Below are 144,179 nucleotides of genomic sequence, written 5' to 3'. Positions count from 1 at the left end.
CTTCTTAGGCCACTCAATTAAGGTGGCGTGCATGTAGGAATTCTTCTTGGTACAACCCTCATCCACATACACTCTTACAGGTCGTACAATTATTCTTCTTGTTATGCCACTCAATTAAGGTGGCGTGTATATGGGAATTTCTTCTTAGTACTCACGGTTCCCCATCGTACAACCTATTCTTTTCTCTTCTTTAATGCTTTTCTTTCTTTAATTCTTTAGTGCTTATTCTTTCTTTCTCTTTATCCTTAAAGACTAAAGTGTTTTATTCTTAAAATTCTTTATTCTTTCTTAAGTTATTACACAAATACAAATATATGCATATGGATGGCTCATGCTTAGAATTCTTACTTAAATGCACTCATGAAATGCAAATATGCAATGTTGCATAAAATTAAAGTTTCTACTCATACTCATACTCATACTTCTCTTAGGCATTTCATCAAATAATAAATATGCATATACAAACTTTACTTTAATTATAATTCTCTTTGTTTCTTTAACCATCCAAAATGAGAGCCAAACTCCCATGTATCCTCACAATCCCTACATGGCAAAACACTCCCAAAATTCTTCCAATTCCAACCGAATTTCAACCCATCATCATACAATCAAAAACACTTCTCATACTCAAGTATATCCAACAACAAGCATAAATAATCATCAATCTCATTTCAATTTCTCAATAATCATAACACATACATGCTTAAAGAAATGTCTACTTAATTGATTTCTTAAACCTTAACTTGAGTTGGAGTTTGAGTGAAATTTACTTATCTTATAATTGAGTAGTCTCCACTAAAGCTCTTTACTCTTGTTGGATTCAAACCTTCTCTTAACCCCCTTGTTGCCTAGGATCAAAACCTCATTAAACTCCACTCAAAAGCCCTCAAAAACCTTGGAAAATTGAGTGAAAATTTGAGAGAAAATGGAGAAGGAAAGTGGCGGTGGAAATGAGAGAAATAAGGGTTACAAACCCTTAATATCTTATTTTATAAACATACTTTCCCATTTTTCCCTTACACTTTCTTGAAAATTCCATCTATGTCCCTTAGTCAATTACCATAATGCCCTCATTTTTATTGCATTTTACATGAAATTCTCTCTCTTTTCACTCCCGACTTTTTCAACTAATTTTGAGTGAAAAGACCATTTTACCCTTAATGCAAGTTTAAGGCATTTTCTTCACATTCTCTTAAAATAACTTTAACAAAAATCAACTAAGGGCTATAAAAACATAAATTAAATTACATAACTCTGTGTGGGCGTTACAATGTTCTGAATGGACGCCCCTTGATTTCTGAAATTCGTTCTCGTCTCATTCATAAAACTTGTGGTCTTTTGCATAAACTTTCTAAACATGTCCTCCAATTTTGTCACTCTTTGCTCTCCTGATTGATTTTTCACCCCTGTTTGGTTGTTTGACAATGCTTTTTGGTTCCATTGATTGTTCTGCTGATTTTGATTGCCCCAAGACAGGTTTGGATGATTCCTCCAACCAGGATTATATGTGTTGGAGTACAGGTTGTTCAGCTACTTTTGATTTCCTACCAAGTAGTTAACCTGCTCCGATGATGATGATGCTGACGCAACATGTTCCCCACTTCACATTCGGTGCTCACGTGATTACCTACACAAAATTCACAAGTTAGTTGAGGTGCTGAAATGGAATTTACCTGCATACTTCCTAATTGCTTCTGAATTTTTTTCAGTTGGGCTAAAATGGCTGTATATGCATCAATTTCTGAAGACCCATAGATTTCTTCGGTTGCACCCTCTCATTAGGTCTTTGATAATTGTTGCTTGCCAGAACTTCAGCACCTCTTGAGCTTCTTCCGGAGTCTTATTTTGCAATGCACCTTCGATCTGCATCCACCATAGTTTGCACATTCACACATCAATCCGTTATAAAATGTTGGACTTGCGCTCCAAACTGGCAACCCATGATGTGGACACCTCCTTAGTAATTCTTTGTATCTCTCCCAGCCTCATACAATGATTCCGACTCTTCCTGCAGAAACTATATGATATCATTCTCAGCTTTGCCAATTTTGCTGGAGGAAAGAATTGGTCAGGAACTCTGTGTCAATCATTCCATGTTGTAATCGTTCCTGATGGTAATGCCATTACCATCCCTTAGCTTTATCCTTCAATGAAAATGGGAATAGTCTCAATCTGATGGTGTCATCTGATACTCCGTTTGACTTGAAAGTATCACAAATCTCCAAAAAATTGGCAATGTGTAGATTTGGATCTTCCTTAAAATCTCCCCTGAACTGTACCAACTACTGGATAATCTGGATGATTGCCAGCTTTATCTCAAAGTTGTTGGCTTGTACTGCTGGTCTAGTAATACTCGACCCCTAACTCAACCGAGGACTGAAAACTTCCTTGTGTTCTATTTTCTGCCATCTCAACAACTATAACTTCTGGTTCAATTGTAGCCTCTCTTTCTCTTCTTTCTCTGTTAAGTCTTCTAGTGGTTCTTTCAATCTCAGATCAACAGGAACCACTGGCCAACGTCTTGCTCTTCGCATAACCACACACAAAAAGAGAGTAAAAGTGAGATCACAAACCAACCGAAAAGAACAACTAAAAATTAAACAAACAAAAATTAAAACAAAAATAAACTCCAATCTAGCTAACACAAGAAAACTCAATGTTAACACAAAACTCAATCCCCGGCAACGGCGCCAAAACTTGATGCGTTGTAACTACAACATGCATAAATAGCAAGTGCATTAGTCGCCAAAGTAATAAAGTGATGATGAGTATCGTTCCCACGAGGATTGGTTGTTAAGCACTAATTCCTACCTGTTTTCAAGTTGGAGGAACCGAATGTGTTTGGATTAATGGAGAGATTAAATCTAAAACTAAAACAAAACTCACGAAGTATTAAAGCTAATTAATGGAGCAAGAATTTAAACGCAAGAATAATATCAATTTAACAAATAGTTAGGGTTTTGACTTCATTCGGACTCTATGGATGAATTCTATAGACTATGTTAATCCCACACTCACATGCACAGATTGTAAATCGAATTCTCTAAGTTGTCAAACATACCTTCTCAGGCTATGAATTCCTACTTTTCCCTATTACCTTCCGCACCCAACAAATTGATGAATAATAGATCCAAGTTCTTAAGCTAATGGAATCCTGATTGATTTCATTGATTCCAATCTATCTCTAGCATCAATACTACAATGTGATTACCCAAGAAGCTCAACATGATTCATTTCTCATTATCATATTATCAAATAAATTCCATTAAAGAAAGAATAACCACACATCATTGCAATAGAATATGGAAATAGCAATAATCAACTCATTAACCCATAGAAATCCGAACTTAATCAAAACCCTAACCCAAAATGGGTTAGTTCATATAAATCAGAATACACAAAGAAAAATAGTAAACGTAGCATTCAACATATTGAATTAAAGAGAAAAGAAAAGATATTTGTAAACACCCAGTTACGCAGCGAAACAAAGACATAAACTCTATGGATCGTTCCTTAGAACCAGATCCGGTATAAAAATCACAGTTTATATAAAATAATCAAATCTGCAAAAATTAGTTCAAGGTTTGAAACCTACCCACTTTGGGGCTCCACCAATATTGTCTCTGAACGTGTTTGCTACCGATCCAAGTGTAGGATCGAACCATAGAGTCCACACGAAGACATCAACAAGAACCAGAGGGATTTGCTAGATCCTCCTTAGCCTTAAGAAATCAAGAGAACAAAAGGGAAAAGTTTGATTTTCAATCAAACAGTGAAAGTGGCGTGGGAGAGTGTGTTGGGGCAGGAGGTTTTCTCTTTTAATGAAATGGAATAATCAAAATAACACACACACCTTTTTTTTTTTTCAACTAAACCTTTTTCTTTTATAGTTGTTTATTTAGTTGCCCTATCCCATATGGAATGGGCTTGGGCTCCACCCAAACACCCCCAAATTTGCCAAACACTCCCATTTGATATTTTTAATTTAATTCTCATTTCTCAATTAAAATCAATTAATATTATTGAATATATTATATTATATTAACATTTAAAATAATGATAATTTATTTGAATATATGCGAACATATATTAAACGGAATTTCACTTATTTAATTTTTCTAACAAATTAAATAAAGGCTACGACCTCAGTAAATTTAATTGCACTGTGAAATTACCAAAATACCTTTTCGCCCAAAGACGAAAACGCCCTTGTTTCTTCTTGAGTCTTAAATTATCTTCTATGTGTCTGACCCATAGGCTCCTCATCAACCGGTAGTGTATATTATCACGATTAACACCATTAATCGTCTCACTCATACGAACCAAGATTGGCTCCTAGCAAGCATCATGGCCACCCGAAGATTCGGATTTAGTAAAGTAGCTACCTGTCAACGATATGGTTACCGTACAATTCGATCCTTTCATCATTCGTTATCCTACAAGACGAAGGCATAGAAATAGTGTCAACCTTCGGTTACTCTTGATATTATGATTCAGTTTCTAGACCAATGACCTGTATTATAATCTGGATAGAGCAGCAACTCAATCCCACTGTGGCCCAGTTTTAGTGTCATTGCCATATACTGAATTGCGTCGTGAGATAACTTCTCCCGTACCCGAGTGATGAATCCTCTGTTCAATCCACCATAGTCTTGATACACTCCTCGATGCAGCCAATCACCACCGTATTGACAGCTCTGAAAAGAACTGCGTTAGGCTAGTGTCAAACTGCACCAATTGGTGCAAGGCGCTCCGGTGATCTCAAGTCTAAGGATCACACACCACCATTCGTTAGAGGATTTGTTCCATAGACACTGGGGTTACCATCCATATGGAATCCTCTGGTGGGTCAGTCCAGTGAACTTGCTGGCGTATAATCGCCTACAGCAAACACCCATGTTGTACACCAGGTTGTCACCAAAAAACCTTGACAAGTGAGATCAGTCACTGCCTTTCGACAGGGTCGTTCAACACTATGATAGCCTTACCGTATTATCTGTGCCCTTACTTCAGAATAATACTGGGGCTATGGACGTTTCTAGAATGGCCACCATATGTGCTCATAGGGTTCTCACAATCAAGATTTGAAACACTTGATACCGTCGTCACGGTTCTACCATTCTAAGGACATATATCAATACATATTGCAATAATAATGATTTACGCAATATAGTATAAAATGCCTTTTTATTGATTAATGAACATTATTACAAAGAGTCAATTCTACAATAATTGATTGGCTTTAGGGCATCTACTCTAACAAATATCTCCCCTAGTTGAAGAATCCACGAGGTTTAATCTCCAAGCTTCTCACTTTCTTAAAAAAAATGTCAAATCTATTCTAAGGAAAAAAATGAAAACCAGGCGAACTCCGACCACCCTTCTCAAAATGGTAAAGTTTTTCTTTTATAGTTCGCCCAAAAACGTATATCTTTCCTAAAATAAAACTGTGCGTTTTGAAGAAAACAAAAATCCGCAGACTTTGTCGCTGCGACGAGGTAAGTTAGAATCTCATGTTTCACTTCCTTCGCCGCGGCGAACCTTCATGAAGAATTCTGAAATTAAAGAATTGCCCTCCGCTTGCTTCTTTGCTTGAATCTTCAATCTCTGATGCTTTCTCATTGGAACAAGCTTTATAGTGCTTCAATCTGCTTCAGAACTCTTCCAAATTCTGAAATCTGCTCACTTCTAGGTCCAGAAACTCCAATTCGCTCATTATTTGCTCAAAATATCCATTTTGGCTTGAAACACAAAACGTAAAGAATTAAGTAGCAATTCAGGCAAAAAATGAACTAAGAAGTATCTAAAATCCAGCCAAAAAGCCTAATAAAAACAGTATAATTCTCAAATTATCAGTTAATTTGATATATAAAGTTATAGTTTGTTTATGTATTGTTTGAATTAGTGTTGGTTGAGGTTTGTGTTGGAAAAGGAGGAGGATATTGCCACTTAAGAGACTTGTAGTTGGACGATGGTTGGCACTTGTTTGAATGTGAAAGGGAGGGTTTTATGTGGCTTTATGACTTGATTTGTGTTTGGGAAATGCTTAAATGATAATTGAATAATGGGCATGCAAAAAAAAAAAAAAATGCGGCATCCACCTTTCAAATACAAAATTCGAATTTTCTTTGGAAATTCAGTTAAGGCACCAAATAAATCCTATGGCCTAACATGAACAAGAAGGGTAAAAGACACGTAGTGAAATTCCTTATTTATCATGAAATTTGAACGAATTAGGAAAATGAGAAATATTAAGAAAATATTCATGACAAGGAATTTCGCTCAATTGACTAAAGATTTATTAGAGTGGTCATGGGTATATGCTAGATGAATGAACGTTATGAATGAGCATGTCCATAAGTTAGCTATAAATGACATGTATGATGAATGCATATGTAATGTTTATGTATGTTCAAGGGAGATGTTATCCCTTATGAATGCATTCTAAATGATAATGTATATAGCCTAGTTTAGTTGACTTATGGAGGGTTTATGAAATGTTAAAGAAAGGTTTCCACGAGTCTCTTGAGGCGTAAGGCCAAGATCAGAGTAATGGTATATGAGTTCCATGAGTCTATTAAGGAGCAATGGAAATTTTATGGAAACCATGAGTCCCTTGAGGTGGTAATCAAGAACAAGGTAATGGTTCAAATGAATCTGATCGATTTGTAAAGATAAACGAAATGTCAAATACCTAGATAAAAGAAATAGGCATGTCGTGTTTGTGAATGTTGCATGAGTCATATATGTTTAGTGTTTTAGGATGTTTTTGTTATAGTAGTGCTCTAAAGCCAATCAATTATTGTAAAATTGACTCTGTAATAAATGTTTATTTATCAATAAAAGGCATATTCTTCTATATCGTGTATGTAATGATATATGTCCTTAGGATGGTAGAACCATGACGAAGGTATTAAGTGTTTCAAATCTTGATAGTGAGAGCCCTATGATCACATATGGTGGTTATTCTAGAAACGTCCATAGCCCCAGTATTATTTTGACCAAGGACATAGATAATACGGCAAGGCTATCATAGTGTTGAACGACCTTGTTGAAAGGTAGTGACTGATCTCACTTGTCAAGGTTGTTTGCCGACAACCTGGTGCAACGCATGGGTGCTTGCTAGAGGCAAGTTCACTGGACAGACCCACCAGAGGATTCCATATGGATGGTAACCCCAGTTTCTATGGAATAAATCCTCTAACGGATGGTGGTGCATGTGATCCTTAGACTTGAGATCACCGGAGCACCTTGTGCACCAATTGGTGTAGTTTGACACTAGCCCAACATAGTTCTATTCAGAGCTATCAACATGGTGGTGATTGGCTACATTGAGAAGTGTATCGAGACTATGGTGGATCGACAAAGGATTCATCACTCCTGGGTACGGGAGAAGTTATCTCACTAGGTAATTCAGTAAATGGCAATGACACTAAATATGTGGCCACAGTGGGATTGAGTTGATGGTCAATCCAATTTAATATTCCTATCATTGGTCGAGTAACTGAATACAAACATGTCGAGGATATCTGAGGTTGACACTATTTCTGTACCTCAGTCTCGATGAGATAACAGTTGATGAAAGGATTTGATTACACGGTAATTGTATCGTTGACAGACTACGGTTTCGCTGAATCCGAATCTATCGGGTGGCCATGATGCCTTACTAGGGGCCAATTTTGATCTGTGTGTAGTGAGACGATTAATTGGTGTTAATCGCGATACTACTCATTGCTGATATGATAAGGAGCCTATGGGTCACACACTTAGAAGATAATTTAAGAATCAATTTGTGAGAAGGGTATTTTCGTCTTTCAGGATGAAAAGGTATTTTGATAATCTCACAGTGTAATTAAATTTGCTGAGGTTGTTGCCTGTATTTAATTTTAATATTAAAATTAAATTAGTGAGATTATATTTAAATATATCTATGTATATATTTAAATGAATTATTATTATTAATTGAATGTTAATATATTATTATATATTTATTGATTTTAATTATAATAATTAATTAATTAATTAAAATACCATAAAGGGTGTGTTTGGTTGCAAGGGTGAACCAGGGTTGGAGTCCACGGCTATTCCTAAGTGGAATAGGGTTTTAATTGTTTCACTATATAAGTGCAACTTAAAATTAAAACATAAAAAGGGAATTATTCATTCAATTAAAACCCTAGCCACCCTATCTCTCTATCTCTAAAGAAGAAAACTTTTCTTGTTCTTCTTTCTTGATTCTTGAAGCCCTTGATTGTTCTAGCAAAATAATCAAGGGTTCTGCAGATTATCTTCGTGTGGACTTCCGTGAGTGCGATCCTACTTTGGATCGATTAGCAAAGATCACGTGAACAGTAGATGGTGAACAGTAAACATGAATAGTAACCGTGAACAGTACTGGTGAACAATGTTCGTGTCCAAAATTAGAGATATTCGAAGGAGCCTCCAAATGTACGTAAGTATTCTAGTCCTTGAATGGATTTACTTTATACAGATTTTGTTTATAAACATGTAAACGGTATAATCTATACTCGGATCTTGGCAAAAAAAGGTAATTGATTTACCGATTGAATTTTTTTTTTTCCTCTGTGTATGGTAGATCAATTACTTACAGTGTTATCAGAGCCTCAGGTATTAGATTATATTGTTTAATTGATGTTTGATAACATGTATATTTGTTTGATAACATGTTATTGCATGATTTGAAGTGTTTTTTAAATCGGGAAAAATTTTGTATGTTGAATGTCTTAATTAATCAATTGATTAAATAATGTGTTGATTGAATGTGTATTGGTTTGTTGGTATCTTGGTTGAATGTTTAAGCATTCGATTTGATTTGGATCCGTGTCATTATGTGAAAAATGGCAAAAGACGTTACTGTGCTTGATTCATTGTTTTGTGGCGTTAGCCGCGGCAAAATAATACTTCGCCGCGGTGAGATGCAAAAAGTGAATCTGGCCGCGACAAAATAAACCTTCGCTGCGGTGAAATTCCGGAAAGGTAGATCTAGCCGTGATGAAATAAAACTTCGCCGCGACATAAAACTCTCTGGAACAATTTGTGTTTTCTGGAAGTTCACAGTCGCCGCAACAAAATAAAACTTTGCCGCAGCGACCATGTTTGCATGAACTTCGCCGCGGCAAGAAACCTACTGTTTCGTTTTTGTTTTCCGTTTTTGCACAGGGGCTAAATTGTAGTTTTTTGAACCTTTAAAGCCAATATTCATTCTGCACGTTTAAGATGGTAACTTGATAATTCAACCCACCCAATTTAAAAATTGATTGTTTATGAATGTATGCAATGTTCTTGTTTGATAATTGTATGGTGCCCGATACATGAGCCTTAGACCTATTGTTTATTGTTTATTGGGTTTGTTTGTAATTTTTATAAACAAATAGGACTTGCGTGTCTTGCCTCTCTCTCTCTCTCTTAAATCTCTATGTATTTCTTCTCCTCTTCTCACTCCCCTCGTATGTAACGCGAAGTTTCTATTTTATTGATGTAAATTAGAATAGGTTTTTTATTATAAAATTATTTGTAATGATCGTGAAGAAGAAACGAAGGAGCTATGAAGAGGAATAACTTGAAGATCCAAGATTTATTTTTAAACCCTAAGTTGACCCACTGATTCCCCTAGGCTCGAGGATATCGGTTTTAGTGGGCCATGTACCAGCACCTTTAATTTTTTAATAATTGAATGTTAACATGCCAAACAATGTAATTCTAACAAAGTTAATAATCCGGTGAGACATTAAATAAAAACCCTTAAATAAGATATATTAAGCCACGTATGCCTTTCATCACCATGGTTTTAATCAAACCACTGTTCATCGGAGCCTTGTTTGGCATAACGAAAGGGTACACTTCTACTAGTGGGAGGTTAAAATTCATTGGAGTTTTCCTTAATGATGATAGGTCGACTTAAAATGACAGTTTTACTTGTTCACCACAGCGAAGGTTGATAAACACGTCAAAGGCATAGTAGAGAAGTACACATGTTGAGTGTATCTGGCGACATGTAGTGTCCACTCTACTGATACTGGGAATCACACTTGAGGACGATGGCTAGGCCGTTGGATTGTGTGATTGGCTTGTTGGCTTACTTCACATTTGAGGTTAGTAGTGGGAGCTATCAACTGGTGTGGATTAAGTTTGTTGGCCTACCTAATCAACCCATTTTGGCTTGTTCACCACAGTGAAGGTTTGAAATGGGCCAGATGGGATCTCAGTCCACTAGGAAAGCCAAAGGGCTTTACCGAGTTAATAGTGAGGGCTATTGGCTTAAGGAAAACAGTGGGAGTGTTTTTCTAATAAAAGATCATATTAAGAAATAATAAACATTATATTGACATTACTTTTCTGAATTATAGATTCACTTAAAAATGAGCATTATGAACCTGCGACCAATAATAGAGAAAGAAAATAGGTTGGATGGATCCAATTTCTTGGACTGGTATTGTAATCTTCGGATTGTACTTAAGTCCGAAAAGAAATTGTATATCCTTGATAAGCCATAGATTGCTCGCCAAGGGAGAAATGGACCTACGAGTTGGAAATGGGGCACATTTGGCTGCATTAGCTGTAGGGACTTATTGTTTGTCTTTGCCTTCGGGCTTATTATTAGAACTCAAAGACTTTTATTTTGTACTTGCGATTTCTAGAAACATTATTTTAGTATCTGTTTTGGATAATATAGGATATCATTTTGAGATTTCTAATGGATTGTTGTCCTTTAGTTTGAATGATATTCTATTTGGAATTGAAGGTTATATAACAGATTATATGTTCTTGATTTGAACAATAAGGATATTCTCAACGTTGAAACTAAGAAAGCTAAACATAGCGAACAAAACCATACATACCTCTAGCATTGTAGATTGGGTCATGTTAATCAAACCCATATTGCAAAACTTCAAAGGGATTGAGGTATACGAGTCATGCCTGTTAGGTAAGATGACCAAGTCTCCTTTCACAAGACAAGGTGAAAGGGCTACTAAGCTGTTAGGCATCATCCATAGTGATGTATGTGGTCCACTAACAGTTGAGGCCAGAGGTGGATATTCATACTTCATCACATTTACTGATGTTTTCAGTAGATATGGTTATGTCTACCTTATGAGACATAAATCTGAAGCCTTTGATAAATTCAAGGAATTCAGGAATGAAGTAAAGAATATGTTGGGCAAAAGTATTAAAGCTCTTCGGTCGGATCGAGGAGGTGAATACTTAAGCTCAGGGTTTTCTAAATACTTGAAAGAATGTGGGATAGTATCACAACTCACCGCTCCGTATACACCCAAACACAATGGAGTGTCTGAAAGGAGGAATAGGACCTTACTTGACATGGTTAGGTCCATTATGAGTTTTAGTGATTTGCTTGCATCATTCTGGGGTTATGCCCTAGAGATTGCGACTCACATTTTGAGCCATGTGACGTCAAAGTCTGTAGACAAGACTCTATTTGAACTATGGAATGGGCAAAGCCCAATTTGTATTAATTAAGGATTTGGGGTTTGAAGCTTATGTCAAGAAATTGACTTCGAACAAGTTGGGCCCAAAATCCTACAAATGTATATTTGTAGGGTATCCTAAAGAGACCAAAGGATACTATTTCTACCATCCAAAAGAAAGCAAAATTTTTGTTGCTCGTATTGGTGTCTTCCTAGAAAAGGAATTTTTTCTAAGAAGTACTGGCGGGAGAAAAGTAGAACTCGATGAAGTTCTAGAGCTATAATATATACTAGATGAATGACGGGAAGATGTGCCACAAACAGTGGTTGAACATCAGGAGGAGGTTACTCCACAACTTATGGATCAAAGTGAACCACCTCAAGTAGCACAAGAGCTACGTAGATCTAGGAGAGTACGCCATGAGCCTGAGAGATACAATTATCTCGTGACTCAATACAGTGACGTACTTGTCTACTAAGACGATGAACCCAAAACCTACGAAAACGCTATATCAGATCTAGATTCCGTTAAATGGCTTGAAGCTAAGAAATCTGAGATGGACTCCATGTACCAGAACCAAATATGGTCTCTGGTGGAACCACTTGAAGGGGTAAAACTCATAGGGTGTAAATGGGTCTTCAAGAAGAAGACTGACATGGATGGCAAGGTGCACACTTATAAAGCACAACTGGTTGCCAAAGGTTTCAAGCAAATTCATGGTATTGACTATGAGGAAACCTTTTCGCCAGTTGCCATAATTAAATCCATCCGGATTATGCTTGTGATTGCTACATATCATGATTATGAGATTTAGCAAATGGATGTCAAAACGGCTTTCCTGAACGGAAACCTTGAAGAGGATGTGTATATGACATAACCCGATGGTTTCGTTCTTAATGGGCAAGCTGGGAAGGTATGCAAGTTGTAGAGATCCATTTATGGACTCAAGCAAGCTTCAAGGAGCTGGAACATTCGTTTTGATGAAGCCGTAAAAGAATTCGGTTTTATCAAGAACGAAGATAAGCCCTATGTTTACAAGAAAGTGAGTGGGAGCGCAGTGACATTCCTAGTGTTGTATGTCGATGACATACTTCTGATCGGGAATGATATACCGAACTTGCTGTCAGTAAAGACTTGGTTATCTAAGTGCTTATCCATGAAAGAGTTAGGAGAAGCAACTTACATCCTTGGAATATAGATCTACCAAGATAGATCACGTAGGTTGCTTGGCCTAAGTCAGAGTACATACATTGACAAGGTATTGAAGAGATTTAGTATGTAAGAATCCAAGCAGGGATTTCTTCCGATGTGACATGGTGTCTATCTCTCTAAGGATATGTGTCCTAAAACACACGATGAGAGAGATAGAATGAAGAGGATCCAATATGCGTCAGCAATTGGATCCATCTTGTATGCCATGTTATATACTCGGATTGATGTCTCATGTGCGTTAAGCACTTGTAGTAGATATCAATCAGATCTAGGTCAGTATCACTAGATAGTTGTCAAGAACATCCTTAAGTACCTGAAGAGGACTAAGGACATGTTCTTGGTTTATAGAGGGGAAGATGAGCTCACTGTAAAAGGATACAGTGATGGTAGTTTCCAAACGAATAAAGATGATTATCGATCGCAATCAGGGTTTGTATTTTATCTCAACGGGGGTGCAGTAAGCTGGAAGAGCTCCAAGCAAAGCACTGTAGCGAACTCTACAATGGAGGCTGAGTATATTGCATTATCCGATGCGGCTAAGGAGGCAGTCTAGATTAAGAAGTTCGTCATCGAACTTGGTGTGGTTTCCATGATTGTTGATCCGATAGATGTCTATTGTGACAACAATTGAGCAATTGCTCAAGCAAAGGAACCACGGTCTCACTGGAAGTCCAGACACATACTTAGACGTTTTCATCTCATTAGAGAAATGGTTTAGAGGAAAGATGTACAAATCAGTAAAATGCATACTGATGACAATCTTGCCGATCCACTTACGAAGCCTTTATCGCAGTAGAAGCATGAAAAACACTTAAGGTCATTCGGTATTAAATACATGAATGATTGGTTATAGTGCAAATGGGAGATTGTTAGAGTAGGTGCCCTAGAGCCAATCAATTATTGTAAAATTGACTTTGTAATAAATGTTTGTTTATCAATAAAAGGCATATTCTTCTATATCATGTATGTAATGATATATGTCCTTAGGTTGGTAGAACCGTGACGAAGGTATCAAGTCTTTCAAATCTTGATAATGAGAACCCTATGATCACATATGGTGGCCATTCTAAAAACGTCCGTAGCCCTAGTATTATTCTGACCATGGACACAGATAATACGGTAAGGCTATCATAGTGTTGAACGACTTTGTCGAAAGGCAGTGACTAATCTCACTTGTCAAGGTTGTTTGCCAACAACCTGGTGCAACGCATGGGTGCTTGCTAGAGGTAAGTTCACTGGACATGCCCACTAGAGGATTCCATATGGATGGTAACCCTAATGTCTATGACATAAATCCTCTAACGGATGGTGGTGCATGTGATCCTTAGACTTGAGATAACCGAAGGTCCTTGTGCCCCAATTGGTGTAGTTTGACATTAGCCCGACGTAGTTTTATTCAGAGCTATCAATACGGTAGTGATTGGCTACATTGAGAAGTGTATCGAGACTATGGTGGATCGACAAATGATTCATCACTCTTGGGTACAGGAGAAGTTATCTCACTGAGTAATTCAGTAAATGGCAATGACACTAAATATGTGGCCATGGTGGGATTGCGTTGATGCTCAATCCAATTTAATATTCCTATCATTGGTCCAGGAACTGAATACAAACATGTTGAGGATATCTGAGGTTGACACTATTTCTGTACCTCAGTCTCGATGAGATAACAGTTGATGAAAGGATTTGATTACACGGTAACCATATCGTTGACAGGCTACGGTTTCGCTGAATCCGAATCTATCGAGTGGCCATGATGCCTTACTAGTGGCCAATCTTGGTCTGTGTGTAGTGAGACGATCAATTGGTGTTAATCACAATACTACTCACTGTCGATATGATAAGGAGCCTACAGGTCACACACTTAGAAGATAATTTAAGAATCAATTTGTGAGAAGGTTATTTTCGTCTTTTAGGACAAAAGGGTATTTTGGTAATATCACAGTACAATTAAATTTGCTGAGGTTGTTGCCTGTATTTAATTTTAATATTAAAATTAAATTAGTGAGATTATATTTAAATATATCTATGTATATATTTAAATGAATTATTATTATTAATTGAATGTTAATATATTATTATTATTAATTGATTTTATTTATAATAATATTTAATTAATTAAAATACCATAAAGGGTGTGTTTGGTTGCAAGGGTGAAGTAGGGTTGGAGCCCATGGCTATTCCTAAGTGGAATAGGGTTTTAATTGTTGCACTATATAAGTGCAACTTAAAATTAAAACATAGAAAGGGAATTATTCATTCAATTAAAACCCCACCCTATCTCTCTCTCTCTCAAGAAGAAAACTTTTCTTGTTCTTTTTTCTTGATTCTTAAAGCCCTTGATTGGTCTAGCAAAATAATCAAGGGTTCTGCGGATTATCTTCGTGTGGACTTTCATGAGTGTGATCCTACTTTGGATCAATTAGCGAAGAATCACGTGAACAGTAGACATGACAGCAGACGGTGAACAGTAACCATGAACAATAACAGGTGAACATTGTTCATGTCCGAAAGCAAAGATATTCGAAAGAGCCTCTAAACGTACGTAAGTATTGTAATCATTGAATGGATTTACTTTATACATATTTTGTTTATAAACATGTAAACGGTATAATTTATACTCGGATCTTGGCAAAGAAAGGTAATTGATTTACCGATTGAATTTTTGTTTTTCCGCTGCGTATGATAAATCAATTACTTACAGTTTTAAATATACTATGACTTATGTGTATAAGAAAGTCAATGTGAATATCATGACTATGATTTATGACATTGACAATGAATAATATGTTGTGAATTTATGAACATTTTGTATGTGTAAGACATGTATAAAAGTTAGAATAGCCACATTCGCTTACTGAGCGATTAGCGCTCACCCCACGATATTTATATGTTTTGTAGGTAAGGATTAAGGCATGAAGCTGGGAGAGGATTCCAAGGGATGCCACAAGCATGAAGGGATGTTGTTATGGGATTTTGAGAACTTGGTTTTAATGATGACTATTGAATGGTTTTGCTAGTATTTAGTGAAGTAATTATGTTCATATTTCATGATGTGGTAAATATGTTCATGTTCTGTAATAAAGTAAATATAGTTGTGTTAATAAAGGAAATCAAATTGCTAGTAAAGTTTGTAAAAATTTGTATGTTCTAGTAATTATTACTAAGCATTTCATAATTTACTCCAAGAAAGGAAACTATATTATTTGACTTGTACAAGGAGTTTATTATAGTTTAGAAATAAGAAAAAAAAATGTTTTTAAATTACAGGTTTATTCTTTAAATAGGGTTTTAAAACAAAATTATTCCCCAGGCGTGCGTTTTCTAGGCTCTCAATGGCCAAGGGATACTTAGAAAATACCTGGCTAGGGAGGGGATTTACATGATCATAGGGTTCTCACTATCAAGATTTGAAACACTTGATACCCTCATCATGGTTCTACCATCCTAAGGACATATATCAATACATACATATATGATTTACACAATATTGAATAAAATGCCTTCTATTGATTAATAAACATTATTACAAAGAGTCAATTTTACAATAATTGATTGGCTCTAGAGCACCTACTCTTGCAATCTCCCACTTGAACTATAGCCAATAATTCATGTATTTAATACCGAATGACCTTAAGTGCTTTTCATGCTTCTACCGCAACAGAGGCTTCGTCAATGGATCGACAAGGTTGTCATCAGTATGTACTTTACTAATCTGCATATGTTTCCTCTCAACCATTTCATTGATGAGATGAAATCGTCTGAGTATGTGTCTAGACTTCTGGTGAGACCATAGCTCCTTCGCTTGAGTTATTGCTCCATTGTTGTCACAATAGATATCTATTGGATCCATAACCGAACCACACCAAGTTCGGTGATAAACTTCTTAATCCTGACTACCTCTTTGGCCGTATCGGATAATACGATATACTCAACCACCATTGTAAAGTCTGCTACAGTGTTTTGCTTGGAGCTCTTCCAGCTCATCGCACCCCCATTGAGACAAAATACAAACTCGGATTGTGAACGATAATCATCTTTATCCGTTTGGAAACTAGCATCACTGTATCCTCTTACAGTGAGCTCATCTTCTCCTCCATAAACAAAAAACATATCCTTAGTCCTTTTCAGGTACTTGAGGGTGTTCTTGACAGCCATCTAGTGACGCTCACCTAGATCTGATTGATATCTACTACAAGTGCTTAATACACATGAGACATCAATCTGAGTGCACAATATAGCATACACAATGGATCCAATTGCTGACGCATATGGGATCCTCTACATCCTATCTCTCTCATCTTTTGTTTTAGGATAGATATCCTTAGAGAGATAGACACCATATGACATCGAAAGAAATCCCTTCTTGGATTCTTGGATTCTTCCATACTGAATCTCTTCAGTACCTTGTCAATGTATGTATTCTGACTTAGAACAAGCAACCAACGCGATCTATCATGATAGATCTTGATTATGAGGATGTAGGCTGCTTCTCCTATGTCATTCATGGAGAAACACTTGGATAACCAAGTCTTTACCGATTGCAAGTGTTTTCCACTACGTAACTGGATCGCTTCCTAACAGTGGTATCAGAGCCTAGGGTACCAGATTTTACAGTTTTTATGAATGGTTGACAACATGTTGCCTTGATGAATCTGCACAAAATCTGCCATAAAAGCTTGTTTTTGTTAAATCTGCAAAATCTACAAAACTACTGTTGAATGAATGATTCAAATGATAAATTGGTTTAATAATGTGTTGATGGATGTTATATTGGTTGGTTGATGTCCTAGTTGAACGTGTGTGCATTCAATTTGATTTGGATTCGTGTTATTACACAAAAACTGCAAAAAACGCGAACTGTTCATATTTGGAATTTCCAAGTTTCGCCGCAGCGAAGTGCTCTCTGGAATTTTTTGCCGCGGTGAAGTCTGTAGCTTTCCCAATTCTGTATTTTTCACAAAGGGACCAATCTGCAGTTTTTAATAACCTATAAAGCCAATAATCATTCTACACATATAAGAGGGTAATTAATTAATAAACCCACCCAATTCAAAAATTGATTGTTTTTGAAATGTATATTATGTACTTGTTTGTATATTGCATGGTGCTCGGTACATGAGCCTTAGACCTATGGTGAATGTTTTAAATTTTTTTTGGATATGTATGGTTGTAAATTTTTAAATAGGGCCTGCGTGTCTTGCCTATCTCCTCTTCTCAATGTATATTCTCTTCTCATCTCATTCCCCTCGAATGTAAATCGAGGTTTCTAAATTTGTTAATGTAAAATTAGTTTAATATTAATTTTATTGTAAATTTAGAATGATATTTTTGTAATATACTTGAAGACAGAGCAAAGGACGCGGCAACTATACTTGAAGACTTAAGATGTTTATTACAGGACCCCTAGGTGACCCACCGATTCCTCTAGGCTCGAGGAAATCGGTTTTAGTTGGGCCATGTACCGGCATGTTTTAATATTGTGTTTAGAATGCATGCTAAGGTTGAATGTTGAATAACATGCCAAACAATGTCATTCTAACAAAGATAATAATCTGATGAGACATTAAATAAAAACCCTCAATCAAAGTATATTAAGTCACGTAAGCCTTCCATCACCATGGTTTTAATCAAACCACTATTCGTCGAAACCTTATTCGCCAAAGCGAAGGGTACACTTCTACCAGTGGGAGGTTAAAATGCATAGGAGTTTTCCTTAATGGTGATGGGTCGACTTAAAATGACGGTTTTGCTTGTTCGCCAAAGCGAAGGTTGATAAATGCATCATAGGCATAGTAGAGCAGTACACATATTGTGTGTACATGGTGACACGTAGTGTCCACTCTACTGAAACTGAGAATCACACTTGAGGACAATGGTTGGAGCCATTAGATTGTGTGATTGGCTTGTTGGCTTTTTCACATTTGAGGTTGATAGCAGGAGCTATCAACTAGTGTGGATTAAGTTTGTTGGCCTACCTAATCAACTCATTTTGGCTTGTTTGCCAAAGCGAAGGTTTGAAATGAGCAGGATGGGATCTCGGTCCACTAGGAAAGTCAACGGGCTTTCCCAAGTTAATAGTAAGGGCTATTGACTTGAGTAAAATAGTGGGAGCATCGTTTAATAAAAGACCATATTAAATAATAATGAACTTTATAATGACTTTATTTTTCTGCAATTGTAGATTCACCAAAATGAGCATTATGAACTTGCGACCGATAATTGAGAAAGAAAACAGGTTGGATGGATCCAATTTCTCAAACTGGTATCATAATCTTCAGATTATACTTAAGTCAGAAAAGAAATTGTATATCCTTGAAAAGCCATACATGGTTGAGCCTGATCCTGATGCCACGCAGGAAGTAAAGGATACTTATCAAAAGTTCTTTGATGAAGCTAATAGCGTTCAATGCTTGATGTTAGCATCGATGACACCTATGCTACGAAAGCAGCATAAGAATATGGATGCTTCTTCCATTATTCTACACCTTAAGGAGCTTTTCGAAACAAATGCTCGACATGAGAGGTATAAGGTGTCGAAAGTACTATTTGGGAGTCGTCTGACTGAGGGAGCCCAAGTTGGTCCTCATGTTCTCAAGATGATCGAGCACATAGAGAGGCTTGAGACTTTGGGATGTGGCTTGGATGCAGAATTACAGATGGATTTTATTCTGCAATCCTTGCCTCACTCTTATGCTCCATTCATAATGAACTTCAATATGAACACGATGGAGAAAACCTTGTCAGAACTTTTGAACATGCTAAGGACTACAAAGCAGGACTTGAAAAAGTCCAAGCCTGTTTTACTGGTTGCTGCCAGTAAAGCAAAGGCAACGGGAAGGGTAAGGCCAAGGCCAAACCCAAGCCCAAGCCCAAGCCCAAGCCCAAAGGATAGATTGCTCTTGGTCTTGAGAGCGACATAGGGAAGGAAGGGCAAGGTAGTCTACTTCTTTTGTGGCAAGCCTGACCATTGGAGGAAACACTGCAAGGCTTTCCTCGCAAGCAAGAAGAAGTCAGAGGCTACGACTTTAGGTATTTTTATGATTGAGATTAACTTCTCTCCCTCAACATCTTGGGTCATTGACATAGGATGTGGTACTCACATTTGTACTGATGTGCAGGGACTAAGGCAGAGTAGAGTGCTCGCCAAGGGAGAGGTGGACCTACGAGTTGGAAATGGAGCACATGTGGCTGCATTAGCTGTAGGGACTTATTGTTCATCTTTGCCTACGGGCTTGTTATTGGAACTACATAACTGTTGTCATGTACCTTTTATTTCTAGAAATATTATTTCAGCATCCGCTTTAGATAATATAGGGTTTCATTTTGAGATATCTAATGGATTGTTGTCCTTTAGTTTGAATGGTATTCTATTTGGAATTACAAGGTTATATAATGGATTATATGTTCTTGATTTAAACAATAAAGATATTCTCAATATTGAAACCAAGAAAGCTAAACATAGCGATCAAAACCAGACATATCTCTAGCACTGTAGATTGTGTCATGTTAATAAGACCCGCATTGCAAAACTTCAAAGGGATGGAGTTTTGGACCCTTTTGACTTTCAGTAATTTGAGGTATGCGAGTCATGCCTGTTAGGCAAGATGACCAAGTCTCCTTTCACAGGACAAGGTGAAAGGGCTACTGAGCTGTTAGGCATCATCCATAGTGATGTATGTGGTCCAGTAACAGTTGAGGCCAAAGGTGGATATTCATACTTCATCATATTTACTGATGATTTCAGTAGATATGGTTATGTCTACCTTATGAGACATAAATCTGAAGCCTTTGANTGGTCACATAAATGTTAAGATCTGTAACTAGCATAGATCAATCAAGTATCTATTCAAGTATGTCAACAAAGGACCCGACAGAATTATAGTTTCTATGGAGGTTGCAAAAAATACCCAAGGGAATTCTAGATACACGAATATTACAGAGGAGGATGAAATTAAAGCTTATGTTGATTGTAGGTATGTATATAGAAGTATAAAATATAATGTTATCATAATATTTGTCATGATTTGTTATGAATATAACATTGAAAAATCCAATTACTACGTCTATAGATATATCTCTGCCATGGAAGCTGGCTAGAGGATATATCAATTTGATATGTACTATAGAGAACCAGCTGTTGAAAGGCTTCCTTTCCACTTGGAGAATGAACAAATAGCCGTCTTCGATCCAAATCAGAATTTAGTAAAATATTTGGAGAGCAACGTTGTTATTCAAACAAAATTAACAGAGTGGATGAAATGTAATCAAGAATATGAAGAGGAAAGATCATTGACTTATTCTGACTTCCCAACACAATGGGTTTGGAATGAAAAAGAAAGGAGATGGAGTCAACGAGAAGGTGAAAGATTTATTGGCAAAATTTACTTTGCATTTCCAGGTAGCAGTGAGAAATATTATTTGCAGATGTTGCTAAATTTGGTTAGAGGAGCAACATCATTTGAGAATATTAGAATTGTTAATGGAAGAATACATCCTACATTCAAAGATGCATGTTATGCATTAGGCTTACTGGATGATGACAGAGAATTGAATGATTGCCTGGCTGAAGCATCAATATGGGCTACTGGAACATAGTTATGACAGCTATTTGTAACAATTCTTTTATTTAATGAAGTTGTAAACCCAATAGAATTATGCCGAGCAAATGTAGATCAACTATCTGAAGACATCGCATATAATCTCAGGAAAAAAACAGGAATGAGAACGATGAGATATAGTAGGGAACAGTTACACAATCATGCATTGACTGAGATTGAAGACTTCATTAAGAAAAGAGGGAAAACAATGGCTGATTTTCATGGACTGCCAATTCCAAATCGCCCTGAATTTGAAAATACGCAAAATAAGTTGATTACTGAGGAGTTGAATTACGATATTGACAGCAACAAAATCCTGCACAATGATTTATACAGTGGTCTAAACAATGGACAAAGAGGCATTTACAATTCAATCATTGATTCAGTTTATAATGAAAGAGGAACGCCATTTTTGTTTTTGGGCATATTGGAACAGGCAAAACATTCCTATGCTCAATAATAATAGCAAAATTGAGGTCTAAAGGTAAAATTGTTCTCACTGTTGCTACGTCAAGAATTGTTGCCTTGCTGTTACCAGGAGAAAGAATAGCCCAATCATGTTTCAGCATACCTTTAGATATAACTAAAGAGAGTACAAGTGATATTAAAAAAAGGACGCAATTGGCAAAATTGATTTTGAAAGCATCTTTGATAATTTGGGATGAAGCACTAATGACAAATAGGTATTGCTTTGAAGCACTTAACAGATCTTTAAGGGACATTTTGTCTGATAAAGATCTGTCAAATGCTGATAGAATATTTGGAGGCATAACTGTTGCACTGGGTGAAGACTTCAAACATATTTTACCAGTTATACCAAAGGGGAAAAAATATGATGTGATGCAAGCATGTTTATCTTCATTGAAGCTAACATAAAATATGAGATTGAAAAAGAATTTCCAAAGCAATGAAGAATTGGATGAGTTGACTACTTTTGACAGATGGTTACTATAAATTGGTGAAGGAACAGGAGTAACAGAAGATGAAAGTTTTATAGAAATTCCTGAAGATTTGAAACTTTCTCAACACAGCAATCCAAAAGAAAGAATTGTGAATGTTGTTCTATCGAATCTATCTGCTGAGATAGGCAATGTTGATTATATAAGAGAGAGGGCAATATTGATAGCCAGAAATGATACAGCACATGAATTGAATGATTACATCATTCAAAAATTGCAATCAGAAACAAAGACCTATCACAATTCAAACAGCACTTGCAAAGCAGAAGGGACTTCAAATGATGATGATATTCTATATCCAATAGAGTTCTTTAACTCTTTGATGTGCTCTAGTATGCCAAAACATGAATTGCAATTAAAAACTGGAGTTCTGATTATGTTGCTACGAAATCTAAATCAATCAGATGGTCAATGGGACTAGATTGATTGTAACTCATCTAGGGAAGTGGTGCACAAAGCAACAATTATTACAAGGTCAAACATTGGTGATAATGTTGTGATTCCTAGAATAACAAAATGTCCAATGTAGATATGAAATGGCCCTTCAGACTGAAGAGAAGGCAATTACCAATTGCAGTTAGCTTTTGCGTGACTCTAAACAAAAGCCAGGGTCAATCACTTAAAACGGTGGGATTATACATAAAACATCAAGTATTTGTTAGAGTAGATGCCCTAGAGCCAATCAATTATTGTAGAATTGACCATAATGTTCATTAATCAATAAAAGGCATTTTATTCTATATCGCGTAAATCATTATTATTGCAATATGTATTGATATATGTCCTTAGAATGGTAGAATCGTGATGAGGGTGTCAAGTGTTTCAAATCTTGATAGTGAGATCCCTATGAGCACATATGGTGGCCATTCTAGAAAAGTCTGTAGCCCTAGTATTATTCTGAAGTAAGGGCACAGATAATACGGTAAGGCTATCGTAGTGTTGAACGACCCTGTCAAAAGACAGTGACTGATCTCACTTGTCAAGGTTGTTTGGTGACAACCTGATGCAACACATGGGTGCTTGCTGTAGGCAAGTTCACTGGATTGACCCACCAGAGGATTCCATATGGATGGTAACCCTAGTGTACATACTGGAATTATTCGCCGCGGCGAAGTTTGTTGCTTTCCCAATTCTGTATTTTTCATGAAGGGACCAAACTGTAGTTTTTAATAACCTATAAAGCCAATAATCATTATGCACATATAAGAGGGTAATTAATTAATAAACCCACCCAATTCAAAAATTGATTATTTTTGAAATGTATGCTATGTACTTGTTTGTATATTGCATGGTGCCCGGTACATGAGCCCTATGACCTATGGTGAATGTTTTAAATTATTTTGGGTATGTAAGGCTGTAAGTTTTAAAAATAGGGCCTGCGTGTCCTGCCTTCCTTCCCCTTCTTGATGTACATTCTCTTCTCATGTCATTCCCCTCGAATGTAAATCGAGGTTTCTAAATTTATTGATGTAAAATTACTTTAAGATTAATTTTATTGTAAATTTAGTATGATATTTTTGTAATGTACTTGAGGCGGAACAAAGGAAGAGGCAATCATACTTGAAGACTCAAGATATTCATTACAGGACCCCTAGGTGACCTACCGATTCCTCTAGGCTCGAGGAAATCGGTTTTAGTTGAGCCATGTACCAGTACGTTTTAATATTTTGTTTAGAATGCATGCTGAGGTTGAATGTTCAATAAAACATGCCGAACGATGTCATTCTAACAAAGATAATAATCTGGTGAGACATTAAATAACAAACTCTCAATTAAAGGATATTAAGTCGCATAAGCCTTCCATCACCATGGTTTTAATCAAACCACTATTCGTTGAAACCTTGTTCGCCAAAGCGAAAGGTACACTTCTACCAGTGGGAGGTTAAAATGCATTGGAGTTTTCCTTAATGGTGATGGGTCGACTTAAAATGACGGTTTTGCTTGTTCGCCAAAGCGAAGGGTACACTTCTACCAGTGGGAGGTTAAAATGCATTGGAGTTTTCCTTAATGGTGATGGGTCGACTTAAAATGACGGTTTTGCTTGTTCGCCAAAGCGAAGGTTGATAAACGCGTCATAGGCAAAGTAGAGAAGTACACATATTATGTGCATGTGGAGGCATGTAATGTCAACTCTACTGATACTGAGAATCACACTTGAGGACGGTGGTTGGGGCCATTGGAGTGTGTGATTGGCTTGTTGGCTTCGTCACATTTGAGGTTGATAGTAAGAGTTAGATGAAAATTATCTCACTGAATAGAATCACTTTCACTCCAAGGTAAGAATGCGCTAACAGTGATCCATACGAAGACAAGACGAAACACCAATTGATTAATTTGCTAGAATAATCAATTGGTTTTAGAATTAAAAAAGGGGTAGAATTTTATTGAAAAATTATCTTCTCTCACACAATGATGAACACGTTTGGGAGATTAAGGGTGGCTAGGCTTTTCACTCACATAAAATTATTATTTTGTTTTATTTTAAGTTACACTTATATAGTACAACAAATAAAACCTTATTCCTTAATTGAAATAGCAACAATCCCATTCCATAATTAGAATAGAATTAACCCCACAACCAAAGAAGGCAAATTTGGTATTTTAATTAATATTATTATTATTCATAAATATTAATATATTCAAAATACATTAATATTAATAATAATTTTACATTTAAATATATGTACACATACATTTAAATAAATATGTAATCTCACTAATTTTAATTCCTTTGTGAAATTAAATACAAGCAACGACTTTAGCAAATTTAATTATACTATGAGATTACTAAAATACTATTTCGTCTTAAAAGATGAAAATACCATTTTCACTTATTAATTCTTAAACTGTCTTCTATGTGTGATATATAAGCTCCTCATCATATCGGTTGTGAGTAGTATCGCAATTAATAAGTATCATCTCACTAAACACATACCAAGATTGGCCTCTAACAAGGCATCATGGTCACCTAATAGATTTGGATTCAACAATATAGCTTCATATCAATAGTATGGTTACTGTGCAATCTAATTCTTTCATCATCCAATATCTCATCAAGGTTTGAAGTATAGAAATAGTGTCAACTTCAAATGAACTACCTTGATATGTTTGTATTTAGTCACCAAACCAACGACCAAATAAAATTGGACTTGAGTGGCCACATATTTGCGGTCGTTGTCATTTACCGAATTACTCAACGAGAAAAGTTCTCTTTTACCCAAGAGTGATGAATCATATGTTGATCCATCATAGCCATAGTGTACTTCTCAATATAGTCAACCACTACCGTACTGATAACCTTAAATATGATTACGTTAGGCTAGTGTCAAACTAAACTGATATTTACACACGGTGCTCTGGTGATCTCAAGTCTAAGGATCAGATGCATTACCATCTGTTAGAGGATATATTCCATAGATATTGGGGTTGCCATCTATATGGAATCCTCTAATGGGTCAGTCCAATGAACTTGCCAAATATAATTACCCACACGTTGCACCAAGTTGTCGCCAAACAACTTTGATATGTGAGATCTATCACTGCCTTTTGATGGGATCGTTCAACGTTGTGATAGTCTTACCGTATTATCTGTGCCCTAGTTCAGAATAATACTGAGGCTATAGACAATTCTAGAATGGTCATCATATATGATCATAAGGTCCTCACAATCAAAATTTAAAACATTTGATACCCTCGTCACGATTCTACCACTCTAAGGGCATATATCAATATATTAAATAATATATACACATTGATATAGAAAATCTACCTTTATTAATATTAACATGTGTTTTAAAAAGAGTGAATAACTACAATTTGATTGGCTCTAGGGCATCAACACTAACAATCTCCCGCTTGCACTATAACTAATTATTCGTGTATTTAATATTAAATGATGCTAATTGTTTATCATGCTTCTACTGCGACAGAGCTTTCGTCGGTGGTTTTGTTAAGTTGTCATCAGTAGGCACTCTGCATATATGCACATCACCCCTCTGAAAAATCTCCCTAATCAAATGGTAATGTCTAAGTATGTGTTTGGATCGTTGGTGAGATTGTAGTTCCTTAACTTGTACTACAGCACCATGTGAGGAAACGGTCCATATACGCAGCGGAAAACAAAAACATAATAGCAAAGATCATTCCCATTGAGCCAAGATCAAAGGTATAATTTTACAATTTATGTTTAAACAAGAATCTGAAGAAAATAAATCTAGATATTAGAAATCATACCCACATTGGAGGCTCCTCCAATTTTGTCTCTGAACGTGTTTTGCTACCGATCCAAGTGTAGGATCGAACCGATGTAGTCCACACGAAGACAATCGCAAGGAACTAAGGAGGGATGTGCTAGATCCTCATTAGCCTTAAGAATCAAGAAGAAAAATCAAATAGATTGATTTTAGACTAAACCAAAATCTGGCGTGGTAGAGAGTGAGAGGGGCTGCTATGTGTTTCTTTTTCAAAGAGAAAAAATTCTATATCATATAATTAACACACTTTTCTTTTATAGTAAATCAAGTTGCCCTATTCCCATATGGAATAGGTTTGGGCTCCAACCCGAACACCCTATGTTACCAAACACTCCCAATTAGATATTTTATTTTATTTCATCATTATCTCAATTAAAATCAATTAATATATTTAATCTATATATATTAACATTTAATAATAATGATGATTTAATTAAATATATGTGAACACATATTTAAACGTAATTTCACTTATTTAATTTTTCTAATAAATTAAATAAAGGCTACGACCTCAACAAATTTAATTGCACTGTGAAATTACCAAAATACCCTTTCGCCTAAAAAGACAAAAACGTCTTTCTTTCTTCTTGAGTCTTAAATTATCTTTTATTTGTGTGACCCATAGGCTCCTCATCATATCGGCAGTGTATAGTATCGCGATTAACACCAATTAATCGTCTCACTAATACACAAACCAAGATTGACCCCTAGCAAGGCATCATGGCCACCCGATAGATTCGGATTCAGTAAAGTAGCTACGACCTCAACAAAATTAATTGCACTGTGAAATTACCAAAATACCCTTTCGCCTAAAAAGACGAAAACGCCCTTCTTTTTTCTTGAGTCTTAAATTATCTTTTATTTGTGTGTCCCATAGGCTCCTCATCATACCGGTAGTGTATAGTATCGCGATTAACACCAATTAATCGTCTCACTAATACACAAACCAAGATTGACACCTAGCAAGGCATCATGGCCACCCGATAGATTCAAATTCAGCAAAGTAGCTACCTGTCAACGATATGGTTACCGTACAATTCGATCCTTTCATCATCCATTATTTCGATGAGACAAAGGCATAGAAATAGTGTCAACCTTCGGTTACTCTCGATATTATGTATTCAGTTTCTAGACCAATGACCTGTATTATAAACTGGATAGAGCAACAACTCAATCCCACTATGGCCACAGTTTTAGTGTCATTACCACATACTGAATTGCGCCGTGAGATAACTTCTCTCATACCCGGGAGTGATGAATCCTCTGTCAATCCACCATAGTCTTGATACACTCCTTGATGCAGCCAATCACCACCGTATTGACAGCTCTGAGTAGAACTGCATTAGGCTAGTGTCAAACTGCACCAATCGGTGCACAAGGCGCTCCGGTGATCTCAAGTCTAAGGATCACGTGTACCACCATTTGTTAGAGGATTTATTCCATAGACACTAGGGTTACCATCCATATGGAATCCTCTGATGGGTTAGTCTAGTGAACTTGCTGCGGTATATCCGCCTACAGCAAGCACCTATGTGTTGCACCGGGTTGTCACCAAACAACCTCGACAAGGGATATCAGTCACTGCCTTTCGACAGGGTCGTTCAACACTATGATAGCTATACTGTATTATCTGTGCCCTTACTTCAGAATAATACTAGGGCTACGGATGTTTCTAGAATGGCCACCATATGTACTCATAGGGTTCTCACTATCAAGATTTGAAACACTTGATACTCTCGTCATGGTTCTACCATTCTAAAGACATATATCAATACATATTGCAATAATAATGATTTACGCGATATAGAATAAAATGCCTTTTATTATTGATTAATGAACATTATTACAAAGAGTCAATCCCACAATAATTGATTGGCTCTATGGCACCTACTCCAACACACCATTTTTGTCGCAAACTATTGGATCAACAATGCTCGAAACCATGTGAAGATTAGTGATGAACTTCTTGACCCAAACCACCCTTTTAGGTTGCATTGAACAATGCAATATACTCAGTTTTGACCTTAGAACATGCTATAGTGTTGCTTGCGATCTATAAACACTGTATCCTTCCATAGTGATCTCTTAATCTCCTCCATAAACTAAGAACATGTTGTTAGTCCTTCTTAGGTAAGGATGTTCTTAATAATGATCCAGTGATGTTTGCCTGGATCCAATTGATATCGCACATCAAATATCAATCTGAGTATATAACATGACGTACATGTTGGATCCAGCTACAGATGCATAAAGTATCCTATTCAACTTATCTCTCTCTTTCGATGTTTTAGGACACATTTCCTAAGAGAGATAAAGGTCATGTGACATTGGAAGGAATCCTTTCTTGGATTCTTCCACGTTGAATCATTTTTTTTTTTTTTTATTTTTTTTTTTTTATTTAAGGCCAAGCAACCTACGTGATCTATCTCGATAGATCTTAATACCAAGGATTTGGGCTACTTCTCCTAAGTCCTTCATGGAGAATCACTTGGATAACCAAGTCTTTACAGATTGCAAGTTCGGTGTCATTCCCAATTGAAGTATGTCGTCAACATACAACAATAGGAATTCAACTACGCTCTCATTGACTTTCTTATATACACAAGGCTTATAATTGTTTCTGACAAAGACAAACCCTTTGATGACTTTGTCAAAACGAATATCCCAACTCCTTTAAGCTTGCTTGAGTCCATATATGGACCTCTACAATTTGCATATCTTACCAACTTTCTCTTCAAGAACGAAACCATTAGGTTGTGTCATATAGACATCCTCTACAAGATTTCCTTTCAGGAAAGCAATTTTGACATCCATTTGCCAAATTTTGTAATAATGGTCTACAGCAAACGCAAGCAAAATCCAAATGGACTTAAGCATTGCAACTGGCAAAAAAGTTTCATCATAGTCAATGCCATGTTTTTTTTTTGAAACCTTTGGCAACTAGCCATGCTTTATAGGCATGCACATTACCATCTATGTCAGTCTTTTTCTTGTAGACCTACTTACATCCTATGGGTTTTACCCCTTTAGGTGGATCCACCAGAGTCCATAATTGATTCTGGTACATGGAGTCCATCTCAGATTTAATGACTTCAAGCTATTTAGCAGAATCTGGATTCAATACAACATTAATATAGATTCTAGGTTCATTGTCTTATTAGATCAATACGTCGTTATGCTAAATCACGAGAAATCCAAAACTGTTGGGCTCACAACGTACTTTACCAGATCCACACAGCTCCTATGTAGTTTGAGGTGGTTCACTTGGTTCCATATGTCATAGAGCAACCACCTCACGATGTTCAACCACTTCTAGTGACACATCAACCCTCATCATCTGATATATCTTGTGGAATCATCATTTATTAATATTAACATGTGTTTTGCAAAGAGTCAATTACTACAATTTAATTGGCTCTAGGGCACGTACACTAACACATTAAGCATAAGCTACTCACACAAGATAGAATGTGTCATTGGTTGGGTGAAGAGGAGTTCGCTTGTTTCTTGTGTGAAGGTCCTAGGGAGTCTAATAACCACTTGTTTTTGACTGTTCTATTACGAATTCTCTCCGATGAGCTGTTCAAGTTAGAGGGAAGTTATGGAAAAACATTTGACGGTTGGGACAACATTGTGTTTTGGTGTGCTGCCAACTTTAAAGGTAAGAGCATAAAAGAGGTTGTTCGTTGCTTATTGCTTGGGGCTTTGGTTTATTTCGTATGACAAGAAAGGAACTTTAGACTCTTTAAAGGTAAGAGCCGAGACTGTAACACTCTTAAAAACCTTATTTTTGATGAAGTTCACCTTAGAATGTACAATATCAAGTTCAAAGATAATGATCATGTTCGTCAAGTATTGGAAGACTGGAACATTCCAATTGGAAGGCCTAGCTTGGATTTTACCAAATTTATTTCCTCATGACTATGGGGAAGTTTGTTTATATTTGTAATGATTATGACTATGGTGCATAATCATACAGATTTCCTTTATTTCAATTCTGGTTGGCAATGCTTAGCAGCGTTTAGTGGAGTTCCAATTCTATATTGGTGGTTTTTCTCAAATGGTTGGGTTTTGCAAAGTAGAGTTGGGAGATGGTGATGGAGGTTTTATCACTGAAGGCTTGCAATGTTCCTTTTTGCACTATAGGACTTTTTCACCAGTTTACCGATGCTGAATGCAGCTTGCAGAACGAATACAATGCAAGCACTATATCACTTCACAATTGCTATGCTAACCATATATGAACGGAAAGGTATACAAATTCTACTAAAGTTGGTCAAACGACCATACTATTTTGTTAGGATGAGAAATTTCAGAGAAACCTTCAAATCCCTGACTCCAACATCAAAAATTCTCATCAAAAGAAAAATATTTGGGATTTGTGACAAACAAGATGAAAGTGTTGTGCATTGGGACAGAATAACAACACCAGAAAATATGACTTGCCAAAATTGTTGTGTACATTACCAAATAGTATGTGTAAAATACAATTTGTAATAGAATCTTCAAATTAGGATCTTTATAATATTTTACTAAATTTTAATATACTAGTGATTATTCAGAATTAATCCTACTGATGATACGTGCATTCCAAATTATATTGTTGAACAAAAAATCTCAAATCGCATAATCCTATATCCTAACCATAATAATATAGTACGTTATTAACATAACATGTAAACGATTTTCCAACACATGATACCATGTTATAAGCCATGATTTTTGAGTTTTAGATTTTACTGCACAGCATTGATAATGATTTGCAATGTATACATAAAAACGATTTGCTATGACATATAGCTTAATATAATTCGTGTTTCATATATATATATATATATATATATGTATATATAATCATTGAAGTTTGATGAATCATGTATGTCACTGTTAATTTAAAAGGTAAACTTCACATTGACATTAAATATTTTCATTTAGATAAACCAAATTTTACATAAACCTAAAATGTTTTATACCTAAAATTCATTTGATAATAATCTGAAGAATTACTGTAACAAATTCCTTCTACTATCAAAATCATTAAATATATTAATAAAAAGACAAGTATACTTATCAAAATAGTTGGGCCCAAAAATTTTTCTTTACTTAATATATACATTCTTTACAAAGTACAATATCATTTGTACAAGAAGACTCTCAAAACAGTGGACAGTGCAGCCAAGTCTCCTCGCTTGCCGACGTCCGTCCGACCATGTCCTCACCTATGACTTGTAAAAACATAGAAAACAACGGGGTGAGCACAAAGATGCTCAGTAAGTAAATCTTCTACTCTACTATCCCCGTGTATCACTCTTCAATTCTTTNAAAAATCAGTGATTTTTTACAACTACAGGTAGATATAGTACAACAAATCATTGTTAAAGCAATTCGAAGAAGCATCACTCTATGCGCAATTCGGTTGACGTAAGTACTAGTAACTCCAGCTGTATTGATTACTATATCAAAATACTATCACAAGATATAAATACACTTTATTTATCTAACATCTTGCAGATGCAAATATCTTAACAAACAAGCAAATACAAAGAAAGTATACAAGCAAAGATCCAAACTACCAGCAATCACACCACGAGGACTTTCAATTTTAAAAACGTTTGCAAACGTAGAAAATATTCATGCTTTATTACTGCTTGGAATGCATTTGGTCTTCATCAAACATGATGTATACATAGGTTTACTGATGCTGAATGCAGCTTGCAGAACAAATACAATGCAAGCACTATATCACTTCGCAATTGCTCTGCTAACCATATATGAAAGAAAAGGTATACAAATTCTCCTCAAATTGGTCAGACAGTCATACTATTTTGTTAGGATGAGAAATTGCAGAGAAACCTTCAAATCCCTTACTCCAGTAGCAAGGATTCTCATCAAAAGAAAGATATTTGGGATTTGTAACAAACAAGATGAAAGTGTTGTACACTGGGACAAAATAACAACACCAGAAAATATCACTTGCCAAAATTGTTGTGTAGATTACCAAATAGTATATGTAAAATACAATTTGCAATAGAAATATAAGGGCATCAAATTAGAATCTTCATAACATTTTTACTGAATTTTAATATACTAGTGATTATTCAGAATTAACCCTACTGATGATACGTGCATTCCAAATTATATTGTTGAACAAAAAATCTCAAATCGCATAATCCTATATCCTAACCATTGTAACATTAAATTTCATTTCACATCTGTTTTGAAAATACTATAAATCCAACAATTTCCACTACTATTTCATATTCAAAACACATACTAAAAACAAATAATAAAATACGTTATTAACATAACAAGCAAAATATTTTCCAACAATTGATATCATGTTATTAGCCATAATTTTTTAGCTTTAGATTTCACTACACGTCATTGATAATGATTTGTAATATATACATAAAAAGGATTTGTATGACATATAGCTTAATATAATTCATGTTTCATATTTTTTTGGTATTAATGACATATATTAATAACCTTAATCATTGAAGTTTGATCAATCACGTATGTTCCTATTAAATTAACAGGCAAACTTCACATTCATATTAAATATTTTCATTTAGATAAAAGAAAATTGATATAAACCTAAAACATTTTATACCTAAAATTTATTTGATAATAATGTGAAAAATTACAAATATTAATGTAAATATGAACGGTTTGAAAAAAAACTAATGCTTCATATTCCCTTCCAATAATATTTTTATAATTAATAAATAAATGTTGCAGTTAAGTTGCACGTTATTTGAAAAGTTTTTTCACCTTCTTGAATAAATTTTCTTATTTATTAAACTTGATTGTTTGAATACCAACTGTTAACTTTTCTTTGTTGTAAAATTCATTCGTCAACCTGCCGGCGAACAATTCGGCAACCTAAAACTTTGTGCTATATATTTAATTCATTCACATACACAAAAAAACAAACACTTTACATTCAAATTAAAAATGCATAAACATTTATTAACAGATTCATATCAATATGTTTTATAAATATATATCAATATTTACATTTAATACTTAATTATAAACGCTTATCTACACGTTATACGAACGGTTTATTAATGTGATTTGATAACTGTGTGTCGAACCATTGAATCTGTTTTCTTGCATATTGTTTGAACAATTGTTTGATCCACTGCCATAACTATTTTTACCAAACCTTTTAATAATAATAATTAAACTACCAAATAAATACTTATTACCGTTTCATTGCACGCTATCAAAAAGTTTTTTTTTTTTTTTTTTTTTTTTTTTTTTTTTTTTTTTTTTATCTTCTTCAATCCTTGTGATTATTTTTTAACATATGTATTTTCGTTTTCTATTCATTCAATTTGTATTGCCATTAAAACCGACTCTTGATATATATTTATCTATTTATAAGGTTAAGAAAATTTGTATTCATAATGTATTCAGAAAGTACTAAATTTTTATTGATGTTTTTTGCTTCTACTGATCATTTCGCAATGCCAAACAAAACATTAGATCTAAAGAACTTTGAAGGCGGTAGCAAACATTTTACTCATTTTGTTACATTTTTTTTTTATATACATAAACTTTATAATTGTTCTGTTTTCATAAACTAACAATTTTTTTTTTTTTCATTTTTTTAACAGTTGAATCAACGATACTTAACAGATAATGCAAATTGAGATAGATTATATAAAATATTGGCACCAACGTAGAGAATATAAATATCAAAAGACAGAAAGTGAAACATCTCATTGATAAGTTGGTGAATATCATGCATTCAACAATCATTATTATTTGTAATCTAACGACATTGGAGTTATAGATTGCTGCAAACGAAATGGAACTGGCAAATCATCAGGATAAGAAATGAAGAATACCAATGTACACATTTCTTTTATAATTAATATATTATAAATAAAATTACAATATATTGAATTCCAAAGTATAATAGTAACAGTTTTTTGTTTCTCATCATTAACTTACAATATTCAAATTTTCCAACATCATCTTAAGTTTTTTATTCTTTTTTGTTAACAACCCATATTCCAAACAATAATATGTTACAAATGTGTCATACAATAATTTTAGCAACACATTAATAAGTATTAAGACGAAATATTTAGCAATGAAAAATAACATATACATAACATTAACCTAAAAGAATCAAAATATATAATTGCTTAATCTTAAAATCGTCTTTATAACCTAAAATAAATTACCATAACAAATAACCCAACTATTAATTAATTTTAAGCATATGATAAATTGTAATTGGACAATGAATAAGAAAAATTCATAATTATAAAAATGTAAATATCATATTCAACACTATACCTTATAAAAACCAACAAACTATCACAATTACATATAACTTATATATCCGACTCCTTTTGCCGGATAGTTGAATTTTTTGGTTTGCAACCACGCTTTTTCCCCAATTTTGATTGGCAAGGTATATCTACTGCCTTTTCAGCAGATTTTGAAACATTTGAACTCAAAAACATATCCTTCCATTTCTCCACATATCTAAAATATGATTCAACATGTTTCTCATGCTACAATAAAATCAAATATTTGTAAGTTATTTGTCAAAAAAATATAAAAAATTCAATTTAAATAAAATACTTCTATAATATAAACAAACACATATATGTTATGTAAAAGAACATATATTCAAAACAGTTTCCAAACAACACTAATTAAAAAACATGAATCCTGAATAAAAAATAAATCAGACAAATATAAAAGCCATAACAAACATACCACTTCTAGTTTACCAAGCAAATTTTCCAGCTTTAAAGCAAGTTTATGGTTCTCAATTTCAATCTGTTTAGCAAAAAAAAATAAAATAAAATAAAAAAAAAAAAAAAATCAATACAATAATTAAAATCAATATAAAAAACAATACTTTTACAACTACATTGATAATACCTCTTTCTAGGAACTAAAATATAAACTTCTATATTTGAATTGACAGGTACAAGAATTATCATGAAAAGTAAGCTTGCTTTGTTTACTTTCTATTAGTTGAATCAAGTAATCAATTTTCTGTTCCAGAGTTTTCTTTTTCCTAATGTACTAAAAACTCTCCATACTCAGATATCCTGGTCGTTGATCTTCTTCTTCACTTTCACTATAAACAATAGAATCAATCAAACATTGAATATCTTCATTTCACTTTTCAAGGTCTATTTCTTGAAAACAAACAGAGCGTCTAACACTAACATTAACAAGGCGCTTTCCTTTCTTCAACACTTGATTTGAGATTGACATGCTATCAACAGTACCAGAACAAAAAGACAAGCCAAATATATTCGCAATCAAAAGATCTACCCTTAATAAACAATAAACAAAATAACCCATATTTCTTAACAATTACATATTGTTTTGGTAACATACCTATATCAAGGTATATTGTTAAGTATAATTGCCTTTGACGAACAATTTTCACATGATAAACCGTTTGACATACATTGAACAATTCCAAAAAATCCAACAATAACAAATTATTAAATAATCATATCGCATAGGAAGTTAAACAAATTTGTTTAATACCTTACAAATGTCAACCATTATTATCTATCACCTACACTGTATTAAGTTAACAGCAAATCAATACTCAAAACCTTGCAATTCATTATTACAAAACCATTCGCCAAACAATAATTAATAAACATTAATAATCACTAAAACTGATGATAATGTTTCGGGATTCTTTCATATTGACACGTGGGCAGATTGTCTTTGGCGAACCATTTTCACATGATAAACCGTTTGACATGATGAACAATTAGCAAATATAATTCAATGCTCAATAAATATTCAATACCATAATCAACATTCAAATACTACCAGATGCAATTAACAATTTTATTTAAAACAATAACTTATATGTATTCACTACCAACCAAAAAATATATAACTACAATGCAAATATCCAAATCTAAAATTTCATACACTCAAAAAAAAAAAAAAAAAAAAAAAACCACAACAAAAATCTTACATGGCTGACGAAAATCAACAACAAAATCAGTGATTTTTTACAACTACAGGTAGATATAGTACAACAATCATTGTTAGCAATTCGAAGAAGCATCACTCTATGCGCAATTCGTTTGACGTAAGTACTAGTAACTCCAGCTGTATTGATTACTATATCAAAATACTATCACAAGATATAAATACACTTTATTATCTAACATCTTGCAGATGCAAATACTTAACAACAACAAACAAGAAAAGTAATACAAGCAAAGATCCAAACTACCAGCATCACACACCACGAGGACTTTCAATTTTAAAAACGTTTGCAAACGTAAAAATATTCATGCTTTATTACTGCTTGGAATGCATTTGGTCTTCATCAAACATGATGTATACATAGGTTTACTGATGCTGAATGCAGCTTGCAGAACAAATACAATGCAAGCACTATATCACTTCCAATTGCTTGCTAACCATAATAAAGAAAAGGTATACAATTCTCCTACATTGGTCAGACAGTCATACTATTTTGTTAGGATGAGAATTGCAGAGAAACCTTCAAATCCCTTACTCCAGTAGCAGGATTCTCATCAAAGAAAGATATTTGGGATTTGTAACAAACGATGAAAGTGTTGTACACTGGGACAAAATAACAACACCAGAAAATATCACTTGCCAAAATTGTTGTGTAGATTACCAAATAGTATATGTAAAATACAATTTGCAATAGAAATATAAGGGCATCAAATTAGAATCTTCATAACATTTTTACTGATTTTAATATACTAGTGATTATCAGAATTAACCCTACTGATGATACGTGCATTCCAAATTATATTGTTGAACAAAAAATCTCAAATCGCATAATCCTATTCCTAACCATTGTAACATTAAATTTCATTTCACATCTGTTTTGAAAATACTATAATCCAACAATTTCCACTACTATTTCATATTCAAAACACATACTAAAACAAATAATAAAATACGTTATTAACATAACAAGCAAATATTTTCCAACATTGATATCATGTTATTAGCCATAATTTTTTAGCTTTAGATTTCACTACACGTCATTGATATATGATTTGTAATATATACATAAAAGGATTTGTATGACATATAGCTTAATATAATTCATGTTTCTATTTTTTTGGTATTAATGACATATTAATAACCTTAATCATTGAAGTTTGATCAATCACGTATGTTCCTATTAAATTAACAGGCAAACTTCACATTCATAAATATTTTTCATTTAGATAAAAGAAAATTGATATAAACCTAAAACATTTTATACCTAAAATTTATTTGATAATAATGTGAAAAATTACAAATATAATGTAAATATGAACGGTTTGAAAAAAAACTAATGCTTCATATTCCCTTCCAATAATATTTTTATAATTAATAATAAATGTTGCAGTTAAGTTGCCGTTATTTGAAAAGTTTTTTCACCTTCTTGAATAATTTTCTTATTTAATGTAAACCTTGATTAGAGAGAAGACAAGACAACAAGGGAAAGGAAAAGTGCTAGAGAAGTCACTTTTTCACAAGGTAAGTAAATCCCACCAAGTTGAGACTTGAATAAGTTTTTGAGTAGAGATATATGCATGTATAAGTATGTATTATACTTGTTGAGAGATTGAGTTGAGATGAGATTCTATTTGGTGGTTGTTGGATGCACTTCATGTAGGAGAAGTGTTTGAATGTGTATTGAGAAGTGGAAATTGAGTTGAAGTTTGAGAGATGTTGTGTAAACCTTGGAAGTGTTTTCCTTGACATGGTTTATGGTTAATTGAGGGTGTTTTCCCCCAATTTGGATGGCTAGAGAATGTAGTAGAGTAGTAATTGTAGTAGAGTTTTTGTATGCATATGAATTGTTTGATGAAATGCCTAAGAAAGATATGAGCATGAATTGTGAACCTTAATTCTTGCAACATTGCATATTGGCATTTCCTAATTGCATTAATGAGCATTAATGATTATGTATTGAGTAATAGCTTGAGAGAGAGAGTAGAGAAATTGAGTTTGAGCTACTCTATAGAGAAAAAGTAGAGAAATTGAGTTTAAGCTACTCTAAGAGTAGAGAGAATGAGAGAATGAGCACTAGAGAACAAAGAGAAAGTAGTGCTAAACAAAAGAATAAAGTAGGTTGTGCGATGGGGAACCCGTGAGTATGGGTAGAGTATTCCCGCATGTACGCCGCATTGAGAGAGCGGCATGAGATTAGAGAGAGAAGTGGTGTAGCCCGTGAGAGTGCATGCGGATGAGGGCTATACCCGAGTTACCCAAGAGAGAGTTTATACACTCACATGGCCAAAGGTTCTGAATCTATGCATAACCGAGTCCGATCGGCTAGAATGAGTGGAAGTCACTGAGAGTGGGAGCGAGTCCCAGCCGTGCCTCCAGTAAGAAGGGGCCATGACTTACCAAAGAGAGTTAGTAGAAAAGAGTTTTAAGAAAGAGAAACAGAAAGAGTAAACGAGAATTGTAAGGAACAGAATTAGAGAAAGAGTTACGGGGATAGATGAGTAAAGGATTTACTTACTGAACATTGTTTTGTGCTCAACCCATTATTTCCTACTATTTTTGCAGGATCTAGGTGAGGACACGGTCGGATGGACGTCGGCATGCGAAGAGAAATGGCTACACTGACCACCCTGTTTTTGATAGTTTTGCACATGATACAATTTATGTATATGTTGTATAAAGAATGTAAATGTTTAATAAAAAAAAAAAAATTGGGCCCAACTTTTTATGCTATTTTATATGTATTTTTACTATGCACTTTTTATGAGTATATGAGTAGAATGGAGTCGTTACAACTACTGTTGCAGTATTAGACTGTGGTGGTTTGTAACCCTGAGGTGGTCTATGAGCATTAGATTGTGACTGGTTGTCAGGCTTCCAAACTTGAGATTGCTACTGCGATTGATTCTGCTGCCTCAACTTAGGACACTAAGCCTTCCAATGACCTTTTTGCTTACAAAAACTGTACTCGTCGAAGAAAACCCTTGTGTAAGGCTTATTCTGATTATTAAAGACTGGCTTCGAAGGTACTGCTAACACAGAAGGATTAGAAGTAGAAGTAGAAAGAATTCCCTTTTCAGAATGAATTCAGCCAATAACTCACTGACAACTGAGTCAACAGAAGGCATTGGAGAATGATGCAAAATTGAACCTCTAAGTCCTTCAAAATCACTACGAAGTGTCGTTAAAAACTGTACCAACCCTTGCTGCTCCCTACGAGCAATATAGGCACCACATGCCTTTAATTCTGCAGATTCTGTAAGAGCCAATTGATCCCAAAGATCTATCATAGCAGAATAAAACTCATGAACACTCATATTCTTCTACTGAAGAGCTCGTATGTCATTCTCCAATTGATACTGCTTTGCAAAATTTGACTGAGTAAATAACCTTTGCAGATGATCACAAACCTCCTTTGTTGTCTCATACTTCGCTAACTGTGTACCTATGGAATGCCCAATAGAATTGTTAATCCAAGTAATAATTTTTGCATTGTTTGCCTCCTAGGCATCTATCAAAGCATCATAACCCTCATCAGTATTCTTAGGTTTCACAGAAGTTCCACTAACATATCCCCACATCTTTTTACCCTTAAGAAAATTTCTCATCACATAACTCCAATACGAATAATTCTTGTCATCTAACCTCACACTCATTGACTGAAGCAAATCGTCTCTTTCAGTAGCCATATTCAAAAAACAAAGAAAACCAGAATGCAAAAGAAAAGAAAACGAAATACCAGATTGCAGAAATTGAACGAGTACCAACGAAATACCAGATTGCAGAAACTGATCGAATACCCTCTCCAAAGAAATAATAAAAATAGGAGGTTAGGGTTTCATTGATACTGCATAATGCAATTGAATACAAAAAGTATGATTTAACCTAAATACAAAGATATATATAGGCTAAACAAAGGAAATAATGAAAAGACAGATCTACCCTTAATAAACAATAAAACAAAATAACCCATATTTCTTAACAATTACATATTGTTTTGGTAACATACCTATATCAAGGTATATTGTTAATGTATAATTGCCTTTGACGAACAATTTTCACATGATAAACCGTTTGACATACATTGAACAATTCCAAAAAATCCAACAATAACAATAATTATTAAATAATCAATACGCATAGGAAGTTAAACAAATTTGTTTAATACCTTAACAACAATGTCAAACCATTATTATCTATACACCTACACTGTATAAGTGAATACAGCAAATCAATACTCAAAACCATTGCAATTCATTATTACAAAACCATTCGCCAAACAATAATTAATAAACATTAATAATCAACTAAAACTGATGATAATGTTTCTGGGATTCTTTCATATTGACACGTGGGCAGATTGTCTTTGGCGAACCATTTTCACATGATAAACCGTTTGACATATGATGAACAATTAGCAAATATAATTCAATGCTCAATAAATATTCAATACCATAATCAACATTCAGAAATACTACCAGATGCAATTAACAATTTTATTTAAAACAATAACTTATAATGACTATTCACTATCAACCAAAAAATTATATAAACTACAATGCAAATATCCAAAATCTAAAATTTTCATACACTCAAAAAAAAAAAAAAAAAAAAAAAAAACCACAAAAAAAATAAAAAAAAAAAAAAAAAAACACTTCCAAAAAAAAAAAAATCAAGAAAATTAAAAAACTACATACCTATGCTCTCACTTCATAGAGAAAAACATAAAATAAAATCAATCTTACAAAACTATAAAAGCCCAAACACATACTTAATCATCACTCTCATTATCTCATGCATATCAAACAGAGCTTCACAATATAATATGAACAATAGTATAATAACTCAAACAATAAGAAAAACCCAAATAAAGCTTCACTTTCTTCAACCCTTTATTTCAGGTATTCATGCTAAAATCAAACTTCAAAAATCAATCTTGCAAAACTATAAAAGCCCAAACACATACTTAATACTCACTCTCATTATCCGATGTATATCAAACAAACCTACACAATATAATATAAACAACAATTTAACAAATCAAGCAATAAAAAGAAACGAAATAAATTAAAGCTTCTCTTTCCTCGACACTTGATTACAAGTCTCCATGCTATCAACATTACTAGAACAAAAACATAATGGAAATGTATTTGCAACCAAATCTCAACAAGACAAAGACTTGCAAACAAAAAAAGAAAAAGGGACGAAATAAATATTACTTACATTCTTACAAAATATTGTTTAGATACTACAGAAGCTTTAAACAAACCAAAAACAATAATCGAAGAAACCAGAGGAAAAACAAAACAGATACAAAATGGTGAGGTAGAGAAAATGACAATGTATTGAAAAATACCCTAATTAAATAGTAAACAAATTTGAAATAAAACCTGGTCCAACAATTGATAGAGCATTAACTATCCGGTCCAAAAAAATAACAAGTTAAAATTAATCCAAAAGTGTCCAATTAAAAAAACACTATAATTAATATTAACATTTTGGATTAAATATATTTGACAATATATATCCACTATAATTAATTTTAGAAAATTGGATTAAATAAGTATATATAAATGTGTAATAATGAAAAAAATTACTATTATTAATTCTTTTATTCAGTGTATCAAAAAATAACTACAATAAAATATTATTTTTTCACATGAAATTAATATGCATTTAAAATAAAATATTATTTATTAATGGAACAGTGAATAATGTCAAAATGAAATTCATAACTAAATAAACAAGATCCAAAAGATAAACAATATGTCCAAATCCAATTTCAAAAGCAACCCGTGCAATGCGCGGGCCTTTAACTAATTTATTATGTGTGCCAATGTGTTAGTGAATGTCTTCACATGTTCAAGTCCTTTAAATTTTGTGCTCACATTGTGGCATATGCGCACATCTGATTTCAGTGTCCTAACTTGAGTTAAATTCCTAATTTTTTGGTTTGTGATTTCATTTATGCTTATATCGTATTTTTTGGCTATTCTCTCTTTGGCCCGTCATAAGCTCTCTCTCTAGTTCCGGCCTTTGTCTCTCTTGTTTTTCAAATCTCACATTGTTTCTTTTTTTGGCGATGGATCCACAACTTTCCTCTCTGAAAAGAACTTGGGCTCAGCAAAATCCAACTAAACATGAACCAAAGTCTTCATCGTCTTTGTCTAAGCAGTCCCTTCCAGTGGCTGACTCTCAAAATGCGGCATCTTCTTCGCCTGAAGATCTTCCAATCAAGAAACTGAAACTTCCAAGGGCTCTCAAGAAAAATCCAAAGTCTCCAAGAAGCTTTCACAACCTCCTGGAGAAAAGAAGAAAGACAAAGTTATTGAACAACCTTCAGACTCTGGTAAACGCTTTACTTTTGTCTCTTCTAGGGCCTCATCGCATTTTAAGAAGCACATGGTTTCTAGGCCCATTATTTGTGGAGCTCATGTCAAATTGGAAGATTTCCTTAAGTTTCGTTGATTTTGTTGAATAGAAATTGGGGTAAATGTGTCAGTGGTCTTGTAATCCCCTCTCAAATTTTTGTTCAAGAGTTTTATGCTAACTTTAGCAAAGAAATAGACAAACCTAGTCCTCATTGTAAATTGTAATCAGGTGTTTGTTAGGGGCATTTGGGTAGATTTCAATGTTGATGTTATTAGTAACATTCTTGATTTACCTGTTGCTGAGGATCCCGATGATTTAGTTGTTAAAAATCTGGATGATATGGTTGTTACCTTATCTGATGGGTCTGTAAGTAGTTGGCCCCAATGTGGTTACATTCAACCAAGTGCGCTGACATCCTTTTATAAGGTTCTTTTTAAAATTGCACTGACCAATTGGTTCTCTTCTCTGCACAACTCTTCTATTAGTCTAGAAAAGGCACAATTGATTTTTGGAGTAGGAGCTAGTAAGAGAATTGATCTTGCCTCCTTGATTTATTCCAATATTAGAGTTGCTGCAGAATCTAAGAGCTCCTCCCGAGCTCTGCCTTTTCGCTCTCTTATCCCTAGGATAATTGCTCCCTATAAGCCTAAGAGACATCAGACATGCAAATGGAACTCATTTGAAGCTCAAGTTGATTACTTCAACATCCTTTAAACAATCAGTCTCGGCTCCTCCACCACCAAAGGATTTACCATCCACATCTACTGCTGCTTCCTTTAAATCAAGCTCATGGAAATCCAAGTTCTTGAGTTATTTTCAGGTGTTTGAAAAATCAATCGCTGATATGCAGCAGCAGATGCTTTGGCAGTTGAATGATTTGCAGTGCAGCATGACTTTGATGCATACAAGAATGGACAAGCTTGAAGAGATGATGACAAAGAAGAAAGCTGATTCACTTTCCCCACCAGAGTCTCATGGAGAAGATCAAGCTGCTACTCAACCATCTCCCATCCATCCAGCAGCAAATCTAGAATAGCCTCCACTAGTTCCAGCATCTACAATCCCACCTACATCTGATCCTACTGAGTCTGCTCAAGCTCAAGCTTCAAAAACAACTTGATAGGCCACGACGTTGGGATGAGCTGGGACGTGAAGAACGTTGCTTGCATGCTCTGTTTTACGTGGGGTGTAGTTCAGTTATTAGCTTGTATTTGCATGCTCTGTTTTACGTGGGTTGTAGTTTAGTTATTACCTGATAGTTTCCCTTTTATTTCGGTTTTAGTGTAAGTGGCTTTGCTTATTTAAGCAGTCAAAACTTATCAATGAAAATCAAGTAATCATTTGTTATCCAAACCTTGCGGTACTTTCTCACCTGAAGAGAAAACAGTTCATTTTATTGTTTGAATATTTGTTAGGACCTATCATTGATATCAGAGCCAGGTTGTTATGGGAACCAATAAATAGCGTATTGAACAGTTGGAGGCTGGGGCCGTTGGGCTCGGTAAGTGCAAGATGTGCTACACCGGATGGAGCTCGGCATGGCGGACATGCTACGACATTTGGAAGAAACTTTTAACCGTCTCTCTGATGTACTTCTTGCAGACTAGGAGCCTCCAAACCAGGGTAACCCACACCGTGAAGGCCACAATCGGGGACGACTTGTTGTATCCTCCAAAACGGAAAAATTGGAGTTTCTTATATTCTCCGAAGATGACCCGACGGAGTGGTTCAACTGTGTGAACCAATTTTTTGAATTCTAGAATACTCCCAAAACCCAGAAAGTTTCCTTAGCCTCTTACCACTTGGAAGGAGAGGCCAACCAATGGTGGCATTGGATCCATAAGAAGTTCCAAGAAGAAGGACGCACTCTCTCATGGGCAGATTTTGAAGACGAGCTCTAGGCACGCTTTGGGCCGTCAGAGTGCGAGGATTTTGATGAAGCCCTTTCAAGGATACGGCAAGATGGTTCATTGCGTGATTATCAACGGGAATTCGAGCGCTTGGGCAATCGCATACGAGGTTGGACGTAGAGAGCTCTTATGGGAACATTTATGGGTGGCTTAAAAACAGACATTTCAGATGGTATCCGAATGTTTAAGCCTCAGACATTAAAGGAGGCTATCAACTTAGCGCGAATGAAAGATGATCAACTATCGAGACAAGGGATGTTGTTAGCTCTTCCGCCAGTCTCACATGCAGCTCCGGTTCGGCGACTGACTTGGGATGAAATGCAGCGGAGGCGAGCTCAAGGTCTATGTTTTAATTGTAATGAGCATTTTACTGCAGGTCACCGGTATCAAGGGCCACGACTACTCATGTTGGAAAGACACGATGGCAGCAACAGCATAATTTGTGAAGATGTCACTGGAGAGCAACCAACTCAGGGGGGATGTGTCGTTCGAAATTGGCAAGATGGTACTTTTGAAGCTGCACCCATACTAGCAGCAAACAACCTTCAAACGGGTCCAGGTCCACCAGAAAATGGCTAGACGAAAAAGCTCCTGGAAATATTTCCAACTGTGGACCTTGAGGACAAGGATCCACTTGATGGGGGGAAAATTGATAGGCCACGACATTGGGATGAGCTGGGACGTGAAGAACGTTGCTTGCATGCTCTGTTTTACGTGGGGTGTAGTTCAATTATTAGCTTGTATTTGCATGCTCTGTTTTACGTGGGTTGTAGTTTAGTTATTAGCTAATAGTTTCCATTTTATTTCGGTTTTAATGTAAGTGGCTTTGCTTATTTATGCAGCCGAAACTTATCAATGAAAATCAAGTAATCATTTGTTATCCAAACATTGTTGTACTTTCTCACCCGATGAGAAAACAGTTCACTTTATTGTTTGAATATTTGTTAGGACCTGTCACAACTCCACAACAATCCTCTACTTCTCTGAGAGGCAAAAGAATCAAGAGGTGAGCTTCAAGAGGAAAACTACCTACCTGAAGGTCCAATCGACGATGAGGTTTGGTTTAAACCTTATGCACAAAGTGTGGGAGTAGTTGGTGTTATATTTTGTTTAAAACTGTTTGTTATGTTGAGTTTTTGATGATGTTGGAGTGTGAAGTGGTTTGACGCTTAGGGGGAGTTTCTTTGTCTCAGAGGGAGTTTGGTTATTATTAATTTTTTTTTAATTACTTCTATGTTGAACTGTTTATGTGTTTTCCCTTAGAATTGATTTTTTTTTTTTTTTTTTTAATTTTGCTTTCCTGTCTTTGTGTTTTTGCTTTGTGGTGATGATGGTTTCATGAAGATATGTCTTTGTGTTTTTCTTTTGTTTCTTTCTTGTCTCTGTTCTTGTAATGCTAACCTTGTCTGAGACATGTTTGTGTTGTTCTTTTGATGAAGATTGTGCTTCGTTCATAAGTTTGACAAAGTTTTTGTCAACTTATGAAGTATGTTTGTGCACATTCATTTATGATGTTTGCACATTTATTTGTTTAAATATAATCATGTCTGTAGTTTACACATGTCCTAACATATTGTTAATATGTGTGCACATTTCCTTGGTTGTGATATATTGCAAATATGTGTGCCCATTTCACTCAGTTGTGTATACATTTTCTGTAACGAATCTTTTAGTACAGGTGTCGTGTTTTCATTACTTGTTAGGATATTTTCCATTTATGAAATCTATGTGAAAGGTCCATTTACAAGTGTTTGTCTTTTCAGAGGTGGTCTAGCAAAGTTGTTAGTGCCTTTTCAGAAGTGGTCTAACAAAGTTGTTGTATCTATCCTAAAATGGTCCAACAAGTTGTTAGACATTGTTGGCTGTGTGTACTAGAGATTTGTTGAGCAGGGACTATATAATCTCTTCTTCTTCTTCCTTGCTCTTTGAACCTGAATTTCCATTATTTGTTCTCTGAAATTTCTTATAGAATTTGTTCATTTGGTCAGGTTCCTTATATTGTTTATTACTCAATATTTTGATGAACTTATCTTGTTATTGAGTGTTTGTTGGAATGTGGTTTCTTTTTTGAAAGCTTGAAGGAAGATCAAGTTGTGGAGCTGAAAGTAGATTTCAGACATTGAGGCTTGAGTGGAGCTCAAGCTGTCCAGGTGGTTTCTTGGACTTAATCAATCTATAGCAGAACGTTTGAGTAATCAGAGGGTGGAGTTTGAGTCTTGTAGAACAGGAAGTTATTTATAATTGTTGTACTTAATTTCAATTTTGTATTGACTTGGAACGTGTTCGCTATAATGGATTTGCTTAATCTAGACTTGGTCCCATGGATGTAGGCTAAAATGGTTTTTAGTTGAACCATATAAAAATCTCTAGGGTGCTTTACATTATGTCTTTTGTGCTTGATATTGTGTTGATGTTGAATGACCATTCCAGCAAGCTTTAACGAATGGGTAAAACTATTTGTACAAACTCTCGCACAAAGAGAGTTTGTACAAACTAACGTGGCACACCAAGTGAGTGCCACGTAACATAAGAGTCTACATGACATTAATGTGACATTAAGTTATGTGGTCATCAATGCCACGTGGCATGTCATGTGATGTGCCACGTCAGTTTATACAAATTTTCTTTGTACAAACTTGACGTGTCACTTCAGTTTATACAAATTTTCTTTGTACGAGAGTTTGTACAAATAACATTACCTTTAACGAACACAATCAACCCATTCCACAAATGTTTAAGGAACTTCTTTAAACAAACTATCACTAAGAATTGTATCATGCACTCTTTCTACCTCTTAGTCACAATCAAATTTATAATATGCATACCCTAAACCCTAAACTCAAACCACAGAAAAAATGACCTTGACAAACATTAACTGTGAAGAACGAATTTCGTTCATAGAAAAAAAAAGTGTCAAGGAAGCCAATGGAAAGAATTCTCTCCACGGTTTTTGGACCGTGATTAAGTCCTTCGTAATTTGTGCTCGTCAACATACCCATGTCAAATGTCAAGGTTTGGTAACTTTAAGGGCATCTCCAACCCAGCGCTATTTTGGTGTAAAAAAACCAAAATGACGTGAAAAATGCCTCTAACCCAACTCCAAACATTGCACCAATTTGGTGTCAATGTACAATGCCACGCCAAATTTGGTGTAGCACTGTTCATGCACACCAATTCGGTGTGACACTATTCAAACAGTATAAAAAAAAAATTTTATTTTTTTTATTTTTGTTATTTGTATTTAAGTTAATTTAATTATTATTTATAATAATAAATTCATAATAATTATATAATTCAAAAAATGATGAAAAATTAAAAACAAAATTTTATTCAATGCAAATATTAAACTACAATAACTCAAAATAATTTAAAAACACTAAAATTAAAAGAAAATACAACATAAACTAAAATAACAATTTAGTATTCTGGTAGATTAGTTTCAGATCCTCTAAAATCATCAAAATATTGGAAAAATTGTCCAACGGCTTGGGCAGGGCAATATGTTGTTCGTAGTGGATCCCCAACTATTATTCTCGAGACTGTAGCTGATTATGATTTTTGGATATGGCGTGCATTTTTTTGTTTGCCAGGTTCCAACAATGACATTAATGTGTTGGAGGCATTTCATCTGTTTGCTAACCTAGCTCAAGATATTGCTCCTCTCGCTCATTATATTATTCAAGGAAAATAGTATAATATGGGTTATTATTTAGCTGATGGTATATAGCCAAAGTGGTCTACTCTCCTGTAAACTATTCACGATCCACGTGGTCTCAAAAAAAAATTATTTGCAATGAAACAAGAAGGATGTAGAAAAGATGTGGAAAGTGCGTTTGGAGTTCTCCAATCGCGGTTTGCAATTGTGGCAGGACCGACATGTTTTTGGGAAAAAAATGTATTACATGATATAATGACTGCGTGTATTATTATACACAACATAATAATCGAGGATGATCGTAATGCTGATACATCGATTGAGAATCAGATGTAAGCGTCAACTCTCGAAGTTGAAATTGTCGTAGATGAAAATGTCCGATTTCAAAAAAAATTTGCTCGACATAGACAAATCATGGATATAGAGGCTCATTATGCTCTTCGAAATGCATTAATTGATCATTTGTAGAAAGAATATACTAATTCGGAAAATTAAATTACTATCAATATGGAATTTTACTTTTGTTTTGTTGTTGTTATTTATTATTTTATTTTTTTATCATTTTATATTAGATGTAATGTTTTTCTATATTAAATGTAATGTTTATTTGATTAAATAATTGCTTAATTTTATTAAATTAGTATAATTTTCAAAGTAATTATTATTTAATAAAAATATCATTTCTAATAATTAATTAATATATACAAAAATAATAAGTGAAATAGATTAATTGTTGATTATTACAATAAAAGAAAAAGAAAAAGAAAAAGAATATTCTTTTTAGTATAATGGGTTGGAGATGCAATAGTGGTTTCACACAAACTTGCATCAATTTGGTGCAATGGGTTAAAGATGGTCTAACAAACAAGCAAACAAATAGCAGAGGGTTCACAGTTATTTCCAAAATGAGAGGGGGTTTATGGATTATGGTATACCTTGAAGGGTTTAAATTAATTTTCTCATTTTATACATAAGTATTTTATCAGCTTTTAAAAGCAAGCACTCAAGCATGAACCCAATGATTCCTTTCAAGTTTACAACTCTAGAATGACATACCGTTAAAGTATGATTAAATAACAAACATCTCCGTAAGGTTTCAAAAATAAGAAAAATTGTCTAGCCGTTAGTAAACTATTAGTGAAGCCATAGAACTAAACTACTAAGAGCTAATGAATATATAGCAAATTGTCATCTTACCATTTATTTTAACACCTAATTAATAGCAGATGGATTTTTGTTATTTCATAAACCTCAGGGAGATTTTTTGTTAATCCATCATGCCTCAAATGCTAATATCTTCTTAACTCTAATTTTAATTCAATTTAATTTTTTTATTTATTGAATATTTATCACAACTTGCAAATGCAAATCCAGTTATTCAAATTGGATTTTGAATCTATCCACAAAATGGGCCAATTTCCCATATAAAAATCAAATTGTTTTTTTATTTTTTCAACACCAATTACTTCTTTTTTGTGTAATGGGTTGTGCGAGGTCAAGCAAAACAAGTGCCAAGTGGTGTGTCGGTATTTGCTAGATCTGGCCACCTCTTCTATCTTTATTCTTTGTATTTAAACTGTGTTTATTTTGTATGCGTGTCATATCTTATTAAGTTACATATCATTTATCACCTTGATTCTTCATTTACACATCAAAATTAGGTAAGTTGACACTTTAGTTTGGATGAAAATTTCAGGATATCAGTTGCGAAGTGTAGTATAATTCAATATTTAAATATTTTTTATTTTTTTATATGTTAAATATTGAAGTTACAAAAACCACGTTAAATCCATTTAAGTTTAACGAAATTAGGCTGGTAGTGGTAATTACTATTTTTATCATGTTTCGAAACTTGTGACCTTTTTTTCTTATTAATAAAATTGATAATCTCCGTTTAAACTATATTATTTTTTGAGTTTCATCCCCATTCCCCTCTATTGAATTCCTAGCTCCACGACTAAAGATAATAAAAAGAACGTAATTAATTAGAGAAATTAGTAGAGTGGCATACCAACATCAGGGGAATATTTTGTTATTAACAATAACTTTGGATGTTTTAATATTACAAATCATTAAGGGCAAAGCCATGAAGGGCGTAGCCAAAAAAGTTTCTTAGACTGGGCTAGATTTTTTTTTATTAGAATAAGTTAAATATAAGAAAAAAAATATGATAGCTAAAATTCAATGATATAAGATAATTATTAATGAAAAAAAAATAGAGTTATGCACTTAATGTGAATGATAAAATGAATGTTACCTAGATCAATTTATAATTTGATATAAAATAAAATTAAGGCAATTATATATAATTAACTAGAAAATTTTAAAAAATCAGCATAATTCAAATCATTTTTTAACACACATTAATACCAAACAAATATATCAACGTAAAACGAGAATTGTGTAAATAAAGAGAATTGACATAATATTATACATGATTTTAACTCTTTTTTTTTTAACTCATATCTTTGTCTTTTTATTTAATTGTTTTCCATCCTCTTCTTCATAATGGATTGCATATCTATTGAAATTGAATCATTTGATTGCATATCTATCAAAGTTTTAATTATTAAAAAAAAAAAAATTGACAAAAATGAAATTATAATTTATTTCTTGTCTTCAATCCTTCTCATTCTATAATTTTTCTTTCATTGATTCAAATATTGTACACATCCATTAAAAAAATCAAATTTATTTCAAGACTAGTATTAATATAGATTTGATTTGTAAAACAGAAATTAGGGTTTATAGTAGTATGAAATATTTTTTAAGAAATTATATAAGTCTTCCTAAGTAATTTTATTTAAGAAAAAATTTACTTAGCTAACCTTTTTTAAAAAGTCAAATTAAAAAATAATCAATTTTTAAATGACTTTGTACGTAAGACCTCTCATAAGATTTTAGGACACTTCTACTTTTATCTTCCACACTTGATCACATTTATACAATTGTTTCCATGAAAATGAGAAAAAGTTTTTAATTTAATATTGAAATGTAGAATATTATAGTTTTTTAGTTAAATTTTTGAAAGAATATAGTGTTAAAAGATATATAAAATGTAGAATATATATTTAATGTAACAAAATACAATATATATATATAGTTTGTGTTAACTAAAATTAGGTTGACAAATGGCTTCTAGAAAACTGATGAACAAATTCGTGCGACTAGACCCTTGCAATGCACGAGTAGGGCATAATGATATTAGTCTCACTCGAGTGGACTTTTTTGATACTTTATATGGGTCAAATGGGTAGTTTACATATAATCTATTTGTAAAATATCATTATAACCCCTATAAAATATCAAGCAAGGTTAATATCGTTACACCTTACTCGTGCAAGGCGGGATTCGTGCGAGATGGGACCCTTACAAGATTAGACTCTTACAACTCGAGTTTTTACAATCTTTTTGAAAATTTCTTTCAACTCAAAGTGCCTTTTTTCTTTCCTAAATATTTGTTGAAAAGGCCAGATTCGGCAAGTCATGCATCATTTAGATGATTGTCGGTGATAGTTGACGGTGGTGGTCGACGGTTCTCTTAGGTGGCTTAGGTAATTTCGTTGAAATACTAGAGTAATTCTTTTAAAAAAATCTTGAGTATATAGTTAAAATTGTCCATAGATTTATTGTAAATTATTTAGATAACAAAGCATTACTGTCTTAAAATTTTATTAATAAGGGGTAAAATTATAATAAAATTAATATTATCAAGTAATCTTAAAATACTTAAGAAAATTGAGATAATCATATTATCTCTTATGTATAACCAACAACAATTACTATTAATTTTGAAAAATTACTAGAATTGTAATGTGATAATCAAGTAATATAAGATGGTATTATCTTAATAACGGAGAATTATCCCCAACCAAAGACATCCTAAAAAGGAATTCAAAGTTGTGATTATTGAATTGGTTGCTAAGATTATTCTCCCATAATTTAAGAGAAACCATAAAAATAAAAATAATATCCAGCTACGCCAGCGATTTTAGTTTACTTTGTCGTGAACCTTTTATTTGACAGCACAACCATCTCCCATTTCAATATTAACATCATCGGTGAGACTGAAACTGAGACCGAGGCTGACATCTATTCTAATCTTTGAAAACTCTGGATCTGCGTTCATACATACATGATCACAAATTCCATTGGATTCACCCCTGAAAATTATCCTTACTTTGCGTGCCAGAGTTATCATTAAACTTATTCGATTTGACCTCTAATTCTATGCCACCAATTGGGCAACCTTTTGACACATGATTCCGCAGTAAAAGGGAGAACGAATTTTCCCACCCAAGGTTTGATGAAACAACCTTTCCCACCCATTAAGTTTCAAAATGACACTTTTCCATCAATTATTATATTCTGTTTAGGGGTGTTCAAAAGAACCGATTGGAACCAGAACTGGCAAGTACCCTAGGTTTGATTCCGATTCCTACCCAGAACCAGTCGTTAATGGGTAGGTTCCGATTCCAAATTTTTGGAACCGTTACTGTGCGGTTTCAGTTTCGGTTCCTGTAGTTAGGAACCGGAACCAGAACCAGGAACCAAGAACCGAGACTAATATAAAATAAAATTAAAGATTAGGGGGATTAATAAAAACTTTTGTAAAAAAAGTAATGTGAATACATTTATATTTATATTTCATAACATTTAAAGTAAGTTGGTTTGACTTTTGAGAATCTACCTCTACAAAGTAATGGAGTTTGTAATTTAAATTTTAAATTTATAAATTGCAATTTTATTTTTGTTAACAAGTGCCAAGTGGGGGGTGTATTTGTAAGTTTTTAAGAGTTTTTTTACCATTTTAAAAACTTTTGGGGGGTCATGTAATTTTACAGGGTACCCAGAACCATAATCGGAACCATTGTTACAGGTTCTGGTTCTGGGTACCTAGGAACCGGAACCGTCGGTTCCGGTTCTGGTTCCAAATTTCAAGGAACCGTCGGTTCCGGTTCCGGTTCTGGTTCCTTCAAAAAGTGCAGGGTACCCAGAACCGAACACCCCTAGTTCTGTTAGTGTTTTCTGTTAATATTTGACTGAAAAAATGAAAATACCTTTAAATAGTTTATTATAAATTAAAATTTAGTTAAGTTAAAGTCAAAGTTTTTATTCGATTATTTATTAGTCCAAGTATAAAGATACATTTTTTTCTTTATTTATTTAATTAATTAGGAATTTTGATTTTTTATGTTAAATAATAAAAATGAAAAATATTATAAATAATAGTGATGAAATTTTGATGACATTATAAATAAATATTAAGATTATTTAACTTTAAACAATTTTATAGCATTACTCATAACTTTTTAGGTGGGATTAACTATTTTTTCTTTTTTGACTTTTTAATATTTGACTTTTTGGCTAATTAAAAAATAATAAAAAATTTATAAAGTAAAACATTTAAGGGTATTTTTGTCTTTTCAATAAAATATTAACGGAAAACATAATAGAACCTAAAGAAGGGTGAGCAAGTGTCATTTTGAAACTTGATGCGTGGGAAAGTGTTGTTTCGCCAAACCTTGGGTGGGAAAATGTCGTTCTCCCGCAGTAAAATTTGCTTCTATGGAGATATTAGCGGTTACACTTAAAAAATCGTCGTGACATATATTATATATAAGAAATAGTTTGTACCAAGAGGATTCTTTGCAAAAACAATGGCTTCGTTTGGTTCAAAATTGGGAATACTACTCTTAGTATTTCCTAAAAAGTTAAACAGTAAAATACCTAAAAACTCTCATTTTTGGGAATACTACTTTTAATATTATTCAATTTTTTTTAAACCCTCTAAATTTGTTAATTTAATTAAATACCCCTAAATATTTTTTTAAAATTACAAAAACACCCCAACAATCCACATTTACCAGATTCCGGCCACTACCACCAAAAAATGGCCGGAATCTGGTAGGATGGCACACTATCGGCTGAATCTGGCTGGTAGTGCGCCGTTGAGAGCAAATACGGCCAGATCTGGCAGTAGATCTAGCCGGAAAAGGCCATAGCGACGCATGACCGGCAAGATCCAGCCGGTCATGCGCCGATAAGACGACTCCGGCCACCTCCGGTGGTGGTGGCCGGCTGGGGGTATTTCAGGGTATGGTTAGGGGTTTTTGTTAACTTTTAATGTTTTATTATAGGAGTATTTTGTAAAAAACAACATAGGGGTTATTTTATTAATTTATCAATTCTACCTCGTAAGGTGGCCGGCTGGGGTATTTGAGGGTAGGTTAGGGGTGTTTTTTGTTAACTTTTAATGTTTTATTATAGGAGTATTTTTGTAAAAAAACAAATATATGGGGTATTTTATTAATTTATCAATCCTACCTCGTAATACCCACCCAATTCAACTTTTTTTTTAACTTTTTTCAAAAAACTTTTCCCAAAACCCCCAAATTTTGAACCAAACAAAGCCAATGTTTCTTGCCTAGTTGCCTTGGACTAATGCAACTGTATATAAATATATGTAAGTTTCAAACTCATCGTATTCCACCGAGATTTTTTTTGTACTCTTGCCATATTTTGCTCCATCATTTCTCTGTCTTCGCTATCGTCAAACCCAATTACTTCCTTTTCCTTTCCTTTTCATTAACATACTCCAGTTTTGGTCCATACTCTGCAGTTCACACTCCAAACCCCTTCATTGAAGAAACAAAAGTAAGTTCATCCTTCTCCTCTAAATGTTTAAAATGACTTTTAGCTTTTTCTCATTTCCAGTCTATAAATTCATGTTACCATGTTTTTTTTGCTTCATTATTTCTGGTGTTCTCTAATACATAAACTTAGATCTTCACTTTTCATATTTCCTGAAGATTTTCTTTCATTGGATAGAGTTTTGATACATTTCAGGAGTCAAAACTCTTGTAGACTAAATATTGAAGTACTAACTTTTGATTAACAAATATTGAAGGGAGGCCATGACTATGACATTGGAGTAATACTCCAAAGGCTTGAGGTTTGTGTTCGATCTGTAGTTGATTTGTTGATGCAGAAAATGGTGAAATTGCCTCCATTTAGAAGATGTTAAGTGTGGTGTTAATTAATTTAATTTCTGCACTAACCAGGAAAGTATAAGCAGGCAATTTGTTGGATTCTTGGGCTAGGTGCCTTGTCTCATGGAACAGTATGCTCACAATAGGAGATTACTACGGCAAATTGTTCAAGGTAGGTATCTCATGGTAATAATCACACCTTTTTGCAGCCACCGATGACCTAAATGTTCCTTTTTGTTATAGCCTTCTGAAAGATGCTGAATTCATTGTTGGATGACTTTTATGTGGGAAAAAGTGCGAATTCATTAAGACATATGAATTGATTTGGTTTATGAATTCATTCGAGTATGCTGATGCTTTTCATTCCCTTGAAAATACCATCCTACAAGGGCACTTACCCTTGTTTTGAATCATTTGCGCTTGGGACAATGGCGATACTAGCATACAATGAGTCGAGGATTAAACTGACGGAGGAACTTAGCTGGTTATGCTCTTTTCTTTGCAAGTACTTTGGCACTCATTCTTGTAAGTATCTCTGATGTTTCTTTCTATAATTTTCTGCTTGTCTTATTTTATCTCTTCTTCTTCTACTCCTATTAATGTTTTTCAATATGAATGATCTTAAGTCACCGTCACTCTGTGGCAGTTGGATTTAGCCACATCAGGAAGGGAGGACTTGGACCTTTTCTTGGTATATGTGCCATTGTTGTTATTTTTGGAGTTGCAGATGCCCATGTTGAAGGTGGAATGGTTGGTGATTTATCCTTCATGTGCCCTGAATTCATGCAGGTTGATATACTTCTTGAATTTTTTGAATTGTTCTTTGACACATTGTTTTTAAATAGCTTCTCAAGAGATTTTCTGTTTTACAGTCCTATTTAGCTGGCATGGCTGCATCAGGAGCTTTAACCTCTGCTTTGAGGCTAGTAACAGTGGCAGCATTTGAAAATCATCACAATGGTCTTCGCAATGGAGTTAGTATGTAGCTTTTTTTTTTTTTCGGGTTACCAGTACCCAAAACTCAGTTTCTTCACATTCTATACTAGTCATCTGTTGATATATATAGTGCGAAGTGAATGTGGATTTAGATGGGTAACTTACACGTTACGCTATGTGTACTAATTTTACTAGTAAACAAGTTTAGACAAGCCCTTCTGTATTTGTGTATCTAAGAGATCCCATTAATTTCTTATTCATCGTTTTTGCAGTGTTATTTCTAGGAATATGCACGTTCTTTGAGTTTCTATGCATTCTGCTATATGCATATTCCTTCCCTAAACTGCCAATTGTGAAGTATTTCCGTGCCAAAGCTGCCTCAGAAGATCAAAAACAGTTTCAGCTGATCTCGCAGCTGCGGAATCCAAACAAAACCAGATCAAGTATTTTTCCAATTTTCATGAAGTTTATTATAATTTTATGTACTCAATGTTTGAAGAAGTTTTCAGATACAAAGCAATAATAGCTTTTGGAATTCTTGTAGGACGTAGGTGAAGCTATGCAAAGGAACGGTTGAGCAATAAGCAACTATTCTTCCAAAATATATTACGCACTTGACTTGTTTCTGATATATGTGCTGACATTGTCCATTTTTTCCTGGCTTCTTATATGAAGATACTGGACATCACCAATTAGGCGACACCTGGTAAGTGTTCTTCTATAGCGTCTTCATTCGATTTGAAACTTCCAAAATTTTATAAATCAATCGGCTTAACTTTGCTGGTGATGTATTCTAATTTTGTTCAAGAATTGGAAGGACTAGAAGCAAATGTAGAATCCATTATCCTCTTGTTGGAATTATGGAATATTTTAAACAATTTTACAGAGATATTTTCACATGGCTGGTGGTCCTTTAGGTACCCGCTTGTCCTTGTCGCATCATACAATGTGTGTGATCTGATATCAAGATACATCCCTCTAGTAGAAGTCTGAAGTTGGAGTCCAGAAAGGGCCTTATGATTGCAATTCTGGCTCGTTTTCTTACTTGTTCCTGCATTCTACTTCACTGCAAAATATGCAGATCAGGGATGGATGTCACACTCACTTCCTTCTTAGGCCACAAATGGTTATCTAACTGTGTGTGTCCTTACAATAGCACCCAAAGGTTACAAGGTTAGTTTACTTCACACTCCATCCTAAATGTGCAATGAATCTAAAATTTCCAATTCCTCCAAATAAAATGTAATTGGAATCTGGTTTGTAGGACCTGAGCAAAATGCATTGGGGAATATACTCGTGTTCTGTCTATTAGGTGGCATATTTGCTGGAGTTGCTCTTGACTGGCTGTGGCTCATTGGTAAACAAAGCTTTTAATACTGTAAGAATTGATACAGTCACAGATCAAAACAATCCTCAACCTTGTTGGATTCTTGTAACTATGATCCTCTGAATGTAATTAGATATTTATTTTTGTTTTAGTTTTATTATAATTGTTTAAATTGAATGGCACATGAATTGACCTGAATATCTCATTGGCTGTAACTGCACTGTCCGTATAGTGGCTCCACGTAAGCAGGCTGCTTTCAAGTTGGACCTTATTTTAAGTTATCGAGACATATGGTAGGTAAAGACAGTTTGATTAGAATAGTAATCAATTATTATGAACAGTTAATTTATTAGTACAAATAATAATTCCAATGTGGCATGTGCACAATTTCAACAAATTAATTCCATTGTCTTATTATGAGATTTGATTCTCATCAATAACATAATATCATATAAGCTCTTCACGCAAGTGATCAAATATGTTTTTAATATTTTTTATCTTTTGATTAAATAATAGGTCACGACAAAGATGGTTGACCTTATTATTATCATCATATAAGTCATTATTATGAAGATTTGATTCTCATCAATAACATAATATCATATAAGTATCTTCACGTAAGTGATCAAATATGTTTTTAATATTTTTTTATCTTTTGATTAAATAATGGGTCACGACAAAGATGGTTGACCTTATTATTATCATCATATAAGTCATTATTATGAAGATTTGATTCTCATCAATAACATAATATCATATAAGTATCTTCACGCAAATGATCAAATATGTTTTAATATTTTTTTTTTCTTTTGATTAAATAATGGTCACGACAAAGATGGTTGACCTTATTATTATCATCATATAAATATTTAGACAAGTATCAACCGTTGAAAAAATAAAATAAAATTTAGCTTTAAAGAAAGAACCTTATCTTAAAAAAGGGTCTCCAGCATCAAGTTGTGATCTTCCATGAATCTTTAACGTCTTGTGTAAACTTTAATTTAGAAAATTATAAAATAATGAACTTGATGTTGAAGCTTTTGCATTTAATATTAAATTGTGTTTGCTATTCAGGCAAGTTAAGAAAGGACATTCATCATTGCGTCTTTGTAACTCCTCTCAGCCCGAGACGAAAGTACTTAAAATAATTTCATATATCAATTTTTGTCATTATGAATTTATTTATTATTTAATGATCAAAATATTCAGATCCGTTTGTCATACCTTAACTAATCTTTAAAATCTATTAAACATTTTATAAATTAATATTTTAAAAAATAAATTATAAATATGTAATAGGTGACTTCAAAATGATTTGAACTAAAAAAATATCTTAACTAATCTTCAAGATCTATTAAACATCTTACAAATTTAATATTTTAAAATAAATTATAAATATGTAATAGGTGACTTCAAGGTAATTTGAACTAAAAAAATCAACGAAAAAATCAAAACCTTCTTGACCAGCGGCCAATCAATCCTTTGGGATTGAATTCATTTATTTGTTTCAAAGTTATTTTAAGTTTTGTCCTCTCCCACCTTATATTTGAGATATATAACGTTGCTAATATTTGACAAGGGGTTCTTTGTTTTTATTTTGTATAAGAAAATATTAAGTGAGATTGAGATATATTTGTAATAAGTAATGCTAGTTTTACAAGACACATATAAATGAGGCATATAAAGACAATCCACACCCTCTCTTTCTCTCTCTGTCTCTCTCTTTTTTTTCGTTTTTTCTTTATTTTTTTTTTCTGGATGATGTCACTTTGTAACCCTCTTTGTATGGATCTTTGTAAGGATAGTATTTTTCATTTGTAATATATTAATAAAAAAAATTCCCGGACAGCAAGCCATACCATACCACACTTCCCAGCTAAGATTGCAGTCTTTTGTAAACTTCCAACTCAACTTTACACTCAACCCTCCACCAATCATATCCATTTTAATAATATAAAAAACATTATACACGTGATTACACACCACACTACGAGTCCGCCCCATTGTTTTTAAACTCAGACCGAAGGGCAACTCGTTCTACTGCCCGGGTCACGGGTCGATCGGTCCAACCGATTGGATCGATCGGTTGGACCGATGATGTCATTTTGTTGACGTCAACACTTCCAAAAAAATCCAGATTTTTCATTTTTGAACAAGTTTCAAATTTTCAATAACTACTTAATTACTGCACCAACATGATTCAAATTCAATAATAATCCAAACATGATTTACCAACAATCCCAACATACAATTTAATATGTTATAGCTCCACCAAAAATTTATACTTGACAAATTTTTTTGTAGATTACAACATGCCTGAAATGCGGAAACAGAATGCTATTACAAAAGGCACCTTAACTTTTAATTTAAGCACTATATCTCTTTATTCTCAGGATTGGGCACATCTGAGTTATTCAACCAAAGAGAGAAAACACAAATAATCTGAGTACCTTCAAATTATCTTCCAGATTCGAGTAAAATAATTCTGCAACTTCCAATCAAATAATCAAAACAAAACTTCAAAATCTGGAGGATTCTGCCAAAAAAAGAAAAAATCAACTTCCAATCAAATAAACCAAGCATTATAATCAAAACAAAACTTCCAATCAAATAATCAAAACAATACTTCTGAATCCAGAAAAAGAGAATCAAATAAACCAGATGTACCTTCAATTGTCGTCGTCGTCGATTTCCAGTGAGGGAGGGAGGCGTTGTTGTCGTCGAGCAAGGAAGGAGGCGTCATCGTCGTTGTCGAGCAAGGAGGGAGGCATCGTCATCGAGGTCGAGCAAGGAGGGAGGTGTCGTCATCGTCGTCGAGAAAGGAGGGAAGTGTTGTCGTTGATTTTCAACGAGGGAGGGAGGTGTCGTCAATTTTAGAGAGTGGAGTTATGATTAAGACAATGGTTGCGATTTCATACTTCAGAGAGCGGAGTTGATTGAGATTGAGGGGTGATTTAAAAGAGTGGCTACGAATTTCAGAGAGTGGTTGCATGGAGAAACTGAAAAATGATTAAATTTAGGGCTTTTTTTACTTGTGAAATAGTGAATCGGTTTATCAGGTAGTCCGATTGGATCGGATGGTTTACACTGTTCACCCGATCTATTGGCGAGTTAAAGCGGCTTTTTAAGTATAAACGAGTTTTATATAAACCTGGATTGGACACACAACTGGGTCTCGATCGAACCGGTTAAATCGACTAGTTCGATCCGGTTTTAAAACATAGGTCCACCCCTCAATGGGTTGGATTTTTTAGCAGCAATATTGGAGTACCCTTTCCTTTTGGTACGAAATCTGGACTTCATTATTATCCATGTATATACTTTATTATACGCATTCCAAGGTTCATAATTTTTTATGTGGCTCAAAAATTAAAAACTTAAAATAAGATTTGGATTTGCATTCATAGTTCATACAGATACAGGATAAGAATTCTATCCAGCTCAGTTCGGAATCAGACCTGAAAATTGAAATCACCATCTCTAATTTTGCTTATTGCCAGATTTGATCATTAATGCAAATTTCTAAAATTGTGTTGAAAATAGTAAATACAGCTATCAGACCGACTGACAACTTTGTTTGTTTGTTCCAATTGGCCTTTCCCTCTATTTTTATGCCATGGAATCATGGATAATGGATTGGATTGGACATCTTTTCCCACATTATTAACCTAACTAATTAGATCACCCTTACTCTTAACAATTATATCACTAACTGCCAAAAAATTTCTTACCCAGAAACAATGTTCTTGGCCTTAGATTCAGATAAAATTTAACCAGGCAGCATTACTTGACTAGTATATTTGTATATGTAAGCGTTGAAAGTCATAGTCTTCCTCCAAGATTCTTTTGATACTCTTTCCCTTTTTTCATTTTTCCTCCTTTCTTGTTCGGTCTTAACTATCAATCGTTACATCAACCAACCAATTTTCAGGAATCTTTAACCTTTTCCTTTAAACTATTAGTATCTGCGCTCATTTCTGCATTCACACTTGTAGTTCCACCCATCCTTTGAAGAATAAAGGTAAGTCATCATAATCATCCCTTCTCTTTCTGTTTTTAATGTTTTTCCGTGTTCCCATGTTAGTGTGGTGTTCTCAATAGTATTATATAAACTAATCTACTCTGTTCTCAAACTAGTTGTATCAGTGTTTGATATTGTTGTTCTTCGAAGCCGCTTTTAGTCACCAATCCAGAGCAAGTGAGCATTTTGGTTCCTTGTGTGTTAGTTTTGCATATTTCTCAGTTGTAGTGTATCATTTTCAATGTAATCATGCTGTGATAAGTTATGATAGTTTTGCTTTTGCATGTCTGTAATATGTTTTTGATAGAGCATTCGATAAGATTAAGTCAACTCCAGTGTAAGGAGTCAGAACTTGGATACTTATTATTAGAGTCTATATGGTTACATTACTAACCTTGGATGAATGATATTATAGGGAGTAACCATGACTATTGCTATTGAAACTGAGACGCCAGCAAGGCTTGAGGTTTGTGGTGAAATTGTGTTTGATTTTTTGATGATAAAAAATGTGAAATTACTTTCATTTAGTGAAGTTAAATATGATGTTCATTCTATTTCTGCATTAACCAGGGAAAGTATAAAGCAATGGCAGTTTGTTGGATTCTTGGGCTAGGGTCCCTTGTCTCATGGAACAGTATGCTAACAATAGGAGATTACTATGGCAACTTGTTTGAGGTAGGTAGTACATCAAGACTTCTATGAATTTATTTGGTTAAGAATTGAATAATTGTTGCTTCTTCTTTTTCGAACTTGGACTTCTTTCAAATTTAGAAAAATGTATTGTTTAGTCCTAGGTGCCTGATTCCTGGTTTGATGACTCTCTTTGAAGAAATACCATCCTACAAGGGCACTTACCCTTGTTTATCAACCATTTGCGCTTGGTACAATCGCGATTCTAGCATACAATGAATCCAGGATTGATACTAGACTGAGGAACTTGGCTGGTTACACTATTTTCTTTTCAAGTACTTTGGCTCTCCTTCTTGTAAGTTCTACTGAGGCTTCTTTCTTTACTTTTTCCAGTCTATTCCATTTGTATCTCACAGTTTTTCTGTTCCCACCAATGATTTCTGATATTGCTTTGAGGCAGTTGGATTTAGCCACGTCAGGTAAAGGAGGGGTTGGACCTTTTCTTGGTATATGTGCAATTGTTGCTTGTTTTGGAGTTGCAGATGCCCATGTTCAGGGTGGAATGGTTGGTGACTTATCCTTCATGTGTCCTGAATTCATGCAGGTTGATATTCTTGTCTCAGTTTTTTGAATGTTCTTTTTCAAACCGGTCCTAAATACATTTTCAAGAGAAATTTCCATCATAGTACACTTTGATTTTCTATTCTGCAGTCTTTTCTAGCTGGTTTGGCCGCATCAGGAGCTCTAACCTCAGCTTTGAGGCTAATAACAGTGGCAGCCTTTGAAAAATATCAAAATGGTCTTCGAAATGGAGTTAGTATGTGATTTTCGGTTTGTACTCATTTTTCATTATTCAATGATTAGTTTTGCATTTTGCTTTTAGCAGTCCATAAAAATTAGCTTTTGAACAACTGAAATGTTCATCATATGCTTTAAACTCTGTGTGTTAAATTTACTAGCAAGCAAGTTCAAGCAAAACTACCGCACATAAGTTTCCATATAAGAGAGGTCCAATTTGATACTACATTCTACTAAATAAAATTTAGAGTCATTATAAATTTTCCAGATGCTATATAAATATCTTTTTGTCATTTTTGCAGTGTTATTTCTAGCAATATGCACCTTCTTTGAGTTTCTATGCATTCTGCTATATGCATTTCTCTTCCCTAAACTGCCAATAGTGAAGTACTTCCGCTCCAAGGCTGCCTTAGAAGGATCGAAAACAGTTTCATCTGACCTTGCAGCTGCTGGAATCCAAACAAAAGTAGGCCAGGTTGTTTGCACTTCTTGTGAACTTTCTTGTTATCTTATATACAGAATGATAAGGAATTTTATAGAAAGCCACTACAATAGCTTTTGGAATACCTGCAGGCTGAAGATGAAGGTTTGCAACAGCAACGATTGAGCGTTAAGCAACTATTCTTCCAGAATATAGATTATGCACTTGACCTGTTTCTGATATATGTGCTGACATTGTCCATTTTTCCTGGTTTCTTATATGAAAATACTGGACATCATCAGTTAGGCGACACTTGGTAAGTGGTCTTCTATGGCAAAACAACCTCTTTTTGTTTACTTGACAGTAATTATTTAGTTTCAAATAATTGTTGGATGAGTATACTTTATTTTTGTAGATTTTAAATGAAGTAAGCATCGAAAAAAAGTTTTCTTTCTGTCTCTTCATGTCTTTTGATTGCATGCCTACCTCAAATCCCTTATCAAACTTTTACCTAATGCCTTACAAGAGTTACAAAATTTCACTACAGTCAATTATCCACAATCATATTATATTTGAGGTTTATCATTATGTTTAATACTTGCTCTTCTATGCTTATAAATGCAGCAATGTGATGAAGTTGCCTCAATATCTAAATTTTTTTTGTCATAAAATGTTGAATTGTCTCTATCCAAGCAGCAATGTTAACTGCAGAAGCAGTTTCCATTTTCATTGAAACTGCAATTGTTAACCACATCAGCATATATTTTTGTTGTGCTGTATTCTTGATTTGATTAAGAACTGAAAAAGGACTAAAAGCCATAGCTGGTGATCTTTCAGGTACCCACTTGTTCTAATCGCTTCATACAATGTGTGGGATCTAATATCAAGATACATTCCCCTTGTGGAATGCCTGAAATTGGAATCAAGAAAGGGCCTTATGATTGCAATTCTCACTCGTTTCTTACTAGTTCCTGCGTTCTACTTCACTGCAAAATATGCAGATCAGGGATGGATGATCATGCTCACTTCCTTCTTGGGACTCACAAATGGTTATCTAACTGTGTGTGTCCTTACAGTAGCACCCAAAGGTTACAAGGTTAGTTTACTTCATGCTCTGTCATAATTGTGCAATGAAGCTAAAATTTCGCATTGGCTCCTAATAAAATGTAATTGGGATGTTGTTTTCGTAGGGACCTGAGCAAAATGCCTTGGGAAATATTCTTGTGTTATGTCTATTAGGTGGCATATTTGCTGGGGTTGCTCTGGACTGGCTGTGGCTCATCGGCAAAAAACAAGGCTTTTAATAAGCAGAGTCTATCTTGTTACTGTCAAGAAGTTGATACAAGTTACAGATTTAGGGGAACATGACATTGTAGTTATGCATTTGTCATAGTGTCAGGCAGAGTAGCACTATGTAGAAGGTCAACAAAAAAGTTGCCATGCCACATCTCAATCGCCAAAGAATATGTTGTAGATAAATCTTTACCCATCTTGTACTCCTAGCAACCAATTACCCTCTGAAAGTAATTTAGATCTTTACGAAGCAATTGATCTGCTTCTTTCTTTGTTTTCTTTCACTTGCTTTAAAGGACGTAAATTTATTTGTGACAGTAGCTCTACGGCACTGCCGTGTATCCGCAATTGAATTTCATTTGCGCATGTCAAAACGGAGCCCCTTTGACAAACCATGCAATCAGTCAATTTTTACAATCAATGTGTGATAATCATGTCTATTGAAGGAGCCATGTTTATTCCAATAATTTACAGAGTGGTGCCTATTATATTTTGAGGTCTTAAAGAGGTAAAATATGTAGGTGTAAAATCACTTTTGGCAAAATCATTTTTGCAGTAGTAGTGAAACCAATCTTCTTTGGTCTTTGTTGGATCAAAGATGAGTAGATGTTTGTGTGTCATGAGTCCGTTTTGGCCATGTCGCATTCTTCTCAATTTCAAAATTAATGAACCTCCAACGTTTTAGGATAAACTACCAATATACTTTTTTCTCCTGTGGATAACGATATATGGGTTATTTTAACAGTTTGTGTTCAAAGGTCAACGATTCTTATAAAATTTTCCACTCTTTCTTTTCATACAACTTTTTCTTTAAAACACTTACTCATGCACTCAAGCTTTCCGTATAAAACTTGTTAATCAGAAAACTTGTTAGAGTTCTTGAAGGAAGCTCTCTGGCAATTCTCATTATCTGGGTATCAAAAGGTTGCCTTGTTGCTGCAATATTCTATATTTAACTACCTTGCTTTCTCTTGACTCCAGCCATCTCTATTCATAATATATTAACGTGATGAAAATAATTTCTCATAATCTTAAGTTGTTCTTAACAACACTGGTTTCAGTTCATCCTTTGACAATATATTTTCAAATTTCCCTTGAAGGTTTTCTCTTCCTGGTTGCTTCCCAAAATTTTGCTGTCTCTCCATTGTAAAGACAGATTTTTTGTTTTTGTATCTTTGGCAATATATGTTTCCATATAATTTTCTAAAGATGATGTTATCCACTAACTTCCCAAAATGCCAAAGACTTGTACAAAACCAAGTTCATATATTACTTATCAGGAATTGGCACAAGGAACCTATTCCAGTTGCATGGAAGAAACCTGAATTTGGGTGGACTAAATTAAACTTTGATGGATCATGCAAAGGAGGAACAGGCAAAGGCAGCATTGGAGGAGTCTTCAGAAATCATAAGGCTGAATTTTTACTTGGTTATTCAGAATCCATAGGAAGAACCACAAGCACCATTGCCGAATTGGCTGCACTAAGAAGAGGCCTAGAATTGGTACTCGAAAATGGTTGGAACGATGTTTGGCTCGAAGGTGATGCAAAAACATTAGTTGATATTATTGTGCAAAGAAGACAGGTTAAATGTGCAGAAGTGCAGAGGCATATTAGTCAAATAAAATCAATCATACCAGAGATTAAAAATTGCTTAGTCACTCATATATATAGGGAAGGCAATAGAGCTGCTGATAGGTTGGCTCAAATGGGACACCAGTTCAAGAAGCCGCAAGTTTGGCTGCATCCTCCTCATGAAGTTTTGCAAATCATGGATGATGATGCAGAGGGTAAGATTTTTCTTCGAAGGTGATAAAAAAGATTCAGGGTATTATAATTGTTTATGCATATATGTATTTATGTATATATTTTTCATGGCATCCATCTCCTCTTCTGGAGTATGTAGTATATTCAATTGTATAGTGACCAAATTGAATATAAATGTGCGGCTTGTCCGTGTATATGCAAGATAAATAATGCATGTAGCTGACAGATGCAGCTCACTTTTTCTTGAAAAAATTATATACAAGATGAATTAAATTTTAGGCAACCCATAAGGGAAAGCAAAAACAAAAAAATAAAATAAAATAAAAGCTTTAAAACCTTTCAATTATCAGATAATCCATATTCAATTCTCCTTGGAGATTAAATTGTTCTGCACAAAATTCTAGTTCTAGGCATGGCCAAATTTCAAAAATTCAACAGATTCGAAATAAATACAAGTTGGAGATATAGCAGCATTCTCACCTGGGCATTTTTGTAATGCCATATGGATTTCGAGAGGAATTTGCACTATGTCATTCTTTCCCATATATATTCTATATGCATAATTGATCCTAAAGCAATGGAGTTATATCTTCAATATTAATTGAATATTTGGCAACTAAGTTGTACTGTTGGACCTACTAATCAAATGATCCTACCAGGAAGTTGTTTGATACAATCACCTGCAATCAAACTCAATCCACAACCAACCAGCAATAATACTCACGCAGGAAATCAACACACAACCAATCGACAACAACCAACACACAAGAAACACACTCTGTAGTCTCAGCAATACTTGTATTAATCAGATAACAGAAAAACAAATGAATTCAGATGATATTGGAATGAAAGGAAACTGTAACCATAAACCCTTGCGTTTCGAGGATCCAGGAACCTCCACTGTTTATCATGAAAATTAAGCTGAAAACTACTGCTACTTCTCTACTTGTTTATATACTATCCCCTTTCCACAATTGCCCTTACTCACACAAATCATATTCTCCTAACAGACTCCTACCCATGACACCTGTGATTTGTGGACCCTACCCTTTAACAACCTCCTTAATGTCTATTACGCCCCTTAAGGGTGTACACTTTATGCACTGCCGGTTTATCAATACCTACCACCCCCCTTGAAGAGTCACCTTGTCCTCAGGGTGAAACTGAGGAAACTGCATTTTAATCACTTCAAATGGTTCCCAGGTGGCTTCAAACTCAGGTAAATTATGTCATTTGATGAGAACCTCCTTAGACCCATCTAATAGAGTACGCACAGAGAGAATAGCGTCTGGCTGGACCAATAAATCCAGGTCTTCAGAGAGTGATTCCGGAAGGGGTTGGATGGGCACCGATTGATGTAAACTCTTCTTGAGCTGAGAAATATGGAAGACAGGATGAATACGGGCTATGGGAGGCAGATCCAATTTAAAGCCACTGGTCCAATTCGTTCCAAAACAGTGTAGGGACCATAGAAACGGGGACTGAGTTTTTCATTCAATTTCCGGGCAAGGGACTTAAACCTGTAGGGCTGTAGCTTCAAAAAAACTGAATCACTAGGCTAGAAGCACTCGTCTCGCCGATGAAGGTCAGCATTGTGCTTCATGTGAGCTTGAGCCATAGCTAAATTATCCTTAAGCTCCTTTAACATGGAATTTCTTTCAATCATTTGGACATTGATATCTTCCACGGCTGAAGGGCAGTCTGTGAATTTTAAAAGGGTGGGGTGGTCTCATCCATAGAGGGCCTTAAATGGAGTCATTCGGATGGAGCTGTGATAGGTTGTGTTATACCAGTATTCTGTCCAAGTAAGCCACTTAGGCCACTGTCGTGGCTGAGAACTGCAGAAACAGCGGAGATATACCTCGAGGCACCTATTGACCGCCTCCGTTTGCCCATCTGTCTGTGGATGGTAAGCCAAACTAAATTTCAGAACAATGCCGGCAGCCTTGAACAATTCCTGCCAAAATTGACTCATAAAAAGTTTGTCTCTGTCAGAAACAATGGAGTTAGGGAAACCCTGGAGCCTGACTACTTCTTTAACAAATATGGCAGCCACATCCTTTGCATTGTAGGGGTGACCGAGACTAAAAAAATGGTTGTACTTGGAGAGGCAGTCAACGACTACAAAAATGGTATCCACTCCTTTTGAACGTGGCAGTCCCCCGATAAAGTCCATAGAGAGATCCTCAAAAACCTGATTTGGAATGGGCAGGGGCTGGAGGAGTCCGGCTGGTTTTAATGATGATTGTTTATTTAGTTGACAGGTAGTGCAGGCCTTAATAAAGCGTTGTATATCTCCCCGAATACCCTCCCAATAAACTACCGAAGAGACTCTCTTGTATGTTCTGAAGAAACCCGAGTGACCTCCACTAGGACTCTAATGAAACTCAGCCAGTAATGTGGAGACAAATCTGGACCCTTTTGGAATAACCAGCTTGTCCTTATAGAACAGGCAGCCCCTGTAGAGATGGTAGTTAGGTCGACTAGAAGAATCAAGGAGAAGGTCCTGTATGATTTCCCTGAGTTTCAGATCTGTTTGTGCCTCCGATGCCATGTCCTCATACTCCAAAAACTGTACCGCAGATAAGGCCGTAAGGTTGGCCAATTCAGTCCCGTCTTCCCTTCTTGAAAGAGCGTCTACTACTCGGTTGGAAGCCCCTGGATAGTACTGAATTTCAAAGGTAAAACCCATCAGCTTCGACATCCATTTGTGTTGCTCTAGGGTTTTTTATCTTTGGTCTGTTAAAAACTGGAGGCTGCACTGATCAGTCTTAATTATGAATTTTCTACCAAGCAAATAGTGACTCCATTTCTTGACCGCAAAGACAATGGCCATCCATTCTCGCTCGTAAACTGATTTTAGCTTGGCTGTAGAGGAGAATGCCTTATTGAGGAAGGCTATAGGTCGAGACTGCTGTACCAAAACAGCCCAAGACCTCTTCCAGATGCGTGTGTCTGAATTTCAAACGGAAGTGTGAAATCTAGAACTACTAAAACTGGAACAGTAGTCATGGCTTCCTTGAGCCTATCAAAAGCCACTTGTGCCGAATCATCCCAAGTGAAGGAGTCTTTTTTCAGTAGCTGAGTGAGGGGTTGTGCGATTGAACCATACCCTTTTATGAATCTCCGGTAATAACCTGTCAGCCTTAGAAATCCTCTCAATCCCTTCACATTCACAGGTCACGGCCAGGACACCATGGCCTCAATCTTTTTCGGATCTGCCTCTACTCCACTTTCCGAAACCAGGTGACCCAAATACTCCAGCTTAGATTGGCCAAACGAGCATTTTTTCTTATTAACAACCAGCCGATGTTCCTGCAAGATCTGAAATGTTAGTTGTAAATGCTGGATGTGTGTGGAGATGCTGGGGCTATACACAAGGATGTCATTAAAGAAGACCAAGATGAATTTACGGAGGACAGGCCTAAACACTAAGTTCATTAAAGCTTGAAATGTTGAGGGCGCATTAGTGAGTCCGAAAGGCATCACAAAGAACTCGTAATGCCCCTCATGAGTGCGAAAGGCTGTCTTGGGAACATCAACCTCTCGCACCCTAATTTGATGGTATCCTGACTTTAAATCCAATTTTGTGAAGATCGTTGCCCTGGCCAATTCATCAAGTAACTCTTTAATGGTCGGTATTGGGAATTTATCAGGTATTGTAATGTCGTTTAATGCCCGGTAATCCACACAAAATCGCCAACTCCCATATTTCTTTTTGACTAATAGGACAGGGCTAGCGTACGGGCTAACACTAGGCTAGATAATCCTGGCGGTCAACATTTCCCCAACCAGCCTCTCGATTTCATTCTTCTGAAAGTACGGGTATTTGTAGGGCTGGATATTGGGTGGTTTGGAACCTCGTTGGACTTCTATGGCATGGTCATGGACCCTATTGGGGGGAAGTTTAAGATTCTGGTCAAACAGATGGGGGTAACTATCTATCACCTCTAATATTCCAGGGTCAGTTTCCTCCTGCATTGGCTCTTCTTTTAGCCCTATGGCTCCAAACTCCACTACGTAGCCAGTTCCCGCAGCATGCAAAGACTTGACCATAGTTTCCAGTGAGACCTCAGTCTTTACCAGTAGAGGATCCCCTCGCAGTTTTACCCTCTTTCCTTCCCAGTCAAATTCCATCGTTTGTCTCTTCCAATTGGCACTCACATCCCCCAAACTACTCAACCATGTAATTCCCAACACAACGTCTGCACCTCCTAATTCAAACGGAAAAAACTCCTGCTAGATCTCAAGCCCCTGGAGTTTCAGCCTTACCGCCTTACAAATTCCTTCTCCTCGAATGGTACATCCATCCCCAACCATTACTCTAAAAGGCCTCCCTTTTCCACCTTCAGCCCTAGCTTCTATACAATCTCATGGGAAACAAAATTGTGGGAAGCCCCACTATCCACCAACACCACCACACTCTCATTCCCAATCTGCCCTTTTAACTTCAGAGTTTTTCCCGACGAAATACCCACAATGGAGTTCATCGAAAGAGCTAAGGATTTACATTCACCATTGGCTTCCTCATCATTTTCTGTCTCAACTTCTAGTGGGTTTGTATCTTCATCATCCAGGAGTAGCAACACTTGTAGAGATCTATTTTTACACCTATGGTTTGGCCCAAATTTCTCGTCACAGTGGTAACACAGCCCACGCTCTCATTTGTACTGTATTTCGGCATCGGAGAGTCGTCGAAAGTTGTCGTTCCAGTTGATGGACCCCACAAACTCAGTCGACTTCTCTCTTTGCTCAGGTCCTTTGTTGGAGTTTGACGAAAACGAAAGGGGATCTGGGGGCTTCGCGCTGGTGTTCCACCAGTTAGTGTGCGTGGCTTCCAGGTTTGGGCTGACCCGTGAATAGGGCTCGCCTCTACCCATTTGATTTTTGAACGACCTAGGCCTTTGTTTTTCAAGCACCTAATTCCTTTCCTCAACCCTGTGGGCTTGGTCCATCAGCCCAAACAATGTAGTTGGCTGAGATAAACGCAACTTTGCTTTTATTTCTTCCTTTAACCCATTTGCAAAGATTCCCTTTAACAGATCTTCACCCAGATCCTTCAATGGCGCAACGTTGGCTTCAAACTATTCCCTATACTCTGTGACTGTCCCGTCTTGCTTCAAGGCTACTAAAGCCTCATATGCAGATCCCTAAAATGATGGTCGAAAACGATCAATCAATGCGGTTTTGAATGCTTCCCACGACTGAAATGGTGCTCTGGATTCGACCCATTGATACCAGCTCAGAGCTCTCCCCTCCATGCAAACTGCTGCTGCTTCCACCCTTTCTGTCTCCTGATAACGGTTGATGGTCAAGTAACTATCTGCTCTGAAGGACCATCCAAACGGATTCTCGCCATTAAAGATAGGCAACTCCAACTTGCGTGTGTTCTTTTTCTCCTCTTTCCCACTATCTTCTCGATCTGGTTCCTTATCTCTACTGGTGTTCTGGTTCTCTACCGATGAAGAGGATTTCTCTCTTTCTTGGTCTCTTCTTCCTTCTCTTTCTTCTGTCTTGCGCATTAATTCCCTCATTTTTGTCAAATATTCCTTCACACAACCCATGTCAATCTTTAAGGTTCCTATGTCTTCCTTTACTGTATTCATCTCCTTCTCTACGCTATCCATCCTATTCTCCATTTTGGATTTTACCATTCCCCACTCTGGCTCTGATACCAATTGATACGATCACCTGCAATCAAACTCAATCCACAACCAACCAGCAATAATACTCACGCAAGAAATCAACACACAACCAATCCACAACAACCAACACGCAAGAAACACACTCTGTAATCTCAACAATACTTTATTGTATTCACAGATAACAGAAAACAAATGAATTCAGATGATATTGGAATGAAAGGAAACTGTAACCATAAACCCTGGCGTTTCGAGGATCCAGGAACCTCCACTGTTTATCATGAAAATTAAGCTGAAAACTCTGCCTACGACTCCACTTGTTTATATACTATCCCCTTTCCACATTGCCCTTACTCCACAAATCATATTCCCTAACAGACTCTACCCATGACACCTGTGATTTGTGGACCCTACCCCTTAACAACCTACTTAATGTCTATTACGCCCCTTAAGGGTGTACACTTTGATGCACTGCCGGTTTATCATTGTTGTAATATGATTTGACAATCTCATATATAAAAGACGGACAATTTTGGTAGACTATAAAAAAAGAAATGTGAAAAACCTATGCAGTACAAACTTATAGTACAATTAACCAGTACGGTCTCTTCAATTTAATAAAATAACCAACATTCAAGAGGAGGAAACTCTTCCAACATAGCGTTGAACTGGTGAAGAGACGTGGTAGTACAATCATCTCTGTACTACATTTCATCACCTCGTTAATATATTTCAGCAGATGCACTAAGATTTCTGGATCGAATGCAATTGAATAAGCATTTTAGATTAATTCCTATCTCCCAGATTGAAAACATCATTGAGTGCAGCGTTGAGAATTAATCCCTACAGTTGGGGGCTTCCTGCTGTTGTTGTTGAATAATTTCAGCGGCGCTGCACCTCAATCATGTTTTTCACTCTTTTGGACTACTCCACAATTAACATCACAGGTTTGCTCTTTTCTTTTTATTTCCTCTTTAGAAACTTTCATTCTCTTTCCCTTGCTCTGACAGAACAGTCCAAATATTTTTTTATTATGTTGATTTTCTTTTTCCAGACCCTGATGAAAGCTTTGGAGATTTTTAAAGTGGGGGAAAATTTCGTTCATTTCCATGGCATAGGGAACACAAAATAAAATTGCAGCATTTTGACTACATCTATGATACGTGTAACCATTTGTGTTTATTTAATTCTTTCAGACAGTCATATGATCCCAGACAGTCTATCACCATTCACCAGTGGCCTTTGCAGCTTTGCCCTTGGATAGTCACTGCCAAACTGCCACTATAGTGTATCCATGTATATACAAAATTGAAGCACAGATGAATGGGCCCTGGAATGCTGCGAAGGCTTTTCTGCACAGTTTGATTTAGGTTCTCGAGAAAAAGGGAATAGGCAGAGGTTCAAAAATCTGGCACCACTTTTGCATCATCAAGATTTAAGATCCTTTCACAACATTAAACAACCGTCCCTTGTGTCAATTTAAATGACTAGAAGATTTATGCACCACGTGATTCTCCATTGTTTACACTGGACTCACATTCTTATCTCTTACATATGTAATGGTTAACTAGAAAATTCAAGAAAATAATATTTCAAGAGTTTTCGATTATGCATATCTGGCATAGTCCAGATTTTAGTGCAAAAATAAAAACCGCAGATAAATCTATATATCCCAGGACACAAAAGCTTATGTAGTTAGCAAAATGTAATGAACTTGAACCCTGTATGATTCTCATCTCTAATAAGCCACACTTAAATATGCACACCAGAGAGAAACAATATGCCAAATATTTAATCCTATCAAAAAAATTAATGCCAGATTTCAAGGGACTGATTATCTCCTGCCAAAAATAACTAAAACATTTAACCAAATTTCGTTGTATCAAAATCTCATATTCCAATTTTGGCATATGAATTCAAAAAGATTAAGATAAAAATAAAATAATTATGTTCTGCAAAAAGTGTCTGATATAAATATATCAGAAACATAAACATAGTAAAACGCATCTTTTTCCAGAAGGCCTACAACCAAACAGTCCTCAAATCGTGGCGATTGCTGGATCTCATTTGCCACCACATTGAACAATTCGTGACCAATTGGACTCATCTCTGTCAATAATTACGGAGTATCCACTATCGCTTCGCTTCATTCTACTCAAGTACACCAACTCCTTTCAGTTCTGTCCAAAAAATAAATACTTCCAAACGCCCCCCCGAACCTCTCAATAAAAACCCAAACTCCTCATCACCGACCTAACTTTCTCGAGAAAATTTTACTTTCCGGGAATTCCACTACTTTCCCGGCAAATTTTCAAAATGCCAGAAGAAGGAGGCGGGAGCTCTGCCGGACCATCTACGGTGTAAGAAACTGATGGCAGGCAATGGAGGTGCATCGACGAGTAATGGACGATAAAAAACTCTGTGAAGTTCATCATCTCCAAGGTCCCACCGTCACACCGGCAGAATGCCGGAGTCCTGAAACCCAAGGAAAGGCAAGAAATCTTCAAGGTTCAACGCAATCCGTTAATTAGGGCACAAAAATTTAAGAAATTGAAGAAAAAGAAGCGAGTGATCGGTGAATCTGAGGCGTTTGGATGAAGCCGTGAAAGAATGAAACTAAAGCGAGGGGATTTACAGTTGGAATTGATAAAATGGTTTTAAAAAGAAGTAGAGAAGCGAAGAAGCGAAAAGAGTTTGAAGATGGAGATGGAGAGAATTCTGATATAGTGATAGCGACAGTGACACGGAGTTCACTAGAGCGTTCCCAATGGATTAATGGCGGTTTCTACAATTTATTCTAGTACAAATTCTGCAATCAGGTACTTCTTGTGCTTGAAAATTGGTGCCGAGCCAGCAACCGTTAGCAGACGGTGTTTTCGGTCCAAGAACATTGAACCAGTGCCAGTTGGCACATTGCAGGTTGTAATATGATTATATTATTATTACAATGTTTAGTTATTATTTTGGATGTGTTTGTGTTGAAAATTTGTCTATAGGTTGTGTCCATATAAAAGGGATGTTGTGGGTTTGAGAAGAGGAGGAAATGCCATTGGTGTAAGAGGAGGAATTCGAGTTTGATAAAGTGTTCAAATTGTCGAAAACTGTTTTTCTGCCTCGAGTGTATAAAGAACGGTATGAGCTTTGTTTCATTTTAGTTTGACCTTTGGGCATGTTATCTATCATATTGTTCTTGCATTGCAGTTGACTTTGAAATGTTTTAGTTGTAGCAAAATTAGTTGCTAACATTGGGTCAAGAACTAAAAATGTGAGCATATATCGACTGTATTAAATCAAGCATCCACAACATATTCACTATTACACATGTATGAAGTTTTAGCTTATAAAATAACTATCACTGTATCACACTGAGAACTTGAGTGTATAATGTGTTTCACTAGTGACTTCAATGTATTAAAATCGAAATCGTGACCACCAACCCAGATGAAAAAGAAGCCGCATTTCACCAATTGAAGAAAGTATTGATCAAATTTCTTATCCAGATCTACTGATTTTGAAAACGATGCTTTTAAGGATCATTCTTCCATTAGCCAAACTGGCAATCATTTTCTCAATCTAGCTTAAACAAATGTTTTTGAAGACAATGTTCATAAAGGCAAGTCATGTAATCAGACAATTGCCTCTATAACATGCATTAAATGATGGACAAATTTATTTTCAATTTTGCTTCATGATTTCATCCTAGCTTTTGCCTTTGAATCTCTTATAGTTGTTTAAAAGTAGTTTGTTCAAATTTATATATGATTTTAGGTATTTTGATACACAAGAAGAGGTTAAGAAGGCATGTCCAGTCTGTCGTGGAACTTGTGGCTGTAAGCCTGCTCATCAAGTCAATGTAGAGATTTGGAATATAAGGTTAGACTCTTGATATGGCTAGATTGGAAACTATTGTATGCGTAATTTCAGGCTGAGTTCTAATGCTTCAATTTACCACAACTTATGTTTCAGGACTTTGAGGGGCAAAATGAAGTTGACAAAGTTCTGCATTTTCATTATTTTATCTGTATGCTTCTTCCTGTTTTGAAACATATAAATCAAGACCAGAGCATTGAGCTAGAGATAGAGGAAAAATAAAAGGTATGATAATAATGGTCCCTGCAAATAAACTTCCGAATTCATCGTTTATTCAAGGAATTTACATGCTGTGGGTTTTTTCTAATGTCTTTCGACATGTGACAGGCCAAAAACCTACTGAAGTTCAGATTAAACAGGCTGAACTTAACCGCAATAAGCAATTTTGTTGGTATGATCCCTGCTGCTGATTTGTTATGACATATTTAGTAAAATTTATGCATTTATTTGTGTTGGTTTTTGGTGCATTGTCTGACTTCTGGAGCACAATAACTGTCAGACTTCTATAACGGATTTCCATAGAAATGCCACATTGTTCCTATACCTGTGCTTAAGCTGTTGTCGAGATATTCTTCAGGAGAGTGTATCTGGAAGCAATAGTCTCTCATTTGCAAATGCCCATATAAAAAAGCCTGTACATCTGGAGCACACTTTCAGAAAGAAGTCTGTTAGCACCTATGAAACGTTATGGAAGCAGAACTTTTGATTCATGTGCATCATTGCTGAGTCGGAAATTTCCTGAGGGTGGTGTTGGTATATCATGCCCACCGATGGAGTTCGGTGGTTGTGGTGATAGCCTCCTTGATTTGAGACGTGTTTCCCTTTAGTTGTTCAAAGAGCTGGAATTTAGTGCAGAACAATATTTGGCTGCTATGAGTTGCCAGAAACTATAGATATGTCATCACGTTGCTCATTGTGTTCAGAGATAGATTGAAGCTATGGAATCAGGCAGCTGCAAAAGCAGCTACAAGAGAGAATTCACATGATAACTTTTTGTATCACCCGACTGTTATGGATATTCAAGGTGATAAGATTGAACACTTTCAGAAACACTGGGTAAGTCATCCTGTAGTAGTTCGAAATGTACTTCAGGGTACATCAGAGTTGAGTTGGATCCAATAGTCATGTTCTGCTCTTATCTTAAGAGTAGTGGTCCCAAACTCTGAACGATGAGGGACAACAATGATTCTGATGCTTGGACTGGTTTGAGGTTAGTGTGAACTTTTTTTTTTTAAAAATATTTTTTCAAACATTTATTCTCTCTCTTCCCCCTTCTACCTGGTTTGTACACTGTACAGACATCTGTGGAAAAATGTTAGTTATTATAACATGTAGCTTAATTTAATTTGGATTTTAAGAGGCTCTAACTGAGAAAATTGTTATTGCATTAGTGTCTAAATTTTTCAATATAAGTGGTTCAACGTCCCTCATGTTCATTGTCTCTTTCTTTGAGAATGTGACTGCTACTGGCCTTCAAGGAGCCTAGAGAACTCTAGAAAACATAATCCATGATGTCACAATGTAGCTGCTTGGCAGTGTGTGATATGTAATCATAATAAGTGGCTCAAGTGTCTATCCACTTGGCACTTTGTTTTAGATTCCAGCAGTGAACATGTATTGTTTTCTTTCAGGTCATTTATTGGTTTCATCTATTAGAAAATTAATGTTGAGATTATTTAGTGGTCATTTCAATATATTTTTTTGGTATCAGAGCACCCGTCTATACACTGTTTTATGGCTGTGTGTACACAATTGTAATCTTCAATCTCTCTCTCTCTCTCTCTCTCTCTCTCTCCTCTCTCTCTCTTATTTTTTTTTCTGGGTGGGGGATGTTTCTCCATATGGACTATCGAATTGAAGGTGTATTTTAGGTTTGCTGTAGAATCTAAAGTATTTAGTTCTTATGCAAATTAGATTTCTATTTCGTATGGCAGGTAGAAATTGTTATTAGCCAGTTATTCTTGGGATCCGTTTGGGGACAAAAGCGTGCTAATATGTGTGAGAAACTAAAATTGAAGGGTTGGCTTTCTTCTCGTTTATTTCAAGAGCAATTTCCAGATCATTACGCCAAATCATTCACGCCCACCTTTTCCAGAATACATGGATCCAGAATCAGGTGTTTTAATATTGCTTCAATTGCCACAGAATTGCCAAAGCCTGACCTGGGTCCATGTGTTTATATTTCATATGGCAGCGGTGAGGAACTGTTTCAGGCTGATTCTGTGCCAAATTATGTTATGACTTATGTGATGTGGTACGTGTCATTTTTATTTTTTGTTGTCAATAAGTCAATTATACTCTTAAATGTAAAATCTGAAGTTAACCACCACTGGGTAGCCTGATGGTAAAAAAACCAAAAGATTTTCATGAGCTTCTAAGTTCGGTCTCCTTAGACACTAATAGGGGTGGCCATTGGGGTTCTTACCCGGCCAGCATTTTTAGGGCCCTGGGGAAGTAGTTGAGGTGCACACAACCTGATCCGGACACCCTTGATGATTAAAAAAAAAAAAAAAAATGAGTTCATGCTGAGGTACATACTCCAAACATGCATTGAGTGACCATCGGTGACTTGTGAGACATTAACCAACAAGCATGGAGGACATGCATAGTTTGAAGGAAGTCAAGTAATTGATCCCTTCTCCTTTTTTCTTCTATTCCAGGTTAATATTCTGGCACATACTACTGATGTCCCTGTATCCACGAAGCAGCTTAACAGATAAGAGAGTTGATGAAAAGGCACAGGGGTCAAGATCAATGACTTGCAGATGTTGTTCCTGAACATAAATCATCATTAAATGGAGAAGACATGGAAGTAGGCTCTGTGATATCGTCAGAGATGATTTAACCAGACATGAAACCAATGATTTAAATCTCAAAGATAAAAATATGTCCGAGGATGGAGAATATGATACTGATTCTATTCCTCAATACCGTGCTGTGGGACTATTCAGAGCTCAAAACCGTCAGAAAAGAGAGGTTTCTGATTCCAAATACCTTACACAGGATAGATGGCGAGACCTGTGGTGCACAGTGGGATGTGTTTCGCAACAGAGTGTCCAAAGCTTATAGAATACCTCCACAGCACTCAATGAGTTCACTCATGGAAATGGCTTTCACAAGCACTAAGTGAAGAGCAGATGCCTCGTTTTATCATCTGGAAGGAATTGTTACTGTTTTTTTTTTTTTTTTCTGCGCCTCTACTGCAGTTTGTTCATCCAATTCTTGATCAGCATTTCTTTCTTGACTCAACTCATAAGATGAGGCTAGGAGGAGTTTGGTGATTATAACCCTCAATTTGTTTCTTACTACAACCAAAGTAACTTACTAAAATTTTCTAAACTTTCTCGGTTTCCAGAAATTGAACCATACTTTTGAGCAGCATGTTGGAGAAGCGGTCATCATTCCTGCTGGATGCCCCTACCAGATTAAGAATCTTAAGGTAAAAGTGTAAAACTATTTAAATCCACTTTTTAGATGCCATAATTGACTTTCACAAAATTAATGGTTGTTATGACGTCTACAATTGATGATAGTTAATTCCAGTCATTTCATATTTGTTTGTTACTTTCCCCTTTGTCTTTCTTTACAAGTTATGTGCAAAGGATTACGAGTAAATGTGAGCTCAAATAACCTCAAGATCTCTTGTCGGTAATAAAAAATTGTCTGTTAGCAGGGGAAGGGTAAAAAAGCACGCAAAATTTCATTCAATGACTCTTAATTTTAGCATGTATTCTCATAATTGATTGTGAGAATGCTGTATGATTTCAGTTTCAAGCTCAATAGGGAATTTATCAGCAGTTATGCTTTATTTTTTTTTGATCTAATACGTGATGACCTGCAGTCCTGCGTTATGTGGTTTTGGACTTTGTGTCACCGGAAAGTGTTAGTGACTGCATCCAGTTGATTGGTGAACTTCGACTGCTTCCATATGGCCATAAAGCCAAACCAAACAAACTTGAGGTAACTTCCATGAACTAAGTCAAGTGTCTTTTATTTTCCATGTTTTTGCTCAGGCAAATTGGCTGACAAAATGAAAATGGTTTTACCTTTTTCACAAGCAGGTTAGACAATGGCACTTTATGGTATTAGTACAGCAATTAAGGAAATCCGTGAGCTAACACATGCAGAGTAAGTGTAAGTGCCTATAGGATGTAAATTTTTTTACTTCCTGTCTACTTTTTTAGCTCATTCCCTGAAGCATGTCAAAGTAAACAGCATCTAGTTCTGGGTTGTAATTGCCACTTACTTTGACTTGAGTTGCCTACCCCAGAACCGTAAGTTCCATTCTATGGTTTGGGTAACTCCATTCATACTCAAGTACATAATTGGAAATACTGTCAAGAAGGTGAAAATTTTACTGTGATAGGATCATTTATGTTTATGTATGATGGTTATGGCTTTTGGGGCTAACATATTGAAAAGTACTCTTTTAATTAGATCATTGAATTCTACTTAAGAAAATTCTCAAACGAGTGTTGGATTCATGAATATTAATTTTGTGCAACTAAGTTACTAGTTATGCATGATGCTTTATGGTAAAGTACCATGGTGTCTAATAACACAGTATTTCTACTTCTCAGTCATGACTCACAGTTGGTATGAGAACTTGAGAAGACCAGTATATCTGCACTGGAGCATCTTAGAGCATTTAACAAAGTGAGAGATTCTGATGTGCATCATTATTTGGAATATTAGGAAGTTGTCTGGATTTCAAGTATAGCCTAATAAGAATCTGAGCATTTAAGCCTGATAACGACCTGAAAGGTAGCTCATTTAGAATTTCGTCAGAGCAGCAGCAATGTGGCCTGTGGAGTGGAGGTTTACCTTAAAGAAGTATCTGCCTTAAGTGGATTAATACCTTAAATCTTTGCTTCATTAGCAATTAGACAACACTCAACGCCTTACTAAACAAATGTGGCCCGTGTTTATGGTGCAATGTTATAATCCTAATCCTTGACAATTTTGTTTCCTCTTGTTCATTATTGCTTAGCTTTTGCTTGATACATTTTAAATCTCAGTGATGAATATCAACCTATAACTACACTGTGATTTAACTGTTGACTCATATCGCTCCAAGTTTTCTTGCCACCAAACCCATTGTATAGAATTTGCTTCATACTTCCTACTTTTTTAGTTACTGTAAATCTGGACAGTTAAACTATTTCATTGTTCAGAACGGCACGGGTAATTTTTGTAGTATATTTGAGTTTATTATGATCCCGTAAAATATGTAAACAGTGTGAATTCAACCATGATGACATGTTCTGTTTTGGCTAAATACTTGATTCCTAACATTATATCCTTGCAGCACATAGTTGTTGAAATAATATATGGTAATATCAGCAAGAAGGGTACAATGAGCGGGATCAATGCTGCATTGCTGAGTTCATTTAGTGACATAAATGATCATTTTGTTTTTCAGCCGGATAACTCTAACATAAAACAGCATTTTGCATGCAAAAAATCTGTAACGATTGATCTGCTATTGTAAATAACACAGATCACTTTATCGCCCTTGGGCGTTTTTGTTGTGAAATACTGAAAGATTTTATTTTTCTGGAGCATTATTGTTGTCACTTGGGGATCCTATAATCTCTATTTCAAAACCTGGACTGGACTGGTTGGTCGGACTGGTCCAATTAGACCCAATAGCCTCTCTGGTCTGGGTTTCATTTTCACCTATTCACAAAATCTCTAATTTGATTATTGGCGCGAGGGGTTATCAAGTGTGGGGTTTAGAGGGCTTTTGTAGATTAGAGGCTGGTGGTTCAAAGGATGGTGTAATTGAATTTTGGACATCGAAATAAGTCGGAATTTGGTCAGAAAATTCAACCTAATATGCGAGTTACGATCGGCAAACGGGGGGTTACTATGTCGGGTTAGAGGGGTTTTGTGAGTGGAGGCTGGTGGTTGGTGGTGGTGTTTGATTGAATTTTGGACGTCGGAATCAATCATATTGGTTGGAAAAATCAATCCAATCGTGGCGGTATACATGAGTCCCGATCGCGAACGGGGGCTACCAAGTTTCAAGGTTAGATCTGTTTTGTAGAGTGGAGGCCAGTATTTAGGTGGTAGTGTTGGATTGAATTTTGGCCATCGGAATCAGTCGAAATTTGGTTGGAAAAGTCAAAACCCAAACAGATAGCAAAGTTGTATTTGCTAGATTTCGATCTGTAGGGACTAATTCGTATTTTTCAGCGGTGTGTTTGTAAGATTTTATACTTTTTGGATCACCATAAGACTGTCGGTTTTATAGGTCAAACTGGTCAACTTTAACCCGGTGACTTTACTAGTTCCCTTAACAGGTCAGGTTATAAACACAGAAAAATGATAGAACCACCGAAGGTTGTACACCGAATCTGTGCACCGAATAACGTGACAAATCCTGATCGTTGATTTATTATCAGTTAATATTAATCAACGATCAGGATTTTGTCACGTCATTCGGTGCATAGATTCGGGTGCACAACCTTCTGTTGCTGTTTTATTACTCTTAAAACAATGCCTATAATAAGTCAATTTGGTCACATCAAAGCATGTGATAAGTACAGTTGCTGCGATAACTAGATATGGTTACCGTCTTATTTTCTAGTTTCATCTCTGAAAAGATTATAAACTCGAGCTGCTTTACTTGCTGTAGGTTCTGACTTTTAAATATAAGATTATATACATGACGATGCTACAAAAAAAGAGATGTACAACGTATATGCGGGCTAGTGCTCTTGTGATTTGTGAATCCATCCAATGTAGCATTTGTTTATTCTATTTGCAAAGATTAGGTCTTCGTTATCCACGATTGTTCCTTGAATATAAGCGGTATCAATAAGAATTTCCAAAAGAAAAAAAAAAGAGTAACTTTCTACTGTCATATCCCCAAGCGCGCAGTTCTTCTTTATATGATATTCCACTGCCTCAAATCGTCAAGAGTAACAATTTTTATCCACCAAACAATGGTTATTAACATTTTTTTTTACGTACAAACTTTAAAATACCATTTTATTATCTAAATTTATATTCTGTTTTCGATTTCGGCATTGTTGTGACCATAAACCATTACCATCTCTTCTCCGATCATCACTTAACAAAACTCTTCAAACCCTATTCCTGTCGATTCTATTAATCGTCGACAATAGAACGATTAGATTTTACAGAACCGTCTCTCTCCAAGTCAATTTTGATCAATCCTAACCACTAAAATCCAACATTCTACCATAAAAAGACTCAACCGACCTTTTTTCAAAAGTCTCAATATTTAGACCGAGTTTGTTCTCTATTTGTCGTTGAATATAAATTTTAAGTAATAAAGTGATATTTTAAAATTTAGGGGTAAAAAAATATCATTAAGCCATTTTGATTGGAAAAAAGTGGTCAAATCATAATAATAAAAAAATGTGCATAGCACAATCTCTCTTATATATTTTGAATCAACCCACAAGCAGAATTGCATCACTTCTGCCACTCGTTGATGTGCCTTAGATGACTTACAATTATATAATTCTCGCTCTTAACATAAAACTATCCTCGACAAACCAAGTCAATGTATTTCATGGAAACATTCTCTTTCAAATCATTAAACTGATGAGTTGTCCATAACTTCTCATATTCAATTCAACTCAAACATTGTCTGATCACCAAACATTATCATGGACACAATATACTTTCATATATAGTTGAAGGGAACATAAAACAAGCCCCTTATACTTTCATAATTTTTGGGGCTCTATCGAGCTTTGAGAGCAAGAAAGTGCATACTTACACAAAAACTTGAAAGAATGATGCCAAACATTTTTATTTGTCTCTTTTGTTGTCCACCCCACTGTTTCGCCTGAGAATCGTGAGGCTAAGATATAACAACAATGGTTTGTGGGAAAAATGGAATAAATACAGAGGAACAAATTTTCATATTTGAAAAAAGGCAATTTTGAAGGGAACCCCCCTCCCCCCCCAAAAAAAAAAAAAAAAAAAAATACTAAGACACTTGTCTCATTTCCTGGGACTGGTATACTATAATGTCTTAGCACTATCAAAATTGTTTCAGTGACAAGCAACAGACAAAACATCTTATGGGGCCATCAGTCCATCGATTGTGTAAAAGAGACTTGCCCAATCGCTTTCAGTAGCAAAGTTTGTAATGTGTCCATGACATTATACCCAGGATCAAGCTTCCGCTGCCAACCCTGAAAAATAAACAAGCAACAAAGCAAACAAATTAAATTCACTATATGACATTGATCTTAAACAGTCTACGCCAATTCAGCTACTCAAGTATATATAATTATATATTCACCTCTTAGGCTATTTCTAATATCATTCGATCCACACTTGACATTTTCATAATTATTTTTCCTCAAAAAGAGATACATGACATTTGTAATGAATACACACGGGATAAAGGAAATTATATAAATGAAACATAAATGGTGAGAGGGCGATAGAAGACAAAGGTTAAGGTTCCCAATCCAGTAATTCAAATGTTTAAAACGCATAGAGGTCAAGGTCCCCAATGACCTTTTCTTTCTTGACTGTTCAACACCTAATTGATAAAGGCAAAAATGTAAGAGCACAATTACCTCAAGAACCAAGTTGTGACCATCACAGTGCACACATTTCCATCAATATTCACTCTATGGCGCCGAACTTTCGATAATTGTTGCATGCACTCAGCAGGGTGACTAAATCCCCTTCTGGAGTACCCCAGAACAAAAGCCTCTTCCACTCCTGTCAACACAGTATGTCAAAAGCTATACAAATAAAATGGAATGAGAGCAAATACAATTAAAACACAATGGCATGCATCCAACAGAACAACTTTTACAAAGTTTAGATTTCTAAAAGAGTCAAATGCCTGAATATGATATAGTGCTCTCTATTTCTTGTACAGTAACATCATAGGCACCCATGAGAAAACATATATTTAGGTAAAACAAATACACCTAATGAGTTATGAACGTAACAAACAGGAACATTTTGTAAAATTTTTGGTGCTTTGATATACATTAAGATAGAAAATCTTGCAAATTTGAAACCATTGCGCACAACCAACAGATAATCCTAATCAGATTATTCACATCAAGTAAATAAGTCATGATCCTGATAATAACCTCAATAAAAGCTTTTGGATCTGGGCAGTTCTGTTGCTTTGACAATTTGAGCGTGCGCTCTGCAGCAGTGCGGCCATCTCGGCGTGCAACAGCCTTAAAAATTCCAATAAATTTACTCGATCACTCTTAGAAAGTTCAGCAGTCATGCCTACATCAAGGAAAATGAGATGAGGCTTTGATCTAAAGGCCTTCTTAGAAGAGTTGCTTTGAGCCACCCGTACAAGAATATTTCCAGGATGCATGTCAGCATGAATAAAATTGTCCACCTGAAACACAACATTACAATGTCTTGAATACAGATATAACACTAAATGTCTAACTTATAATTAATAACAAAACGCCAAGCACAGGAAAAGAAATCATGTAATCAATTAAATCAGTGTTATTGTGACAAAGAAAAAGAGAAAGCTCACAATGGATTGAAGAAAAATACAACCCTGATATTCATCCAATATCATTGTGAGAAACCATGTGAATGCACAATCAAGTTCTTTTTTAACATAGAAAGGAAAAATACTTCCAAGCAGGTTCAGTGATTTGATAGAAAGACCAATAGCTGTGTTAACAACTTTTTCAGTGAGGTGAAATATTGATTTCTTTAGGGTGCTGAATGAATTCAGCAGAGCCAACATTACTTGGGTATAACTAGGCCTACTCACTCAGAATCCTATATTTTCAATTGAACATATTGTAAATTCAATTCATCTACAATATTAACTCAATTGAAAAGTTAACAACATGAATAGACATATATCAACTAAGAAGACCAAAAAGAAATTAGCAACTGAAAAGTCATAATCACATCAAAATGTAAATATAATAACTTATTCAAGAATGGTACCAGGACACTTCAAAAGTGCATGAGTCCCGATGTGAGCAAGCGCAGTTTTAATCCGAGTATGTCCCAAGTTCATCAACATAGTGTGAGCACTCTTCCCCTTGCTCATAGCTTTCCACCAGAACAGCAGGATGCACAAGGGGATACACTGGCCTAGGAAAAGAACTCCTTCCATCTTCGGAAATTATAAATAACGGCTCAAATGGGCAGCTTCCCTGGCAAGGTCAACTTGAGACATCATGAAAACTGCAAATTGCTGAACACTCTCATCCAACCTTAGCCACTTCACAGCAGGAATGAATGTGGATATCTTGGCTGCCAAGTTAATTATTACAAAATCTCTCCTAATTGATTCACCAACACCAGGATGTCTAACCTTTACAGCAACTACTATAGGCTTCACCTTTTGACCAGGGTACCGAATCTCAAAGAAGCCCGATGGACTTGAGCTATACTACCAGATGCTACGGGTCCTCTTCAAAACTATCAAATTTCAGAAAGCTTTCGACCAAATGCTTTTCAATAGTCTTTTAGAATACGCAAAGCTATGCTCAGGAGCTTTTGTATGAAGCTCTGAAAGCTTGTTGCATAAATCTCTAGGAAAGAGATCTGGCCGTGTAGCTGCCCATTGACCCCATTTAATGAATGCTGGACCGCTTTTTCCAGGGTTTTAAGAACACATGAGCCACCATTGCCTAAACTGGGGTCCCAAACAATCAGCGAAAGGTGCCATCATTATGCTGGTGAGAATAATTCATAAGATAGAAGGTCCTCACAAGCAGAATAACCCCTTCTACGCTGATATAGAAATGAGGTGACATGCATGCCCATCTTGTGCACGCATGTACAAAGCATTTTCCGAAGGGTAATGCTCGGTCTCCGGAACACTCTCTTGCCCATGCTAGCTGACCAGATGTGAAGCAAATATACCAGGTACAACAAGGGGTGAACGTGTCAAAGCCAACTGACTGCTTGGACGATCCTACTTTACAGGGAAAATCTGTTCACCAGAACCTTCATGTAAAAGCTTTCTCCAAGCAGTTAGTGCTCGACGGGTCCACAGTACTACTTGCAGAGGCAACTGTATTCCTGGCAATGCAACTCCTACAAAAAGCTCTTCGGTATTATACACGGGTGCCCTCCCTACAAACCCATAAATCTGTACTGCGACGCACGTACCCCCAACCGTAACTACAGCTCCATAATTCCTTATTTCTGAATGGAAACTCCTCTGCTTCGAAACAATACACTGGGCAGCTCTCCGAATTTCGGAATGTGTCAAAATTCTACATCCCAACAGTCGCACAACTCAATTATAGTTTACAAAACAAGGCCAAATTCAATTAAGTTAAATTACCTTCGCGTCTCTTAGCTTCAAATTCTTTTTAAATCTCATAAAATAAACTACTAACTACTAGCAGCTTAAGGTGAAAAAAAATCAATAATTAAGATAAAATAACCCAAAAAAAAAAAAAAAAAGTGCAAAGCAAGAATAAAACCGCAGTCATAATTCACGATTAACGTCAGAATCAGATAATTGAGTCAACTAGAAAATAGAAAACCCTAAACGATAGGAGAGAGTAGTAAGGCCGACAGACCTGAACATGGCGATCCTGTGACACGATAACTGGAAGAGGCTAACGTGCGCTTGTGCTGAATAATATTGGTAGTTCTTGACAGCATTTTTCTATCATTGATTCTTGTTTTGTGTTTTAGATCATGGTGTTCGGTTTTCGTTGTGTCAGTAATTTGTATGTGTGTTTTCGTAGTTTGTTTAATCGCTGCTAATTGACCTAGCGGCGCAGGGACAGTCGGCGAGAGAGAAAGGGAAATTACTGAACACGCATTATGGGCCGTGGAGTCGTTCAATTTTGAATGGCTGTTTGGGTTAGGCCCACTGTTGCTTTGCTTGGTTCTCTTGGGCTTTCGGCTGTTCTTCTTTTTCTCCATACTAATTTTTTACTGTGTTTGTTTTATTATTTAGTATAGTATTTATAAAAAAATATAGGAGATATAATTTATTAATTAATAAAAAATCTTCCTAAATTTGTTAATTTATTCAACACCCCCAATAATGAAAAAGTTTATAAATTAACAAAAATACCTTTAGTTATCAACATTTGCTAGATTTCGGCCACACCCCCAATAATAAAAAGTTTATAAATTAACAAAAACATTCCCATCCATCCACATTTGTCAGATTTCGACAACTTTTCGACAATGGTAGTGGTCAGAATCTAGCAAATGTTGGTGGATGGGGTTTTTTTTAGTCAATTTATAATTCTTTTTTTTTTTGTTAAAGGTGTTTAGTTAAATTAACAAACCTATAAGAGTTTAAAAACATCAGAGAATTTCAATATTTCATCTCTAGCAGTCACAGACATTGTGTTTAATGATGTTCGTCACATTAGATACATTCAATAATTATATCATTGAGTATATGAATTGTGAAGAATTTAATTTTTATTTCAAAATTATTTTATTATCTAAATGTGTATAAATTATCTTATTGCAAGAAAAACATTTACTAGAATAATTTAGTTTTCAATAATTTCCCAAATTATACATATTTTTCAAAAAAATTATTAAGGACATCCTAGAACATCCATAATTTTATTTGTCACCAATTATTTAAAAAAATCAAAATAACCTTTAAATTGTTTTTTTTTAAAGTGAATAAAAATTAAAAAATTAAAAATTAATAGTAATTACTAATTATTACTGTAAATAAACATTTTCATTTTTAATTAAAAACTTAAAACATAAAATAAAATAAAGGCAATCGCTTTCATGTACCTTTAGAATTCCTTAAGAGAGAGAGGAAGAGAAGAAGGGTTGGTGTTGAGGAACCCTCCCATTTCCCCGCTAACCTTTCTGTTTCCGCGTCAACCCTCTCAATTTTCCCCATTTTCTTTCTTTATTCCTTTTGCTCTGATTTTGATCTCGTCCTCATGGCCACCACCGAAAACAAAAACTTCAATGCCAAATAGTGCAGTCGTGAATATGATTATATTATAATTACAAGTTTAGTTATTATTTGGATGTGTTTGTGTAATGAAAATTTGTCTATAGGTTGTGCCATATAAAAGATGTTGTGGGTTTGAGAAGGAGGAGGAATGCCATTGGTGTAAGAGGAGGAATTCGAGTTGTTAAAAGTGTTCAAATTGTCGAAAACTGTTTTTCTGCCTCGATTGTGTAAAAGAACGGTATGAGCTTTTGTTTCATTTTAGTTTGACCTTGGGGTGTTATGTATGATATTTGTTCTTGCATTGCAGTTGACTTTGAAATGTTTTAGTTGTAGCAAAATTAGTGCTAACATTGGGTCAAGAACAAAAAATGTGATCATATATCGACTGTATAAATCAAGCATCCACAACATATTCACTATTACACATGATATGAAGTTTTAGCTTATAAAATAAAACTATCACTGTATCACACTGAGAACTTGAGTGTATAATGTGTTTCACTATGACTTCAATTGATTAAAATCGAAATCGTGACCACCAACCCAGATGAAAAAAGAAGCCGCATTTCACCAATTGAAGAAAGTATTGATCAAATTTCTTATCCAGATCTACGAGTTTTGAAAACGATGCTTTTAAGGATCTATTCTTCCATTAGGCCAAACTGGCAATCAATTCTCAATCTAGCTTTAACAAATGTGTTTGAAGACAATGTTCATAAAGGCAAGTCATGTAATCAGACAATTGCCTCTATGAACAATGCTTAAATGATTGACGAAATTTATTTCAATTTTGCTTCATGATTTCATCCTAGCTTTTGCTTTGAACTCTTATAGTTGTTTAAAAGTAGTTGTGTCAAATTTATATATGATTTTAGGTATTTTGATACACAAGAAGAGGTTAAGAAGGCATGTCCAGTCTGTCGTGGAACTTGTGGCTGAAGGCCTGCTCATCAAGTCAATGTAGAGATTTGGAATATAAGGTTAGACTCTTGATATGGCAGATTGGAAACTATTGTATGCTAATTTCAGGCTGATTCTAAGCTTCATTTACCACAACTTATGTTTCAGGACTTGTTGAGGGGCAAAAATGAAGTTGACAAAGTTTTGCCTTTTCATTATTTTATCTGTATGCTTCTTCCTGTTTTGAAACATATAATCAAGACCAGAGCATTGAGCTAGAGATAGAGGAAAAAATAAAAGGTATGATATAATGGTCCCTGCAAATAAACTTCGGATTCATCGTTTAGTCAAGGAATTTACATGCGTGGGTTTTTTCTAATGTCTTTCGACATGTGACAGGCCAAAAACCTACTAAGTTCAGATTAAACAGGCTGAACTTAACCGCAATAAGCAATTTTGTTGGTATGATCCCTGTGCTGATTTGTTATGACATATTTAGTAAAATTTATGCAATTTATTTGTGTTGGTTTTTGGTGCATTGTCTGACTTCTGGAGCAGCAATAACTGTCAGACTTCTATAACGGATTTCCATAGAAGATGCACAAATTGTTCCTATATGCTGTGCTTAAGCTGTTGTCGAGATATTCTTCAGAGAGTGTATCTGGAAGCATAGATCTCTCATTTGCAAATGCCCAAATATAAAAAAGCCTGTACATCTGGAGCACAACTTTCAGAAAAGAAGTCTGTTAGCACCTATAAGCAAAGTTATGGAAGCAGAACTTTTGATTCATGTGCATCATTGCTGAGTCGGAAATTTCCTGAGGGTGGTGTGGTATACATGCCCACCGATGGAGTTCGGTGGTTGTGGTGATAGCCTCCTTGATTTGAGACGTGTTTTCTTTTAGTTGGATCAAAGAGCTGGATTTAGTGCAGAACAATAGTTGGCTGCTATGAGTTGCCAGAAACTATGATATGTCATCACGTTGCATTGTGTTCAGAGATAGAGATGAAGCTAATGGAATCAGGCAGCTGCAAAAAGCAGCTCAAGAGAGAATTCACATGATAACTTTTGTACACCGACTGTTATGGATATTCAAGGTGATAAGATTGAACACTTTCAGAAACACTGGGGTAAGTATCCTGTAGTAGTTCGAAATGTCTTCAGGGTACATCAGAATTGAGTTGGATCCAATAGTCATGTTCTGCTCTTATCTTAAGAATAGTGGTCCCAAACCTGGGAACTGAGGGAACTATGATTCTGATTGCTTGGACTGGTTTGAGGTAGTGTGAACTTTTTTTTTTTTAAAATATTTTTTCAAACATTTATTCTCTCTCTTTCCCCTTCTACCTGGTTTGTACACGTACAGACATCTTGTGGGAAAAATGTTAGTTATTATAACATGTGAGCTTTAATAATTTTGGATTTTAAGAGGCTCTTACTGAGAAATTGTTATTGCATTAGTGTCTAAATATTTTCAATAGTGGTTCAGACGTCCCTCTGTTCATTGTCTCTGTTCTTTGAGAATGTGACTGCTACTGGCCTTCAAGGAGCTAGAGAACTCTAGAAAACATAATCCATGATGTCACATGTAAGCTGCTTGGCAGTGGTGAATGTATATCAAATAAAGTGGCTCAAGTGTCTATCAACTTCCAGCGTGAACATGTATTGTTTTCTTTCAGGTCATTTATTGGTTTCATCTATTAGAAAATAATGTTGAGATTATTTAGTGAGTCATTTCAATATATTTTTTTTGGTATCAGAGCACCTGTATACAACTGTTTATATGGCTGTGTACACAATTGTAATCTTCAATCTCTCTCTCTCTCTCTCTCTGTTTTTTTTTTCGGGTGGGGGATGTTTCTTAAATGGACTATCGAATTGAAGGTGTATTTTAGGTTTGCTGTTAGAATCTAAAGTATAGTTCTTATGCAAATTAGATTTCTTTTCGTATGGCAGGTAGAAATTGGTATTAGCCAGTTATTCTTGGGATCGTTGGGGACAAAAGCGTGCTAATATGTGTGATGAGAAACTAAAATTGAAGGGTTGGCTTTCTTCTCGTTTATTTCAAGAGCAATTTCCAGATCATTACGCCAAAATCATTCACGCCCTACCTTTTCAGAATACATGGATCCAGAATCAGGTGTTTTAAATATTGCTTCAAAGTTGCCACAGAAATTGCCAAAGCCTGACCTGGGTCCATGTGTTTATATTTCTATGGCAGCGGTGAGGAACTGTTCAGGCTGATTCGTTGACAAAATTATGTTATGACTTATGTGATGTGGTACGTGTCATTTTATTTTTTGTGTCAATAAGTCAATTATACTCTTAAATGTAAAATCATGAAGTTAACCACCATGGGTAGCTGTGGTAAAAAAACCAAAGAGTTTTATGGACTTGAGTTCGAGTCTCCCTAGCACTATGGGGTGGCCATTGGGGTTCTTACGGCCAGCAGTTAGGGCCCTGGGGAGTAGTAGTGGGTGCACCAAATGATCCGGACACCCTTGATGATAAAAAAAAAAAAAAAAAAAATGAAGTTCATGCTGATGTACATACCCAAACATGCATTGAGTGACCATCCTGTGATTGTGAGACATAAACAGCTTATGGAGGACATGCATAGTTTGAAGGAAGATTCAAGAATTGATCCCTTCATCCTTTTTCTTCTTATCCAGGTTATATTCTGGCACATACTACTGATGTCCCTGTATCCACGAAGAGCTTAACAAGATAAGAGAGTTGATGAAAAGGCACAAGGGTCAAGATCAAATGGACTTTGCAGATGTTGCTCCTGAACATAAATCATCATTAAATGGAGAAGACATGGAAGTAGGACTCTGTGATATCGTCAGAGTGATTTAACCAGACTGAAAGCCAATGATTAAATCTCAAAGATAAAAATATGTCCGAGGATAGAGAATATGATACTGATTCTGATTCCTCAATACCGTGCTGTGGGACTATTCGAGCTCAAACCAGTCAGAGAAAAGAGAGGTTTCTGATTCCAAATACCTTACACGGATAGAATGGCGGAGACCTGTGGTGCAACAGTGGGATGTGTTTCGCAGACAGGATGTTCCAAAGCTTATAGAATACCTCCAAGGCACTCAAATGAGTTCACTCATGGAATGGCTTTCACAAGCACGTAAGTGAAGAGCAGGATGCCTCGTTTTATCATCTGGAAGGAATTGTTGCTGATTTTTTTTTTTTTTTCTGCGCCTCTACTGCAGGTTGTTCATCCAATTCTTGATCAGCATTTCTTTCTTGACTCAACTCATAAGATGAGGCTAAAGGAGGAGTTTGGTGATTATAACCCTCAATTGTTTCTTACTACAACCGAAAGTAACTTACTAAAATTTTCTAAACTTTCGCTGTTTCCAGAAATTGAACCATGGACTTTTGAGCAGCATGTTGGAGAAGCTGTCATCATTCCTGCTGGATGTCCCTACCAGATTAAGAATCTTAAGGTAAAAAGTGTAAACTATTTAAATCCACCATTTTAGATATCATAATAATTGACTTTCACAAAATTAAATGGTTGTTATGACGTCTACAATTGATGAATAGTGAATTCCAGTATTTCATATTGTTTGTTACTTTCCCCTTTGTCTTTCTTTACAAGTATGTGCAAAGGATACGAGTAAATGTGAGCTCTAAATAACCTCAAGATCTCTTGTCGGTAAAATAAAAAATTGTCTGTTAGCAGGGGAAGGGACTAAAGAAGCACCAAAAATTTCATTCAATGGACTCTTAATTTTAGCATGTACTTCTCGTAATTGATTGTGAGAATGCTGTATGATTTCAGTTTCAAGCTCAATAGGGAATTATCAGCAGTTATGCTTTATTTTTTTGATCTAATACGTGATGACCTGCAGTCCTGCGTTAATGTGGTTTTGGACTTTGTGTCACCGGAAAGTGTTAGTGACTGCATCCAGTTGATGGTGAACTTCGACTGCTTCCATATGGCCATAAAGCCAAACCAAACAAACTTGAGGTAAACTTCCAATGAACTAAGTGCAAGTGTCTTTTTTTTCCATGTTTTTGCTAGGCAAATTGGCTGACAAAATGAAAATGGTTTTACCTTTTTCACAAAGCAGGTTAAGACAATGGCACTTTATGGTATAGTACAGCAATTAAGGAAATCCGTGAGCTAACACATGCAGAGTAAGTGTAAGTGCCTATAGGATGTAAATTTTTTACTTCCTGTCTACTTTTTAGCTCATTCCCTGAAGCATGTCAAAGTAAACAGCATCTAGTTCGGGTTGTAATTGCCACATTACTTTGACTTGAGTTGCCTACCCCAGAACGTAAGTTCCATTCTATGGTTGGGTAACTCCATTCATACTCAAGTACATATTGGAAATACTGTCAAGAAGGTGAAAATTTTACTGTGAATAGGATCATTTATGTTTATGTATGATGGTTATGGCTTTTGGAGGGCTAACAATTGAAAAGTACTCTTTTAATTAGATCATTGAATTCTACCAGTTTAAGAAAATTCTCAAACGAGTGTTGGATTCATGAATATTAATTTTGTGCAACTAAGTTACTAGTATGCATGATGCTTTATGGTAAAGTACCATGGTGTCTAATAGACACCGATTTTCTACTTCTCAGTCATGACTCACAAGTTGGTATGAGAACTTGGAAGAATACCAGTATATCTGCACTGGAGCATCTTAGAGCAGTTAACAAAGTGAGAGATTCTGATGTGCATCATTATTTGGAATATTAGGAAGTTGTCGGATTTCAAGTATAGCCTAATAAGAATCTGAGTATGTAAGCCTGATAACGACCTGAAAGGTAGCTCATTTAGAATTTCGTCAGAGGAGCAGCATGTGGTGTTGTGGAGTGGAGGTTTACCTAAAAAGAAGTCATCTGCCTTTAAGTGGAGTATAACCTTAAATCTTTGCTCATTTAGCAATTAGACAACACTCAACGCCTTACTAGAACAAATGTGGCCCGTGTTATGGTTGCAATGTTATAATACTAGATCCTTTGACAATTTATGGTTCCTCTTGTTTCATTATTGCTTAGCTTTTGCATTGATATCATTTTAAATCTCAGTGATTGAATATCAACCTATAACTACAACTGTGATTTAACTGTTGATCATATCGCTCCAAGTTTTCTTGCCACTCAAACCCAGCTTGTATAGAATTTGCTTCATACTTCTACTTTATTTAGTTACTGTAAATCTGGACAGTTAAACTAGTTTCATTGTTCAGAACGGCACGGGTAATTTTTGTAGTATATTTGAGTTTATTATGATCCCGTAAATATGTAAACAGTGTGATTCAACCATGATGATCATGTTCTGTTTTGGCTAAATACTTGATTCCTAACAATTATATCCTTGCAGCACATAGTTGTTAAATAATATATGGTAATATCAGCAAGAAGGTACAATGAGCGGGATCAATGCTGCATTGCTGAGTTCATTTAGTGACATAAATGATCATTTGTTTTTCAGCCGGATAACCTGCATTACATAAAACAGCATTTTGCATGCAAAAAATCTGTAACATTGATCTGCTATTGTAAATAACACAGATCACTGTTAGACCTCCCATACGAGGTCTATGAGTCAAGGGCAGGGAAGGAAGAGGGGCAAGGGTACAATAGGTGTGAGTCTGGTAGAGGATGATGAGATGTGCAAGGAGGGTGATTAGTGCATGGGAAATCTGTTGTGAAAAGGGACACGTGCAGGGGAAGTTTGTTATGGGAATGGACACCTAGCTGTCAGTTAGTTAAGAATTGACTATTAAGAAGAGAAAGTAAGGGAGAGGGATATCTGGAAATATTATTCATAGGCTGGTTTGGGAGGTCCCCAGCTCCTCGAATTGCTGGGAATCTGCTTGTTATTTCTATTTCTGTTATTTTGCTGGTTGCTCTATCTTAATTCACATATAATATAAACTTCCATTTCCTTCTCTTGTGCATATCCTTTGGTTGTGTGCTGTGTGTCGTTGCTGGTGACTTGTTTTGCAGGGAGTTCCATCAATCACTTTATCGACCTTGGGCGTTTTTGTTGTGAAATACTGAAAGATTTATTTTTCTGGAGCAATTTGTTGTCACTTGGGATCCTATAATCTCTATTTCAAAACCTGGACTGGACTGGTTGGTAGGACTGTCCAATCAGGACCCAATGCCTCTTGGTCTGGTTACCATTTTCACTATCACAAAATCTCTAATTGATTATTGGCGAGCGAGGGGTTATCAAGTGTGAGGTTTAGAGGCTTTTGTAGAGTAGAGGCTGGTGGTTCAAAAGATGGTGTAGATTGAATTTTGGACATCGGAATAAGTTGGAATTTGGTCAGAAAATTCAACCTAATAGCGAGTTACGATCAGCAAACGGGGGTTACCAAGTGTCGGGGTTAGAGGTTTTTTTTGGAGTGGAGGCCGTGGTTTAGGTGGTGTGTTTCATTGAATTTTGGACGTCGAATAATCATAATTTGGCCAGAAAAATCAATCCAATCATGGCGGTATACATGAGTCACGATCGCGAGACGGGGGGCTACCAAGTTAAGGTTAGATCTGTTTGTTAGACTGGAGGACGTGGTTTAGGTGGTGGTGTTGGATTGAATTTGGCTATTGGAATCAGTCGAATTGGTGGGGAAAGTCAAACCCAAGCAGATAGCAAATGTGTATTTGCTAGATTCGAATCTGTAGGGACTAATTCGTATTTTTCAGCGGTGTGTTTGTAAGATTTTATACTTTTTGGATCACCATAAGTTGTCGGTTTTATGGTGGAGGTCAACTTCAGACTCGGTGATTTACTAGGTCCCTTAACAGGTCGGGTTTAAAACAATGCCTATAATAAGTCGATTTGGTCACATCAAAGCATGTGTAATTAAGTACAGTTGCTGCGATAATAGATATGGTTACCGTCTTATTTTCTAGTTTCATCCTGAAAGATTATTAACTCGAGCTGCTTACATTGCTGTAGGTTTGACTTTTATATAAGATTATCATGGCGATGCTGAACAAAAAAGAGATGAATAAACGTATATGCGGGCTAGTGCTCTTGTGATTTGTGAATCCATCCAATGTAAAGCATTTGTTATTCTATTTGCAAAGATTAGGTTCTTCGTTATCTACGATTGTTCCTTGAACATAAGCATGTATCAATTAAGAATTTCAAAAGGAAAAAAAAAAAAAAAAAAAAGAGTATTCTTTCTACATCTATCCACAAGCGCGCAGTTCTTCTTTGTATATATCCATTGCTTCAAATCGTCAAGAGTAAACAACTTTTATCCACTCAAATAATGGTTTACTGATATTTTTTCACGTACAAACTTTTAAATATCATTTTATTACCTAAATTATATTCTATTTTCGATTTCGACATTATTGCGATCCTAAACCCTATCAATTCTCTTCTCCAATCATCACTTAACAAAACTCTTAAAACCTTATTCCTGTTGATCCTGCCAATCGTCGACAATAGAGTGATTAGATTTTACAGAACCGTCTCTCTCAAGTCAAATTTGATCATCCTAACCACTAAGATCTAACCTTTTACCATAAAAGACTTACCGACCTCCTTTCTTCAAAAGTCTCATAAATCTAGATCGAGTTTGTTTTCTGTTTGTCGTCGAAATATAAATTTAAGTAATAAAGTGACATTTTAAAATTTATGGGTGGAAAAATATCATTAAGCATTATGGTTGAAAAAAAGTGGTCAAATCATAATAAAAAAAACGTGCATAGCACAATCTCTCTATATATTTGAATCAACCCACAAGCAGAATTGCATCACTTCTGCCACTCGTTAGTATGCCTTAGGATGACTTACAATTATATGAATTCTCGCTCTTAACATAAAACTATCTCGACAACCAAGCAATGTATTTCATGGAATAATAGAGTTGGGCATTTGGGATGGGCCCAAAAGCCCAAGTCCAAAACTGATCTTAGGACCGGTCCTAGGAGGGCTGGTCTCAAAACGGGACCAGGCCTAAGGAGGAGGGCCGGGCCCTCCACTGGGCCCTCCTCCAAGGCCGGGCCTGGGCCCAAATTTTTTTTGCTCTATCATTTTAGTCTTTGTAAAATTACATTAACCCCCTAAAATAAGTATAAATATAAAGACTAAAAAATTTTTACTAAATTTATTAAAAAAAAAAAAATTTAACCGTTGGCTGCCAACGGTTATAAATTTTTATGACCGTTGGCAGCCAACGATCAACTCACACCAACGGTATAAACTATATTATAAGTTTTTTTTTTTCATTTTCCCCCCCAAAACTACACTAAAATAACCCTAAAATCTTTAATTTTTTTCACACCAATCAATCTCTCATTCTCATCTCTCAATCTCTCTACTCCAAATCTCCAATCAATTTCTCATTCAATTTATTTATAATTTATTATATTATTCAAAATTTTTTCTATTTTTCAATATCATACATAATTTCATATTATTTTAATTTCTTTTCGTTTTAATTATTTATTATTTTATCATAAATTTATAATGTCTTCCTCAAATGAGTTTTATGTTCCATCCACCGAAGAAATGAAGCCTTCAATCATTTTCACCATTTCCTCCAAAGGATGCAGCTGTAATTCCAACCCCCCCCCCCCGACCGTCAAAAAGGTCGTGTCCGATGTCTGGTGATATTCACCCAAATCAAAACGGCCAAAGACAATGGGGAAGGGGAAGAATCGTGTGGGATATGTAATTTATGTGGAACCATTATTGGGGCTGAGAGGGACTTCGAACACGTAGAGAAGAGAATCTCCAAATAAATGAATCTTCAAGCGGATCAGGTAGACAAATTCAAACTCACACTAATTTTAATCCACAATCCTCAACTCTCTCAACATGGCAATACAATAACATGTTGCACGAGAGAAAATAACAAGAATATAGTTGCTACGGACTCTCCCATTTGTTCATCTGAAAATCCTTTTTTTGTAACATGGTAAAACTGCATTTTGTCCAGCATAACCCTGTTAGTAGAAGTACAAGTAGAAGAGATATACTAAAACTTTATAACAAAATAAATAATAAACTTAAAAACGAATTTCAAAATTTTAGGAATATATCTATTGCAACTTACATCAGACTATGGGTTGTAGATCAAAACCGATTTTTTAATTGTCACAGTACATTTCTTAGATCAAATTGGGGTTTACAACAAAAATTGATAGGTTTTAAACCATTATATGAAAAACATAGTGTGAAACTATTTATTTTACAATTCTTGAAGTTTTGCAAGAATATTTATTAACTGATAGAGTTGTAGTGCTAACGCTTGATAATGCAGCTGCTAACAGCTGCAATCTCTTTTTTTGAAAAGAAATTAGATCTGCTTGGTGAGGCGAATTTATCACCAGAGATGTGCTTGTTACTCATCAATTTGATAGTTAAAGCAGGTTTAGATGCTATATTAAAGATGGAGAGGGTGCGTAGAGCTATCGGATTTATCGCGCGGCGGTAGCAATAAAAAGATGGCAGGAGTACGTCAAATATGTAAGCAAGAGGACCCATCGGTTCGACCTTTAAGTTATGTACAGACATGCCTATCCGTTGGAACTCTACCTACTGATGTTTGAAAAGCTTTGCCAACCGCGAAACAAATTAAGATTTCGTCACCGGAAGAACTATCCAGAAGAAGTTGTCAACTATGATGATTGGGCGGTTTGTGAATTTTTTTATATTCTTAAAATTTTTTATGATGCTACTAATACATTAAGTGGTTTTATTATCAACTCTAATTTAGTGTTAGATATTTAGTTCAAATTGCTAAAACTTTTGATCAATATAGATATGATAACATTTTAGTGAAATTGTTTCAAGTATGGAAGAAAAATATAAGAGATATTGGTTAGATATTCCATTCTTATATGGATTAGGTCTTTTTCTAGATCCTAGGTTTAAATTATCCGTAGTTAACGGTGTAATTACTGAGTTAGGCTATTATTTAGGACATGATTATACGTCTATTTGACTGACTTTAAACACAAATTGGATAGGCCTTTTTCTTTATATGAGAACAGATACAATGGAAGTAGAAGTGGAACATCTAGGAGAGGTGATCAGGACTTGATGTAGCCCCCCTCAATGGTCGAGCAAGTGGCATATGTGGACGTGGTGGAAGCTCCAGCTCCAGCTCGTACATAATAGACCAAATGAGATGACTCGTACCTACAGTGGACTTAGAGTGGGCATTTGGATCGGGCCCAAAAGCAACTCCAATAACGGTCATTCGGAGGACCGGTCCTAGGAGGCTAGTCCCAAAATGGGACTAGGCCTAAGGAGGGGGCCCGGGCTTGGGCCCAAATTTTTTTACCTTTTATCATTTAGCTTTGTAAATTATATAAACCCCCTAAAAAGTATAAATTATAAGGACTAAAACAAAATTTATAAAATTTATTAAAAAAAAAAAAATTTAACCGTTGGCTCCAACGGTCAACTGACACCAACGGTATTTTATATAATTATAAGTTTTTTTTTCATTTTCACCCCCACAACTACACTATAAATAACCCTAAAACCTTTAATTTTTTCACACCAATCAATCTCTCATTCTTTCATTCTCTCAATCTCTCTACTCCAAATCTCCATACATTTCTCATTCAATTTATATTTATAATTTATTTATATTATTCAATTTTTTTCTATTTTTTCAATATCATCATAATTTCATATTATTATTTAATTTCTTTTCATTTAATTATTATTATTTTATCTAAATTTATAATGTCTCCCAAAGGTTTTACGTTCCATCCACCGAAGAAATTGAAGCCTTCAATCCATTTTCACCATTCCTCCAGAGTGTGCAGCTGTAATTCCGCAACCACATTCGGTCGGGACGAGGTGTAGCCAAACACATGTGAGCTGCGATTCAACGGGCACGGACTAGCCAACCCCCCCGACCGTCAAAGAGGGTCGTGTCCGATGTCTGGCGATACTTCACCAAATCAAAACGGCCAAAGACAAATGGAGAGGGGGAAGAATCGTGTGAGATATGTAATTTATGTGGAAACCATTATTGGCTGAGAAAGAGACTTCGACGATGCGACGACACGTAGAGAAGAAGCATCCCCAATAAATGCATCTTCAAGCGGATCAGGTAGACAAATTCAAACTCAATTAATTTTAATCCACAATCCTAACTCTCTCAAATGGCAATACAATATACATGTTGCATGAGAGGAAATAGCAAGATATAGTTGCTACTGACTCTCCATTATTTATCTGAAAATACTTTTTTTGTTAATGGTTAAAACTGTATTTTGTCTAGCATATACCCCTGTTAGTAGAACTACAAGTAGAAAAGATATACTAAAACTTTATAACAAAATAAATAATAAACTTAAAAACGAATTTCAAATTTAGGAATATATCTATTGCACTTACTCAACATATGGGTTGTAGATCAAAACCGATTTTTATACATGTTATAGTACATTCTTAGATTATAATGGGGTTTACAACAAAAATTGATAGGGTTTTAAACCATTTATGAAAACATAGTGCTGAAACTTTTATTTACAATTCTTGAAGTTTTGCAAGAATATTTATTAACTGATAGAGTTGTAGCGCTAACGCTTGATAATGCAGCTGCTGCTAACACCGCGGCAATATCTTTATTTGAAAAGAAATTGGATCGCTTGGTGAAGGCAAATTTTATCACCAAGAGTGCTTGTCACATCATCAATTTGATAGTTAAAGCAGGTTTAGATGCTATACATCAAAGATGGAGAGGGTGCGTAGAGCTATCGGATTTATCGTCGGCGGTAGCAATAAAAGATGGTAGGAGTAGTCAAAATTGTAAGCAGATGACCCACCGATTCGACTTTAGTTATGTACAGACATGCCTATCCGTTGGAACCTACCTACTTGATGTTGGAAAAAGCTTTGCCAACCGCGAAACAAATTGCAGATTTCGTCAACCGAAGAAACTATCCAGAGGAAGTGTCAATATGATGATGGGCGGTTTGTGAACTTTTTTATTCATTCTTAAAATTTTTATGATGTGTACTAATAACATTAAGTGGTATTTATTATCCAACTAATTTAGTGTTAGATATTTAGTTCAAATTGTTAAAACTTTGATCAATTAGATATGATGACAATTTTAGTGAAATTGTTTCAAGTATGAAGAAAAATATAAGAGATATGGTTAGATATTCCATTCTTATAGTATTAAGCCTTTTCTAGATCATAGGTTTAAATTATCCGTAGTTAACGGTGTAATTACTGAGGACCATATTTAGGACATGATTATACGTCTTATTTGACTGACTTAAACACAAATTGGATAGACTTTTTTCTTTATATTAGAACAATACAATGGAAGTATAAGTGGAAGTGAAAGTGGAACGTCTAGGAGAGGCGATCAGGCCCTGATGTAGCCCCCCCTCAAGGATCGAGCAGTGGGCGTATGTGGGACGTGCAGAAGCTCAGCTGTAGCTCCAGCTCGTACTACATAGACCAAATGAGATGACTCGCTACCTACAGGTGGACTTGACCTTTATGACGATGAAGGAGCAACTTGACATGGATATTCTTCAATTGGAACCAACAAGAAAGTCAATTCCCCATTATATCCCAAATGACACGTGACATTTATCTGTGCCGATTTCTACAATTGCATCAGAGTTAACATTTCAACGAGTGGTCGCGATTGTTGAAGACAGAGATGTTCTTAACCGATGAGATGATTGAAGTGATAACGTGTTTACGGGATTTGACTCATGCAGAAAGAAGACTACAACAGCACCCTGAGATCCTGAACTACTCAAACTCTTTAGGAATACAGATTGATAATGTAACTAGTATGACGATGAAATTGAAGATGAATAATTAATAAAAAAATTATTAATTGTTAGTTGGAAATGTGATGTGTGAAATGTGAATATTATATTATGTAAAAATTAAAATTAACTATTATTTATTATTTTTAAAATTAATTAAATTTTTAGAAACTTACTAATCAACCTCTAAAAATACTAAAACCCCTATAAAATTTCGTTTTGCCCCCAAAATTAAAAAAATTGAGGGGGAGAAAATAAAATTATCAAAACCCAGGGATGGTCTGCCATGGGACTGGTCCTAGCCATGGGACTAGACCGACCAAGCCTAAGGCCTAGTCCGAGTCCTGATTTTTCTCATGGACCTGAGACCGATCCAGGCCCATGAGTGACTGGTCCATTGGACCAGTCCCAAGGAACCAGTCCAAACAGGCCCACGCCTAGGCCAGCAGGGACCGATCCCTTGCCCAACTCTACATGGAAACATTCTCTTTCAAATCATTAAACTGATGAGTTGTCCCATAGACTTCTTATATTCAATTCAACTCAAACAATTGTCTGATCACCAAACATTTATCATGGACACAATAAACTTTCATATATAGTTGAAGGGAACATAAAAACAAGCCCTTATACTTTCATAATTTTGGGGCTCTATCGAGCTTGAGAGCAAGAAAGTGCATACTGTACACAAAAAAACTTGAAAGAATAGAATGTCAAACAATTTATTTGTCTTTTGTTGTCCACCCCCACTGTTTCGCCTGAGAATCGTGAGGCTAAGATATAAAACAATGGTTTGTGGGAAAAATGGAATAAATACAGAAGAACAAAATTTTTCATATTTGAAAAAGGCTCAATTTTGAAGGGAACACCCACCCCCCCCCCCCCCAAAAAAAAAAAAAAAAAAAAATACTAAGACACTTGTCTCATTTCCTGGGACTGGTTACTATAATGTCTAGCACTATCAAAATGTTTCAGTGGAACAAGCAACAGACAAAAACGATCTTATGGGGCCATCAGTCCATCGATTGTGTAAGAAAGAGACTTGCCCAATCAGCTTTCAGTAGCAAAGTTGTAATGTGTCCATGACATTATACCCAGGATCAAGCTTCCGCTGCCAACCCTGAAAAAATAAAAACAAGCAACAAAGCAAACAAAATTAAATTCACTATATGACATTGATCTTAAACATGTCTACGCCAATTCAGCTACTCAAGTATATTAATTATATATCACCTCTTAGGCTATTTCTAATACATTCGACACAACTGACATTTTCATAATTATATTTCCTCAAAAGAGGAATACATGACATTTGTAATGAATACACACGAGGATAAAGGAAATTATATAGAATGAAAACATAAATGGTGAGAGGGCGATAGAAAGACAAAGGTTAAGGTTCCCAATCCAGTAATTCAAATGTTTAAAACGCATAGGAGGTCAAGGTCCTCCAATGACCTTTTCTTTCTGACTGTTCAACACCTAATTGATAAAGGCAAAAATGTAAGAGCACAATTACCTCAAGAACCAAGTTGTGACCATCACAGTGCACACATTTCCATCAATATTCACTCTATGGCGCGAACTTTTTGAGTAATTGTTGCATGCACTCAGCAGGGTGGACTAAATCACCTTCTGGAGTACCCCAGAAAGCAAAAGCCTCTTCCACTTCCTGTCAACACAGGATGTCAAAAGCTATACAAATAAAATGGAATGGAGATCAAATACAATTAAAACATCAATGGCATGCATCAACAGAACAACTTTAACAAAGTTTAGATTTCTTAAAGAGTCAAATGCCTGAATATGATTAGTGCTCTCTATTTCTTGTACAGTAATCATCATAGGCAACCATGAGAAAATATAATTAGGTAAAAACAAATACACCTAAGAGTTATGAACAGTAACAAACAGGAACATTTTGTAAAATTTTGGTGCTTTGATATACAATAAGATAGAAAATCTTGCAAATTTGAAACCATTCGACACAACCAACAGAAATCCTAATCAGAATTATTCACATCAAAGTAAATAAGTCATGATCCGATAATAACCTCAATAAAAGCTTTGGATCTGGGCAGTTCTGTTGCTTTGACAATTTGAGCGTGCGCTCTGCAGCAGTGCGGCCAATCTCGGAGTGCAACAGCCTTAAAAAATTCCAATAAAATTACTCGATCACTCTTAGAAAGTTCAGCAGTCATGCCTACATCAAGGAAAAAGAATGAGGCTTTGATCTAAAGAGCCGTTTTTAGAAGAGTTGCTTTGAGCCACCCGTACAAGAATATTTCCAGGATGCATGTCAGCATGATAATAAAATTGTCCACCTGAAACACAACAATTACAATGTCTTGAAATACAGAATAACACTAAATGTCTAACTTATAATTAATAAACAAAACGCCAAGCACAGGAAAAGAAATCATGTAATCAATAAATCAGTGTTATTGTGACAAAGAAAAAGAGAAAGCTCACAATGGATTGAAGAAAAAAATACAACCCTGATATTCATCCAGAATCATTGTGAGAAACCATGTAGAATGCACATATCAAGTTCTTTTTTAACATAGAAAGGAAAAATACTTCCAAGCAGGTTCAGTGATTGATAGAAAGACCAAAGCTGTGTTAACAACTTTTTCAGTGAGGTGAAAATTGATTTCTATTAGGGTGCTGAATGAAATTCAGCAGAGCAACAATTACATTGGGTATAACATAGAGGCCTAGCTCACTAGAATACTATATTTTCAACTTGAACATATTGTAAATTCAATTCATCTACAATATTAACTCAATTGAAAGTTAACAACATAATAGACAATAATCAAGCATAAAGTAGACCAAAAGAAAATTAGCAACTGAAAAGTCATAATCACATCAAATGTAAATATAATAACTATATCAAGAAATGGTACCAGGAGCATCTTCAAAAGTGCATGAGTCCCGATGTGAGCAAGCGCAGTTTTAATCCGAGTATGTCCCTCAAAGTTCACTCAACATAGTGTGGACACTTTCCCCTTGCTCATAGCTTTCCACCAGAACAGCAGGATGCACAAGGGGATAACTGGCCTAGGAAAAGAAACATCCTTCCATCTTCGGAAATTATAAATAAAGCGGCTCAAATGGGCAGCTTCCTGGCAAGGTCAACTTGAGACATCATGAAAACTGCAAATTGCTGAACACTCTCATCCAACCTTAGCCACTTCACAGCAGGAATGAATGTGGATATCTTGGCTGCCAAGTTAATTATTACAAAATCTCCTAATGATTCACCAACACCGGATGTCTAACCTTACAGCAACTACTATAGGCTTCACCTTTTGACCAGGGTACACGAAATCTCAAAGAAGCCCGATGGACTTGAGCATAACTACCAGATGCTACAGTGCCTCTTCAAAAACTATCAAAAATTTCAGAAAGCTTTCGACCAAATGCTTTTCAATAGTCTTTTAGAATACGCAAAGCTATGCTCAGGAGCTTTTGTATGAAGCTCTGAAAGCTGGTGCATAAAATCTCTAGGAAAGAGATCTGGCCGTGTAGCTGCCCATGACCCATTTAATGAATGCTGGACCTGCTTTTTCCAGGGTTTTAAGAACAACATTGAAGCCACCATTGCCTAAATGGGGTCCACAAACAATCAGCGAAAGGTGCCATCATTATGCTGGTGAGAATAATAATATCAAGATAGAAGGTCCTCACAAGCAGAATAACACCTCTACGGCTGAATATAGAAATGAAGTGACAAATGCATGCCCATCTGTGCACGCATGTACAAAGCATTTTCCGAAGGGTAATGCTCGGTCTCCGGAGGACACTCTCTGTGCCCATGCTAGCTGACCAGATGTGAAGGCAAATATACAGGTACAACAAGGGAGTGAACGTGTCAAAGCCAAGCTGACTGCTGGACGATCACTATTATACAGGGAAAAATCTGTTCACCAGAACCTTCATGTAAAAGCTTCTCCAAGCAGTTAGTGCTCGAGGGTCACAGTACTACTTGCAGAGGCAACTGATAAATTCCTGGCAAGCAACTCCTACAAAAAGCTCTTCGGATTTATACACGGGTGCCTCCCCTACGAAAACCATAAAATCTGTACTGCGAGACGCACGTAACCAAACCGAAATACAGCTCCATAATTCCTTATCTGATGGAAACTCCTTGCTTCGAAACAATACAATGGGCAGCTCTCCGAATATTCGGAATGTCAAAATCTAATCCCAACAGTCGCACAACTCAATTATAGTTTACAAAAAAAGGCCAAATTCAATTAAGTTAAATTACTTCGCGTCCTCTTAGCTTTCAATTATTATTTAAACTCTAAATAAAAATACTAACTACTAGCAGCTTAAGGTGAAAAAATCAATAATTAAAGATAAAATAACCAAAAAGTTGTTGTAATATGATATTGACAATCTCATATATAAAAAGGACTGACAATTTTGGTAGACTATAAAATAAGAAATGTGAAAAACCTATGCAGTACAAAGGCTTATAGTACAATTAACCAGTACAGGTCTCATGCCAATTTAATTAAAAAATAACCAACATTCAAGAGGAGGAAAGCTCTTCCAACATAGCGTTGAATTGGTGAAGAGATGTGGTAGTACAATCATCTCTGTACTACATTTCATCACCTCGTTTAATATATTTTCAGCAGATGCACTAAGATTTCTGGATCTAATGCAATTGATATAAGCATTTTAGATTAATTCCTATTTCCCAGATTGAAAAACATCATTGAGTGCAGCGTTGATGAATTAATCCCTACAGTTGGGGGCTTCCTGCTGTTGTTGTTGGATAATTTCAGCGGCGCTGCACTCAATCATGTTTTTCGCTCTTTTGGGACTGTTCCAACAAATTAACATCACAGGTTTGCTCTCTTATTCTTTTTATTTCCTCTTTAGAAACTTTCATTCTCTTTCCCTTGCTCATGACAGAACAGTCCAAATATTTATTTTATTATGTTGATTTTCTTTTTCCAGACCCTGATGAAAGCAGCTTTGGAGATTTTTAAAGTGGGGGAAAATTTCAGTTCATTTCCATGGCATAGGGAACACAAAATAAAATTGCAGCATTTTGTCTAACATCTATGATACGTGTAACCATTTGTGTTTATTTAATTCTTTCAGACAAGTCATTATGATCCCAGACAGTCTATCACCATTCACCACTGGCCTTTGCAGCTTTGCCCTTGGATAGTCACTGCCAAACTGGGCCACTATAGTGTATCCATGTATAATACAGAATTGGAAGCAGAGATGAATGGGCCCTGGAATGCTGCGAAGGCTTTTCTGCACAGTTTGATTTAGGTTCTCGAGAAAAAGGAGATAGGCAGAGGCTTAAAAAATCTGGCACCACTTTTTGCATCAAGAAGATTTAAGATCCTTTCACAACATTAAAACAATTGTCCCTTGTGTCAAATTTAAATGACTAGAAGATTTATGCACCACGTGATTCTCCATTGTTTACACTGGGTTCACATTCTTATCTCTTACATATGTAAATGGTTACTTGAAAATAATATTTCAAGAGTTTTCGATTATGCATATCTGGCATAGTCCAGATTTTAGTGCAAAAAATAAAACTGCAGATAAATCATATATATCCCAGGATCAAAAAGCTTATGTATTTAGCAAAATGTAATGAATCTTGAACCCTGTAAATGATTCTCATCTCTAATAATCCAACAAATTAAATATGCACACCAGAGAGAAACAATATGCCAAATATTTAATCCTATCAAAAAAATTAATGCCAGATTTCAAGGGACTGATTATCTCCTGCCAAATATAACTAAAACATTTAACCAAATTTCGTTGTATCAAAATCTCATATTCCAATTTTGGCATATAGGAATTCAAAAAGATTAAGATAAAAATAAAATAATTATGTTGCTGCAAAAAGTTGTCTGATATAAATATATCAGAAACAGAAACATAGTAAAACGCATCTTATTTCCAGAAGGCCTACAACCAAACAGTCCTCGAAATCGTGGCGATTGCTGGATCTTCATTTGCCACCACATTGAACAATTCGAGACCAAATTGGACTCAATCTCTGTCAATAATTACGGAGTATGCCACTATCGCTTCGCTTCATTCTACTCAAGTACACCAACTCCTTTCAGTTCTGTCCAAAAAATAAATACTTCCCAAACGCCTCCCCGCCCCTCTCAATAAAAACCCAAACTTCCTCATCACCGACCTAACTTTCTCGAGAAAATTTTACTTTCCGGGAAAATTCCACTACTTTCCCGGCAAATTTTCAAAATGCCAGAAGAAGAAGAGGCGGGAGCTCTGCCGGACCATCTACGGTGTAAGAGAACTGATGGCAGGCAATGGAGGTGCAATCGACGAGTAATGGACGATAAAAAACTCTGTGAAGTTCATCATCTCCAAGGTCGCCACCGTCAGCACCGGCAGAAAGTGCCGGAGTCGCTGAAACTCCAGAGGAAAGGCAAGAAAATCTTCAAGGTTCAACGCAATCCGTTAATTAGGGCACAAAAATTTAAGAAATTGAAGAAAAAGAAGCGAGTGATCGGTGAATCTGAGGCGTTGGATGAAGCCGTGAAGAAAATGAAACTAAAGCGAGGGGATTTACAGTTGGAATTGATAAGAATGGTGTTAAAAAAAGAAGTAGAGAAGCGAAAGAAGCGAAAAGAGTTTGAAGATGGAGATGGAGAGAATTCTGATAATAGTGATAGCGACAGTGACACGGAGTTCACTAGAGCGTTACCCAATGGATTAATGGCGGTTTCTACAATTTATTCTAGTACAAATTCTGACAATGCAGGTACTTCTTGTGCTGTGAAAATTGGTGCCGAGCCAGCAACCGTTAGCAGACGGTGTTTTCGGTCCAAGAACATTGAACCAGTGCCAGTTGGCACATTGCAGGTTGTAATATGATTATATTATAATTACAATGTTTAGTTATTATTTTGGATGTGTTTGTGTAATGAAAATTTGTCTATAGGTTGTGCCATATAAAAGGGATGTTGTGGGTTTGAGAAGGAGGAGGAAGTGCCATTGGTGTAAGAGGAGGAATTCGAGTTTGATAAAGTGTTCAAATTGTCGAAAACTGTTTTTCTGCCTCGATTGTGTAAAAGAACGGTATGAGCTTTTTGTTTCATTTTAGTTTGACCTTTGGGCATGTTATCTATGCATATTTGTTCTTGCATTGCAGTTGACTTTGAAATGTTTTAGTTGTAGCAAAATTAGTTGCTAACATTGGGTCAAGAACTAAAAAATGTGATCATATATCGACTGTATTAAATCAAGCATCCACAACATATTCACTATTACACATGATATGAAGTTTTAGCTTATAAAATAAAACTATCACTGTATCACACTGAGAACTTGAGTGTATAATGTGTTTCACTATGAACTTCAATTGATTAAAATCGAAATCGTGACCACCAACCCAGATGAAAAAAGAAGCCGCATTTCACCAATTGAAGAAAGTATTGATCAAATTTCTTATCCAGATCTACTGAGTTTTGAAAACGATGCTTTTAAGGATCTATTCTTCCATTAGGCCAAACTGGCAATCATTTTCTCAATCTAGCTTTAACAAATGTGTTTGAAGACAATGTTCATAAAGGCAAGTCATGTAATCAGACAATTGCCTCTATGAACAATGCGTTAAATGATTGACGAAATTTATTTTCAATTTTGCTTCATGATTTCATCCTAGCTTTTGCCTTTGAATCTCTTATAGTTGTTTAAAAGTAGTTGTGTCAAATTTATATATGATTTTAGGTATTTTGATACACAAGAAGAGGTTAAGAAGGCATGTCCAGTCTGTCGTGGAACTTGTGGCTGTAAGGCCTGCTCATCAAGTCAATGTAGAGATTTGGAATATAAGGTTAGACTCTTGATATGGCTAGATTGGAAACTATTGTATGCGTAATTTCAGGCTGAGTTCTAATGCTTCAATTTACCACAACTTATGTTTCAGGACTTGTTGAGGGGCAAAAATGAAGTTGACAAAGTTCTGCATTTTCATTATTTTATCTGTATGCTTCTTCCTGTTTTGAAACATATAAATCAAGACCAGAGCATTGAGCTAGAGATAGAGGAAAAAATAAAAGGTATGATAATAATGGTCCCTGCAAATAAACTTCCGAATTCATCGTTTAGTCAAGGAATTTACATGCTGTGGGTTTTTTCTAATGTCTTTCGACATGTGACAGGCCAAAAACCTACTTAAGTTCAGATTAAACAGGCTGAACTTAACCGCAATAAGCAATTTTGTTGGTATGATCCCTGCTGCTGATTTGTTATGACATATTTAGTAAAATTTATGCAATTTATTTGTGTTGGTTTTTTGGTGCATTGTCTGACTTCTGGAGCAGCAATAACTGTCAGACTTCTATAACGGATTTCCATAGAAGATGCACAAATTGTTCCTATATGCTGTGCTTAAGCTGTTGTCGAGATATTCTTCAGGAGAGTGTATCTGGAAGCAATAGATCTCTCATTTGCAAATGCCCAAATATAAAAAAAGCCTGTACATCTGGAGCACAACTTTCAGAAAAGAAGTCTGTTAGCACCTATAAGCAAAGTTATGGAAGCAGAACTTTTGATTCATGTGCATCATTGCTGAGTCGGAAATTTCCTGAGGGTGGTGTTGGTATATCATGCCCACCGATGGAGTTCGGTGGTTGTGGTGATAGCCTCCTTGATTTGAGACGTGTTTTCCCTTTTAGTTGGATCAAAGAGCTGGAATTTAGTGCAGAACAAATAGTTGGCTGCTATGAGTTGCCAGAAACTATAGATATGTCATCACGTTGCTCATTGTGTTCAGAGATAGATGATGAAGCTAATGGAATCAGGCAGCTGCAAAAAGCAGCTACAAGAGAGAATTCACATGATAACTTTTTGTATCACCCGACTGTTATGGATATTCAAGGTGATAAGATTGAACACTTTCAGAAACACTGGGGTAAAGGTCATCCTGTAGTAGTTCGAAATGTACTTCAGGGTACATCAGAGTTGAGTTGGGATCCAATAGTCATGTTCTGCTCTTATCTTAAGAGTAGTGGTCCCAAACCTGGGAACGATGAGGGAGCAACTAATGATTCTGATTGCTTGGACTGGTTTGAGGTTAGTGTGAACTTTTTTTTTTTTTAAAATATTTTTTCAAACATTTATTCTCTCTCTTTCCCCCTTCTACCTGGTTTGTACACTGTACAGACATCTTGTGGGAAAAATGTTAGTTATTATAACATGTGAGCTTTAATTTAATTTTGGATTTTAAGAGGCTCTTACTGAGAAAATTGTTATTGCATTAGTGTCTAAATATTTTCAATAATAGTGGTTCAGACGTCCCTCATGTTCATTGTCTCTGTTCTTTGAGAATGTGACTGCTACTGGCCTTCAAGGAGCTTAGAGAACTCTAGAAAACATAATCCATGATGTCACAATGTAAGCTGCTTGGCAGTGTGTGATATGTAATCATAATAAAGTGGCTCAAGTGTCTATCCACTTGGCAACTTTGTTTTAAGATTCCAGCAGTGAACATGTATTGTTTTCTTTCAGGTCATTTATTGGTTTCATCTATTAGAAAATTAATGTTGAGATTATTTAGTGAGTCATTTCAATATATTTTTTTGGTATCAGAGCACCCGTCTATACACTGTTTATATGGCTGTGTGTACACAATTGTAATCTTCAATCTCTCTCTCTCTCTCTCTCTCTCTCTCTCTCTCTCTCTCTTTATTTTTTTTTCTGGGTGGGGGATGTTTCTCACATATGGACTATCGAATTGAAGGTGTATTTTAGGTTTGCTGTTAGAATCTAAAGTATTTAGTTCTTATGCAAATTAGATTTCTCTTTCGTATGGCAGGTAGAAATTGGTATTAGCCAGTTATTCTTGGGATCCGTTTGGGGACAAAAGCGTGCTAATATGTGTGATGAGAAACTAAAATTGAAGGGTTGGCTTTCTTCTCGTTTATTTCAAGAGCAATTTCCAGATCATTACGCCAAAATCATTCACGCCCTACCTTTTCCAGAATACATGGATCCAGAATCAGGTGTTTTAAATATTGCTTCAAAGTTGCCACAGAAATTGCCAAAGCCTGACCTGGGTCCATGTGTTTATATTTCATATGGCAGCGGTGAGGAACTTGTTCAGGCTGATTCTGTGACAAAATTATGTTATGACTTATGTGATGTGGTACGTGTCATTTTTATTTTTTGTTGTCAATAAGTCAATTATACTCTTAAATGTAAAATCATGAAGTTAACCACCACTGGGTAGCCTGATGGTAAAAAAACCAAAAGAGTTTCATGAGCTTCTAAGTTCGAGTCTCCTTAGACACTAATAGGGGTGGCCATTGGGGTTCTTACCCGGCCAGCAGTTTTAGGGCCCTGGGGAAGTAGTTGAGGTGCACACAACCTGATCCGGACACCCTTGATGATTAAAAAAAAAAAAAAAAAATGAAGTTCATGCTGATGTACATACTCCAAACATGCATTGAGTGACCATCGTGTGACTTGTGAGACATTAACCAACAAGCTTATGGAGGACATGCATAGTTTGAAGGAAGATTCAAGTAATTGATCCCTTCATCCTTTTTTCTTCTTATTCCAGGTTAATATTCTGGCACATACTACTGATGTCCCTGTATCCACGAAGCAGCTTAACAAGATAAGAGAGTTGATGAAAAGGCACAAGGGTCAAGATCAAATGGACTTTGCAGATGTTGCTCCTGAACATAAATCATCATTAAATGGAGAAGACATGGAAGTAGGACTCTGTGATATCGTCAGAGATGATTTAACCAGACGTGAAGCCAATGATTTAAATCTCAAAGATAAAAATATGTCCGAGGATGGAGAATATGATACTGATTCTGATTCCTCAATACCGTGCTGTGGGACTATTCGGAGCTCAAAACCATCAGAGAAAAGAGAGGTTTCTGATTCCAAATACCTTACACAGGATAGAATGGCGGAGACCTGTGGTGCACAGTGGGATGTGTTTCGCAGACAGGATGTTCCAAAGCTTATAGAATACCTCCACAGGCACTCAAATGAGTTCACTCATGGAAATGGCTTTCACAAGCACGTAAGTGAAGAGCAGGATGCCTCGTTTTATCATCTGGAAGGAATTGTTACTGATTTTTTTTTTTTTCTGCGCCTCTACTGCAGGTTGTTCATCCAATTCTTGATCAGCATTTCTTTCTTGACTCAACTCATAAGATGAGGCTAAAGGAGGAGTTTGGTGATTATAACCCTCAATTTGTTTCTTACTACAACCGAAAGTAACTTACTAAAATTTTCTAAACTTTCTCTGTTTCCAGAAATTGAACCATGGACTTTTGAGCAGCATGTTGGAGAAGCTGTCATCATTCCTGCTGGATGTCCCTACCAGATTAAGAATCTTAAGGTAAAAAGTGTAACACTATTTAAATCCACCATTTTAGATATCATAATAATTGACTTTCACAAAATTAAATGGTTGTTATGACGTCTACAATTGATGAATAGGTGAATTCCAGTATTTCATATTTGTTTGTTACTTTCCCCTTTGTCTTTCTTTACAAGTCATGTGCAAAGGATTACGAGTAAATGTGAGCTCTAAATAACCTCAAGATCTCTTGTCGGTAAAATAAAAAATTGTCTGTTAGCAGGGGAAGGGACTAAAGAAGCACACAAAAATTTCATTCAATGGACTCTTAATTTTAGCATGTACTTCTCGTAATTGATTGTGAGAATGCTGTATGATTTCAGTTTCAAGCTCAATAGGGAATTTATCAGCAGTTATGCTTTATTATTTTTTGATCTAATACGTGATGACCTGCAGTCCTGCGTTAATGTGGTTTTGGACTTTGTGTCACCGGAAAGTGTTAGTGACTGCATCCAGTTGATTGGTGAACTTCGACTGCTTCCATATGGCCATAAAGCCAAACCAAACAAACTTGAGGTAAACTTCCAATGAACTAAGTGCAAGTGTCTTTTATTTTCCATGTTTTTGCTCAGGCAAATTGGCTGACAAAATGAAAATGGTTTTACCTTTTTCACAAAGCAGGTTAAGACAATGGCACTTTATGGTATTAGTACAGCAATTAAGGAAATCCGTGAGCTAACACATGCAGAGTAAGTGTAAGTGCCTATAGGATGTAAATTTTTTAACTTCCTGTCTACTTGTTTAGCTCATTCCCTGAAGCATGTCAAAGTAAACAGCATCTAGTTCTGGGTTGTAATTGCCACATTACTTTGACTTGAGTTGCCTACCCCAGAACTGTAAGTTCCATTCTATGGTTTGGGTAACTCCATTCATACTCAAGTACATAATTGGAAATACTGTCAAGAAGGTGAAAATTTTACTGTGAATAGGATCATTTATGTTTATGTATGATGGTTATGGCTTTTGGAGGGCTAACATATTGAAAAGTACTCTTTTAATTAGATCATTGAATTCTACCAGTTTAAGAAAATTCTCAAAACGAGTGTTGGATTCATGAATATTAATTTTGTGCAACTAAGTTACTAGTTATGCATGATGCTTTATGGTAAAAGTACCATGGTGTCTAATAGACACAGTATTTCTACTTCTCAGTCATGACTCACAAGTTGGTATGAGAACTTGGAAGAATACCAGTATATCTGCACTGGAGCATCTTAGAGCAGTTAACAAAGTGAGAGATTCTGATGTGCATCATTATTTGGAATATTAGGAAGTTGTCTGGATTTCAAGTATAGCCTAATAAGAATCTGAGCATTTAAGCCTGATAACGACCTGAAAGGTAGCTCATTTAGAATTTCGTCAGAGCAGCAGCAATGTGGTGCCTGTGGAGTGGAGGTTTACCTTAAAAAGAAGTTATCTGCCTTTAAGTGGAGTATAACCTTAAATCTTTGCTTCATTTAGCAATTAGACAACACTCAACGCCTTACTAGAACAAATGTGGCCCGTGTTTATGGTTGCAATGTTATAATACTAGATCCTTGACAATTTATGGTTCCTCTTGTTTCATTATTGCTTAGCTTTTGCATTGATATCATTTTAAATCTCAGTGATTGAATATCAACCTATAACTACAACTGTGATTTAACTGTTGATTCATATCGCTCCAAGTTTTCTTGCCACTCAAACCCAGCTTGTATAGAATTTGCTTCATACTTCTACTTTATTTTAGTTACTGTAAATCTGGACAGTTAAACTAGTTTCATTGTTCAGAACGGCACGGGTAATTTTTGTAGTATATTTGAGTTTATTATGATCCCGTAAAATATGTAAACAGTGTGAATTCAACCATGATGATCATGTTCTGTTTTGGCTAAATACTTGATTCCTAACAATTATATCCTTGCAGCACATAGTTGTTGAAATAATATATGGTAATATCAGCAAGAAGGGTACAATGAGCGGGATCAATGCTGCATTGCTGAGTTCATTTAGTGACATAAATGATCATTTTGTTTTTCAGCCGGATAACCTGCATTACATAAAACAGCATTTTGCATGCAAAAAATCTGTAACGATTGATCTGCTATTGTAAATAACACAGATCACTTTATCGACCTTGGGCGTTTTTGTTGTGAAATACTGAAAGATTTTATTTTTCTGGAGCAATTATTGTTGTCACTTGGGGATCCTATAATCTCTATTTCAAAACCTGGACTGGACTGGTTGGTCGGACTGGTCCAATTAGGACCCAATAGCCTCTCTGGTCTGGGTTATCATTTTTCACTATTCACAAAATCTCTAATTTGATTATTGGCGAGCGAGGGGTTATCAAGTGTGGGGTTTAGAGGGCTTTTGTAGAGTAGAGGCTGGTGGTTCAAAGGATGGTGTAAGATTGAATTTTGGACATCGAAATAAGTCGGAATTTGGTCAGAAAATTCAACCTAATATGCGAGTTACGATCGGCAAACGGGGGGTTACTAAGTGTCGGGGTTAGAGGGGTTTTGTGGAGTGGAGGCTGGTGGTTTAGGTGGTGGTGTTTGATTGAATTTTGGACGTCGGAATCAATCATAATTTGGTTGGAAAAATCAATCCAATCGTGGCGGTATACATGAGTCACGATCGGCGAACGGGGGGCTACCAAGTTTCAAGGTTAGATCTGTTTTGTAGAGTGGAGGACAGTGATTTAGGTGGTAGTGTTGGATTGAATTTTGGCCATCGGAATCAGTCGAAATTTGGTTGGAAAAGTCAAAACCCAAACAGATAGCAAAGTTGTATTTGCTAGATTTCGAATCTGTAGGGACTAATTCGTATTTTTCAGCGGTGTGTTTGTAAGATTTTATACTTTTTGGATCACCATAAGACTGTCGGTTTTATAGGTCAAACTGGTCAACTTTAGACCCGGTGACTTTACTAGGTCCCTTAACAGGTCAGGTTATAAAACAACGAAAATGATAGAACCACCGAAGGTTGTACACCGAATCTGTGCACCGAATAACGTGACAAAATCCTGATCGTTGATTTATTATCAGTTAATATTAATCAACGATCAGGATTTTGTCACGTCATTCGGTGCATAGATTCGGTGCACAACCTTCTGTTGCTGTTTTATTACTCTTAAAACAATGCCTATAATAAGTCAATTTGGTCACATCAAAGCATGTGTAATTAAGTACAGTTGCTGCGATAACTAGATATGGTTACCGTCTTATTTTCTAGTTTCATCCTGAAAAGATTATAAACTCGAGCTGCTTTACTTGCTGTAGGTTTGACTTTTAAATATAAGATTATACATGGCGATGCTGAACAAAAAAGAGATGAATACAACGTATATGCGGGCTAGTGCTCTTGTGATTTGTGAATCCATCCAATGTAAAGCATTTGTTTATTCTATTTGCAAAGATTAGGTCTTCGTTATCCACGATTGTTCCTTGAATATAAGCATGTATCAATTAAGAATTTCCAAAAGAAAAAAAAAAAGAGTAATCTTTCTACTGTCATATCCACAAGCGCGCAGTTCTTCTTTATATGATATTCCACTGCCTCAAATCGTCAAGAGTAAACAATTTTTATCCACTCAAACAATGGTTTATTAACATTTTTTTTTACGTACAAACTTTTAAAATACCATTTTATTATCTAAATTTATATTCTGTTTTCGATTTCGGCATTGTTGTGACCATAAACCATTACCATTCTCTTCTCCGATCATCACTTAACAAAACTCTTCAAACCCTATTCCTGTCGATTCTATTAATCGTCGACAATAGAACGATTAGATTTTACAGAACCGTCTCTCTCAAGTCAAATTTTGATCAATCCTAACCACTAAGATCTAACCTTTTACCATAAAAAGACTTACCGACCTCCTTTCTTCAAAAGTCTCAATAATCTAGATCGAGTTTGTTTTCTGTTTGTCGTCGAAATATAAATTTTAAGTAATAAAGTGATATTTTAAAAATTTAGGGGTAAAAAAATATCATTAAGCCATTATTTGATTGGAAAAAAGTGGTCAAATCATAATAATAAAAAAATGTGCATAGCACAATCTCTCTTATATATTTGAATCAACCCACAAGCAGAATTGCATCACTTCTGCCACTCGTTAGTATGCCTTAGGATGACTTACAATTATATGAATTCTCGCTCTTAACATAAAACTATCCTCGACAAACCAAGTCAATGTATTTCATGGAAACATTCTCTTTCAAATCATTAAACTGATGAGTTGTCCATAGACTTCTTCATATTCAATTCAACTCAAACAATTTGTCTGATCACCAAACATTTATCATGGACACATATAACTTTCAATATATAGTTGAAGGGAACATAAAAACAAGCCCCTTATACTTTCATAATTTTTGGGGCTCTATCGAGCTTTGAGAGCAAGAAAGTGCATACTGTACACAAAAAACTTGAAAGAATAGAATGTCAAACAATTTATTTGTCTCTTTTGTTGTCCACCCCCACTGTTTCGCCTGAGAATCGTGAGGCTAAGATATAACAACAATGGTTTGTGGGAAAAATGGAATAAATACAGAAGAACAAAATTTTTCATATTTGAAAAAAGGCTCAATTTTGAAGGGAACCNTTCATGGAAACATTCTCTTTCAAATCATTAAACTGATGAGTTGTCCATAGACTTCTTGATATTCAATTCAACTCAAACAATTTGTCTGATCACCAAACATTTATCATGGACACGTAAAACTTTGAATATATAGTTGAAGGGAACATAAAAACAAGCCCCTTATACTTTCATAATTTTTGGGGCTCTATTGAGCTTTGTGAGCAAGAAAGTGCATACTGTACACAAAAAACTTGAAAGAATAGAATGTCAAACAATTTATTTGTCTCTTTTGTTGTCCACCCCCACTGTTTCGCCTGAGAATCGTGAGGCTAAGATATAACAACAATGGTTTGTGGGAAAAATGGAATAAATACAGAAGAACAAAATTTTTCATATTTGAAAAAAGGCTCAATTTTGAAGGGAACACCGCCCCGCCCCCCCCCCCCCAAAGAAAAAAAAAAAAAAAAAAAAATACTAAGACACTTGTCTCATTTCCTGGGACTGGTATACTATAATGTCTTAGCACTATCAAAATTGTTTCAGTGGACAAGCAACAGACAAAAACGATCTTATGGGGCCATCAGTCCATCGATTGTGTAAGAAAGAGACTTTGCCCAATCAGCTTTCAGTAGCAAAGTTTGTAATGTGTCCATTACATTATACCCAGGATCAAGCTTCCGCTGCCAACCCTGAAAAAATAAAACAAGCAACAAAGCATACAAAATTAAATTCACTATATGACATTGATCTTAAACATGTCTACGCCAATTCAGCTACTCAAGTATATATAATTATATATTCACCTCTTAGGCTATTTCTAATATCATTCGATCCACACTTGACATTTTCATAATTATATTTTCCTCAAAAAGAGAATACATGACATTTGTAATGAATACACACGAGGATAAAGGAAATTATATAGAATGAAAACATAAATGGTGAGAGGGCGATAGAAAGACAAAGGTTAAGGTTCCCAATCCAGTAATTCAAATGTTTAAAACGCATAGGAGGTCAAGGTCCTCCAATGACCTTTTCTTTCTTGACTGTTCAACACCTAATTGATAAAGGCAAAAATGTAAGAGCACAATTACCTCAAGAACCAAAGTTGTGACCATCACAGTGCACACATTTCCATCAATATTCACTCTATGGCGCCGAACTTTTTCGAGTAATTGTTGCATGCACTCAGCAGGGTGGACTAAATCACCTTCTGGAGTACCCCAGAAAGCAAAAGCCTCTTCCACTTCCTGTCAACACAGTATGTCAAAAGCTATACAAATAAAATGGAATGGAGATCAAATACAATTAAAACATCAATGGCATGCATCCAACAGAACAACTTTTAACAAAGTTTAGATTTTTAAAAGAGTCAAATGCCTGAATATGATATAGTGCTCTCTATTTCTTGTACAGCAATCATCATAGGCAACCATGAGAAACATATAATTTAGGTAAAAACAAATACACCTAATGAGTTATGAACAGTAACAAACAGGAACATTTTGTAAAATTTTTGGTGCATTGATATAAATTAAGATAGAAAAATCTTGCAAATTTGAAACCATTGCGCACAACCAACAGATAATCCTAATCAGAATTATTCACATCAAAGTAAATAAGTCATGATCCTGATAATAACCTCAATAAAAGCTTTTGGATCTGGGCAGTTCTGTTGCTTTGACAATTTGAGCGTGCGCTCTGCAGCAGTGCGGCCATCTCGGCGTGCAACAGCCTTAAAAAATTCCAATAAATTTACTCGATCACTCTTAGAAAGTTCAGCAGTCATGCCTACATCAAGGAAAATGAGATGAGGCTTTGATCTAAAGAGCCGTTTCTTAGAAGAGTTGCTTTGAGCCACCCGTACAAGAATATTTCCAGGATGCATGTCAGCATGAATAAAATTGTCCACCTGAAACACAACATTACAATGTCTTGAAATACAGATATAACACTAAATGTCTAACTTATAATTAATAACAAAAACGCCAAGCACAGGAAAAGAAATCATGTAATCAATTAAATCAGTGTTATTGTGACAAAGAAAAAAGAGAAAGCTCACAATGGATTGAAGAAAAATACAACCCTGATATTCATCCAGATATCATTGTGAGAAACCATGTAGAATGCACATATCAAGTTCTTTTTTAACATAGAAAGGAAAAATACTTCCAAGCAGGTTCAGTGATTTGATAGAAAGACCAATAGCTGTGTTAACAACTTTTTCAGTGAGGTGAAAGATTGATTTCTATTAGGGTGCTGAATGAAATTCAGCAGAGCAACAATTACTTGGGTATAACTAGAGGCCTAGCTCACTCAGAATACTATATTTTCAACTTGAACATATTGTAAATTCAATTCATCTACAATATTAACTCAATTGAAAAGTTAACAACATAAATAGACATATAATCAAGCATAAAGTAGACCAAAAAGAAAATTAGCAACTGAAAAGTCATAATCACATCATAATGTAAATATAAATAACTTATTCAAGAAATGGTACCAGGAGCATCTTCAAAAGTGCATGAGTCCCGATGTGAGCAAGCGCAGTTTTAATCCTAGTATGTCCCTCAAGTTCATCAACATAGTGTGAGACACTTTCCCCTTGCTCATAGCTTTCCACCAGAACAGCAGGATGCACAAGGGGATACACTGGCCTAGGAAAAGAAACATCCTTCCATCTTCGGAAATTATAAATAAAGCGGCTCAAATGGGCAGCTTCCCTGGCAAGGTCAACTTGAGACATCATGAAAACTGCAAATTGCTGAACACTCTCATCCAACCTTAGCCACTTCACAGCAGGAATGAATGTGGATATCTTGGCTGCCAAGTTAATTATTACAAAATCTCTCCTAATTGATTCACCAACACCAGGATGTCTAACCTTTACAGCAACTACTATAGGCTTCACCTTTTGACCAGGGTACCGAAATCTCAAAGAAGCCCGATGGACTTGAGCTATACTACCAGATGCTACAGGTGCCTCTTCAAAACTATCAAAAATTTCAGAAAGCTTTCGACCAAATGCTTTTTCAATAGTCTTTTTAGAATACGCAAAGCTATGCTCAGGAGCTTTTGTATGAAGCTCTGAAAGCTTGTTGCATAAATCTCTAGGAAAGAGATCTGGCCGTGTAGCTGCCCATTGACCCCATTTAATGAATGCTGGACCTGCTTTTTCCAGGGTTTTAAGAACAACATGAAGCCACCATTGCCTAAACTGGGGTCCCAAACAATCAGCGAAAGGTGCCATCATTATGCTGGGTGAGAATAATATCATAAGATAGAAGGTCCTCACAAGCAGAATAACACCTTCTACGGCTGAATATAGAAATGAGGTGACAAATGCATGCCCATCTTGTGCACGCATGTACAAAGCATTTTCCGAAGGGTAATGCTCGGTCTCCGGAGACACTCTCTGTGCCCATGCTAGCTGACCAGATGTGAAGGCAAATATACCAGGTACAACAAGGGGTGAACGTGTCAAAGCCAAGCTGACTGCTTGGACGATCCTACTTATACAGGGAAAAATCTGTTCACCAGAACCTTCATGTAAAAGCTTTCTCCAAGCAGTTAGTGCTCGATGGGTCACAGTACTACTTGCAGAGGCAACTGATAAATTCCTGGCAATGCAACTCCTACAAAAAAGCTCTTCGGTATTATACACGGAGTGCCCTCCCCTACGAAACCCATAAAATCTGTACTGGGACGCACGTAACCCAACCGTAACTACAGCTCCATAATTCCTTATTTCTGAATGGAAACTCCTCTGCTTCGAAACAATACACTGGGCAGCTCTCCGAAGATTTCGGAATGTCAAAATCCTACATCCCAACAGTCACACAACTCAAATATAGTTTGCAAAACAAGGCCAAATTCAATTAAGTTAAATTACCTTCGCGTCTCTTAGCTTCAAATTATTATTTTAAATCTCATAAAATAAACTACTAACTACTAGCAGCTTAAGGTGAAAAAAATCAATAATTAAAGATAAAATAACCCAAAAAAAAAAAAAAAAGTGCAAAGCAAGAATAAAACCGCAGTCATAATTCACGATTAACGTCAGAATCAGATAATTGAGTCAACTAGAAAATAGAAAACCCTAAACGATAGGAGAGAGTAGTAAGGCCGACAGACCTGAACATGGCGATCCTGTGACACGATAACTGGAAGAGGCTAACGTGCGCTTGTGCTGAATAATATTGGTAGTTCTTGACAGCATTTTTCTATCATTGATTCTTGTTTTGTGTTTTAGATCATGGTGTTTGGTTTTCGTTGTGTCAGTAATTTGTATGTGTGTTTTTCGTAGTTTGTTTAAGCGCTGCCAATTGACCTAGCGGCGCAGGGAGAGTCGGCGAGAGAGAGGGAAATTACTGAACACGCATTATGGGCCGTGGAGTCGTTCAATTTTGAATGGCTGTTTGGGTTAGGCCCACTGTTGCTTTGCTTGGTTCCCTTGGGCTTTCGGCTGTTCTTCTTTTTTTACATACTAGATTTTTTAGCGTGTTTATTTTATTATTTAGAATAGTATTTATAAAAAAAATAAAATTGAGTTGTTATTACGAGGTGAGGTATGATTTATTAATTAATAAAAAAACCTCCTAAATTTGTTAATTTGTTAATTTATTCAACACTCTAACAATAAAAAGTTTATAAATTAGCAAAAATACCCTCATCCATTCACATTTGTTAGATTCTGACCATACCCCCAACAATAAAAATTTTATAAATTAACAAAAACACTCTCACCCACCCATATTTGTCAGATTTCGACAACTTTTCAACAATGGTAATGGTCAGAATCTAACAAATGTTGGTGGGTGAGGGTTTTTTTGGTCAATTTATAATTTTTTTTTTATTAAAGGTATGTAGTTAAATTAACAAACCTATAGAAGTTTAAAAACATAAGAGAATTTCAATATTTCATCTCTAGCAGTCACAGACATTGTATTTAATGATGTTCGTCACATTAGACACATTCAATAATTATATCATTGGGTATATGAATTGTGAAGAATTTAATTTTTATTTCAAAATTATTTTATTATCTAAACGTGCATAAATTATCTTATTGCAAGCAAAAAAATGTACTAGAATAATTTATTTTGCAATAATTTCCCAAATTATACATATTTTTCAAAAAAATTATTAAGGACATCCTAGAACATCCTTAATTTTATTTGTCACCAATTATTTAAAAAAAAAAAATCAAAATAACCTTTAAATTGTTTTTTTTTAAGTGAATAAAAATTAAAAAATTAAAAATTAATAGTAATTATTACTGTAAATAAACATTTTCATTTTTAATTAAAAACTTAAAACATAAAATAAAATAAAATAAAGGCAAGCTTTCGTGTACCTTTAGAATTCCTTAAGAGAGAGAGGAAGAGAAGAAGGGTTGGTGTTGAGGAACCTTCCCATTTCCCCGCTAACCTTTCTGTTTCCGCATCAACCCTCTCAATTTTCCCCATTTTCTTTCTTTATTCCTTTTGCTCTGATTTTGATCTCGTCCTCATGGCCACCACCGAAAACAAAAACTTCAATGCCAAATTGGTAAGCTTTTCGTAATTTTGACTTGTTTCATTTCTTTATTTTGGTTGATTCTTAGATGGGTCTGGGTCAATTGTTTGGCATTTTGTTTTGATGATTTTTTTTGTGGTTTTTTAGACGAATTTTGATCTGGGTTTGTTTTAATTTTTCAGAATTATGATCGAAATTCTGCATGTTCTGATGTGGGTTTACTTTGTAAATTGGTATCGATTGTTTGTGCTTAATTTTGATGGAAAAATTTGATGTGGGTTTGCTTTGAAATTTAATTTTGATTCAGCAAAATTCATATATCAATTATGTTTATGTAGACGTAAAAATCTACCTGTACGAAAAGGGGGTCTGATTCCATGAGGATGAGGCCACTAGCGATCTGCTATACCTACACACGTAGAAAAATACACGCGTGAAGCGAACGGGAAACACTAGGGTGGTGTTTGCCGTAGGCACTCCGATGCTCAAGTCAGCAAGGCTGAAAAGCTAATATAGTGAGGGCTTGGGAGTAAGAGATTACCGGAAGTCTAGTCGAGGACTGTGACTACGGCGGTGAAGTGAAGCTCTCAAGTGAGAGCTTCGGGTGTGAAAGTGTAATGTCGTGTCCATTGTGAGAGGGCTGGCCTCTACTTATATAGTGACTATCTGGTCTCCCAATCCTGGTGGGAGTAGGAATCCTAATGTGACTCTGATGCCAACCCTAGAAGAATTATGGTCGTGGTAAGCTGTCTTACCAGTGTCCAGATAGGAAAGTGATTCTGATCAGGAAAGTGATTCTGATCAGGAAAGTAACTTTGAGTAGGAGATTGATCAGGAACAGGAATATGATCAGTGCGCCGTGGACTTGGAACTTGCCTACAGGCCCATGAAGTGAACTCGAACCGGGAGGCCCGTGCCCAGAGGGTTTAGGTTGGCCGTATCTCGTATCAAATGGGACTGATCTGGCTTAGGCCTCTATAGGACTGGGCTCGGTCTTTTCTTCACTAGTGGTCATGTTTTCTTATTTGGGCCAAGGACGATTTTTGGCCCTAACAGTTTGTCCCCCACTCTCTGAGTTGAGAGTACTTAAAGTCAGAGAGTAGGTAGCGCTCGAGACGAGCTTGGTCTTCCTTCGTGGAAGAACGATCATCGGCGTGGATGATCTGATCGTTGTAGGTGATCTTTGGTTTGGACATCGTTCGGCATCCACTCCTGACCCAGAGTATGCCATCGTTGCGGTGAGCCTGATCGGTGTGACAAGCCGAAGGGACAGAAATAGATCAGTGCTCACGCAGTCGTTCGGTATATCCTTTAGACAAGCAAGGTGAGTTAAGACGGGGTATTCACTCGTCTTTCCGGGTCTGGTGAGTTAATAAACATGCCAAAAAGCTTCACTCGATCGGGATGCTGGAGCGATCGACTGGGTGGCATCTTGACCATAGGTTGTCCATTCGTCCGCTACGGAAGGATGAATGGGCGAAGTCTCCTGTCTTATTCTGAGGGCTCGAACCGGGCTGTTCCATACTGACTGATCGGTCGGTCGGGCCTTCCGGGCTAGAAAAGCGTGGGGCATTTTGAGTGCCTTCGGGGGTCAAGGCTAAGTTGGTCTGGAGGGCCGAGCGATCGAATAGACAGGTATGCAAGTTGACCACTGGCTGTCCGTTCTTCCGCTATGGAAGGGTGACAGGACAAGGCCTCCTACCTTTTGAATGTAGGGAGTTCGGACAGGGTCGTTCCGGCTGGTCGACCAGGCTTGAGTAGTGTGCTGGATCGGTCGGCATGACAAGGCGATCGAGTACGACTCTCGTACGGCATAGATGCTCGCCACGTGTTCGGTGGGGATCGACCCATTGTTTTCGAGGAGGGAAAACGAAAAGTTGCTGACTACCTGCCAATTGCGAGGCGCCATGTGTCCTCATCTGGCATATGTCCCTTGAAAAACGAACTAGTAGGCCGTTCGTCTCCCATTTGCTTCTTTTTTTTCTCTGTTTTTCTGCAGAACAACAAATTTTTTTTTTCTTTCTGCATTTTCAGTTTCTTTTCAACAACGACAGTTTCTCACGACAGACTTTGGCTCCTTTCACGGTAAATATTTCATTTTCATGATGTTTCTGCTTTTCTTTGTCTACTTTGGTAGATTTTGCTGTGTTTTTGGAAGATAGATTGAAGTTCTTGAGTTTTCGAGTAGTTTCGATGGGTTTTGGGGAGTTCAGAATATAGATTTTTGGAATAGGCATGAATTTTGGTATTCCTGATGGTTTTCCGATAAGCTGGTTGGTTTTTCTGGTGTTTTTCTGGGTGTTTTGGATAGAGTCTGGGAAGGCGAAGTCGAGTTTAGTGTGAGTTCGTTCGGTCGGTCTGCCTGACCGAACAGGGTGCCATCTTGGTGGAGTTGGGGGGAGTTAGGTCGTCGGGTCCATTCAACCGAGTGGAGAGGGGCATGCGGAGTGGAGTGAAGAGGCAGTTGGTCGTCCAGACCGAGCGAGTGATTTTGAGTTGCTAGATCGGTGAGCAAGGGCGATTAGAATTTAAGTTGACCTTGAGGACCAGTCGGTCGCCCAGGGCGAGCGAGGGGATAATTTTGATCAGGGATTGGCTGGGTCGGTCACCTAGGGCGAGCCAAGGAAGGCTAGAATCAAGAGCTGAGTCGGTCGACCGGGTGGGTCGATCAAGGTTTAGGTTAAACTGTTTCCGGGTAGGTAGACCGGTATTGAGGGGCGAGTGACAACTCTGTTTCTGATCTTGATTGGTCGGTGTCTCGGGTCGTGTGGTTGACACTTAGCATTTTTGGCAGTTAGGAGCGAGCCTTGGGTTGATCTGTCGGGTTAGGCGATCAAGCCAACATGTCGGATTCTGAATCGGCTAGTTGAAGCGGGATTGTGGCAGACCTAGGGGATGAGTATGAGCGTGCCCCGACTATAGTGATGATGCCTGAGGGGGATGTTCCAGTGGGCGTGCCGATTGGAGTTAGTATAGCCGCTCCAAGGTCGAGTGAGGCTGGGCCGAGTGGCTCAGGCAGGCATGGGAGAAGTGGGGAAGACTCCGAAAGAGTTGGTAGTCCATCTTCTTCTGGAAGTGGCTCTAAGGAAGAGCCGAGCCAACAAGGCAGCGGGATCTTGACTAGAGATCATCCGCCCGTGCTGAAAGATAGTGATGTGTGGCGCATCTGGACCTTGTATCACATTCCAAGTTCGGTTGATATCCAGATGCCGCGGTCGTACGAGTAGGTTGACTGGGAGGCAAAGGACTGGGTTAGTGCTTATGAGAAGTGGTTTCATGACGGGTTGAGGTTGCCTGTGCCCCGCCTCGTCTGGGAGGTGCTGAACCACTTCATGATTGCCCCGTCTCAGCTTATGCCGAATGCTTGGAGACTGCTAATGGCTTTGGAAGACCTCTGTGTTCGGAACCAAGTGAGGTTCGGGCTACACGAGCTGCTGTACTCGTACTTCTTGAAGGAGAACGATAAAGAAAAGGGTCGTTACTTGTTGAACTTGAGGCATGATCGGTCTCACTTGGTGACCGACCTACGGTCCAGTGATAAGAAGTGGAAGGACAGATATTTCTACCTCAGGGGTCAAGCTGTATTTGGGGAGAGAGGACAGGGCGAGATCTTGATCGGCTGGCGAGCTACTAGTGAGAACTTAGTTGTTTCTTTCATACTTTTGATTACTAAATCTTGATTGTGTTTTTTGTTTGCAGAGCTTGAGTTCAATTGGGTTGGGCAGAGCGGAGATGGCTTGGACGTAGCAACCTAGAGAGTGTTAGCCATCCCATTAGAGCAGAGGGATTGGTGAGTAGTACTAGCAGAGTCCAACCTTAGGACCAGCATTCTTTGGGCCGGGGTAGAGGCGATACAGAGAGGTACTCCCTTCCCCTCGCTGAAGCAGACTTGGGATGTGCTTCTGAGTCGATACTGCAACCATATCATTTTTGGTGAGTCCGAGCTGAACCCACTAACCGTTGGAGAGTTTGCACTTGCAGAGTCACTGATGAAGAAGTTGACCGTCTCGAGCGCGAGTAAATCTATTGCCTGACGCCGCGAGAAGAGGAGGAAGAGTCTTTAGCCAGGGAAGACAGAGGAGCAGAAAATGCGCTAGCGACGCCACCAAGTCAGCAACTATCAAGTCAGCAGCCTGCAGTTGGAGCCAGGTCGTCCCAGTCTGCGGTTGTGGATGAAGAGGCCGGAACTATTACCATCACGGTTCCGGCTAATGCGTCGACTTACTCTGATGCGGCTACCATGAGTAAGTTGGCTGACTCATTTTTGTTCCCAGCGAACGAGGCACGGCTTAACTAGATGGGTGCAGTTGCTACAGCTGATTGGGGGGTAGCCTGCGCCGTTCAGGTATTACAGTAGTGTTTGATGATTTTTGTTTCTGGATCTCGTTCTGATTGCAATGTTTTGTTGTACAGGTACTCACTAGCAGTCTTCACTTGAGGAAGTCTATCATGGCGTAGGAGAAACGTATACAGGATGTGTCCGAGGCCAACACCAGCCTGCGCCAGAAGGAGATGGCGGCCCGGAAGGCCGAGCAAGAGTTTCAGCATCGTCTGAGGGATAGTGAGCATGAGGTCGAGAGACTGAGGCATGAGTTGGCTGAGAGAACCGTAGAGATTGAGTCTCTCAGGGAGCAGTGCATCTCCATTGCTGATGATGCTATCATTAAGGCCCGAGGTGAGCTCATGCTGGAGTTCAAGGAAGGACGGACCTCCCATTGGGATCCGGATGAAGACATCTTGCTCATGCAGGAGTTACTGGAAGAAAGGGGTAGTCATCCGGGGGGGCAGGACGATGAGCAGATGCCTGACCTCAACCAGCCGAGGCCATCGAGTGTTGATGATGCGGGCGACTAGGCTGCTGGGCCGAGCGTTGGCAGGGCGGACATGGTGACCGATTCAGTGATGGAGGATGAAGCTCGTGCTGAGGATACTTAGCTTTTTTCTTTATTTATGTATTTTGGGGCCTGTGATGCCCTTTCGTCTGGCGTGTGTGCCATTTTTTTGTATTCTGTTTGATGTTATATATATAACATTTGACCATTTTGACTTTTGATACTGTCTCCTTGGATGAATGAACTGTTGTTTCTTTACTTGTAGGTGCACTACGTCGTGTATGTTACTTTAGAGTAGCCCAATGGCTAGGGCATGTAGGCCTTATGTTGGGCTGGGTTAGTGCTTTGCTTGTCAATGGTGTAAGGACCATTCATTCGGTCTGGTCGACCGAGTGCAGATTCCCTTGGATGAACGAAGTTAAACTTTAGTTCAGTTCTTGGGTCAGATCGGGCCGATTGGGTGGTATGAATCATAAGTCATGTTGAGTTTCGTAGACCGAGTGGGGCCAATACTACGTGCAACTTGCGAATCAAGTAAGGCCGATATTTAATACGTTTATTGGCAAGGCCGATCCGAAGGTGTCATCGTTAATCGAGCAGGGTCGATTCGAAGGTGTACGTACGTTTATCGGGTAGCGCCGATTTGAAGGCGTTATTACGTTTATCGGCAGGGCCGATCTGACGGTGTCCTTGTGAATCGAGCATGGTCGATTCGAAGGTGTACGTACGTTTATCGGGCAGGGCCGATTTGAAGGCGTTAGTACGTTTATCAGCATGGCCGAACTGAAGGTGTCCTCGTGAATCGAGCATGGTCGATTCGAAGGTGTACGTACGTTTATCGAGCAGAGCCGATTTGAAGGCGTTAGTACGTTTATCGGCATGGCCGATCTAAATGTATCCTCGTGAATCGAGCAGGGTCGATTCGAAGGTGTACGTACTTTTATCGGGCAGGGCCGATTTGAAGGCATTAGTACGTTTATCGACAGGGCCGATCTGACGGTGTCCTCATGAATCGAGCATGGTCGATTCGAAGGTGTACGTACGTTTATCGGGCAAGGCCGATTTAAAGGTGTTAGTACGTTTATTGGCATGGCCGAACTGAAGATGTCCTCGTGAATCGAGCATGGTTGATTCGAAGGTGTACGTACGTTTATCAGGCAGAGCCGATTTGAAGGCGTTAGTACATTTATCGGCATGGTCGATCTGAAGGTGTCCTCGTGAATCGAGCAGGGTCGATTCGAAGGTATACGTACTTTTATCGGGCAGAGCCGATTTGAAGGCGTTAGTACGTTTGTCGGCATGGCCGATCTGAAGGTGTCCTTGTAAATTGAGCAGGGTCGATTCGAAGGTGTACGTATGTTTATCGGGCATGGCCGATTTAAAGGCGTTAGTACATTTATCGGCATGGCCGATCTGAAGGTGTCAGTAATTCATCGACCAGGGTCGGCTTGAAAGACAAAAGTTTCTGAATAATACTTCAATGAATTTTTGGCCATGAGGCCGACTGTCTAAGAGGAGGTGGATAGGCCCACTCATCCTTTTTAAAATGAAAAATAAAGAAAAACAAAGTTCACCTAGTAGTAGTAGCGTTTGAGGTGAATGGCATTCCAACTATTGTTGATGCCTTTGCCTTCGGGGTCTGGAGTTTGTAGGCGCCCTTCCCTGTTGTTTTGATTATCTTGTAGGGGCCTTCCCAGGTGGGGCTGAGTTTGCTAGAGTTGATCTCCTTGGTGTTTTGGAATACCCTGCGGAGGACCCAGTCGCCTATCTTGAAAGTACAGATCCTCACGTTGCGGTTATAATGTCAGGCGGCCTGTTGCTGGTAAACTGCATTGCGGATGCTAGCCCATTCCCGTAGCTCGTCCATGGTGTCTAGGTTCTGGCAGAGATTATGATTGTTTGATTCCTCGTCCGCCCATTGGAGCCTGGTGGACAGAACTGATACTTCTGATGGGATGACTGCTTCAGAACCGTATGTGAGGGAGAACGGGGTTTCGCCCGTTAATGATCGAGCCATGGTTCGGTACGACTAGAGGACTCCGGGTAGCTCATCTGCCCATACGCCTTTGGCTTTATGCAGTCGCTTTTTCAATGTCTGAATGATGGTCTTGTTCGATGACTCGGCCTGGCTGTTAGACTGGGGGTTGCGGGGAGTTGAGAAACTCAGTTTGATTCCCCACTTGTCACAATAATCCCTGAAGCTTGAGCTAATGAACTGGGACCCATTATCGGTGACGATCTCTTTTGGTATTCCGAACCTACAGATGACATTCTTCCAGATGAAGGACTTTACCTCTCGATCTCTTACTTGTGCGAAGGCTTCGGCTTCGATCCACTTGGTAAAGTAGTCTGTTACAGCCAACATGAAGACTCGTTGCCCGGGTGCAGTAGGTAGCTTTCCCACGATGTCCATTCCCCACTTCATGAATGGCCAAGGTGTGAGGATGAAGTGTAGTCGCTCTGGTGGGAGGTGTGAGACATGGGCAAACCTCTGACAGCTGTCTTTACATAAGCGGTTGAATCAGTGCATATGTTCGGCCAGTAATATCCAGCGGTGATCACCCGATGTGCAAGACTGCGGCCCCTTGCGTGGTTCCCATATTCGCCTTCATGGAGTTCGGCTAGAACGCTTTGGGCTTCTTTTGGGCTTACGCATTTGAGATAAGGGCCTGAGAATGACTTTCTGAAGAGTTGGCTCTCATGTATGGTGAATCTGGCGGCTCTTGCTTTCAGTCGGCGTACTTCATTCTTGTCAGTCGGGAGTTCATCATTTTCCAGGTACCTTACTACCGGAGTCATCCAGCAGTCGGCTTGTTCAATGCCCATGGCTTCTGCGGGAGGCTTGTTCGGTAGTTGTTCCTTCCAATTGGCTGGCCACTGCATGAATAAGAGAGGTGGATGACTGGGAGGAACATGGGAGTGCCGAGCCAAGATTGGCGAGGGCGTCGGCATGGTAGTTCTCAGCTCTAGGGATCTGCATGATGGAGAACTCTTCGAATTGGGCCTGCAGTTCTTTGACCATGCTCAAATAGGATGTCATCTTTGAGTCGCGTGCTTGATACGTGCCTTGTAGTTGATTGACTACGAGTTGGGAATCGAACTTCACTTCCAGTCTCTTGGCTCCAATTTCTCTGGCCAAGGAAAGTCCGGCTAGGAGGGCTTCATATTTGGCCTCGTTATTCTTGCACTTGAATCCACATCGGATTTCTCGTTGGACGATGTCTCCCTCTGGTGCGATCAGTACTATTCCGAGTCCGCTTCCATTGACATTACTCGATCCATCTACTAGGAGAGTCCACTTTGAGGGCAGTGCGCCGTTCATGCATAGTAACTCTCTTTCGGCCTGGGTGGTGGCGCTTGGTGTGAAGTCGACAATAAAGTCTACTAGTTCCTGGGACTTGACGACGGTGCGAGATTGGTAGGATATGTCAAATTCACTGAGCTCTACTGTCCATTACGTGAGTTGGCCTGATAGTTCTGGTTTGTGCAGGATCTTCTTGAGTGGGAAGGAGGTGATTACAACAATGGAGTGGCATTGAAAGTACGGCCTGAGCTTCCTGGATGTATGGATGAGGGTGAGGGTGAGGGCGAGGGCCAATTTCTCCAGTTGGCTGTACCGAGTTTCTGCGTCGAGGAGCGACTTGCTCACATAGTAGACTGGTAACTGCTTTGATTCTTCTTCCCGAACCAGCACTACTGAGATGGCTGTCCCTGAGACCGCTAGGTAAGAGTAGAGCGACTCCCCGTCCAAAGGTTTGGAAAGAAGCGGGGGTGTGGTCAGATACCTCTTCAGCTATTGTAAGGCTTTTTCGCATGAGGGGTTCCAGTCGAACTTCTTAGACTTTTTGAGGGCATGGAAGAATAGGTGGCACTTATCAGCTGATCTGGAGATGAAGCGGCTCAGGGCGGTCACTCGTCCTGTAAGGCGCTGGACATCTCTGATGCAAGTCGGGGATGGTATGTTGAGGATCGCTCTGATCTAGTCGGGGTTCGCTTCTATCCCCCTCTGGGTAACCATATAGCCCAAGAATTTACCTAATAAGACGCCGAATGAGCACTTGGCTGGATTCAGCTTCATATTGTACTTCCGGAGGACGGCGAATGCCTGGCTAAGGTGGTCAAGGTGTTGTTCGGCAATTAGGGACTTGACGAGCATGGCATCGATGTAAACCTCCATAGTTTCTCCTAAGTAGTTGGAGAACATCTTGTTGACTAGCCGTTGGTAGGTGGCCCCGGCGTTCTTCAGTCCAAACGGCATTACTTTGTAGCAGTAGGTTCCCCTCTCTATGATGAAGGCTATCTTCTCTTGATCGTCCGGATGCATAAGGATCTGGTTATATTCCGAGAAGGCGTCCATGAAACTGAGGAGTTCGTGCCCTGCGGTCGCATCTACCATCATGTCGATATGTGGGAGTGGGAAAGAATCCTTGGGGCAGGCTTTGTTCAAGTCAGTGAAGTCGATGCAGACTCTCCACTTTCCGTTCTTTTTCTTTACGACCACGACGTTTGCTAGCCATTCGGGGTAGTGGACCTCTCTGATCATGCCGTTGCTCAAGAGCTTTTCAATCTCTTCATTGATGATCCGGTTTCACTCAGGTGCGAATTTCCTCCTCCTCTGCTTCACTGGTGGGTGATCCGGATCTGCCTTGAGCTGGTGGACCATTGCGTCTGGACTGATTCCGGTCATGTCGGCATGGGACCAGGTGAAGCAGTCTTTGTTCTGTTTGAGAAATTCTATCAGCTTCTCTCTTGTCTCGTGTTCGAGGCGAGAACCTATGTGTGTCTTTCTCTCGGGGTCGTCTGGATGTATCTGCACTTCATCCAACTCCTTAATGGTCAGTTGGTCAGGCTCGGTCCGAGGGGTTGGATGAGACTGTAATTGCTATGAGGAGTTTCCTTTGCTCTTGAGGGCGTTCTTGTAGCAGTCTCTGGAAGCTTTGAGGTCGCCCTTGATCTCTCACACCCCCCACTTGGTTGGAAACCTGATCGTCTGGTGGAAGGTAGATGGGACTGCCTGCATGTCGTGGATCCAAGGCCGGCCCAAAATGACATTGTAGGGAGATGGGCAGTCAATCACCAGGAAGACGGTCTGTTTGTTTACTCCGCCGGCGTAGATAGGAAGGACTCTCTCTCCAATAGTGTATTTCTACTCCGAGCTGAACCCAACCAGCAGCATCGGCCGCCTGTTAATGTTTACTTCTTCTAGTCCCATTACTTTTACTGCTTCGAGGAACAGGATGTTTGCTGATGAACCTCCATCTACGAACACCCTTTTCACTAGGATGTTGGCAATCTGTAGGAATACGACTAAAGCATCGTGATGAGGAGCAGCCATGGTGGCCTGTTCGTCATCTTCAAACTGAATTACCTGATGAGAGTGTGACCGCGAGACCGGATGGATGGACTGGATTTCATGGTGGTGGTTGGCTCTAGCATACCGCTTGGTCGATGAGTAACTTACCCTACTAATCTCTGATCCCCCGGAGATGAGCGAACAGAAACCTTTCGGTGTGGGTTCCCGCGGAGGGGGTGACGGTTCTTTGGAGCTTTTCTGGCTAATAGTGTTCTTCCCCTCGTCAGTAAGCAGATCACGGAGATGTCCCCTTTTCAGAAGTGCGACAACCTCGAGTCGTAAGGCAATACAGTCTGCGGTGTTGTGCCCATGGTCATTGTGGAACTCGCACCACTTGGTTGTGTCTCTCCTTGCCTCGGGATGGAGCTTGTCAGGCCACTTGACGGTGGATCCCAATCCTTTCATTATTGCTACGACCTGGGTTGGTTTGACGCTGAGGTTGTACTCTGGTATCCTAGGTCGGTTCGATCCGAACTGCCTGTTATCATTTCTCGAGGGTTGGCGATCATAAGGCTTCCTGACTCTACCCATATTGCGTGCTGGAGGGTGGTAGCGGTGCTCTACCGGTCCAGGCTCTGGCTTCCTGTCGCTCCGCCTTGGTTCATATTTGGAGTGAATCGTTCAGTTTATCTCGTTCTCCTCCCACCTTATTTGGATCACTGCCCGGGCTAGGCCGTCTTCCATTGTTGTGCATCATAGCTTTGTAAGTTCTTTGTATAGCTCTCCATCCGAGAGGAGACCCTTCCTGAAGACATCTACGACTGTCTCAGGGTTGCATGCTAGGATGGAAATCTTCTCTCTGTTAAACCTGCTGACATATTCTCTCAATGGCTCGCCCCTTTTCTGGTATACCTTGTACAAGTCGGCTGACAGTTTCTCAAGTTTCTTGCTACTGGCGAACTGTTCCACAAACATGTCGGTGAGTTGAGTGAACGAATCGATGGATCCATTCGGGAGGTTCGTGTACCATTATAGTGCTGGGCCGGATAAGCTCGAACCGAAACTTTTGCACATGCAGGCTTCCCTAAGCGGTCGGGGTATCGAGACGATGAACATCCGTTGCTTGTACGAGGCTATGTGATCGTCCGGATCGGTTGTGCCATCGTACATTTTCATGTTGGGGATAGTGAACTTCTGTGGCAAGTCTGCTAGGGCGATCTCGTCCACGATGGGTGAATCTGCGTAACAATGGGGCCTGCTCTTCTTGGTTGGGACCGGCATTCCTGGAATGCGTCTCATCACTACCTCGACGTCGGCCAGTCTCTTGGCCAGTACTTGTTCTATAGGAAAAGGGGATACTACCGGGTCATCCTGTCTTACTAGGTCTGCTACTGCATTCTTTCTCAGCGCATTCCGTTGGGTCATCCCTCGGGGGGTAGTCTGATTGATCATTTTGTCGTGCATTCCTTGGTAGCATGGATCTTCGTTCATCCCTTTCGGTTGGGTGACTCCCATTGTCACTGTTCTATTGTTCCACCTTACATGAATGGTCAGTGGAGTCGATTGGTAGTCGCTCGGTCTGTCAGGATGGATGAGCTCGAGTGCTAGAGTTGGTTTGGTTTGACCATTCAACCCGCGAGGGTAAGCCGAGCCGAATGGGGTTTGTGTATGGGTTGTAAACTGGAGGTGGAGCGGGACGGTGAGGATGGGCTGGTCTTGTGGATGTGGGCTCTCTGTTATTGGATTATCTTGGTCACGAGGCTGGGATGGGTCAGCCGGATAGTGTTCTGTTGGCATATCTTTGTCTCCATTAGTCAAAACGGAGTCGTCAAACACCAGTGCTCTTAACGGACGTGACCTTTTACCGGAGGCCGAGGGCTGATGCTTTGGTGTGGAGAGTGGTTGCATGGATGGGATAGGGGCGCGGAACCAATTAGGGGGTACTTGGCCGGGAAGGAACTCTAGGTCATGGAATTGACTCACCTTCTCCTTGAGGGAATGGTTTTCTGACCTGATGGACGCGTTTTCCGTCCGGATCATATTGTTCTCAGCTTCCAATGCAGCCACCTTGTCCAAGTTCTATTGCATGAGAGCGGTTAGAGCTTCCAGTTTGGCCTCGAGGCCGGGATTAGCGTTATCGGAGTTATCAGCCATGGAATGTTCTTCCACGTAGCAAGGTTCATCGAGCCGATTGATTGCTAGAGGCCCCACGGTGGGCGCCAAACTGTAGACGTAAAAATCTACTTATACAAAAGGGGGGTCTGATCCCATGAGGATGAGCCCACTAGCGATCTGTTGTACCTGTACATGTAGAAAAATACACGCGTGAAGTGAACGGGAAACACCGGAAGTTTGCCGTAGGCACTTCGACGCTCAAGTCAGCAAGGCTGAAAGGCTAATATAGTGAGGGCTAGGGAGTAAGAGATTACCGGAAGTTTAGTCGGGGACTGTGACTACAGCGGTGAAGTGAAACTCTCAAGTGGGAGCTTCGGGTGTGAAGGTGTAATGTCGTGTCCATTGTGAGAGGGCTGGCCTCTGCTTATATAGTGACTATCTGGTCTCCCAATCCTGGTGGGAGTAGGAGTCTTAATGTGACTCTGATGCCAACCCTAGAAGAATTAGGGTCGTGGTAAGCTGTCTTACCAGTGTCCGGATAGGAAAGTGATTCTGATCAGGAAAGTAACTTCGAGTAGGAGATTGATCAGGAACAGGAATATGATCAGTGCGCCGTGGACTCGGAACTTGCCTACAGGCCCATGAAGTGAACTCGAACCGGGAGGCCCGTGCCCAGAAGGTTTGGGTCAGCCGTATCTCGTATCAAATGGGACTGATTTGGCTTGGGCCTCTATCGGACTGGGCCCGGTCTTTTCTGAAAGAATCAGCATGCATGAAGAGTGGTGGAGATGGAGAATGAAAGCATGAAAGCATGGATTCNAAAGCGGGGCGGGGCGGGGTGGGGATTGCACTATTCCCTCCCCCGGCCCTTCCCCGGGTGCGGGGATTTTTCTGAGGACCATCCCCAAATTTTTCTGGGATTCCCCACCCCATTCAGGCTGGGGCAAGTCGGATCCCCGTGGGGCCGGGGCAAATGCCCATCTCTAGTTGTCCGCTAATCGTCGTCTGCCTTCCCCTTTAGGATTTTGCGAAATTGTTGTATTTGGGTTGATTGGAGGTTGATTTGGAGTTTGTTTTGGAAGGAGAATGATTGGTTTTAAAGTGTTTTTTGCTTTTTATTGATTGTAGCTTTCTTTCAGGCCATTCCACCCCGTCGCGGGCCACCACCAGCCTTACCATTAAGATGTGGGGGTTATTTGACAGAAATTTGAGATGTGTGGGTTATTTTGAGAGAAAACTAACAGTGTTAATTTAAAAGTGGCAATCTGTAATTTATAAAACCGGGAATGGAAACTTGCCTTTTCGCCAAACCTTGGGCCGGGAAAATGTCGTTTACTCTGTTTAATTTAAACTAGTTGTGATTATAACACAAGATAGAAAAATAAAAATCTAGAGTTTAATTAGTAATCTTTTCAACAAATATATATATATCTCAATTTTATACTAACTAAAACCAGGGATGGAAACTTGCCTTTTCGCCAAACCCTGGGTAGGATAATGTCGTTTACTCTATTTAATTTAAACTAATTGTGATTATAACACAAGATAGAAAATAAAAATCTAGAGTTTAATTAGTAATCTTTTCAACAAATTTATATATATATATTTGATAACAATATATCTCAATTTTATACTAACTAAAATAAGGACAATGCTATTTGGATAAGTTGATCCGCATCAAAAACTTTTTTGGGAATTTATCCTTCAGTAAAATAAATTTATTTTTGGCTCTTAAACCCTGCCTCTTGGAGGAAAAACAATTCCTTCCATTGACATTATGGAAGGATGAGAGAGAAGTAATGATTACTTCAATATTTCCAAAAATAGAAGTTGAAAAGTTGGAATTAATTTATTGTAATAGTTAAATTTCTTTAGAAAAGAAAACATGTAAACTTTTTCCTTGAGATTTTATCATTTCCACAGTTGCTACATTTGCGACGATGGATGGCATCAATATTTGTCCCTAGTAGATAATGCCAACTCTAATCCCATATTAGAATATTATGTAACCCATATAATGTTATACTATTAATGCAAGTAAGACAATTCTTTAAAACGACATGTAGATATTCTATTTAAAATTTTTTATGATAACATGTTATTTCAATAATATATATGTATGGTGTTATTTGGTAAATCATATCATTTACCAAATTACATGTTATATATATATATATATATATATATACACACACACACTACATATGGTACACTAGATAAATATGTATATATATGGTATACTATATAAAAAAATTACATAGTAAATTAATACTATATGTCATATTTATCACATATATATATAAGGCATGTAAATATATATAAGAGTAATGCTATGTGCACTAACCAATTTGTACTAATCCAACTACTAACATTGAAAATTTGAATTTTTTTTGGGAGAGGATTTCAAATTTTCAATGTTAGTACTTGGATTAGTACAAATTGGTTAGTGCACATAGTTTTATTCTATATATAATATGTCAATACTTTCAATGCATTTATCACATATTTATGTCATATATATGCATGTAAATAAATGTGTATGTGTGTGTGTGTGCACGCGTGTGTGTATATATATGACATATATATGTATGGTACATTTTATGTATATATGACCTATTATATACATATATAGTAAGTCAATATTATATACATGTCATACATATATAGTAAGTCACATAATGTTAAATAAATTTGATGTGTATTGAATTACAAATAGAACATTTAAATCTTCTTGGTTACAAATCCAATATTTTACAACAAATCCAAGATTTTAAAAATATCTCTATAGAATTTGAATTCCAGACTTAATGATGAGAGAGAGTGTTTGACCATTAAATCATTTTTTTACTTCTTCATTCAGCAAGGGCAAATAGGTCTTTTTATACATGAATCACCGTATGACATAACCCCTGAGAAATTACCATCAATCTCTACAGGTTTAAAATCTAGCAAACACACCCCTGTAATTAAAACTCCAGGAAACCTTAGTTGCTGCAACTGCAATCCACCCTAGTCTTTTCCCAGTCGTTTTTCTGATCATTTTCAACAACCCTTGCTTTTCCCAACCATCCAGACGCCGTCTAAACACTTTCCTTGCTCCATTTTCACCAATTTCCATAAAAACACCATTCTATTTATTCAATTTCTACAACTTCTCTTTAACATTTGAAACAAAAGATTCATTAGTCACCTTAAAACTGAAAAGAAAAGCACCCTAAAGAGCAAGAGGGCCTCAACAGTGAGTACGTTGATCGAATTGGGGTTTTATTTGAAAAATTGTAAGCGGAAATGGAATTGGGATTTTAGGGATTTTGTTTAATTTGAACCCGTTTATCCACCAATCCCTTTGGCCAGACGGTTTGTCACTATTACATATGTCCAATAGCTGTCTAAAACGGTCCATTACATAAAATTGGGTTTATGTTGCTTTTGGACCGGAGTTGGTCCCAAAACTCTGTAAAACCGATTAGTCCGGTCCGAGTTTCAAAACACTACTCTTCTTTTCTTCACTCTTCATTCCGTTACAAATTGAAGACTAAAAACAAAAAGGCACAAAGACAAGACACTTTTAATAAAGATCAAAAATAGAGTAAACTGGAGAAAATACTTTTTACTGTGTCTCTTATTCAATTAACTAATAGCCTTTTAAATAGGCAATACATCAACGAAAAAGGGACGAAAAGATGGCAACTTTGACCACTAACTCATGATCTACAAACACTACTAAAATGCATAAAGACTAGGCTACACAACTGAATTATGAGAACCCATGTGAAGGACTACTTTGACAAATTCATAACAAACCCTCCCTTAAACTGATGTCTTCAAACATTCAGTTTAATACAATGAAAAAAACTCCGAAATCCCTTAAATATCCAGCTAACAAACACCCAGCAATTCTCTTAACTTCATAAACGAATGCAATTTGAGGGGCTTTGTGAATATGTCTGCAACCTGATCTTCAGTTCTACAATAGATGAGTTCAATTGTTCCATTCTTTGTGAGGTCTCTTAAGAAATGAAATTTCACATCTATGTGCTTACTTTTCCCATGTAGAACAAGATTTTTAGAGAGTTTGATTGTTGAATTGTTGTCACAAAAGATTGCAATAGGCCCTGTCTCTTGAAATAAAGCTCTTCAAGAATTTTCTTCAACCATATGGCTTGACATGCACATGAAGTTGCAACAACAAATTCAGCTTCAATGGTTGATAAAGTGACAATTGACTATTTCTTTGATGATCGTGAAACAGCCCTTGAGCCAAGGATAAAAGCATAGCCTGAAGTGCTTTTTCTATCATCTTGATCCTTAGCATAATCGTTGTTAGTAAAGCCAATCAAGTCTGACTTTTCTCCCTTCTTCTAGAACAACCCAAATTCCATTGTACCTTGCAAGTACCGAAGTATTCTCTTGGCAGCTAGCAGATGCATCTCTATTGGATTCTCCATGTATCTGCTGATGAGACTCACTGAATACACTATATATGTCTCTGTGTTGTTAAATACATTAGACTTCCTATAATCTGCTTGTAAAGAGTGCCATTAAACTTCTTTCCATTATGAGCTTTATTTAGCATCAAACCAAACTTAATTGGTGTACTCACAGAATTGCAATTCTTTATCTGAAACCTGTCTAAAATTTCTCGCACATATGATTTTTTTTTTTTTTTTTTTTGAGAAATAAAATTCCAATAGCATATTGAACCACCTCAATGCCAAGAAAATAATGCAACATTGCAAGATCAGACATATCAAATTCACTCATCATGGACTTTTTAAAATTTTCAAACATGGCCATATCATTTCCAGTGTAAATTAATTCATCTACATATAAGCATACAAAGATCATCTTTTCTCCATCTTCGATTTTAATAAAAAGTATATGCTCATATGGACATCTTCTAAAACCTTCCTTCAAAAAATAAGCATCTATATGGCTGTACCAAACTCTTGGAGCTTGTTTCAGCCCATATAGAGCCTTTTTCAACTTATACACCTTATGCTCATTACCTAGCTTCACATAACTAGGATGTTGATCAACAATACTTGCTCATGTAGGTCTCCATGTAGAAATGTTGATTTCACATCCAACTGGAAGATAAGCCACGAGTTTTGAGCTACCGATGTGATCACCAATCTAATTGTGTCATACCTCACAACTGGAGCGAAGACTTCTTTGTAATTAACACCAAATTCTTGCTTATAGCCCTTGGCCACCAAACGCGCCTTGTACTTGTCAACTTCACCGTTCTCCTTCAACTTTGTTTTATAAACCCACTTCACACCAATGGTCTTTTGCCCTTTTGGAAGCTCCATCAATTCCCAAGTGTTGTTTCTTTCGATGGCTTCAATTTTAGCTTTCATAGCCTTCCACCACTTTAATTCTTCGACAACCTCTTTGAAAGTTACTGGATAACAGTTTGAAAACAAGGCAAAATGGGTAAGTGGATCCTCAGAATAATCAATTCCTGTTACCTCATAGTCTTGCATCCATGCTAGCCTTCTTCTAACACGTTGAGGATGTGAACCTTCTATAACATCAACCTACTCATCATATGTTGTTACTACTGGTGAAGTTTCAAATGCTATAGAACCTTCATTTTGAGGATCTTCAAGAGTAGAAACTGTTGGAGCTTGTTGTTGATGAGGTTGTTGTGCTTCTTCTTCATTTTCACCATCAATATCTGCTGGTATTGTCTGTTCAACACCATTGTTGCTCCAAGACCAGGTTCTATCTTCATCAAATACAACATCACGGCTAATGACAATTTTCTTGGTGATAGGATTGTACAATTTGTACGCTTTTGATTGATCACTAACACTAAGAAAGATGCATTTTTCTCCTTCGTCATCCAATTTTTTTCTCTTTGCATCTGGAATGTGAGTCTAAGTAGTACACCCAAAAATTATAAAATAATCTACCGCCGGTCTTCTTCCACTCCATGCTTCCTCCGATGTCATATTTTGAACTGCAAGAGTGGGACTTCTGTTCAATATATAAATGCTCCAATTAACTGCTTCAGACCAAAAAAAATCGGAATGCCACTCCTTGTTAAAAGACTTTGCACCATATTTAAAATAGTGCGATTTTTTCTCTCACAAACTCCATTTTGTCAAGGCGTGTACGCTACTGTAAGTTGCCTTTTGATTCCATGGAACTCACAAAAATTTGCAAATTCATGTGAGTTGTATTCTCCACCACGATTAGTGCGAAGAACTTTTATTGGGCTTCCATCCTCTTTCTCAACAAGCTCTTTAAAGTTTTTAAAGGCCACAAAAGCTTCAGTTTTTTCTTGCAAAAAATATATCCAAATTTTCCAACTATAATCATTAATGAAGGTAATTATATATCTTTTACCTCTATTAGAAGATGGATTAATTGGCCTGCAAAGGTTGGAATGCACCAGCTCCAATGCTTTCTTTGCTCTCCATGATTTCCCTTTCGAAAAAGGATCGCAATGTTGAAAGATGGAATACATGGAGAATGATGCATGTGATACTATAACATGTATATTCATATTTTACAAAAAAAATTAAAAATTCAATCAAATTGAAAACAAGTAAAGTATAACTTGTAACTTTAAGTCCTTAGCAACCTTGGAGACTTTTAATTTCAAGAGAAATTAAATAAAAGAGTATCCACACTAAGGTGAAAGAAGAATTAGGCCAAGAGAGACATTTAGGGTTCTTAGAAATTTTGATCTCTCTCTAAAATTGATATATTATTTTCTTTATATATGTAGCCTTGTAAACAATTCAATAATTGTTTTGGACTTCCTTAAACAATTCTATAATTGTTTTTGGAGTTGTAAATAATTCCATAATTATTATGAAGTTGTTAAACTTCTTTAAATAATAACATTGGATTAACATTTAATCACAATTAACAATTTAACTCTTAAATTATTTACATAACAATTTAACCCTTAAATTGTTCATATGTTTACAATTACAACCCATTATTAAATCCAATTTAATATAAAGAAAATGATTAATTATGAATTCGAATTTTATTTAATTCCAATTAGCAATTTAACTCTTAAATTGTTCATAATAACTAATATAACCCTCTATTGAATCTAATTCAAATATAATAATATAAATAACTTTATTACCTTTGGTAGGTGCTAGCCAACCTTAGATAATCAACTCTATTTGGTTATTTCTCCATTCTCCATTCTCCTTAGTTTTTATGTGTGACCTCTTAAGTTCACTATGGTCTAGCCGTGGGCCCAATATGATAGTCTATTTCGATATGTTTTGTCATAAATCTTTATGAACAAAACTCTCACAGATTATGGTAGACATCTAACAATGCTCTATAACCCTAAGTCACAATGAAGATATACTCTAACAAACCATTTTATAATCATACGCATTGTATAATCAAATCCTTCCGTTATCTAATCCGAATTAAGAATGGATTCATGATATATCAAAATCCTTATCTTAATTTTATACTCCCTCTGTTTTTTTTTTAAATGTCATTTTGAGAGTGTAATTTTTTTTCAAATTAAATGTCGCTTGTCTTGTCTGTGATAATAGGAGAGAGAAAATGACAATATATATATTAAATTATTTAAATAATTCAATGTGTGCAGCGGGAAAGTTTTTCCCACCTGCAAAATCAGAGCAAAGCTTTTCCCACCTTGCAAAATCAGAGAAAAAAGTCAGGTGAGAGAGAGATGAAATTTTTTCATTAAAAGTTGTGTACAAACTTAAAAAGTCATTTATATTGAAATGGAGGGAGTATCAAATTAACAATC

The 144,179-nt window shown here is 36.7% G+C and overlaps 7 protein-coding genes and 5 pseudogenes across 10 annotated transcripts; 6 read left to right on the top strand and 6 right to left on the bottom strand.

The window, feature by feature from the left end:
- Nucleotides 1-21,390: 21,390 nt before the first annotated feature.
- Nucleotides 21,391-22,640, top strand: LOC116145521. Its single transcript, XM_031430976.1, has 3 exons — nt 21,391-21,682; nt 21,799-22,044; nt 22,225-22,640. The coding sequence occupies exons 1-3, from the start codon at nt 21,391-21,393 to the stop codon at nt 22,638-22,640; spliced, it is 954 nt and encodes a 317-aa protein (XP_031286836.1).
- A 22,254-nt stretch (nt 22,641-44,894) lies between these two features.
- LOC116145520 lies at nt 44,895-57,710 on the top strand (annotated as a pseudogene).
- A 3,619-nt stretch (nt 57,711-61,329) lies between these two features.
- Nucleotides 61,330-65,361, top strand: LOC116145583 (equilibrative nucleotide transporter 3-like). Of its 4 annotated transcripts, none has more exons than XR_004130391.1 (12): nt 61,330-61,684; nt 61,801-61,861; nt 62,100-62,150; nt 62,255-62,359; nt 62,514-62,669; nt 62,775-62,918; nt 63,026-63,131; nt 63,415-63,578; nt 63,686-63,849; nt 64,371-64,629; nt 64,724-64,897; nt 65,234-65,361. XR_004130391.1 is itself a non-coding variant. In XM_031431036.1 (11 exons), exons 3-11 carry the CDS (start codon nt 62,109-62,111, stop codon nt 64,835-64,837), a joined length of 1,263 nt encoding a protein of 420 aa, XP_031286896.1. In that variant the 5' UTR covers nt 61,330-61,684; nt 61,801-61,861; nt 62,100-62,108; the 3' UTR covers nt 64,838-64,949. The 4 variants fall into 4 exon arrangements, 1 of the variants encoding a protein (XP_031286896.1); XR_004130389.1 differs by having other exon boundaries at nt 63,415-63,587; XR_004130390.1 differs by lacking the exon at nt 61,801-61,861 and having other exon boundaries at nt 63,415-63,587.
- A 9,648-nt stretch (nt 65,362-75,009) lies between these two features.
- On the top strand, nt 75,010-80,340 carry LOC116145519 (annotated as a pseudogene).
- A 3,825-nt stretch (nt 80,341-84,165) lies between these two features.
- On the bottom strand, nt 84,166-88,951 carry LOC116145518 (annotated as a pseudogene).
- Nucleotides 88,952-89,022: 71 nt separating this feature from the next.
- On the top strand, nt 89,023-94,744 carry LOC116145517 (annotated as a pseudogene).
- Nucleotides 94,745-103,676: 8,932 nt separating this feature from the next.
- LOC116145516 lies at nt 103,677-106,803 on the bottom strand (annotated as a pseudogene).
- A 1,815-nt stretch (nt 106,804-108,618) lies between these two features.
- On the top strand, nt 108,619-115,911 carry LOC116145560 (lysine-specific demethylase JMJ25). The gene is given in 13 exon segments (XM_031431011.1): nt 108,619-109,562; nt 109,642-109,778; nt 110,430-110,535; nt 110,629-110,761; nt 110,864-110,927; nt 111,026-111,776; nt 112,519-112,848; nt 113,266-113,742; nt 113,826-113,898; nt 113,978-114,063; nt 114,481-114,600; nt 114,706-114,773; nt 115,237-115,911. Coding segments are annotated over 13 exon segments (3,087 nt in total). The 5' UTR covers nt 108,619-108,938; the 3' UTR covers nt 115,355-115,911.
- Nucleotides 115,912-119,109: 3,198 nt separating this feature from the next.
- Nucleotides 119,110-123,005, bottom strand: LOC116145580 (probable serine/threonine-protein kinase abkC). The gene is made up of 5 exons (XM_031431035.1): nt 122,792-123,005; nt 121,161-122,478; nt 120,297-120,566; nt 119,749-119,904; nt 119,110-119,343 (listed from the first exon to the last, which is right to left on the bottom strand). The coding sequence occupies exons 1-5, from the start codon at nt 122,797-122,799 to the stop codon at nt 119,224-119,226; spliced, it is 1,872 nt and encodes a 623-aa protein (XP_031286895.1). The 5' UTR covers nt 122,800-123,005; the 3' UTR covers nt 119,110-119,223.
- Nucleotides 123,006-131,427: 8,422 nt separating this feature from the next.
- LOC116145515 lies at nt 131,428-131,958 on the bottom strand. Its single transcript, XM_031430974.1, has one exon. The coding sequence runs from the start codon at nt 131,956-131,958 to the stop codon at nt 131,428-131,430; it is 531 nt and encodes a 176-aa protein (XP_031286834.1).
- A 2,194-nt stretch (nt 131,959-134,152) lies between these two features.
- LOC116145514 lies at nt 134,153-134,890 on the bottom strand. The gene has a single exon (XM_031430972.1). It carries the CDS (start codon nt 134,888-134,890, stop codon nt 134,153-134,155), a length of 738 nt encoding a protein of 245 aa, XP_031286832.1.
- Nucleotides 134,891-141,429: 6,539 nt separating this feature from the next.
- On the bottom strand, nt 141,430-141,903 carry LOC116145513 (uncharacterized mitochondrial protein AtMg00820-like). Its single transcript, XM_031430971.1, has one exon. It carries the CDS (start codon nt 141,901-141,903, stop codon nt 141,430-141,432), a length of 474 nt encoding a protein of 157 aa, XP_031286831.1.
- Between the last annotated feature and the right edge of the window lie 2,276 nt (nt 141,904-144,179).

This window comes from Pistacia vera, unplaced genomic scaffold (genome assembly GCF_008641045.1).
Source record: "Pistacia vera cultivar Batoury unplaced genomic scaffold, PisVer_v2 Contig462, whole genome shotgun sequence".
In the NCBI taxonomy this organism is placed as follows: Eukaryota; Viridiplantae; Streptophyta; class Magnoliopsida; order Sapindales; family Anacardiaceae; genus Pistacia; species Pistacia vera.
This window is presented reverse-complemented; position numbering and strand designations above follow the sequence as displayed.

Bases quoted from the DNA above. Each gene is read 5' to 3' on its own strand.
- LOC116145514 (XM_031430972.1), bottom strand. From the start codon at position 134,890: ATGGGTAGAGTCAGGAAGCCTTATGATCGCCAACCCTCGAGAAATGAT.
- LOC116145521 (XM_031430976.1), top strand. From the start codon at position 21,391: ATGAGATATAGTAGGGAACAGTTACACAATCATGCATTGACTGAGATT. The intron at 21,683-21,798 runs GCATATTGGAAC...TGCTGTTACCAG, and splicing joins AACGCCATTTTTGTTTTTGG to GAGAAAGAATAGCCCAATCA. The intron at 22,045-22,224 runs GTGAAGACTTCA...AAATTGGTGAAG, and splicing joins AGGCATAACTGTTGCACTGG to GAACAGGAGTAACAGAAGAT.
- LOC116145515 (XM_031430974.1), bottom strand. From the start codon at position 131,958: ATGCCGACGCCCTCGCCAATCTTGGCTCGGCACTCCCATGTTCCTCCC.
- LOC116145583 (XM_031431036.1), top strand. From the start codon at position 62,109: ATGACTATTGCTATTGAAACTGAGACGCCAGCAAGGCTTGAG. The intron at 62,919-63,025 runs GTTGATATTCTT...TCTATTCTGCAG, and splicing joins TGTGTCCTGAATTCATGCAG to TCTTTTCTAGCTGGTTTGGC. The intron at 63,132-63,414 runs GTATGTGATTTT...TCATTTTTGCAG, and splicing joins TGGTCTTCGAAATGGAGTTA to TGTTATTTCTAGCAATATGC.
- LOC116145580 (XM_031431035.1), bottom strand. The intron at 120,567-121,160 runs GTACCATTTCTT...GTTGTGTTTCAG, and splicing joins CACTTTTGAAGATGCTCCTG to GTGGACAATTTTATTCATGC. The intron at 119,344-119,748 runs GTAATTGTGCTC...TTATTTTTTCAG, and splicing joins TCACAACTTTGGTTCTTGAG to GGTTGGCAGCGGAAGCTTGA.
- LOC116145513 (XM_031430971.1), bottom strand. From the start codon at position 141,903: ATGCAAGACTATGAGGTAACAGGAATTGATTATTCTGAGGATCCACTT.